The sequence below is a fragment of the Phocoena phocoena genome, chromosome 14 (assembly GCF_963924675.1).
Source record: "Phocoena phocoena chromosome 14, mPhoPho1.1, whole genome shotgun sequence".
Lineage (NCBI taxonomy): Eukaryota > Metazoa > Chordata > Mammalia > Artiodactyla > Phocoenidae > Phocoena > Phocoena phocoena.
This window is the reverse complement of record NC_089232.1, coordinates 65,244,544-65,359,250: the sequence shown is the minus strand read 5'-3', so window position 1 is coordinate 65,359,250 and position 114,707 is coordinate 65,244,544. Positions and strand designations below refer to the sequence as shown.

The 114,707-nt window shown below is 48.5% G+C and overlaps 2 protein-coding genes across 2 annotated transcripts; one reads left to right on the top strand and one right to left on the bottom strand.

Moving 5' to 3' along the window:
* Positions 1 to 31,618: 31,618 nt before the first annotated feature.
* On the bottom strand, positions 31,619 to 61,695 carry CAPN14 (calpain 14). Its single transcript, XM_065890832.1, is given in 15 exon segments — positions 31,619 to 31,899; positions 32,520 to 32,598; positions 33,260 to 33,328; positions 35,000 to 35,064; positions 37,588 to 37,645; positions 38,969 to 39,000; positions 39,003 to 39,024; positions 39,526 to 39,562; positions 41,088 to 41,291; positions 41,525 to 41,531; positions 43,735 to 43,902; positions 44,932 to 45,095; positions 46,137 to 46,211; positions 49,578 to 49,663; positions 61,321 to 61,695. Coding segments are annotated over 15 exon segments (1,722 nt in total).
* A 198-nt stretch (positions 61,696 to 61,893) lies between these two features.
* On the top strand, positions 61,894 to 92,184 carry EHD3 (EH domain containing 3). The gene is made up of 6 exons (XM_065890761.1): positions 61,894 to 62,254; positions 72,171 to 72,347; positions 76,362 to 76,459; positions 84,259 to 84,671; positions 85,267 to 85,431; positions 89,957 to 92,184. Exons 1-6 carry the CDS (start codon positions 62,028 to 62,030, stop codon positions 90,482 to 90,484), a joined length of 1,608 nt encoding a protein of 535 aa, XP_065746833.1. The 5' UTR covers positions 61,894 to 62,027; the 3' UTR covers positions 90,485 to 92,184.
* Positions 92,185 to 114,707: the final 22,523 nt, after the last annotated feature.

Sequence of the window (114,707 nt, the reverse complement as noted above, 5' to 3'; positions counted from 1 at the left end):
AAGATTCAGCTGAGCTCTCAGACCGTCACACAGAACCCTGGGGATGGTCCAGGATCTGCCTTTATTAGAACTCTGAAAGGTTGAGGTAGGCTTCCCAGCCACTACTTTGGCTGGGCAAAGGTCCAGGTACATCATGGTCATGGGAGGGGTGGGGGCAGCAGCAAGAGGACCCCTCTCTGCAGCATCTTGAGCTTCCTGGGTCCTTCCAGGAGCCTTACCCTGGACCTGCAGGCTGGGGCCTGCAAAGTGCTCTGCGGCAGGCTGTGCAGGGGAGCCCCAGGCAAGCCGCTGAGGTGCTGTCGGCTCCAGGCAGGAGCCGCAGCACCGTGGTCCGCTGCTCAGCGCTCTGTGATGCTGCTTCTGAGTAACAGATGGCGAACAGTTACACAACGCCACCGCCAAGCTTTAGAGACGGCGCAGCACCACACCACCTGCTGCTGAGGGTGTAAGGTGCTTTGTGCTGTTTGGCACCTGGGGAAACTGAGGCCCTGGGTCTCCCAGGGCAGCTCCCTACGGGGCCTGTGATGCCTGGGGCAGCAGGGACTGCCTTCCAAGATGCTTGCTTCTTGATTACTATTTTGTCCTCCATTCAAGTGGAGAAGATTCCCTGGGCCTATGAGAGCTGTGAAGGGAATCCAGTTTCGCCAAGTGTCATTACCTGATCCAGCCAAAAGGCATATTATTCTGGGTTGTCAAGCCAGTCACTGTCATTAGGGTTGAAACTGATTTCAGTTGGGACTTCAAACATCTGGAAGCCAGGTGAGTCTCTCTGCAGGGTCCAGCCCTTTAAGTCTCTCCCAGCCTATTCAGGGGTCCCCCGGATATTTAAAACTTTAATATCCACCTTAAGTAATGCAGAGCACAGTTAATCCCAGTGGGGGATTAGCTATCATTGGTGATTAATCCAAGTTACTTTTTTCTCATCACAGCCTATATGGGGAGGAAAAGCTCCTAGCAAAAGATTTAACACGGCAGGAAAATAAGAACATTCTGAATTAGTACTATCCTGGTGCCCTAAAACGGATCGACCTCTGGTCTCTATAGTCTGGAGCAAATTCCTGATATCTCGGGGTCTGTTTCCCCATTCCTAATGTCATACCCTCTCAAAGGCCTTCCAGCTCACACGTATGGGGTTGTAGCCTTCCTCATCCCTGAACTGGGACTCTTTTTGGCCACTCCTGTCGTTGGCAAGTTCTCTCCTAGCAGCCGAAGTCATTAGAGAGTGCATTGGGTATTGGAGCAGATGTGAGTCATTCGTGTTAGTATAAAAACTGTGGAATAAAACCCATTACGGGCCCAGAAAGCTGTGTAACATGGAGCCAATGTAAGCCGGGAATGGGAGGAAGCTGTGAAGTCCGGTGCATATGCTCTCCGGTGCCTTCTGCTGTGGGTTTTCACACTTTGCTTCTGGTTGCCTTTAGCTGTCCTCCTGTCACTCTCACTCAGCTCACTGCAGAGGCTGCAGCCTTTTGTTCCTTTCGGATCTGATCCCCCATATCCCTGCTCTCTGCCCACTGCATGACTTCAGTGAGAGTGTGTGGGTGCATGCGTGTCTTCCATCTGCATGCTTATTAGACCTGCCACCACCAGTGAGATGCCCTCTGTGCCCAGCCTGATGAGACTGTACCCACAGAGGCCCGGCAGCTTCCCGGTGAGGGCTTTACCCCTTCTGGGCCGCAGGGAAACGTAACTGAGAGCAGGGCAGACTGGAGCACGGCGATGCGCTGAGACACACGCATACGGGCCCAGCACTGGAAAGGGTCTCCAGCAGCAAAAGGGGCAGCAGCAGGAACTCAGAGATGTCTGTCTCTATTCCACAGTCGTACAGACACAGGTTCTTTGGGCCTGATCCTGCAGCCTGCTTTATTCAAGTTCTTTATTCACCTGTAAATAATACATCAGCTCCCTTTCTCTCCGTGTTCCTCCCCTTTTTCCTTGCCACTGTAGACTCTGTCAAACTGTATGTCCCGAGTCTCCTGCGAGGCCTTTTTATAAAGTGAGTGATAGAATAGTTTAGGCTGTGTGGTAAATGAGAATGAGCTGTTACCAACCTTCTTACTTCCTCTCTCTGCCACACTGGTGCATCTTTGTCAAAAGAATAAAGCCAGCCGCCGACTTTTCCTCTTATCCTCGCCACGTAGATGGGTGGCTTTATCTAAGGGATCTGAGACTCACCTTTCTGGATCTTTCTCCAACCATTAAACACCTCCTTTCACCATCCTACTACCCTCAACCCCGCCTCCCTTTTTTTTTCCTTATGTACCACGGTATAATTTGCTTCCTGGAAAGGGATTTATATCTTTGCATTTCAAAAGCCTGCTCCTTTCTTTCATTATTTGAAGTGCCCCCAAACTTTCTTTGTTCCTCACCCAAATGCCAAGTATAAAACTCACTATTGCTGCAATGATATGCCTTTGCTGGTTGTGAAAATGGTTTGATCTTCAGTGGTGGTGTCCTGCAGTGACCTGAGCCACGGACCACCTCTCCCACATAGAAGATGTAAAGTTCTAGCAGCATGAAGGGATGACCCAATTAGCTTAAAGGAGAGGAAAATTCTTTAACCTGAATTACGTGGCAGGAAAGAGGGGAGCAGGGGCAGAAGAAGAAATGGAGGGATCCGAAGACAGATATCCTTCATTCCCCAGGACCCAGAGTTCACACAGCCACATCTCATCACCACCTGCATCATCTGTGACAAATCAAAGACAGTCCTTCTTGGCAGGCTTAAGTTTAGAGGCATCAGTGAAAGGTAGAAGGGGGCTGGAGAGCTCAAATCCTGGAAGGAATGGAAACAGGGTGAGTCCTCTCCAATCTGGCAGGAATTTCAACAGGAGAGGAGCCACGCAGGCCCAGGGGTGGAAATGGGACAAATCTGGTTCCCAGGACAAGCTGCTATGGCCGGTAGCAGATTTTGTGATCAAGTCATTAGTGGGTGTTGCACATTGAGCAGGGTGACTACATGCCCCAGTTTGCAGTCCTGGTTTATTCCTATTTTCCTGGCATAATTATTAATAGTGCCCCCTTTCACTTTCAAGAAATTCATATTTTAGGCAATAAATTAGATGGCCACTGTAATGGACAGGAGGACTCCAGTGATGTTGCTAAAAAAAGATTGATGTCCTTAGGTGACAAAAGGGTCTTTGCTGTTCAAGTTCTTCTGTGGGTGTGCTGAGTGTGGGATAGCCTAAATGTTCCTGTGGGGCACAATTCTGAGTGAACGATAATCAAAACATTTCTTCAAAGGAGAGACAATGTAGACAAATCTCACTGGCTTTAAATGGGAAATCATTGTGTTGCCCATATCAGTCAAAGGCTGTCTGATTCTATCCACCCAACTGAAGGAACTTTATCCACCTAGCAGCTCACACATCTCAGGAAGCAGCCAGGCTCCTGGCACAGATGTCTCTTCAAAGGTCAGGAGGTTCCTGACATCAGACTCTAATTATCCCTCCAACCCTCTCTTCCTCTACCCACATAACTCCGTGGGCCATGAATGAGTGAAATGGTATGAGATCAATGAAAACAATGAAACTGACATTCAACCTTCTTGTTGAGGACACAGCGGGAAGGGGTTGGGTCCATGTAGGACTCACAAGGAAGCAGATCATTGCCAATGAAGATGAAGCGGTACCAGAGTTTTCCAACTTCTCAAAAGAAACACAAGTCCAACTTCGTGATATCGCCTGGATTTTAACTGTTGTTAACTAATTCAATTCCCACCCCCTCTCCGAAAAATTAGGTGGGCTAAACTAAACAGGTCTGCAGACTGGATCCAGCCTCCTGCTCGCCAGTTTACAACCGGTACTTCAGCCACAAATGTTTCAATAAGCACTATTTCCTGTTTACCAACAGTCTACTAACTTAGAACAGATACACCCAGCCAAGACAAAGGGGAAATAGTGGAGCAGACTCTGTTAGAGTCAGAAGGGGCCTTGGAGACCATCTAGTTCAATGCTTCTTATTTTGTAATTGAGGAAAGTAGAGCTCAGAGAAGCTACCTGATCTATTTCCAGCAAGACAACAAGTTCATCGGTAGAGCTTGCATTACAACGCATCTACCCCGAACCCCCAATTCTCCCAAGTGACACCCCTCACTAGGTTCAATAGACCAAGTGAAACAGGGAACGGAGACATTTTGGGGGCTAACGAGCCCAGAAGTTTCCAGGTAATCAGCAATCAACAGAGACATTGTGGGCACAGATTCTGGGCGATTTGCTGTGAGTAATATAAATAAATACAAGCCTGTTCCCAACCCTTCAAGAAAGTGCAAGCTGGTGGTTAGGATGCAGGTTGAGCGCCCAAAGATCTGGTTCATCCTTTCTGTTGAGTTTCCATTGAGTAATGATAGGAGTTCCAGGTAGAGGCGCTTCAGTCCACCTGAGAACGAGCTACATTGCAACAGGAAAGTCGTTTTTGTAGCCATACTGCTCACCTGTCTTCAGTTTCCCTCATTAAGTGCTGTACAAATATTAATTAAACAGAGATTGTTTGACAAGTGCTTTTAGCATTTGAACTCAGCTGGGGTGCATCAGACGATGATATTAAAACCATCCCCCTGCTGGTAGAATGTTGTTCTTTTCAAATAAAAATTCTTTCCCTTTTGCAGCCCCTCTACACCACAGGCAATTGATTTTGCCCATCCTCTGGCTGTTTCACCCTTGCTGTCATCATTTTCATGAGACAACTGAAAATAATATTTCTCTTGTGCTCCAAAGAGCCAAATTCCTTTTTTCTGGCTTGATCCGAAGAAGGAGGGTTTGCGCGGTAATAGAAAAAGACACCTGATGCACAGTCCAAGCACAAATCCTCTGGGAGAAATAATGCATCTCTTGGGAAAAAGAAATAGCTCATACTTATGAGGTAGTAGATTTTCAATTTATAATGGTTTTCCATTTCCTTTGATTGCCAGGACAACTGCATTCCACAAAGGTTGGGCTTTTTGTATGTAAGGCAGACCTGCCTCTGGGATCTGGAAGGTAGATTCAAAAGTGATGAGTGATAAATAAGCATCCCTCCCCATCCCCCTGCACCACTGTCCCAGGGATTTGAAGCAATGCAGATCAAAGGGTTAAAATCCATTACCCAGAGAGATGGCAAAGTTCCTCTCAGTGATTTCTTCCCTCAGCACTGCTCTCAGGCCTGAATTCCAAATTGTTTTCCTTAATAACTATTAAAGATCTTTTTAATTAAACCGGGCATCCTCTTCCTTGGCAAACTTTTCTTGATGACATCTCTGTAATTAAGGGTTTAAGCTGCAAAGACATATTACATAAGAACACGGGAAGCTGCTTTGTGGTGTGCTAATGAAGGATACTGCTGGTTCTTGCTGCAAGAAACCAGGGCTGCACCAAAGGGCAGCCACTGGCTTCCTTTACGGGGGTGTAGGAAGTCCCAGAAAATGTTCGTAATAAAGGTAGTTGGGTGAGGGGGGAGTGTTCATTTTTCTGTCTCCCAAGGTTCAGTTTCTCCTTTCAGGCATTCCGGGTAAGTGTGCATCAAGTGTTTTTCATCAAAAGCACGATTCATTTGGATCATAATTCACTGATACTGACAAGACATTTTTACCTCTTCATCCAAAATTCCTGAGGTAGGAATACACTTGGCAGTCAGAGAACGACGAACAAAGGCCTCTTTTCACCCATCAACAAAATGCAGTCACCTCTACAGTAGAATGTAGCAGGTTTTCATGACAAGGGGAAAAAATCGTATATGGGTTTACAATAGTAAATTGCTCTGATCCATTCACCTTCTTTGTCCTGGTTCCCTTTTTTCATTTTTTTCCCACCAGGACCCCTATTTTAAAATGACAGAACAGAGTAAGGTGTGCAGGATATCTTTAAGGAACAGAACTTTTCTTTCTGCAAAGTTAAATAGCTCTTCAGTTGGGAATCAAACCTATGACCTTGGCTTTGTGGTCATTGTGGTCTAAAATGTGGGTCTCAAACCTAGATGTGCATTAGAATTACCTCTGATGTACATTAGAATTACCTCTATCTGTTAAATCAGATGCCTGTGTCTTGTCCTAAGCCTGCTGAAATTCTGTGGGTGATGTTTCTAGGCACCTAAGTTTGGGAACCACTGGACTAGTCAATATCTTCAAATCGAGTCCGTATCACCTCTTAGGTCTTCCTGGAAATGTTGAAGATGGTTTATTATTTCAATACTTTGGTCTTATAGATGACTCAGACAGAGCAACGGGAAATAGAACCTCACCAGTATTGCTGAGGAAAAGTGATGCCAATTCTGACAAGACACCAAGCAGGGAATTTAAAAGATTTTTTCACTCACACATCGTCATTGGTCAGTGGCTCACAGCTCCACATCAGTGGGCTCAAACCATTAGAGGGAATCAGGATCACCTGGAAAACTTGTTTTACTAGTCATTTTACTATAAACATTGTTAAACACACAGGAAGTTAGGATGATAGTCTACTCAACAGCCAGGCGTATAAGATACCTCCCACCAAGATTCAAAAATTAACAACATTTTGCCATATATGTGTGTACACACACAAGCATGCATCTATAATTGCTGAACCGTTAAAAAGTAAATTACAGACATGATACAGAACACCTAAACAATAACCCAGAAACACTTCATCACAGAGTCCCCGAAATTAATGGCATCCTGGGCATAACCACGACACCGTGATCACACCTAACTGAATTAAAAATAACTTCCTAAGATCATACAACACTCAGTCTATAACCAAGTTTCTAGGGAACTTCAAAACACGGAACAAAACTAAAAAGCAAACCTTGCTGGCCAGATTTCCAACAATGTTTATTCAGCTAGGCGATGAGCGTTGACTAATTAAGAACGTTTGTCTTGTCCATAACTGAAATGCAGTTCACTCTTTGTACTTGAAAATTGCTTGGCGATTTGCATGGCACTTAACAGTCATAATTTCATGTGATGCTCTTAGCAGTGCTACTCTAAGGTAGCTAGGAGCCATGAGGCAACTGGGACCAAGAACTGTTGTCACCTGCCCAGGTCCTGTAGGTAAATCTCAGTGGCAGCTTGAATTCCAAATCTGGGGTAAGGGACAAAGCACTGCCTTGAGTCTGGAACTGGGAATCCTGGCTCTCCCTCTGCTTCTAATCCTGCCTATGGGACTTGGAGCATTAGACCAAATTTCTCTGGTCTTCGACGTCTTCACCTGTAAAGTGAGGAACTCAGTTGATTGTCTCTAAGATCCTTTCCACTTCAGTCTCTCTTGGATTCAATGCATTTCTTATTCCTCCTCCTAAATCCTTTACTCATCTGCATTTGGTTCTGCAGCCAATGTGTACGGGGTTTTATTGAGTCATAGGAAAATACCCACTGATAAAATGTCGATGAGAAGAGATTTATTTGACAAAAGTCTTCCTGCTTGCTATGGCCAAGCATGTCCAGGTCCCTTAAACTCAAGGAGGGTGTGAACCAATATTGAGAAATTCCTTCACTAAGTCACATGGGACAGGGGATGTGTGAGGATGATTCTCTTTCTTCTGCCTGAACCGGGAAGGTGGCCCTCTGGAGAGAAGCCAGTGGGCCAGGGTGCCAAACATTTGCCTCTGATGCTGGCTGCCTTAAAGCAGCACATGTTAGAGAAAAGGGTGAATCTCTACAGAGGTGCAGGAGCCCATGTCCCCTCTTCCTCACTCCTTGAAAAGAAAACTGCGAAAATCTAAGAACACATTCCTGGCAAAGTCCACAGCTTCTAAACAGAAAGGATAGGTTCAACTAGAGACCACTCCTGTTTCATTAACAAGTGACGCCGGCTTCCCTACCCTTCCCTGTATAACGAAGGCTCCAGCTGCCTTAAACCCCTGCCCGGTTCACCCACATCCCCCAGAACTGTTCCACGCAGACCTATGAACTGACACGTAAGGACCAGAACTATTTAAAATTCGTCACTTGGAGGAGACTTTACTTTTACATGTATTGTGTGAATTTTTTACAACCAGACATATTCATGCATTGCTTATGTAATTAAAAATAAATAATTAAAATCTTTGACAGCTGATGGGTTTTTCTCTTTGGTCTCTCAAAGACAAAGCAATCCCCAGGGCGCAGCAAAAGGCTCTGAGGTTTTCACGGGTGTGAGTGTGAGTGTGTGTGTGTGTGTGTGTGTGTGTGTGAGTGTGTGTGTGTGTGTGAGTGTGTGTGTGTGTGTGTGTGTGTGTGTGTGTGTGTGTGTGAGTTGAAGTGGGAGGAGATGGTATGGGCTCATATTTGCAGGAGCTGAATAGAAATGGTCCAGTGCTGCTCAGACAACAACAGTGATAATGTTTAAGCACTTACATACAGAGCATGGGCGCATTAAAGAACAAGATGAAAGCTAAGGCTACATAACCGTGGTGAAAGCTGGATCAGTGGTGGAAGGTGGGAGAGAAAGACGTAAAGAACCAGTTCCTCTAATTCTGTCTCTTTCCCTCAGCCTCTCATGACCTCTCTCGGAGTATCCTTCCCTCAGCCTCTCATGACCTCTCTCGGAGTACCCTCTGCTCTACCCTCAGTGCTGCCAGACCTGTCCGGTTGGGAGGCGCGTCCTCATAATGTCACTCACGTCATCCCCCACCAAGGCTCTGCTCATGCCCCTCCTTCAAAAGTCCTTCTTCCTCATTAGGGAGTTAATCACCACCAGCAGCCCATCCCAGGGCCCCTCACCTCTGAAGACGCCCTGTCCACCATGGGAGTCTGATCTGGTGCTACCCCGTCTCAAGCATGCTGTCCACCAACCCTGGATATTGAATTGCCATTTGTTTGCTATGACTTCAATATTTAAGCTTTACCATTTGTGTGTACATGTTAACAGTTTGCTTTAATGCAGCAATTCTTTGTTTTAAAAAAGCAGCCTGTCCTTGTCCTTTAGGGAAGGAACTCATCCCAGCAGTCGGAGTGACTGCCCTGAGGTCATAGGACCCATCAGCCTCACAGAGGAGAGTTAAAATCAAGAGCTTCTCTCAAGGAGTCACACACTCTAGGGATGAGCCCTCCTCATGGAAAGTCAGATGGGGAAGTGACCTTCACGCTCAGCTGGCCGATGCCCTGGTCCTCAGAGTGTCTCTGGGTGATCTGGTTTTAGTGACACAACCCTACCTCCTGGAATCACCTGAGGTGGACAGCATCCCTCAAAACCATGGGACTAGAAAGGACAAGTTTTAAAACCTCAAGACTGAATAAAAGGCATTCAGAACAATGAAGGCAAAGAGGGTCAGGTCAGCCTACACCTGGTGTGACGTGAGCACAGCTGCTGTCAAGCCAGCTTGGCTTAGCAGCTAAGCACACAGACACTGGAGTCAGAGGCCTCGGTTCTAAGCCTACCTCTGCCATCAGCTGCAGACTTTTGCCAAGCCACTGAATCCCTCTGTCCCCCAGTTGTCCCCAGGTTGGAGTTGGCCACACAGACCTCTGGTTGTAGTCTGGGATCTGCTGCTTCTTAATTGTGTCACGTGGGCATGTTATACAGCCTTTCTGTGCGCCAGTGTTATCATCTGAAAAAAAGTGACATTACGAATGTCTCCTTGCAGGGTTGTTGTCAGGATTTAGAAACAACAATAGATACAAAGCACCTGGTACAGAAGGTAATCAATATACTAGTCATCCATCACTGCCACCCATGATCAGGTGATGATGGCTCGATAAGCTATCACCTTGAGGGCAAGGACTGTGTCCTTTGACCTTGGCACCCCTCCTCCACCACTTTGTGACATGACGGAAATACTCAATACTATATTTGTTTGATGAATTTTTTAAAAGCAAGCATCTCCTTCCATTTGATGGACAGAAAGAAGGACTGTGAAGTAGTGGGCTCTGGAAAGAGACGCCAACCCCAGCCCTCACTGGTCATGTCGTATTGGCAACTCTGGAGGGCATGTGACTGTGTTTGGCTGCCCCCATCTGAACCCCTTTCCATTTGGGGGGAATTCCCTCCCTGATAAGGAGTGGAAGCAGCCTTTCAGAGGAGTTGAAAAACACCAGCACTTCCTTTCCTAGCCTCCCTTGCAGCTGCAGCCCAGATTTATGCTCTCCTGGTCAGACCACTTGGCCAAATTTTTACATGGAAGCTGATGAGACAAGAAAGAAGGGACAGAGGGCAGTGGGAGTCATGACAGCTGAAAAGCTGAATTTCTGGCACAAAAGAGGAATGGGGCTTGCAAAAATAGCAGAAGCAGTCTAGCCGAGTACCTGCACAAAAATGGCAGTGGTGCATATCCTGGCATCTAGTCCTCTGTAAGAGTGGCTGTGGTCTGCTCATCAGACCAGTTCTGCAGTGCAACTGCAGGCATACCTCTGGAAGCTTGGCCCTGGTTCTCTGTGAGCTTCCCCAAATCCTTTTAGTATCCTGTTTCTGCTTTACCAGCCAGAGCAATCTTCTGGAGCTTGCAACCCAGAATTTGACTGATCCAGCAAGCTGCTTACTCTCTGCAGTTGTTTCCCCATCTTTACAACAGGGGTAATTCCTTAGGGATTGAAGAAGATACTATATGTTCAGTGTCTGGCAACAGAGTACTCAGCAAATACTATTTCCTTAAACACAAGTCCAAGAGCAGTCAGAGCCTCAAGCTACAGTGTTACTTATATTCCTTTTGTTTGTTTTTTTGCTGTATGCGGGCCTCTCACTGTTGTGGCCTCTCCCGTTGTGGAGCACAGGCTCCGAACGCGCAGGCTCAGCGGCCATGGCTCACGGGCCCAGCCGCTCCGCGGCATGTGGGATCTTCCCGGACTGGGGCACGAACCCGTGTCCCCTGCATCGGCAGGCGGATTCTCAACCACTGCGCCACCAGGGAAGCCCCTATATTCCTTTTTGACATTTAATTACATGTGCATCTTGGGGATCCACACAGTTCTAGAGAGATCCCAGCTTACTGGTTGGTTCTCTAGCTAGAGTGAAAGCAAAAGGCCAGGAATAAACTGTGCCCCAGGCTCACACGCAGAATCACTCAGAGCCATCAAGAGTGATCCGTATGACCTGACTCCAAGATGGGACCAGCTCTTGCCCTCAGTTCAAAGAAATCACAACTAATATCTCCAAGTTTCCCGGAATCCGACAGATGAAATGGGATAATCTTGACATGAATAAATATACTTTTAATGTTTTCAAGAATATAATTTCTTCCATTTTTAAAATTTGCTAAAACTGGGGATAAGAAACAGTTACATTTATTATCTCTTGTCATCTACTGTGCTCACAGACTGGTTTTCGCTCCTTTGTTAAGGCTCCTGCACCTTCAGAATATTGGCACCAGGTGGAGATAAAGAGCCACGCGCTCTGACTAGGGAGCCTTGACAGAAATTCTAGGTAGCTTGTAACTGCTTCAGACTCACCTTGTGGATTTGTAGATGACTTTGAAATCTGTTAACTACAAGAAAACGAAAGGCACTCAAACTGGCTTAAGCAAAAAGGGGTAATTCATTAGATGTATAGCAGGGTATCTCACAGAACCCAAGGACAGTAAGGACAGCCAGATCTCTAAAGAATCCTTCTCTGCATTTCTCTACGACCACAGGAGGCCTTGTCCCTAATCCTCTCAGCCACCCCCTTCATTCTTTCCTCCTAGACAGCTACAGGGATTGTTCCCTTGTTTCACCTTCCCTGTCCCTCTGATCTAAAACAGCAGCCTCTCAACCCCATCAATCTCTATGGCCCCAGTGGCCTTCTTTTCCTTCATAGCACTTATTACTGCCTGAGCGCATAGTGTGTGTTTAATTATTTTACGTCTCTCCTTTGCCTCACTAGAAAGTAGGCTCTATGAGGAAAGGGGCTGTGTTTTAGTCACTGTTGTATCACTTGTGTCCAGAAGAGGGTATGGTGCATAGCAGGTTCTCAGTGAATGAGGAAAGAAAGAAAGAAGGAAAGAAGGAAAGAAAGAAAGAAAGAAAGAAAAGAAAGAAAGAAAGAAAGAAAGAAAGAAAGAAAGAAGGAAGGAAAGAAGGAAGGAAGGAAGGAAGGAAGGAAGAAAGAGATAGAGAAAGAAAGGATGGAAGAAAGAAAGAAAGAACAGCAAGAAAGCAAGAAAGAAAGAAAGAGAAAGAAAGAAAGAAGGAAAGAAAGAGAGAGAAAGAAAGAAAGAGAAAGAAAGGAAGGAAGGAAGAAAGAAAAGCAAGAAAGCAAGAGAAAGAAAGAAAGAAAGAAAGAATCCTCCTTGCCCCCACCAGTGTTGTTCTCTGCATCTGAGTGCTCATGGAAGACATGGCTACCTAGCACAGATCTCTGTGACCACCCCCTCCTCACTTAAGCTCCTAGTTATCAACTAATTTAGTTTCTTAGTGAGATTCTTGAAGATAAAAAGAATCTAATTGGCTCTGTCCAACCTACAAATGAGTTCCTTTGGAGTCCACTCTAATTCCAAAGACCTTTGCTTGCAGAATGGGGTTCAAAGCACCAAAAGGCAGCCAGGACTGTGGCCAGAAAGGATTTGCATCCCTATGTCAAAAACCATCATGGGCACAGCCTTGGACAACCAGTCATTGGTTTTCGTGATTACATACACGCACGCAAAATTAAATAAAACTCACAGGGATGTGTCCTTCTTCATGAATTCCCAACTGTTTCTACAAAAGCCCTCCTAAGTGAATCTTCTCAGGTGCCCTGATCGGAAGGCTAAACTTTACATGAAACCTGAACCCCAACTCAGCAATTGAACTTCTCCCTTGATAGATCTTTCATGCTGTGGTTTCCATCTCTCCTAAGAAACCCTTCAACCATTTTTCTGCTGGTCATCCACGTGGTTATGGGCTGAGCTCTTTTCATCCATAACTCTCCCCCATACCAGTTCTCTCCCTGTCTTGTCCCAGTTAGCTTTAAAATGGGACAAAACCTGTACTGTGAAACTCCTTGTTTCTTTCTCACCCACCCCTCACAGAGAAGAAAAGCATCTCAACCAGCTTCCTCTTCACTTTATCTAGAGTGGAGTACGATCGCTGCAGTATCGATTAATTAACAGATTCCTGGTCTGGTTGCCCTGGCAATGCTCGCCAAAGCGTCAGAACCCTTCCGGAACAGCATGTCCAGCAGGAAATTAACTATTTTCTTCACACACGTAAGTCAAGTGCACAGAGCACCTGGTGCAGAGATGGGCACCGAGGGGACACACTGTAAGCGCTTGCTGACTAGCTGACAGCACCTCGGCCAACGAAGACAGCGCTGGCTCTGCTGCCTTGAACATCTGAAGGCATTTAGAGCTGGTGGCTGACACACCATCTAAGGGGAATAGCAGCCAGTGTGATTTTACAAGAGCATCAGCGTGGTGCTAACACCTTAGAAATAATCTAGAAGAGCAGAGAAAAGGCTATCAGCCCTTTGCCAGGCTAGGCTGCCACTGGACCAGAAGCGGGGGGGCTAGATTGATTTCTTCTGTACCTGTCATTTGCACTACCGTCTCTCGAGGCAGCAAAGAAGACTCCACGTTGAACCTCAGTCTTGGCAGTTCCCCCAGAGCAGGCCATGAGCCCAACTCATGCTAGGTCAGATGTCCAATCAGGAAAGTCTCCCTCGCCCAAGTGTGAGTAACAGAGAACACTAAGTGTATAAATAAACACAAGTACCAGCTTTCAGCTTAGTTATAGACAAGCCTGATATCCCCAGCTTGTTTCTTCTGAAGCTATGTTTATGGCTCCAGTCTTTAAGAAAGGTGAGTCCGCCGAGGTTCATCTCAAATTCAGATTTAAACTGTTTGCTCCATTACATGCCCAATCACTGATTGCTTCTCACATTTCTTTTGAAGATAAAGAACGGACAGCTTGAGGCTCACTCAAGCTAGCCTACTTGAAGGAGAGTTTATCGAAAAGATACAGAGCTCACAGTCACCTGACCCAGTCAAAGAAGAAGCTAATGTCATAAACACAAGCAAGATGATGGAGCTGGGACTGGGCCAACTGTGGCCCAAATGGCAGTAGGAGATGGATTTGAGAGACATTATGGGGAAAACCATCAAGAGCATGTAATTTGCTGAGAGAGACAATGCACGTACTTAACCTGTATGAGTTAATCTATTTTACACGACAGAGAGAAACTGGTTGAAGAGGAAGGTAATGTTAACTCTGACCAGGAAGGACGTCATAGGGAACGTGGCTCTGAACTGGGGCTTATTGAAAGATGGGTAACTTTGGACATGCAGGAATGGAGGAGAATGGGGACTCCAGATGTCCCCTAGGACTATGTTTCGGGGTTCAGAGGATGGGTCGTCACACTAGTGTACTTTATACATAGCCTTCTAATTACCCAGTGAGGAGTAAAGCCGGAAAAAATAAATCAGGTAATACGGAAAGTGCACAGAGGTATTCATTTAACACTGGCCAGTGTGTATCGGGTGTCTCCTCTGTGACGGGCACTGTGATTATACACAAACTGACGTCACACAGGCGCTGCCCTGAAGATGCTTATGGTCCAAGCTCACCATATTCACAGCCCATGGAACGGTCTCTAAAAGTAGAGTCTGAAGATCACCCGTATCGATGCCACCTGGGCAGCTTGCTCCAAGTGCACATTCCCAGACTTCTCCCAAGACGGACTGAATCGGACTTTCTGAACGAAGACCCCAGAATCTTCCTTTAAAGCAGATTCACCAGGGAGTGTGTATGCATCTCAATGAGAATGGAGTCGGGGGCAGAGGACAGGATAAGTATTTTCCAAGTGACCGTGCCCCATACGTGACAAGCATTTTACATAGTAATTCATTTAATCTTCCCAACAACACTACCGTGTTTGTATTATTATCTCCATTTGACAGATAAAGAAACCAAAATGCAGAAAGGTTAAAGGTTTTACCTAACGATACAACTCATATGTTTTAAAAAATAGAGGTTCCACGGGTGAAATCTCCTCTTTCACAATAGCAATTTTTTTAAGTTCACTATAACATTCAAAATTTGAGGCAGACCACCACCTTTCAGCTCACCAACAGACTGACATTAGTCGGTTTGATGAAAATGTCCAATGAAGATCTACTGTGATTCTCCCAACAGAGACAAGCAGTATCGTTCCCATGGGCATCTCCAGGACAGGGGGAGCAGTCAGGGAGAGAAGGAACAGAAGGAATGGGGGGAATCAGAAAAGAAGAAAATAGACTTACAAATTGAAAAACTGAGTCAGGTGGGACCAAAAATCACCAGAAGGGCCACTTGAGGACTCCCATGCTATCACTTGGCAAAGTCATTGATTTGCAGATAAAACTGCCTCCCCTTAGCACTGAGATCCAGTGGGAACTCAGTGGTCCAGAAGTATAGACCGTGCAGACACTCTTTCTTCCCCCTCCACCGCCATTTCAGTATAACCTCCTGGGTCGGGCACTCCCTGATCCTTCCCAGATTGCAGACCATACTCAGCAAAGTAGACACAAACCCGGAGAACCAAATCTACAATGACACCACTGGGAGTTAAGAGGAGAGAACCGCCAGGTAGAAAAAGTAGGATTGAGCCTGCAGCAGACAACAATGGAGGTTTAGTTTCATCACGCAGGAGAAGATTGGCAAGCATGTCCCAGCTGGAGCGGATTATTGCAGTGGAGGTGAAATATTTCATAGGATATTTTCAGAGGGAGATGCATGCAGAGGAAACTGTTCCAAATATATATATTTTAAAATATCTTTGCAGTAACAAGCTAGGTAGGAGCATGTGGGTAATTGATACATATGCATGAGAGCATAATTAAGACCTGGAAGATTTTCAAGCTCTATGGCAATTATAAACTACGAAAAAGTACGCTTTCTTGGGGTGTAGGGCTATTATTCAAGCATCTCGCCTCATTATAGGAGCTGGAACTTACATAGCACTGCACAGAAATGGAATAAACGAAGGGTGAGTTGTCATAAACTAATAATGACTCCTGGCTCTGTGTTTTTCCAAGAGTCATCTCACACAAGATCTTTTTGGATCCCTACATGTATTAGTTTTCTATTGATGCTGTAACAAAATTACTACATGTTTAGAGGCTTAAAATAACATTTTTTTCTCTTACAGCTCTGGAAGTCAGAAGTTCAAAATGAGTCTTGCCGGGCTAAATCAAGGTGTCAGTGGGGGGAGGGGGGTGTCCCTTGTGAAGGCTCAGGGAAGAATCTGTTTCTTCCCTCTTCCAACTTGCAGTCCTTGGTCTGTGGCCCCTTCCTGCACCTTCAAGGTCAATCACATAACATCTTCAGGTCTCTCTCTGCTTTTATTACCACATTGCCTTCTGTCCCTCTGATCTCCTGCCTCCCTCTTATAAGGACCCCTGTAATTACATCAGACCCATCTGGATAATTAAGATAATCTCCCCATCTCAAGATCCTTAATTGATCACATCTGCAAAGTCCCTTTTGCCATATAAGGTCACATAGTCACAGGTGCCAAGGATTAGGATGTGAAAATCTCCGGGGGACATTGCTCAGGTAATCACACTCCAAAAATCCCGTGAAGTAGGCACATAAATCCCATTTTTCAGATGAAGAAACTGAGATCCAGAGGCTTCTTGACTTGCCTTTGTTGGGTACTTTCATTCATGTGTCCCACCAGTATTTATTGAGTGTCTTCTGTGTGGCAGACACTATTGTATACACAGTGAAGGAAAAGGAGCTTACATGCTAGTAGGAACAATAAACAGTTATTTAAAGATTCACATAGATACAAATACGTTTGTGTTGTAAAGGAATGGGGCGGTAGGAAAGAAAAATAACAGAGGAATCATCATGTAGATTTGTGGGGAGTGAGGTCAGGGGAAGCCTCCCTGAGAAAGTGGTATTTATGCCAAGACCTGAAGATGTATGGGGGGAGATAGTCAAAAGGAGAGGGAACAGCATTCAATCCTGAGGGAACAGAGAGTGAAACTACTTGGACTGGGGCGGAATCTGCAACTGCAGGAAAGACCAGCATGGCTGGAGCATAGTGAGAAGATGTCACCTCTGCCTGGAAGCTTTTCCTGATCCTGGACTATGGACCCTCCTTGGACTTACGTGAACCCTTACACTTACCCCTCATTAGAACACCATGCTGAATTTAATTCTCCTTAACTAGACTGTGAATTATGGAGAACTAGACTGGGTCTATTCATCTCTGAATACCCAGCCTTGCACAGTTTTTGGCATGATGTAGGTGCTCAATAAACACTCACGGAATAAATGTACAAATGAGTAACGTACGGTACTTGGATCCTTTTCTGTCCCAGGACCTGCCAACTCAGACCACAGGCCCACAAAGACAGAGTCCTCCAGCCCTTCCAGACACGAGGGCTCCTGCAGCAGTTGGAGGCCTCTCTCAAATGGAGAAGGTGGTAAGAAAGCTGATTTGCCCATAAGTAAATAGCTGTTTTAATTATGGAACATTATTCTCAACAGACCAGCAGACGGAAAACAATTTGCATAACAGACGTGCTTATTCATGGAAATGTTTGTGATTTATCTACCAAAGCAGATGAAGACCCTAAAATTAAAATGTGTATGCCAGCACCAGGAAACCAAATGCTCGCTTCATCCTCTTCTCAGCAAGGTACACACTCTGCCAACAGGTCAGATTCAGTATCTTCAGATCCCTTTACGTGGGGAGCTCTGGAGAAAGTGCAGATCTGAGAGAGCGGCACAGGAGGAAGGATGAAGAAATGTACAAACAGCCCAGCGTTTTCCTCTATATCGAGAGGTCGGTGCTGCCAATGCTGGTGGGTACCTGGCATGAGTCGGGTATGAACTGGAAGCCTATCTCCAGAGCCCGTCTTGGAGAGGCATGGAACAAATGAAACCTGGCAAAGCGAAGTTAGTAGGTTCTGAAACACATCAGATCTTTGCATATGTCAGAATCATTTCAGTGATTTTTTTCTGAAAATGCGGGTTTTGTGAAAACCTGGATTTTCATGTCTTGGCCGCAGAGTTTCAGATTTAAGTGGTGAATGAAGGTGCCGCCCTGCACACCCAGAGAAGCAGCCACTCTACAGTTCAACCAACAGAACATCATCTGTAAGCTGGGAGAACGTGTCATGCCCCGAAAGTGCCATATGTTCAAATGAAGAGGGTGATCTCCAGGCCCCTGGGAGCTGTGTGATTAAAACTCTCCAGGAGATCTGATGTAAGGTCCCACTGGTAAGACACACTGAGGAGGTTAACCAGGTCCTCTACAGCATGTCAATTACCCAAACCCCAGAGTACACTCTTTTAAACCAAGTAAACAATCAAGAAACGCAGTTTTGAAGCAAAACTGAACTCCTTTAAAGACAACTTCCCTTATGAATGGGCTTTAATAGTGAGAGCTCTTACAAACCATTTGGAGACCAAGTTGAGGGGAACAGATACTCCCCAAATGAAACTTCACAAACGTGGGGTTCTGAGGGAGAAATTCACACTTGAAGTTAAAGACCTGGGGTTTATCTTTAAGGTTTTGTTTCTTCTAAAAAATTAACTTCGAAACGCGTATTAACATCTAATTGTTTACTTGCCTTTAAATAAAAAAACTCTTTGTGAGAGGTGGAAAAGCTTTCCATTTCAAAATCCCAAACTCTTAACTCAAAGGTTGGTCTTGCTTAAGGCCCCTGCACACTTTCTATTGTTTTCGGCTTAAAGGATATTAATCTAAGCTCCCACAGGCTGCCAGCAACATTAAAGGCAGTAGCTATTAGTGAAATAAACCAACACAGGCGGCTCTTTAAGGGCAGGGCAAATCACAGAGGATCTCTTTGATCAGACCTAACGGGAATCCACACTCCTGACGCGGATCAAATGTCGAAAAGGAAATCTTCCCCGGAGTAAATTGGGCTGTGGGAGCAACTGGGAGAGCGCACACTGGTGAATTACTGGCCCTCTTCGGACACTCAGAGAAGCAGCCGCTCAAAAACGCAATCAACAGAAAATGACCTGTAAACTTAGCTCGGCCTGCTACAAACGCTAACTGTGTTCCGATGAAGATGATGTCACACAAGCTCAAGCAGATGGATGGAAGTCACTGACGGCTGATCAGGGCGCAGCCGGAACGCAGAGCTGTCCGCCATTGCGGGGCGCCGACCGGGGGAAAGCGGGAGCGCGCACCTGGCAGCGCAAAGATTTAATCACTAGAAAGGCCTGTGCTGCAGCGGCCCAGACTCGTCTCACTTCCTGGGCTTTAAGTCTGTTTAGCCGTCTAATGATTTGTTTGCTTTTCCAGGTTCCCAGATGTAGTGCCTCTTGGAGGATGGACACAAGCCTCTGGTCACCCTAAAGGGGCCTCCTTCAGATGGATGAGTTCCCAGGATACATTACAAGCACATGAGCATGGTGATGGGGACCCAGTTGCCCAGATCACTTCCGGGTGCCCTGACCCGGGTTATCTGACCAGCTGCGTCTTGAACTGCGAAAGTCCCACCGCCATACAGACCCTCAGAGGCCCAGCCAGAAGCTGGTCTCTTCTCTTCCTCAACCTCACTGCCTCTTAATAAGGGGACTTCCAACATGCTTTATTTGTCTGAAAGAGCATCTGATTACCTTTGATCTAGGATACAGAAAGTTACAAAGGCATTAAGGAGGGGTGCTGAACATATCTGAGAAATGACAAGAAACCTTGGGAAATGGCTACTCAGAGACTGCCTTTGGCTGGTAGGATACAGACATGGGGTGGACGGAAAACTTCTCGAATGTGGAATGCGAGGGTCGGAAGCATCTGAGACTCCTGTTCTAAGGCTGGGTTTCTTCCCTGTCTTATGAAGGCCGAAGACTCCTCTGTCTTAGGAGTAACTGACCATGGTCAGCTCAGCCCTGCCCTCTACCTCCCCGGGGGCGAGGGGCTGCAGACCACCTGTGCTCGGCTCTGTCTCTCTGGGCAATGCTCCCCACGCCTTCCCCAGCCCTACACACACACACATACACACACACACACACACACACACACACACACACACACACACACACGGTCTATTTCCAGGCAGACCTGATGCTACGTCCTTCAACCTGCTCTATATTTGTAATAAAAGATGACATTTGGACCCTAGTTTTATTTTATTTTTCAACTTATTAAGAATCTGGACAAAGAAGAGGCGGGCTGTTTACTGGGAACCCTGACAGTTTTGGTGGAAATGGCACAGGGTTTGAGGCCAGGAGCCCAATATTTAAATTCTACCCCTATTTCCTAGTCTAGGGGCTTGGGCAAGCCAGCAACTCAGCAGTTCTCCAAGGGTAGTCTGTGAACCCCCGTGGTTTCAGGATCCTTTCAGGGGCCCTGCAGGGCCAAAACTATTTGAATAATAGTACGAAACTGTTCTCGTCCTTTCTTGTTGTGCTGACATTCACAGCGGCGATGCAGAAGCAGTGGTAGGTAAACAGCTGGCGCCTTAGATTCAGCCCACTCCTCCCCAACCGTACCTGCCATCATGTTCTACACCACCGCACATTTGCAGGAGAACAGGGGGGTAACAGCCAATTTCATTTAAGAATGTCTCTGATAAAGCAGTAAAAATGATGAATTTGATTAAATCTCGGCCCTCGAACTCATACCTTTTCAGTATTTTGCGTGAGGGAAGTACACATGAAAAGTGCCCCTGGTGAGACACCGTCCCATGAACAGCTTTCCTTAGCACCCTGGAGGACAGATTTCCAGCAGGTTCTGCAGGGCAGAACTTGAGCAAGTTCCAGAGCTGAGCTCTCCAGCTCTCCAGCAAGTCTGCCGCTTTGCCTGCACCCCAGTGGCTTCTCGGCCGTGCAGGAACCACAGCGCGCCCTCTCCACCAAGGATCAGCTCTGGGTGGGGAAAGGGAGTTATTTCTTATCTCAGGCCTAGGGGTAGCAGATGCCCTTCTATCTGCTCTCGTTACTTTTTACTACCCCGTCTCTCGTTACTCCAATCCCCCGTTATAGTTAAAAAGTCTTTATGTAAAAGACCCCTATTCACCTTACCGTGTGGTTTCTCTCTCCTGATATGACCCAGATTGATACCCGTACAATAAGATGGTTTCCTCCACATCCCCTAGAAAGGAAGCCCCCAGTCCAACAGCCCCCTGAACGTTCAGTAAGTTTCCATGGTAATAAAAAGGGGTTTTTAAAACCGCTGCCCGGAGGGCTCGTCTTGCACAGTGTGAGTCAGAGGGGTGGGAGTTAGGAGGGGACCTTGCCTCGTTCAGTGACGCCCCGTCTGCTTCTGAAACAAAATTCCTTCTCATGGAGAGGGCTGAGGCAACACTGAGGAGTGAGAAGCAGCTCTGAAGTCACCCGTGAAGCCTCCTCTTCCTTCCCTCTCTTCCTTTACCTCCTGCAGGACCCTCCCAAGGAAGGACGGCTGGGGCAGCCTGAGGCTCTGGGGAAGCTGTCTCTACACACCTGCCTGTCCCCGTCACACGCTCAGCCTGGCCTTTGTCTGGGTCTCTGACGACGTGAGGTTGCACGGGGCAGCCTCCTCCCCTCCCCTCCCTTCCAGAGTGGCTTGATCTGCAGCCACCAGGGTGTGGGATGACAGCAACTTGGAGGAAAAGGCACCTATCAGGCCCTTCCGGGATTCTAAGAAACCTGAGCGGGAGGTCCGGAAAGAGTTGAGTCATGAGGACCGACCACGTCCTGTGGACCTCAGGTAGGTCATTTACAATCCCTGAACTCCTTCCCATTTCTACTCCTGCCAATCTGTCCGCTGCTAAGCTGCTGGAACAATCTCTCTCCAAATCAGCCTCTATCCTGCTGCAACCACTTGTCATTATAGCACTCATCCGTCTCCTGACGAATCCACGTTTCAATACTCCGTCCTTTCCCACACCCTTCCTTCTACCGAGCTCACCCTTCTGTCCCTGGATCCGTCTCTGAGCGTTCAAACTAAGTACCACGTCCTCCAGGAACTCTTAAAAAAAAAATCTAAATAATAAAATAAAACCAAATAGAGTAAGTAAAGTAAAATAAAATAAAGAACTACCTGCCTTCTCTGTGCTTGGGGTTACTGAACAGACATCAGCTGTTACAAGTGCCTGGTCAGGCATCATTTTACAAATGAAGAAACCGAGGCCCAGAGTTTAGGTGACTCGATTACATGCCACAGCTAGTACATGGCAGAGGCGGGACTCTGACCCAGGTTTCTTTGCGCTCAGACACGTAGTGTCTCGTGGATGACTTTCAGAAGAGGCTATGGGAAGGTGATGGTGAGAAAGTTGGAACACCGGTCAGGCCAGTGAGGAGAGCATGAGATTCTGTCAGGTGGTTGCTGAAATCACTTGACTTTCTGTCCTTTTAGGACAAGGGGAGAGAGCGGCAGGGTCGCTGGGAACCTCTCCACAATGTGTGGTCTTACGCATTGCTCAGCCCTCGGCGTGGGAGCTGACCCACCTGACGAGGGCTGCTGGGGAGGGGTGAACTGAGGGGCCCGCTCCACCCACCATGCGTGTAGACACGGCACCCGTACCTCAGCAGCCAGGCTACAGAGTTGGAAGCACGCAGTCGTCCTGCCCCCAGCCCCAAGCTCCCCATTCTGGTCCCAGGTGTCATGGGGGAAATTACCTTGCTGCACGGGTGTCTTCCGACTCCTCTACCAGCAAGTCACCAAACAGAAGGGCTTGCGGACCAAAAAGCAGGAGCCTCAGCTCACGTGGTTGATTGGATCAATTGAAAACAGGGAAAAGCAAGGCAGGGAGAGACGGGGTAGTGAACACACTTAGGATATTATGGAAGGTCCACACCACTGAGTCCTGGGCTACAGAATGCTCGGGTGTCCTGTCCCTCTGCCACATCAGCCCTTCCTGCTGACGGTGTGCCCACAAGCACCAGAGTTGAGGCTTTGAGCAAAAGACCGAAGGCTCTGGGCCCAACCACACAGGTGCTCTATCAGTGAGCATCCGGCAGGGCTGGCAGGGCACAGCTGCAGCTCGCCAGTTATCTGCATTTCTAGGGGTTAGAATGGGATCAGGTGGGCGTCACCAGTGGGCGGCTGATTGGAGATTGAGTGCCTCCTGGGTCTCATGTATGTTTGACGTATCCTGAACATTTGATGCTTCAGGTACCTCATGTATATTTAGTGCAAAACATGAATATTCAGAGCCTACTCAGCTCCTCCATCCCTTCCTAAATTCACGTCGTGATCTCACTCTCTTTATCTATGTCTGACTTGCCTCTCAAGCCATGTGCTTCTACACTGAGTTTTATCTATCCCCCTTATTTGTTGGTTTCTCGTATTTTCTAGAGCAGAATCAAATATCCTCAAATAATCCAGCAAATGCATACGACTCCAGGTCTGTCCACTAGAATAGTAACCCCCAACTACGAACCCTACTTTACGATTTGCAAAGCTCTCTCGTGCTCACAATCTTATTTAATCTTTGCCACCAGCCTGGGAGGCAGGAGTCACCATCCCAAATCGGAACATGACTACACTGATACTCAGCGAGGTTAAAGGAAACTCCTAAGGCCACACGACCTCACATCCAGTTGGTGGAAGAGGGGCCGTAAGCTCATGTCATCTGGCTCCTGGTCGAATGTGTTGCCCATTTCACCAGCCCACCCCTGGATCATTCTCACTCCGTTGAGGACCCCAACTTTCACAGTATGACTTGCAGAATTCAGACCTCTCCTCTCAGCTCCTGAGCCTCCTGGCATAGCCTGATCTGAAGATACCATCAGTTCTGGGAGCCTGGGTGTCGGACACACATGCACTCGGGCAGCAATGAGCAGCCCTGAGCAACAATCTCCCAGGCCCCTTTCCAGGCGGTGCCTGCAAACCGTACTGCACCTTCACAGCCACCAGAGTCCCCAGGAGACCTCCCTGCAGCTCCCCCCCTCCAGAAGCTCCTCCCCCACCCAGAGGCAGGGGCAGTTTCAGGGGGAGAGTGCCTGCCTCCTGAGAACTCCACGGCCCTCCCATCATTAAAGCCATGGCCAAGGCACTCTAATAATCTCAGATTCCTCCCTTCTCAAGGAAGCCAAAGACCAGGAAAAGAATGTTCCGTGTGAGCCCCGGACCATGCAAAATGGGAGAGAGGGTTAGCACACAGCCCAGCCTTGCTGTGGGGCCTGAACCGGCCTACTTCTCTAAGTGTGTGCAATACCGAGGGTGAGAGAGCAGAGGCGCCAGCCTGGGGCCCCGCAACCTGTCCACCCGCTCTGCCTGAGTAAGGCCACTGCTGCCGCTGTGCAGCCTTAGCTGGGCTGCGTCTGTCATTACTGCTGATGAGCGAATCAGGCCACCAGCCGGGTGAGTGGAATGTCAAGCTTGGTGACATTCCCTCCTGGGGGAGACTTGATGTGAGGCCAATGGGAAGTCAAAACAAAGACAAAGATCATTTTGATCCTTTCAATTCGGCCAAAAGGAAAATGAATCTGGCAAGCAAACCCTCTGTACGAAAGCCCCGAAGTTAATGTTTTCCAAGCAGAACTGAAGCTTGGGTTTCAGGCATCAGAGCCTTATGGCCTCTGGTTTGCCCTGGTTCAGAAACCACTTAGCTTCTCCCCCGGGGGGAATCCTGGGGGGGCCACTGTAGAGTGGAGTCAGCCCCTCCTGTGGGCCCGCAGTAAACCATGGCAGAGGCCTGGCTCAGTGCTAGGCAGGTTACCTACGTGATCACACGTGACCCACACCGTCCTCCGGCCACAGACGCACTGGCAACCGGCCAAAGGTAACTTACACTAGCAAATGGTGGAGCTGGACTCCAGCTGGCGTCTCTTTTCAAGCCCAGCCTGTGCTCCCGGCAAATTTATCTCCAGCCAGAGGCAGATTTAGAAGTCATACAGTCCAACCTCCTCCAAGTGCACACATAGCTTTTGCAAACAGTTGAATTGAGAAGTTAGAGAACTCATCTAAGGCCCCGTGGATTGCTCTTCAGGAGAGCAAAAAACACCCAGACTCCCTGCCAAGGTGAGGCCTGCTCCTTTCGCCACCCCACACCCTGCCTGCTCTGGCCTCATTTCCTTCTGCAAGCCGGAGAAGCTGTCGAGGCTTAGGACGGAGATGAGGACTTAACAACCGGCCTTCAGGCCCAGGACCAGCCGCCTCCCACTACTCACAGAGCTGCCACTGCCACCCTGAAAGCAAAAGTCTCTGGAACTTTCCTCAACTGGTTAATCCCTCTGGAAGGACGAATTCTGAATGTGTGAGAGGAAATGATGCCCAAGTCCCTGGAATGTCAAGATACGAAGAATGTCTTCAGAGAGAGCCTGATGAGCTTTCCAAAGGTGGTTTGAAGAGCCACAGTGCTTGGCATCAGGGTGAAACTATACCTTATGCAACATCGGAGGGACCCTGTTAGAGGAAAGTCGTTTGTCCCCAAGCAAACGTTATGTACTAAATATCCTCCCCTAGAAACTCAATGAGATGCTGACTTTTTAAATGACAAGATTCACCTATTACTTCAAAAAGCATTCATTCATTCATTCAATTAATACCAAACGTGGGTTCGGCACTAAGCCAGGCGCTGGGTTCTAAGGGTGAGTGGACTGAGTGCATCATCAAAGAGATGCATTTGAAACAAGGGCTTAAAAGCATAGTTTGCTCTTTTTCAGAAATGAATGAGCTGTGTAAAATGAAGTACAGTACATCAATTAAAACCTGAGCAGAAAAAGGAGGCAAGAAAAGGGGAGTGAGTCCATGTGGGGCTGAAGGGGGCCTTTTGCTCCGAGTCAGGCTGTCAGGACCCTAAATCAGCTGGGGTTTCCCAGGTCCGGGGCTGAAGTTGTCCTCTGCAGTCCAGCACCCAGGAAGGAGCCCTTGAGTGGGGACAGGGCGCCATCTAGTGTCTGCTCATCCGCAGCACATGCCACAGACGTGGGGAGGAAGGTGCTCCGCCCCCAACCCGAAAGATCAGGCTTGAGCTCACACTTTCTGAAGTGCGTTGCCCAATGCCAGACACGCTCAGATCTTGTCTCATGAAACTCACCCTGTGAGGTTAGCATGTTTCTCGCCGTCTTATCGACGAGGCTGTAGAGATTCAAAAAGGCGAAGTTCCGAAGTAACCCCTGAGCTAATCAGTGATTTGAACTCAGTTCTTAGGACTCTGAGGTCCTTGCCTGCACCCTGCTGACAGTGCTGGAGAGGAAGGGCTTGAACGTCTCATGACCAAGCTTGAAGGCCATGGCTGCTGCCTCAGCCCCTCAGGAGAGGGTCCCGATGCCATGACAGAACTTGCTGGGCCCCTGCCTGCCTGTGCGAACTCGCTCACCGGCTCCCTCACGACAGAGCGAAGCCCCGCCCCTCGGAACCATGGCTGTTTCCCAAACACACCGTTCCCTTCCCTGCTTCTGTGTACTTTTTCTCCACGTGCAGCACCGTCTATCTGGAACCTCACCGTTCTCCCTTTACTGTCTTATCTAGTGCCTCTATCCTATAAGACGGCCACGCATCACCCCCCAGGAAGCTTCCCGCCGACCCTCTCAGGTTGGCCTGGGCACCTGTCTTCTGTGTTTCCCCAGCACCCTGTGCATCCCCATCACAGCGCGCCTCAGACCATCTGTCCGTCAGCTGTCACTCCAGTAAACTACGACTGTGTCCCCAGTGCCTAGCACGGTGCCCAACGCATTATAGGAGGTTGACACATGTCTTCTGATGGATGGGTGAATGTTTGAACGGCTGGCTGGCTGGACAGGTGGAGGGGATACAATCCCACTGCCCAGCTGGCCTCACCATGCCAGGGCCTCAGCGCCACGTGCAAACCAGCTGAGCCAATCAGCATGGAGCACCACTGTGAGGACATCGGTCTAACAGAGAGTGACCGCTTCCTTGCCATGGCTGTGCACTTGTCAGGCCTTCTCACTCCTAGTGTCAGGTCAGCTCTAGGTCACATCTAAATGATCCAACAGAGCTTCTGGAACAACTGCTGGTCAGTATGGTCTCCAGAGTTGCTTGGTCTGTGGTCCAGAAAAGCCCTCACTGACAACCTGGGCCTCTGACGAGTAAACCTTCTCCTGCTTCTGAAGTTCAAGGTGAGTGGAGGGCAGAGCCTGTGTCTGTGTGACGTGAGAGGAGCTTTAATAACAAGATGGCCCCTTTTGCAGGTGCCTGGCATTGGAGACGAGGGGTGCCCTCCAGAGGCCACACTTCAAGGAAGCAGTGATAGGTTCAGAGAGGGGAAGTAGAGGAAGAAGAGGAAAGTAGAAATGGGGTATGAAACCTTGGGCGTTTCAGAGGAGTGGTCGTTGTGAGTGACTGTGTTTTAAAAACAAAACTAAATAATAATGGTTGTAAAGAAAGACTTGTCCTGCCTAAGGAAAGAAAGAGCAGCTTCATTTACTGAGTGCCTACAGCATACCAGCATTATTTAATCTTCATAATGACGCAGTAACGTAGACATTTTGGGCTCTGTTTTACAAATGAGTAACCTGAGGTCCAATGTCATACAGCTAGAATATTCCTGCCCAACCTCTCCTCACTTTCATTCCTGTTGGATTTTGTACCCCTTCAGTCTCTGGGACTCTGGGAGAGCGTTGGTAACTCAGGTCCTGGGGCCAGTGACCCCAGAGGGCTGTCTTCGCAGAGCTCCCCAAGAGCTGGACACACAGCTTACTCCTCCACAAAGCCAGGCAGAGCTGGCCCCCTTTTACCTACCTAGGATCCACAAAACTAATTTTTTCCTTTTTGTCCATTATAAATCTTTTAAAACATATATTTCATTGGGAAAACATCAGCTTGGAAATCCTGGAGGCTAAAATCATTTCTCTAACCCGGTGGGACAACAGAAGGAAAGCAGTGCTCTGTACAGTAAGCTGCTGACTGCCCTGCCCTGGGCCTTAACTGGTATCTAGAAGGTTCTCTCTGGTGACTAAGTTTTTGTACAAAACATGAGAGAAAGGAAAAAAGAAAAGCAAGGATAAATAAAGGGCAGGTATTTTAGTCCCCTCTTGCACTGTCCTTTTAGCAATTAGAGTCCTTTTCTTCTGAGAGTTGAAGGCTTAGGACGGGACCCCCAGGCGTGCTCTGCCTGCCTGGGCTGGACTTCTAGACAGCCCTAGCTTCTGGACTCCCTGACTCACCTGTCTTGGCACCTGAGGACTGACTGCTTGCTCCTCCGTTGCTGGGTTTCTGGAATGCAGACTTTCCACCTGTCTTGGTCATGATAATCACCTGGCTTTTAACTTCTGGAAATCACTGATGTCCACCACTCACACCTTCAGCATAACTTCATCCGGACCCTTGAACGGTCTACCCTGTCCTAGAGCCTTACTTGCCCCCCATGCCCTGGGGTGACAGAAGATGGGGAGGGGATATGTGGGTGGCGACATGGCTTTGCCCCTCATCTCCAGTACTCAGCTTTGGGGGGGCACAGAGGGAATCTGTGGGAGTGAAGGTTGGCAAGGCACAGGGTATCTGTGAGTTGCCACAGCGATACCTAAACTCAGGGGGGTGAGGGTAACACACGAGGGACAGGAGGGCAGCTCAGACCACCACCAAGAAGCCAAACGGGGGGCTTTATCAGAATTAATTGATTTGAATGCAGATCTCATCTGCACCAAGCAAAACCATCACACAAGTGTGATGAACGGAATAACGGTACGACCTTCCCATCACCCAAAACTCTGCAAAATGGCCTTCACGGTGCAAAGCAATAATAATTTAACTAAACCAAATATTTAAAATGGCAGGGTCGAAAGAGAGAAATAATGACAAATAAATAGACATAAAAATCTTTAAAAGACTATAATTATATGATGACTGTTTACAAAATCAGTAATACCTCATGTATTAGTGCATATGGCACTTTACGGTAAACCACTTCACATTTTATCATTTGGAATAGATAAAGGTTTTTATGCTTTGAAAGTGCCCCTTTCAAGTGCTCCTTCCTCCCGCACTGCCCGTCTACCAGGCTGTCAAACTTCCTTTAGTTCTGCCAATGGACACCCTTTTATCCCCTATTCAACCTCCTCCTTTAGTCTCCTATGGACCCGGAAACCAGGTAGTCATGTTTGTTAGAACAGTTTGTAAATTAATAATAAATAGAATTTTAGGGTTTCCCTGGTGGCACAGTGGTTAAGAATCCACCTGCCAATGCTGGCAGCACGGGTTCGAGCCCTGGTCCGGAAAGATCCCACATGCCGCGGAGCAGCTAAGCCTGTTCACCACACCTACTGAGCCTGCGCTCTAGAGCCCGCGAGCCACAACTACTGAGCCTGTGTGCCACAACTACTGAAGCCCGCGCACATAGAGCCCGTGCTCCACAACAAGAGAAGCCACTGCAATGAGAAGCCCACGCACCGCAACGAAGAGTAGCCCCCGCTTGCCGCAACTAGAGAAAGCCCGGGCAGAGCAACGAAGACCCAATGCAGCCATAAATAAATAAATAAATAAATAATTTAAAATAATAACAATAATAAATAGGATCTTAATGAATGGTTCTGGGTTGCTAACTTATGAGTAAAATGCATGGACCTTGGGAAATGGCCATTGTTCTGATTTTCTGCCTGGGTTCTGGGTTGGTAGGGATGTCAGGAAAGTGAGGGATCACTGTAGCACAAAAAATCGGATATACCGACCATCCGCTGATTAGCTCTCCAATGCAGCATGGATTTGTTGTTCTTCTTTGGAGCAGATCCGATAGCCCATAGGTCAGGTAAACAGACTGACACCCATCACATGCAGAAGCCCTTTAAGAAGTCGGGTGTTCTAAATTCACTGGCACCCCCCAAATCCAACCATCGGGAGATATTGTCAGCAGAAGATCACGCAGTGACCCCAGACGCCAGATCCAGCCCATCCCACCTGGACCCTGACAGTTCTGTTATTTTCTGTGTTCTTAAAAGCTCAATGTATCCCCGCCCCACCCCCGGACAGTTAAAAGTTAGCCTATCCCTCTACCAGTTTATAGATGCCGGTACAGATGCCTACAAACATATCATTCCCTCTTCAGGTCTTGAAACCTAGACTATTACCCCAAATGTGAGAACACGGCATGTCTAAGGTCATTTAAGTTGGACACCTGTGGAGTCAGTATTGTATAAAGGAAAGCACACCAAACCTGGAATCAGCTTGCTTAGATGACGTTTCTGCTTGTGACAAGGTCGTGGTCACAGGGAAAGAGAGCTGGTCTTGACAAGTCCAAGGCAATCTTTCTGCCTCGCTGCTTCCCTCTTTGTATGCTGCCCGTCCAAAGGGGAGATCTGCAGAAAAGAAATCTTACCAGACGAGAAGGTGAGGGCTGGAGACACAGTCCTGAAGAACTGTAGGTGGGTTGAGCATGGGTTGGTCTCAACCAAAGGCCACCCTTGGGCCACATGCAGAGTCCTCAGTGAGGGCCAACGAGCGTCCAGCCTTCTCAGGAGTGCAGAGTCGTCATCAGCCACTGGAATAATGAGGAAGAAAATTATGATCTGTTCAGACCCATCTCTGACATTCAGTTAAGGATGCTTCATTTCTCAGTCACCAGGTCCTAGAGCCTGACGCAGGACTTGGGGCCTCCTCCCCCCTCACTCCCGGGAAGCCAGACAGGACAGTTATGGAGAGCTTAGCCAGAAGGACCACACCATCCCATGGTAAGGATAAATCAACCTGAAATATAATCAACCTTGACTTCCCTTGGTGCCTGTGAATGATGATAGCCAAGATGCAGGCTGATTCTATATTCAATTCTCAATGCAATTTTCCCCCAGGAATTCAATTTGGCGTGCCCGTGACAGCAGTGTGTAGGTGTGCGGGCCGACTGGGTAGCAGAGATCCAATAGAGCATAGTCTACATGTTTACATTTATGGGCCCATTTGTCTGACAGCTTTGTGTGGGTGTGATGAACGGTTCCTCTAACTCACATGGGGGGAACCTCTGGGGAAACCACTCCCCAGGCCAGTTCCATAAAAAGGGTGATGCTGGTGATGATGAAGATGAGAATGGTGAAGTTACCGGTGGGGTCACAGAAAAGCCCAGAGTGAAATTCCAGCAAGTTGGCTGCCACTCCCTGTAGGCCTCCTCGATGGCCTTGAGGATCTCCTCAAGGAGCCAGAGGTGGTCAGAGCTGGAGGGAACGTTAGACATCACCCAGCCAGCTCATCTCGCACACAGGGAAGCTGAGGCCCAGAGATGCAACGTGATGTGCTGACAGTCCCACAGGCGGTAACGAGGGGCGCTGTGGCTTCACCTTGGGTCTCGGTCCAGCTCTCTTGCCATGATAGCACGTTGCTTTCTAGGAGCCTCTGCTCAAGCTGTGAGCTGCCCTGCGTCAGGTGCCACTCTGATGGCTGTAGTGCTCTCTCAGTGCGGAGTATGTCGCTATGGGAGGATTGCTTGGGATCAGGTGTCCTTGGGGATCTGTGCTTGGGTACGGGCTCAGAAGTTCTAACCATTGCCCCTCCACCTGCATCCCACCTTCACACTCAAATGTGGGAGTGATTGAGGGTAGATACACGTTGAGGGTCCCTATATCTTAGAAGCTTATTCCATAAACTGAACATCCGAGGTCAAGGAAGAAACCCCAGCTTTTCTTAGTCTCTTTCTAAGCAGCCCAAACGGAGGATGTGTCTTCGACAGAAAGGGCAGATGATTCAACTCCAGACTCCAGTGTCTCCACATCTGGCCCATAGCAGGTGCTCAGTAAATCTGTGCAGCTTGAATGGAAGGGGAAGACGGCCAGTGTCAGACACAGAGCTGTTTTCTCCTCAGTGCATCACCCTCATTCATTCAACAAACACTTGCACCTTCACATCTGCCTGGCACACAGTGGGCGCCCAGTCATATTTGATGCACAAATGAATAAGTGCCACGAATACAGGGCTCCATCGTGCACTCAGCAGAACGAAGGGCACTCAGAACGCTTCTCCTTTATAAGTTAGTTCGGGTAGATGCAGCTAGGTTTCACAGGCACAGAGCCAGCGTTCCCCAGAGCTCCCTGCACTGGCAGCAGTCCTCTCTCGCGCTTGAACTGGGGACAGGTGGGCAATCCACGAGGACAGCAGAGGAAGCCCGGGCCCTCCCTCGTTCCCCCCAGCTCACCCTGCAGGTCCTCCACACGCAGCATCAAGCGGACAAAGCTGACGAAGGTCATCTGGAGGTCAGGGCTACCGTAGCGGACGAGCGTCAGCTGGCAGACGTCATCACTGAGCACGATTCCTGCATTGAACAAGGGTCCACACCATGGGTGCCGGAAACCTCATATCCAGCTCCCCTCCCACCTGAGGCCCCTTAAATTGTCCCTCCACTTCCGGGACCTGAATCCTAACAGCCTAAGATCTTCTTTTACGCGGTTCATTGTGAATTTTTCAATTATTTAGCCTATTAATTTTATTGTCTCTCCATTCTCCATCCCCGTCCCCTAGGCAACCAGCATGAGGATCTTTTTATCACGTGGGTTACTGGCCTTGAAGGCAGGAGGCAGTCTGCTTAGTGGTCAAGAGCATCTGCCTTGGAGTCTGGGAGTCCTGGAGTTAAGCCCCAGGCAAGTTAACTCCTCTGAGCTTCTATTTCTTCCTCTGTGAAGTGGGGATTAGAACAGGGTGTTGGCAAAGATTAAATGCGAGTATACATGTGCCAACCCTCAATAAATGTTAGCTGTGATGGTTTAGTTCTTCACGGATCCTGGTCTTTGGGCCTCTGAACTTGGGGAGTAACCCTACTCATTAGAAGATTGCAGGACGCCCCACACCCTGCCCAGCACCACTCACCCCCACCGCCCCATCCCCTGCCTGGTGTGCGCCCTGCAGCATCACCTCCCCACCCGCCTCCAGGCCTACCTGTGTCCCTCATGGCAGCCCGCAGCTGGGCCCAGTTCAGGCATCCTGAGAAGTTAGTGTCTTGCTTGTGGAAAACCTCCTGCGAAGAGCCCACACCAAAGGCTAAGGAAGCCAGGCGTTTCCAAGCCCCGCCTGAGAGCCCTCACACCCCAGCGTCAAGGCGGCAGGACTGCTGACTGTGAGGCTCCACCGGTAGGCCCGGCTGCCTAGACGAGAATAGGGCAGGGGGTCCCTGTCAGGATCCCACCTCCTCTCCCAGTTCTCCTTAAGGCTTTGTGAGAGTGGGCGGTCTTTCTGTTACGGGGGATGGAGAGTCTTGGTATAGGTAAACATGCCTAATCTGGGCACACCATCCAAACTTTGAAGGGCTTCCAACCTTATGACTCAGGAGACGGGAGGAGAGTTGTGAGCAATGATTGGAAAAGTAGGAGGGAGCCAATTTATGAAGGACTCTAAATGCCATGCTAAAGAGCGTGAACTCGACTGACGGCCATGGGGAGTCTCAAAAAATTTTTAGTAAGGAAGCGATGTGATCAGATGTCGCGTTAAAAATTCAGAAGACTATTGCAACAGGCTCTCTGAGTTCCGGAGAGAAAGGAGGAAACACTAAAAGGACATTAGGGAAGATTAGGTGAGTGGTTGGGTAGAAAGGGCTGAAAGGGAGAGGGGTACCTTACAGTTTTGCAGAATTGCCATTTCTGCACTGTCCCGTGGGAGGCGTGGTGAACACTTGCTCTTACCTGATAGAGCATCAGCTGCTTCCACGGGTCCCTGAATTCCTGGATACTCACGGTGCCGGACGCATTAAGCTGATAGCAGGGTTAAGGTCAAAGCCGCCAGGGGAGTTTTGTCCACACCTCTGGAGGCAGTAATGGGCCCTCCACACAGCAATGCGCGATTTGGGACACCCCATTCAATGTTAGCTATCCCTAGCTGGCCTCCCTCGACTGCTCAGTGCAGCCCAGGGCTCCCTGGCCCTTACTAGGAAAGGACAGAATGAGCTGGAACACAGCAGCACTGAGGAGAGGATGGTCTGATGATGGTGATGATGACAGTTACCATTTAGCGAAGCAGGGTATTCTGACATGGCCAATCTGATGCGATTTAAATAAAAAATAGTAACTCTTTTTTTCACTGTTGTCAAAACAAACTCATGGAAGGAGTCAGGCACAGGGTGGCTAAGGATGCCTCTTACATTCAGTCATTTTATGAACGGTTAAAAGCTGAATGCTTAGCCCTGTAGACCACGTCCAAGTACCCCCGCATCAGAGAGACTGGCTCAAAAACACCATGACACACCACCTCTCTTTGAGCCCTGATGGTGGGCCTAGCACTGAGCTATACACCTGACCTATGGAACTTCATTTTCACCTAGTAGGTGGGGTAGGTACTAACTCCTCCCTCTTATGGATGAGGAAATGAGGGCTCAGAGAGCATGATCTTGTCCAAGTTCATACAGCTGCTGACCAGGCTGGGACCTGCCCCAATGCCTGCCTACCCGATCACCATCCCACACTGCCCACAGCCTCTGCAAAGTTTCTGCCAACATTCTTTATATTTGCAACCCCTCTCACAGTATCCATTCTATGTGCCTCTCTGTGGCGTGGGTAATTAAAGTCCGAATAACTTAAGGCAGAGGGTTTGCTAGAAAAATGACAGTGTTGAGAACGAGGAAAGCTGATTTCGCGGCATGTCGTGGAACTCCCCAAGCTCTGGCTTCCTGATCTGTAGATGGGGGCAGCTGCTGCCCCATCACCAAATGGAAAACTCAGGACCCTGAGGCTCTTGTAAAAGCTTCTCGTAACCTGGAGAATTGTTACTAACCGCCACCCTGCTGCTGCCTCACCCTCGCTGTCAGGAAGTAAGCTTATTGTTATTCATAACAATATTGATCACTTTTCGATGACAGTTCTGTCCTAAGCACTTTACGTGGGTTATCTCATTTGTATTCATATACAAATCTTACAGAATAGGTTTCGTTTGGGGGATTTTTTTTTTGTATTTTGGCTGCTATTTTTGGGGTCTTCGTTGCTGCTCACGGACTTTCTCCAGTTGCGGCGAGCGGGGGCTACTCTTCGTTGCGGTGCACGGCCTTCTCATTGCGGTGGCTTCTCTTGCTGCGGAGCACGGGCTCTAGGTGCACGGGCTTCAGTAGTTGTGGCACATGGACTCAGTAGTTGTGGCGCCCGGGCTTAGCTGCTCTGCGGCATGAGGGATCTTCCCGGACCAGGGCTCGAACCTGTGTCCCCTGCATTGGCAGGCGGATTCTTAACCACTGCGCCACCAGGGAAGCCCCAGAATAGGTTTTAATACCATAAACGTGCTGCACATGAGGGCCTGGGGCACAGTGAGGCTAAGTGACTAGTCGGAGATCACAGACCTAGTAAGTGCTAGGGTTGGGATTCAACCCCAGGCCGCCTGGCTCCAGGGCAAAGCTCTCAAACAGCAGAATGCATCCTCCCACAAACCCAAAAAGATACATCCAGTAGGGCCAGGATCCCCTGGCAAGCCTCGAGGCTGAAGAGAGGCTGTTCGCTCCTTAGACCTGTGAAGGAACAGAAAGAGTCTGCATGGGCGTGGCCCCAGGACTGCATGGCCCTTTTCTGAACAGGAAGAGGCAGTGCTGTCTAGGCCGGCCATAGGGTCCGATGACCACCATTTACGTTGGGGCAGGAAGAATGAGAACAGTGGAGACGGAGACAGAAGGCTTAGAGGGGATTCCTACATCCAAGTAATACGGTAAAACCCTGCAGAGAACATTCTGGTTTTGCTTCACAGTAGGTCAGATGAACATGGCCCTGTGTATCGGGGGGCTGGGATGGGGGCAGACAGGATGATAGAGTCACAGGCTCCCCAGTCTGAAAGGGCACCTTTTTCAAGCTCCCACCCAAACTGGGAGACAATCTCAGATGTCCTGACAGATGGCCTGTCGGTTCTGGGAGCTCACTTTTTCACATGGATCCATAGCTCCAAGTCAGGAGAAATTTGTCACGTTAATTCCAAAGGAAGCTCCTGTAAAACTCACTCACTAGTCCTAGTTCTACCTCCAGAAAAGCATAAGCAGGTATTTGTCGCCTCTTCGACTCCTCCCCTCCATTCGAAACATCTAAACATTTCTCCATCGGTTCCCCAGATGATATGGTTTCTAGACCCTCACCTCCCTCTTCTACGCACTTTGCTTTGCGAGCGTCTCCCTAAAATATGGCACCAAGACTGGAACGCACTCCTGCAGCTGCAGGTGGAGTAAGCAGAGCACAGTGGGTCTATCACTTCCAACATTTTCAGTCCACATTTCCCAAATTAGGTTCCAAGGGAGACGTTTTGCAGAGAAAGGGTTTTGAGTTCAAATACATTTGAAATATTCTGTATCTATGACCCTGGTCTCCATCACCATGTACCTTAGCACGTGATCCGTGTACAGGAGCCAACGTTGAAATTTTGTTTAATGCAGCATTTCCTAAGCACAACTGACCATAGAATCTAACCCATTTTACTTCATGGAGCACTTACTAAAACCTCTCGGTTTCTAACATTTCTTGGAACACAATTTCAAAAACACACACTAAATGCTTCCATTAAATACCGCCTGAATTTGGATTCGCTTATTTAGCAGCAACTTGAAACTATTAGCACATGTTAAGCTCAAGGTCAACTAAATTAACCAGATAGCTTTCAAATTAACTGCCACAAAGATGAGGTCTCTTCGGTTAGGAACTCGTGCAACTGATTTTTTAAATATTATAAAGTGGCAGATTTTAATTATCACCCTGACTACATTTCATCTTTTTGGTTTGGGCACAGCTTGTGGTGAACATTCTGAATTTTCATTCTGTTGGCTATAATATTAATTATTCCTCCCAGTTCTGTGCCCTCTGCAGATCTGATAAGCCTGCATGCCATGTCTTCTTCCAAGCCATTGATAAAAGCTGAGGAAGTGTAAGGGGACCAAGGGCAGAATACAGAGACTCTCAACTAAATACCTAAAACGTATAGGCTCTGACCCATAACATAGAATTATCTCTCTGGGTTCATATTTATATAACTCTCGGGATTGATGATGAAACTTGTGAATCATATTGCAACTTCCCAACCCACATTTCCTCATTTATTATGGAAGACTTTACCAACTATTTTGCCAAAAGCTATAGTAGCTCTATCAACCAGAAACCCTCTCATAGGAATAAATGAAAGCAATGTGTCCATCCATTCTTTCAAAAATCATTTTGCATACTTGTGATTAATGCCTTAAAAATTTTAATGTGCAGAAGCCATCTCTTTTACAATTTTTTTTGAGGTGTAGGGTGGGGCTGCATCTCATATTGTATAATTTCTAGAGTCTCCCTTTCTGGCTCTTTTATGATACCCGAGTTTGGCTTTGAGAAACCATCTGGAAATTATACAGTTTCTGAGTGTGTTTGGGTTTGAAATCTTGGCTTCATGTAAAGGAGAAGCAATCACATATTTCAGGTAGCAAATACCCTTTAATTGTTTGGTTTACTTTTTTTCAAAATCATGTTTTTCTCACTCAAAATATACACATAAAATACTTTTATATGGGCTTTAAGCTTTTCTGATGATTTATCCCAAGCTTCATACAAAGGCATCCACACCGCCCATCTGCAGTTCTCCTTCGTGATGTGCTCCTATCAGATTTCTGTGGGTTAATCAATTTAACTATGAGCTCATCAGAGAGCTCTCTGGTAAGCTAGTCGATACTTAATATTTATTTGCCGGGTTGAGAAAATGAATGCCATTCTTCCACATGGACTTTATATGCCAAGAAAGAAATATTCAGCTATTCTTCTCAAATTAGCAAACTAGCAGAAATCTTCATTTTCACTGCCGTCTGTCTTTACGCACTCAACTAAGCAAAAAAAAAGAACAATTTTCTAAGCTGCATGAATTCCTCTACCTCTTTGTCAGACCACACGACCCACCCTGGTATAAGACACAGCTCCTGGGGGGACCAGTGGGCATTCACATGTCCCACCAGGAGAAAGAGAAATAGACCCAGAGTTCAGAAAAGTTGTGACCCCTGAGTCCTACAGGATGACTCTGAAATACTCACCTGCCCAGGGCATGTGGTTCGGGATCTTCTGCAGTTGGACTGCACTTATTTCTGGATGCTGGAGCAGAAGCACAGCGGTAGAAGAGAATCATCACGGCTGAAGGCTCGTTAGATGCAGAGGGCCCACAGCTATAGGGCGTTGGGAAAGGCCTCTCCCACATCTGCTCAGGGTGGCACATATGCCATTTCTGGGCAGAATAAGTGACACCATTTTCCTGCACGTAAGGAACATGACTAGACGTATAATTAAATCTGGAATTTCATAAGAACTTCTACAACAGTTTAGCTGGGTGCCAATTTCAGAGCACCCCAGCAGGGCAGGACTCTTAAGAGGTAGACTAATAGCGGTGATTCTCAAACTGGGTTCTACAGAGATGCTTTGAAAGTTCAGCAATTGGGTCTCAGTTTTATTATTAATAAACTATCCTTAGCCAAGAGTCCAGATTTCCATTTTAGAGTTCAGAAAAGCAACCCTTTACATGAACATTTAACTTTAGAACATATTAATGCAATATAAGTACCATAAATTTGAGCTTATAAAATGGCTATAAGTTATCTGTTCATATTAATCTGTTTTATATATGTTAGGTTTCTCTGTGAGATTCCATTTGATAAAAAGGACTGCCGTAAAAGATGTTTGGAAACCCCTGGTATGGAGGAAAACTTTTATAAACAACACACATAAGATTCTGATGTATCCTCTCTGATGACATTAAACAAAATGCCAGTGGTGAAGATGAGAGAAGACGGGAGGGGAGGCAACTTGTGAATTAAATCAGGAGTGTTACTAACACAGGCAGTTCATGTTCTTCCAGCTGTAATGACATCACTCAGATGTCAGGCCCAGATTTCTTGCCCTGTTTCTAAATGTATTTCGCATCCTTCAGGTTAGGGACGGGGTGGCCTCTTGGGTCAGCCCAAGGAAAGAACTGGAAGGGACCAGGAGGGTAGCCTTCCTCCTCCCCAATGCCTCTTACCGGTTCCACCCTCACCAACCCGCCCACGGGGTCATCTCCCTGGACGTCCCTCCCCCAGACCCCCGAGGGCTCATCACTGCCAGGCTCCACCCACACCTAACACTGAGTCTCACCTCCGCCATATTCCATTGTCACAGGGATTAAAAATTAAAGTTGTTTTTCCTACAAAAAATCAATGTAGCTTCCAAGAACGGATATGCATTTTACAGGAGCCTTCTGGAAACAAGAGCTCTACTCATTTGTCTAAAACCTTGAGGGCTTTCATAGAAAGTGGCAGTTTGGGGACTAGAAAGCCTTAAATCACAATTTACACACAGGGTCAGGCAGATGCAAACCCACCCGCCATGGGATTATAGGCTCCACAGCGTGCCCTGCTCCTTGCTACCTCCCTTGGTTCAACTTACCTTTTCAAAGAGTTGGGTGAAGGATTCATCCTGCCCTCCATTTGGTCTACAGTTTCCTATAGGAACAGACACACAGAAGGACTTGGTCATTCCCCTGGATGAACGGACTCTCGTGCACACTCTAATGTGCTCACGGCTCCCAGGCCTCTGAAATCTGTGAGTCTGACCTCGAGTGCTGGTTTAAATGTTTTACCATAGCACTCACCCACATCCCTGTTTCTCCAGTCGTCACTGGCTTTGGGGAAGTAGCAAACCGTGAAAGGGGCGGAAGAAACACCGGGTAGAGAGAAACAGAAGGACATGGAGGTGTGACTCATGCATCTGGGGCTCCGGGCCTTCAATGCCAAGGACCTGACCAGAGGGCAGTTATTTTGGTGCAAAAACAGCAGAACCTGCATACTTCTAGGGCACGATAGATAACATACTATGTGTGCCATAGAGTAGGGCCTGCAGGATCTGCAGACCTCTTCCCCTGACCCCTGAATGTGAGGGGAGAAGCCCCCCTTCCCAGCTCTGTAAACGGTCCCCATCATGTGGAATTCCACCTGACAACTCACCTTAGGGAAGATGACACTTGAATTGCGGCCAATTTCACTGAGGGGGGAGAAAAGACCGAATTACTTCTTGGGGATCATTTTGGGAACGTTTTGACCAATATTCTCCCACCCCTGGGAACTCACCTTCCCAGTTCCTTAGCTGACGCCCCACTTGCCCTTGAAGTGTGCAGTCTGGCACAGGGCTCAGCACATGGCTGTACCTCCCCACGTGCCCTGTGTTCTCACCCCACGGCCTTTGCTCAAGCAGAACCCTCCTCCCCGTGTGCCCTTTCCTTCCCTCACCCTCATCTAACTACTCCCACTCATACGTTCAGACTCAGTGGTCTCACAAGGCAGTGAGGCCTGGGACCAGGATAAACTATCTATGCCCGAAATATGATGGAAAAAGAACTGGGTTCTAAGCACTGAAGGGCTGTCATGTCAGAACAATCATAGGCAAAATACGGGCTTACCTCATTTCACTGTGTCCGCGTTAGTGCATTTTTTTACAGATTGAAGGTTTCTGGCAACCCTGCATAGAGCAAGTCTATGGGCACCATTTTTCCAACAGCATTGGCTCACTGCCTGTCTCTCTGTCACATTTTGGTAATTCTCGCAATATTTCAAGCTTTTTCATGATTATATTTGTTACTGTGATCTTTGATCAGTGATGTTACTATTGCAAAAAGATTCTAACTCGCTGAAGGCTCAGACAATGGTGAGCATTTTTTAGCAGTCAAGTTTGTTTTTTTTTTTTTTTTGGGCCGCACAACTCGGCATGCAGGATCTTAGTTCCCCGACCAGGGATCCAACCTGTGCCCCCTGCAGTGGAAGCGCAGAGTCCTAACCACTGGACAGCCAGGGAATCCCCGAGTATTTTTTAATTAAGGGATGCACATTGTTTTTTTAAGACATAATGCTGTTGCACACTTCATAGACTACAGTACAGTGTGAACATAATTTTTATATGCCCTGGAAAACCAAAAACATCCTGCGACTCTCTTTAACACAGTATTTGCTTTATTGCAGTGGTCTGGAACTAAACCTGCCGTATCTCCGAGGTAGGCCTGTAATAAGTTTGGCTGGGATGAGTGTATATTGATTCGTCTGAGCCTGATGGTTGATGGCAGCCCCCCTCAACTGAACAAACCCTGTGCATCTCTTAGGAATCACCACGTCCTTGAGGCCACCCCTGCTTCCCCCAGGACCATGGAAGGGTGGCTCAGATGCTTCTCCTTGGTGCTCTCCAAACACCCTGGACAGATAAACGCTTACCCCAGACACAGCATAACATAAATAACTGTTCATACGTCCATGTCCTTTCTAGCCTTTGAGCCCCTGGAGGGCAGGGGCCAGACCTGTTCTAGCCTTTTCTCTCTACATCCAGCAGAGTGTTCATTTGTTAGGAGAGCAGGGAGGAAGAAGTGAGGGATGTCTCCGCGCAGACCGCTGCCCTGCTCTCCTGCTCACCCTGTCCCCTGTGTTGGTCACAGAGAACCCCGTCCTCTGCCATTTTCGCCTCACCCTGCCCCCCTCCCCTGGCCCAAGTGGACCCCAACCTCCGGGAGAGGCCTGGACCTTACTAAAAGACGCGCTTCCTGGAGAAGACTCTGAGGATGAACTCAGACTCCTGGTGGGACTCAGATGTGCAGGGCACAATGACGTATGTCCCAGGCTCCAGCCACAGCTCCCGACTCACTTCCTTCTCTCTGAGAAACGTCGCAGGCCAATTCAGGGGAGCATTTTTCCAGAAGAACCTGGGAGGCAGTCTCCTCTGGTCATCATAGCTCTGTGGGTAGAGGACAGGCACCTTTGCTGGAACCCTACATGAGGTTGAATAAATATGTCGACTGATTTGACTTTGTGTTAAAAACAATATCATACACAAGATGAGGTGAGGAATGTCACTGTGTCTGCACTTTCCACTTTACAGTTGAGGGTCTGAAGTTCAGACAAGTTAGGTCATCTGCACAAAGTCACCTAGCAGGTAAGAGTCTCAGCCAGGATTGGAATTCAGGACAGCTGAGCTCCAATGTCCACATTCTTGATACTTCTTGAAGCTGCCTCCATGTATGTGCTACCATTTCAAGGTTGATTATGACATGATTATGCTCATAGGTACAGACGGACCACCAGCCATCTCCCTCCATACAGATCAACTGGATACTCCATGTCATCTCAGTGAAAGCAGCCTCATAAAGCAGAAAGAGTACTGGCCAAAGCTCAGAAGACCCAGATCAGAGGTCTGGTTTGTGTTTTGTTTTATCTCTTATTTTTATTCTCTCTTTCTCTCTCCCTCTCTCTTTTATATCCCCCTTTGGCCCTATTTTTCTCTCTTGCTTCCTCTTCCCTCGGCTCTCATGCAGGGCTATGGAGGGAGGGGAGATCCATAAGGGGGTATGCACACAGTTGCTGCTGAAGACACTATCCACCGCATAAAGACATTTCCCAGATTCCACTTAGGGCTGGGGAAACAAAATGTACCTCTTGGCGATACATGCTTTCTTTATTGAGACAATGAGAACTAGAAAATCAGCCCTTTGCTGTCTTTGCCCTGGCTGCCAGGAATCTCAGAACTAAATTTTATAATCAGCTGCAGTAGCTGTTCTAGGTTTAGTGCTCCTGGTAGAATTAACTGCTTTCCTATCCCTCATCTATTTATAACTTTTTTCTCGCCTTTTGAATTCTGTAACTGGTTCATAGTTTTGTTCTGTTTATACTTTTTATTGTAGGTTGACCCAATTCTATTTAGGAATAGGCTTGATATAAATAGCTTTTTTTATATGAAATAGTAGAATTTAATAGAAATTCATGGCATTTTAGATTTGTCTAGATTTACCAATGTCTATATTGCGATCTGGCATCATTTATACTATTTCCTAGACATTTTTTTTGAATTTTATTTTATTTTTTTATATAGCAGGTTCTTATTAGTTATCTACTTTATACATGTTAGTGTATATATGTGTCAATCCCAATCTCCCAATCCATCCCACCACCACTCCTCGACTAAATAACTTTTTCTTTTAAAATTAATAGGCAACTTTGGGAGTGCTCAGTTTTCCCTCAGGAGGAAAACAAAATACCCAAAGCGACCCAAGACACCCAATGCAAAATGGTTTCTTTGCAAAACCCTTTTACTCGATTCAGTCCAATCTGAGAAAATTAAGTTTTTCACTCCTGTTTTCTTTGGGAAACAAAGAATATCTGCCACCCTTCAGAGGCTGGGATAGGTCAGGCCTTCTTAACTGATCCCTCTAGTCTGCCACTGCAGCTGAAACACAGAGCTGTTGCTGTCCTCTGCCTGTGTTTCTGATTTGTTTTCCCAGCCTTTGTCCCTTGTCCCCGAGTAGGTGGGCTGCATGGGCTCCTGATGTCCCATCTGTTATAGATCTATCTTATTATGGGCTTCATAACTCAGGCAAGATCGTGATTTTCCATTCTTCCTATGTTGTGACAGTCTTCAATATTAGCCCTAAGTATTTATGTAGGGATTTAATCGATCCTAAAATTTATTGGCTCTGCGTCAGGCTCAGACCTGTCTATGGAGGTATAAGGACTTTGGGGGGCCCTTGGATAAAAAAGAACAGCAGATGCTCTTTACTCGCACACACAGAGGCAGTTGGCATTATTGCCAGACCTTCCCGTGGCTCCTTACATAAGGCTGCTGCAGTCTCAGTGAGCCCGGGACATCACTCCCTACCAGGGCCAGCCTGGCAAGTGTGCAACTCACCTTGCTCACCTGAAAAACAAACAAGAGAGGCCTCGTTAGGCAGTGAGTCCAGCTCTTTCACAAGCATGAATTCTAACGGGGGCTGGTATGCAAGAAGACTCTACCCAGAGGCCACTTCCCCTCCCATAGGACTTGCTGTTCCAGTCAGTGACATTTTAATCCATCATCAGAAATCCTGGAAAAAGGTGAGGCAAGGTAAGCTTGGCTTTTGGGGAGGGGCAAAGGGAACTAGAATTAACTGTACCAGCTGTGTGCCAGGCACAATGATAAGCACTGCTACACGATCTTCTTTTACTCCACCTTTTGCATAAATATCATTGTCCCCATTTTACAGATGTAGAAACTGATGTTCAAATGCAAGAAGGTGGCTTGTTCTAGGTCACATATTCCCAAGGATTTGCACCCATGGTAGACAGAGAAGGATGTAGGTAGACAGAGATGGATGGTAAAGAGGACAGGAAACAGGAAGAAAGGATAAGACTCCACGAGAGGCCCACCTACCCTGAAGAGGTAGAAGCCAATGGTGAGGTGAGGCTTCTTGTTGCGGTGCCTGTGCCTGGGCTTCCGGAGCAGGGACACCAGCACACTACAAGGCATCTGGAACCTCCTGCCCTCCTGGGGCCTCCAGACCGACAGCAGGAACTTCGGGTTCTTCCAAAATGTGTCTGGGGCAGAACATAGCCAAGGTGAGACAGGCTCCCCTAGCATCCTGCTTGCCAAACCACAGAGAGGAGCACAGACCCAGGGTGCTGTCCCGGGATTCCCACCCAAGGTCCACCCGGACAGAGCTGCACATAAGCTAAGGCTTGGTCCCCATTAAAATGCTGCTCCCCTGGGACCACAGGCACGTCCTCTTCAGTTAGTTAACAGTCACTGACCCAGGCAGTGAACATCTCCAGGACACAAAGTCTGTGCCAGGCAGTGTGCTGGGCAAAAGCTACAGTGGAGAGTAACTCTCAGGTCTGTGTGTCCATAGAAGAACCCGAGGTGGAAGAGGTGGGAGGGAAGGGGACAGAGCTGTGGGGACCAAGCCTTAGCTTATGTGCAGATTCAGCCTTTGGGGGGACACTGTGGGGGAGATGAAGGCAGAGCCAGGGCCACCCGGGCCCCGCTGAGATCTTACCCCCTTCAAATCTTTCCTACCCAAGAGATGGCCCATTGTGGAGAAAGGGACACAGTCCCCAAACCTCTCCACTTGGAGAATGTATACACTTTCATCTCCTATACCTGATGACCTGGGAATCCTTGACTTTGTTTCTCTACCAAACTCTAGGTAAGGTGGGCCTGATACATACGATATAAATACTATTTCAATCCTGCCTGTTATGGGGTGGTTACTTCAGCATATCAGTGACCTTATCCTAAAACCACAGAAAGATGTGACCCAACCTTCTACTATGCCTGTGCGCCTGTGGCCGCCTGGTGCCCATTAGGAAAGGGAACCCTCTGGAAAGATACACCCCCAAGAGGTAGGCAGCCTGACTGAGAATTCTACGCCCTGGTGCAAATTAGGACAAAGGTGCCCCATCTTCCTGGTTCACATAGCCCGGGGCCAGCGCACACAGCTTGGCCAGCAAAGCCCCCTCACCTTCAGCCAGGGGCCCTGGGCAGCGGCTCTGTCTGCAGCCCCACCTTTGCCTGGAGAAGCTGCCCCTTTAGACCCAAGAGCCCCTGTCTCCTGTGCACAGGCTCACCTCGGGGTGACTTTGTCGGGCCACCAGCCGTGGTCCCTTTCTCCCATCTCCCCTCCAGCATGGTGTACGACCACTTCTGGACCACCTCCTGATTCAGCAGGCCTGGGCTCAGTTTACAGATGACCAGAAGCATGAAATGTGCTTTAAAGTCCTGCAGTGTCATCCTGTGTAGAGGACGAAGGAGATGACATCCAGTCATGAGGACCAGAAGGGAGGCTGCAACTAAGTAATGGGCATCCCAGCCATCTGCTGGACCCAGGGCTCCAGCCTCCACACCCCCATGCAGAGCTGAGCTGGCTTTGGACCCATGAGACTGGGGCTGGATGCACCAGTGTGAGGGTCCATCTCGGGCAGGTGGTGCTACCAAGAAACCCCACCCTGTGGCTGGAAGCAGCCTCCAACAATGGCTACCTGAGGGCGATGTTCTTGGGCCACTGATGGTGGTGATAAAGTGGAATTGGGGCATTCATAGCTAGTCAATTGATTTACACATGTTCAATAAGAATTGCACAAATCAGTTCCTCATCATCAATTGATAAAAATCTTCGCCCCAGTTGGCTAATGTTGTGCCCCAAGGCGTGTTGTCTGAACCAGCTCAGTTTACTATCTGTAAACAGAAATAATAGTATTTGCAGAACTCTTGAGTTCAATGACCACTTACTTCAAGAGCGAAAGGGACACAGCAGTCTGAAAAGGATGGGTACAGGGAGAGAAGAGACAGCGTGGGAGTTAATAGTAAGGGTGAAAAGTGGAAGGAACGGGGAACAGGTGGGTCTCATGTCAGACACCCAGAAGCAGCGTCAGCTCAGGGTGTCTGGTAGCCTTTCATAAAAAGGGGTGAGAGGCTTCGGGGCGGGTGGGGGTAGTATTGCTTTGCTCTGGAGAGCACAGGTGCGGTGGTTTATAGTCGGCAAGAAACAGAAGTCGGAGAGGAGGCAGTGGCCACACCCACCCTCTGCTTTGAGCACCCGCTGAGTTCCACGCCAGGGGTCTCTGCTCTCATCACAGAGACTGTGACTGTTTGATTGCCCTGCTAGGCCATGAGCCCCTAAAGGGTCTTCTTGATCTCTGTATAAGAGATCTTGTCTCTTGATCTCTCTTGATCTCATGTATGCCTGGCATACATGAGGCACCCTATAAACGTTTGCTGGATGGATGTCCTAATGTAAGCCAGGGCATGTGCCCCAAGTCTCTGAGTCAAATACCAGAATTCTCCATCATCATCTTTCATCAGCAGCAGAATCTTCTCCTTGAGGCTCAGTAGCTCCCACATACTTGAGCTGAAAACAGAAAAGAGATGTTTTCATGGGGAAGGAAAGGATTGAGAGGGACATGCAGGAAATTCTTCAGTAAATGCTCTATAGTGTTGCTATTTATTCTCATCTTCATACTGCTTGCAGACAATTACATCTCACATCCTCTATTATGAAAGCAACGTGTGACATTAATTCATCACTTACTCTGAGCCAAGTTCTGGGCTAGGCTCTTGACATATTTTATTTCATTTAAGGCTAACAGCAACTTTACAAAGTAGGGATTTTTATTGCCATTTTAGAGATTAGGAAACTGAGGTTAAAAGAGATTAGGTCACTTGCTTGAAGTCACAAAGTTATTAAATGTCAGAACTAGCATTGGAACCTATGTTACTATTGGGTTTTTTTCCACAGCCCATCATCTTGGACTTCTGTTTCTGGCTACAAGGGAGTAGGGCTTTCATGTACCACTTCCCCACTATAAACAACTAAAAATGGGACAAAATACAAGAAACAACTGTTCTTGGACATTAGACAGCAGGCAGCAGAGAATTGTGACCCCAAGAGGAGGGAGACAAATAAAGTGAGCCCTAACGTTGCCTAGACTCCTGCCTGAAACTAATTCCCTGGACAGTGACGCAGGGAAGTGGACCCACAAAGAGCCCAGCAGTCTTGCTGAGTGGAAGAGACAGAGTCTGAAGTTCAGGGAGACAAGACAGCTAGAATTTGCTGGGGAAAGTGCCCAAGAGGAGGGGACCTCCAGAGAACTTCACAGGTGTTCCCTTGAGTCTTTGGCTAAAATAAAATCTGTCCATACATAAAATGAAATCCCACAAGACTGGACTATACACAGAACAATTTCCAGAGCTGACACCAGGCTGGAAATCATTTGAATTCCCACCAGCCAGAGTCAAAAGACCTTACAGTATACATGGGGTCTTTAGTAGAGAACCCAAAGGGTCTACACCTTAGTAGTGGGGTCAAGTTAGGCCCCAACTAAAAGTTTTCCTGGAACTGTCCTAAAAGAAAACTTCAAAGTATCAAAATAATCCCTAAGCAACTAAATCTACAATGTCCAGTATCGAATAAAAAAATCACTATGTATATGGGCTTCCCTGGTGGCACAGTGGTTGAGAGTCTGCCTGCCAATGCAGGGGACACGGGTTCGTGACCCGGTCCGGGAAGATCCCACATGCAGCGGAGCAGCTGGGCCCGTGAGCCATGGCCGCTGGGCCTGCGCGTCTGGAGCCTGTGCTCCGCAACGGGAGAGGGCACAACAGTGAGAGGCCCAAGTACCACAAAAAAAAAAAAAAAAAAAAAATCACCATGTATATGAAGAAGCAGAAAATGTGATCCACTATCAAATCAATATCAAAAAAACAAACAACCCAATCCAAAAATGGGCAGAAGACCTAAACAGACATTTCTCCAAAGAAGATAAACAGATTGCCAACAAACACATGAAAGGATGTTCAGCATCACTAATCATTAGAGAAATGCAAATCAAAACTACAATGAGGTATCACCTCACACCAGTCAGAATGGCCATCATCAAAAAATCTACAAATAAGAAATGCTGGAGAGGGTGTGGAGGAAAGCGAACCCTCCTGCACTGTTGTGGGAATGTAAATTGATACAGCCACTATGGAGAACAGTATGGAGGTTCCTTAAAAACGTAAAAATAGAACTACCATATGACCCAGCAATCCCACTACTGGGCATATACCCTGAGAAAACCGTAATTCAATAAGAGTCATGTACCACCATGTTCATTGCAGCACTATTTACAATAGCCAGGACATGGAAGCAATCTGTCCATCGACAGATGAGTGGATAAAGAAGATGTGGCCCATATATACAATGGAATATTACTCAGCCATAAAAAGAAACGAAATTGAGCTATTTGTAATGAGGTGGATAGACCTAGAGTCTGTCATACAGAGTGAAGTAAGTCAGAAAGAGAAAAACTACCACATATATATGGAATCTAAAAAAAAAAATGGTTCTGAAGAACTTAGGGGCAGGACAGGACTAAAGACACAGATGTAGAGAATGGACTTGAGGTTACGGGGAGGGGGAAGGGTAAGCTGGGACGAAGTGAGAGAGTGGCATGGACATATATACACTACCAAACGTAAAATAAATAGCTAGTGGAAAGCAGCTGCATAGCACAGGGAGATCAGCTCGGTGCTCTGTGACCACCTAGAGGGGTGGGATAGCGAGGGTGGGAGGGAGACACAAGAGGGAGGAGATATGGGGATATGTGTATATGTATAGCTGATTCACTTTGCTATAAAGCAGAAACTAACACACCATTGTAAAGCAATTATACTCCAATAAAGATGTTTAAAAAGAAAAAGAAAGAAAATGTGATCCATGACCACACGTAAAAACAGACCTAGAAATAAGAGAGATATGATGGAATTAGCAGATAAGGACATTAAAACACCCATTATAAATGCGCTTCATGTTCTCAAGGATGTAAAGGGAACTATGGACATGATGAAGAGAAAAGTGAAAGATATTCTCAAATGGTATCTCTAGTATTAAAAAATATAATATCTAAAATGAAAACTACTCTGGATGAGACTAACAGCAGCTTAGACACTATGGAATAAAGCCCATCATTTTATTTAATCCTCATCACACATCTGGCTCAAAGAAATTTAAAAGTTTGCCTAAGATCACACAGCTACCAAAATTAATTTCACCCTTCATTTTTCTCAAAGACAAGCACTTGTTTTCCTAAACAAACCACTACCAACAACGTTATGATGCTATATTTCTACAACACTTTAAAATTTATATAAATCGGGCTTCCCTGGTGGCGCAGTGGTTAAGAATCCGCCTGCCAATGCAGGGGACGCGGGTTTGAGCCCTGGTCCGGGAAGATCCCACATGCCCAATTAAGCCGGTGCGCCACTGAGTCTGCACTCTAGAGCCCACATGCCACAACTACAGAAGCCTGCGCGCCTAGAGCCTGTGCTTCGCAACAAGAGAATCCACCGCAACGAGAAGCCCAAGCACTGCAACGGAGAGTAGCCTCCACTCGCTGCAACTAGAGAAAGCCCAAGCGCAGCAACGAAGACCCAACGTAGCCCAAAAAAAAAAAATTTATATAAATCTTTGGATGCCATTTTTCCACATAGACCCAGTCCCTCCGACAATTCTCTTTATTAATGTATAATAAATAGAGTGTAGTACATTCTATCAGGAGTAAGATTCCACTTATTTTTCTGAGCCTTCATTTTTTCATCTGTAAAAATGATTAAGTGATAATGCATATGTGAAAATGTCAAAAGCACGCATTTGAATTTGTGTGCCAAAGGCAGCCTCCTTTGCAGCCTTTACCTACCCCGTCCTCACCCCTCCCAGCCAGTCTCAGAAGTTCACCTGTCACTCCAGTCTCCTTTCCATTCCACTCTTCCCCAGGGGTTCCGCAGCTTGACTAGGTACGCAGGTCCATGTTTGGAGGTCGCCTGTATAAAATGAGAACCAGTCCAGGTGGCTGGGCTGAGTGCCAATAGCAAATGTTGCAGATATCTGGGTGAGATTCATGCCTGCAGATGAGACCTTGAAATGAACGATCAAAGGCCCTGGGAGTTGGTAAGAGGAGAAAATGGCTCTGTTGCTCACTAGCTGTGAGACCTAAGGGAAGTTACTTAACCTCTCTGTGTCCTTTTCCTGATCTGTAAAATGAAGCCAATAGTCACATCTACTGCGATGAGTTGAATGGGTACCCTCCTCCAAAGATACGTTTACCTAGAATCTGTCAATGTGATCCTATTTGTAAAAAGGGTCTTTGCAGGTGTAATGAAGTTAAGCATCTTGGGATAAAATCACTCTGGATTAGGGTGGGTCCTAAATCCAATGACAAGTGTCCTTACAAAAGAAGAGAAGGGGAAAGACACAGAGGAGAAGGGTGTGTGAAGATGTAGGCAAAGACCGGAGCTATGCATTCCAAGCTGAGGAATGCTGGGAGCCACCCTAAGCCGAAACAGGCAGGAAGGATCCTCCCCTACAGCCATTGGAGTGAGTACGGTATTAAGGACACATTGATTTCAGACTTCTGCCTTTAAGAAACACTATGAAAAATAAATTTCTCTTGTGGCAATTTGTTATGGCAGCCCTAGGACACCAATACACCTACTCATAGGACTGCTGTGAGGATTGAGCTAACATTGGTAAAGCAGTTAGGACAGTATTTATCACATATTAAGTGCTAAATTTTGTTAAATACATTTGTTAAATAAATATAAAATCATAAACATAAATATTTCTAAATATAAATTTTATCTCAATATGAAAATAAAAGTTCTTGACACACACAAACATGACTGATGGAGATCTAAGAGAAAGAAGAAATCAGGTGCGAATGGAGTTGAAAAAGTCTGAAACAGAGTTAAAGGGAATTGGAGGACTTTGGGGAAGTCACACTTACACTTACAGCCAAATAAACCTGGGGTTTGAACCCAACTCTAACCATTTACTGACTCCGTTTTATCATTTCAGTTTTATCATCTACAAAATAGGGATAATATATACTTTGTAAGATTAGTGGGAAAATTCAACTATTCATTTCGTAATGAATACAAAACATTTAGTCCAGTGGCTGGTCCATAATAAGCACTCAGTAAATTGTGTTAAAATAGTAATTAAAATTATTCCGTAATGATTGAATTTAGTGCTTACCAAGAGGTCTTTGGGAAACTCTCACCCCGGGACTGAATGTGAGCTGCCTGTCTACAGGATACCCAAGGGAAGCTCAGACTGGAGATATGAATGTTTAGGATTATTGGCATACAGATGGTAACAGAAATCTTGCAAGTGGGTAATAGCACAGTAGTAGATTGGTTGTTTTTGCCCTCGCAGGGAACAGTCCTCCAATTATAATTTTTAAAATTTCAGCTCCTTAAGTTAACCATAATACAACACAGTGACTGGCTCCCCGACTCTTAACCATACCATGTCAGACCACATCTGGGTTTATCAATCAGTTCACCTACACTTCATAAAAACTGTGGCACGTGCCCTGCTCTGCCTCGTTCTAGGTACTAAGCTTCTGTTCCGCTCTCTGGGAGAAGCATGACACTTCGAACTGTCACGCAAACAAAGTAAGTCATGTGTGTGAGAGCAGCTAGCATAGTGCCAGCCATGTAACAGGCTGCCAGGCAGCAGTGATTATCCTCATCTCCTACGCTTGTGTGTATGCGGCTCAAACCTTATAATTATTTTTGGCACCTACATCTTAGTGTTGACTCACATTGAGTTTGCTGTCAATTCAATCTCATGTCTCACATGTCAAAACATATGAGTTCTGTCCCATCCTGCAAAAGGAAACCCTTTGAGAAGATCCTGGACTGAGCTTCAGTATCCTTGTGGCTATCAGTAGATATCATTTTCCAAACCTACTGTTCCTCCTGTGGTCTCAGTTTCTATTCACAGCATCACCATCTACCCAGGCTTCTCAGAAACACTCAGAGCACGTAACACAAATATGTAATTGTGTATGTAGGATTCTATATACACACAAATACATGTATCTGTCAAATCTAAGAGGATGCTATATGCCAGATGCTAAGAATACTTTTTTATCTGACCCACCCCCCCAAAAAAGAAAGCATTGAAAAAGATCACAACTCCCAAGCCAAGGAGGTGAAAGAAAGAAGAATCCAGATAGGTATCAGAATAGCACTGACATGGTGAACAAAAAAAGAAGGCTCCTTTTTAAAATTTCAACATTGTTTTGAAAATTCTGGCAAAATATGAAATACAATTATAAACCTAAATAGTATTAATAAAGAAGAAAAACACTAGTTGATCCTCATTTAACTGGAAAACTAAGAATGAACTAAAAAGTACTGTATGAATGAGTATTAAGTAAAAAAACTATACATTAGATAAATACTTTTTAAAGTAATGGCATTCCTATATATAGCAATAAGCCGTTAGAAATTATCATAATAGAAATATCTTTCATAGTAACAATAAAAATATAAAATAACTGAGAATAATCTTAAAGGAAATTTTTTTACCTATTTGTAAACTACAGAAAGTTTACACGGATGTAAAAGAATAAGTGGAAAGCTGTATCATTTCCTTGGATTGAAAATTTAAATATTAAGAAGATGTTAACTCTCCAAAACTTAATTTATAATTTTATTGAGATTCTGATAAAAAAATATCCCAATGATCTTGTTTTGTGGGGGAGGGGAGAGGTGAGGAGAAGGTAATTGACAAAACATCTTCAAAATTGATCTGGATGAGTAAACACAGAGACATAAGATTAATGTCCTTATTGTAAAAACAAGGAAACGTTTTCAAAACAATGAGAAAAACACAAAATGTTTTTAGAAAAATGAAGGATAAACAAAAATAGACAGTCACAGAAGAAATATAAATGGCTAATAAACAAATGAAAAATTTCAAACTTTTTTGTAATAATATATACACTCATTTTAAAAAATGAGATATTTTCCAGTTCCCAAATTGGTGAATTTATTTAAATAATAACATACAGTGTTGGGGGAAAAAAAAAAACCCTAGGAACTCTAACATCCCTGCAATAGGGATATAAACTGTTGTACCTCTTTTGAAAAGCAATTTGGTGGTAAGTATCAAAAGAATTAATACTGTTGCCAATGGTTCCATTTATAAAATACATATTAAGTAAATAAAACCATGGATGAAGAATTATGTACAAAGGTGTTCATCTTTCAGTGAAACAGAATAGATAACTCTGAAATAAAGCTTTTATTATTGTTGGCAATAATTCTGCCAATGACTTACATGTTCGTTATTTAGTACGGCTAATTAAATTAAGGAATTTCCATAGAGTTGGATATTAGCATTCATTCCAATTAATTATTTGAATAGTTTTCCAGGATATGTGAAATACACATGGTATAATGTTGACTGGGGAAAAGGCAGAGGATAAATAAATACATATTGACAGAAATAAGACGGAAACTAAATTACCCGCAAATTTCATAATTACTTTTCAATTAGAAGGAACAGAAGATTTTGAGAAAGAGAGAGAGAGAGAGAGAGGAGGAGGGGGAAGACAACAAGGACAAGAAGAAAGTGAGACTAAGAGATTGTTAAAACATGTTAGTAAGGGAGAGTGAATATTCATACCAGATATTAAGATGTATCATAAGATTATAGTAATTTAAATGGCATGTTACTAAAAATAGACACAGCTCGCTGAAACAGGATAACTCTGAAATAGGGTTATCCTATTTCAGTAATTTATAATAATGTGTCTTTAAGAAGACTTGACAAATCAAAAGAGAATGGAAGACTATTCAACAGAGAACTGGTAAAGAATCTGGAAATAATTTTGAATACATCACCACTCCACAACTTTATACCAAAAAAAAAAAAAGCTAATGATGAATTTTAAAGTTACATATAAAAGTTTCAAACTAGAGAACAATTTCAAGAAAATAAAAACTCAAACTCTTGAGCAGGAGAACTCTTTCTAAGTTTAATGTAGTAATGGGAGAAATCATAAAGAATAAAACCAATAGCTTTGGGCTTCCCTGGTGGCGCAGTGGTTAAGAATCTGCCTGCCAATGCAGGGGACACGGGTTCGAGCCCTGGTCCGGGAAGATCCCACATGCCGCGGAGCAACTAAGCCCATGCACCACAACTCTGCGGAGCAACTAAGCCCGTGCACCACAACTATTGAGCCTGCACTCTAGAGCCTGCGAGCCACAGCTGCTGAGCCCACGTGCCTAGAGCCCGTGCTCCACAAGAGAAGCCACTGCAATGAGATGCCCACGCACCGCAACCAAGAGTAGCCTCCACTCACCATAACTAGAGTATGCCCGCGTGCAGCAACGAAGACCCAAAGCAACCAAAAGTAAAAATAAATAAAATTAAAAGAAAAAAACCAATAACTTTTCCTATAAAACAATTTTAAACTCAGTTAGCAAAAAAAAAATTTTATAATCAAAATTGAGAAGCAAAATACAAACTAAATAAAATAAAAATAAATACAGTTTTTAAATAGAGAAAATTTGAGACATAGCTGCTGAGTAGCAGACTTTTAAAGACAGGAGCAGGCTCTGCTTCTTCAACTTCCACTGTTGTCTGCTTTTGTATTTTTAAATGATGCCTGCTCCCATCTTCTGCCTTTATCAGTTTCCTTCTGTGGTACACATTTTGTGATGGTCACAGCCTTACTGTTTTACAGTCATTAGCCAACTGCAGGCAGTTCACATTTCCAGTCTCTCTGCCCATCAAGAGCCACTTCCCTAATGAGTCAAGTTTGGGGCCTGCTTCAGCACTGAGCTAGATTTCAAGAGAAATGACAGCTCAGCCTTCCTCATCAAGAAGCTTCGTCTACCTCCCCTAGTGGGGAGACAGGCAAGATTTACCATCTAGGAAAGATGCTCAAGACTTGTCCTTGTTCCAGGGTCCCTCTGGATTCCTGTGCTTTTGTCGTTTCACTGCTTTGTTACTTTTATTTTCCAAGGGGGGTTGTTTAGTGGGATGGTGCAATCAAGGTACTGCCTACAGGGACGATTGATATGTCTGGGCTTAGGACCAAGAACTTGCTTCTGGTTTTGCTTTCATCAGGAAGCTCGGAGCCACACAAGCTGCTCACTTCTAAGGAGCACTGGGTGAGCTCACCTCCCCCCGACACGATCGCTGCTGCACCAGCCACCTGCCCCTTCTCCTCCTATCTACTGCCTCAAGGGTTAAATTGTTTTTCAGAATTCAGGAGATTTTGGAAAGCTGCCTCACACCTTTTTTGGACTGATGGGAAAGGAGGTAGGATGATAGCTCCACAGAGGATGCCTGTGGGGGCAAAGCTTTCGACCTCTCTGTGTGAGTGTTCCTCTCATATCTTCACTTTCAGCACTGCTGTGAGGACCAGATGCTACAAGGGCAATGCCCACCCTCTAGGAACACAAGTGCTATGAAAGCAGAGACTGATAATGAAGGTGATGATGGAAGGTTTTCTAATTATAGCTCACATCTCCTAAGTTACAAATGTCTTGCCTTTGGGAGATGAGGTTCTCAGAGAGGAAACTGAGCTGTAGGGGCTCAAGAAGCAGACACTTTAATAAAACCAGACATCCACCACTGCCTCCCATAGTGTGGGCTTTCTTCCTTGTGATATTGGACTTTTCCGGTGAGCTCACCCCTGGTAACCTAGGGATGAGATTCTCTTTCTGCCCACAAGAGCTGCTGTGTATGACAGACGCATGTCCCAGTAATTAAGTATCAATAGGTGTGGCAGTAATGGTATGAACAGGGCAGGCTGTTCAGGGACAACTGGACCCAGCCTGTTACTTCATCTCCTTTTCTGTTTATAAATTTCCCGAGTACAATTTCCTAATCTCCTTATTTTTATTCCAGACTTGCCTTTCTTTGTATGCATTCAGTTTTCATCCATTCAGGGGGAAAGTACAGTAGTTCAAGTAGAAAGAACAGAAGTTCACTTTCCCCTTGAATGAATGAAAACTGAATGAACAGAAGTGAACTTACATGCCATATGTATGTGTGTATATGTATATATATATACACACACACATATATACATATATGTAATTATGTCTATAGATAGATAGACATCTGTATAGAGATTATAAAATGGTATGAGGTCCTTAACCTACACTGTGTCAATTTATCCCCACGAAAGCAGTGTCATTCTTAGACCGGGTTTCACATACGAGAATATTGCCATAAGAAGAGGTTAAATAGCTTAATCTAATTCTCAACAAGAGGAATTGGCTGAGCTGATGCATTTTCCCCTTCAGTGGAGCTCAACAAAATGAGTAAACTATGGTGTACTCATCTGGGAGGGGCCAGGCTGGGAGGGGCCCAAGCTCTAGGGTTGTGGACACCTGGGCCACCACTTGAACCGTCCTCCTGACTCCTCTAACCTCCCCAGGTTAGGGCCAGGGCTCAAGCTTTTTTCTATTCCAAGTTGCCACTGCAGTTTTCACCTTCTTCTCCCTCTACTTCTGGCCAGACTTTGGTGGTCTTAGTGAGAAAGGGAAGAAAAAGAAGGAAAAAGCCCAATTTCATAGCGTCACCCTCAAGGGCTTATAGCGAAGGCCACACATTCCACTACTAGCAGTTGTGCTTCTTGGAGCTGATGAGCCACCCTCAGTTAATATACAAATGAACTGAAAAAAGTTACTCACTGACCAATGATATGCTAGCTTATTAAATACGTCCAGAACACAGGGCAGTGCCCACATAGTGAATAACAATGACAGTGATTATTATACTAAGAGCTAACAGTGTATACTGAGCACTGTCAACTGACCAGGCAGTCACTGAGAAAGCAACATGCATTGTCTCCATTCATTCTCAAAAACTCTCACTCACAATGGAGCTGAGGCTGGGAGAGCGAAGTCACTTTCCTGAGGTCGCTAAGGATGTGCGGGCCCAGAGACTCTATCTACTGCAGGTTGTTTGCCTGGGAACCTCAGGGTAACAGACCATAGGAGCCACGTGGTGGGCTTAGGAGAAGCACCTGGTAGGAGAGAGGCCGCTAGGAGCCAGCGGGAACTGAAAGCGAATGCCGCTGACAGAAAGTTGAGTAGGAAAAAAATTAAGTTCCAGGGGACTACTTGTAGCGGGATATGCTTTTTACAAAGTTCCAGAGCATGAAACCTCAACAATATGCTATTATTAATGATAACATTAATTTAAAAACCAAGGGAATAAATTCCAGGTAGTGGCTAGCTCTGGGGCTGGCAGGGCACAGGATAAGGGATGGACACATAGATACATGCAAATTATTGCTAATTTTTCCAGTTCTCGGATTGGCTGATAGGTTCACCAGGGGTTCGTTGTATTATTTAAAAGTGAGTTCAATTAAAAAAGGAAAAAAATGTAACAAAAAAGCCAGGTATAAGGAGTTTGTCTTGAACCACGATTATGAAAAATAATCTAATTTTGTGCATCTAAGGACCAGATATTTTTTATAAAGGATAGGGGTAATAATAAATAAACAGCCAAGTACTCACATTCAGGGTTAAGAAATAAAGCACTGCGAATGTATAGTTGAAGCCACCTGTGTCCCCATCCCCAATTTCACTTCCGTCCTTAGTCCCCAGAGGACATTGTTTTCCAGATTGTTTTCTATTCCCTTACTTCTTAAAAACTTCCAAGCATCATGAACAACAGGGAGTGTTTCCTGCATAATTTAAAACTTTAGAGAAGTGGTATTTATTATGCTTTGCATCACAGCCTACCTTGGGCTTTATCTACCCAGCACTGTGTTTTGGCATCAGATCCAGTGTCCTCATTTTCACGTTGGTATAGTACTGTATTATTATATGACATTAATTTTGTTATATGAACATGGCACAATTTATCCACTTTCTTGGTGAAGAAAATTTCATTGTTTATAATATTTTGCTGTTACAAACAATGCTGCCCTCAACATACTTATCTCCCCATGCACCTGCACGTGGGCAAGAGTCTCTCTAGATAACAAGTAGGCATGGGATTGCAAGGTAGATGGAGGACACACACACCTTGAGCTTTGCCAGGTAATGCCAAATTGTTTCCTAAGGCGTTTATGACAATCTACACGTCCACCAGTGACGCGTGAGAGTTCCCATTGCACCACATTCTCACCACCACTTGTTATCAACCAATGCTTTTCTTTTTGGCCATTTTGGTGGGTGTGAAGTTCTATCTAATTGTGGTTTGGCATTTCTCTAACTACTGATGAGGTTCGACATTTTTTCTTGTGTTTATAGGGTAGAAGTCATGTAGCCTCTTTTGGAAAAGGAATCTGTCTTCTGCTAATATATTTTTTTTCTGTTGGAATGTTTGTCTTTTTCTTACAGATGTGCAGGTATTAATTATATATTTTGGATGCTCTTTGGTTGGTTTTATGTATTGCAAATATCTTTTCACTATCTTTTGTATCTTCAGTTGAATAACAGTGACTTAGGTTTACTATTGCCAAATGTATTTCATTTGCCATTTGTTCTTTTGGTGTCTTATTGAAGGAATTCTTCCTGACCTTGTTGTAATATATATATGCATTCTCTGTTACAACCTCTGTATATATCAGGTTTCCACATGTCCTGACTATTTTACTGGGTCACTGTTCTCTTGATCTATCTCTATGCTAAACCTCACCACCTTAACCACTGCAACTTGATAATGACTTCTACTATGGCAAGTTCCCTTCGCCTAGTTGTTGCTCTTGCTGTTGATATTGTCTTCTTTTATTCTCCTCCTTCTCCCTCCCTCCTCCTTCTTTTTTTTTTTTTTTTTTTTTGCGGTACGCGGGCCTCTCACTGTTGTGGCCTCTCCCGTTGTGGAGCACAGGCTCCGGACGCGCAGGCTCAGCGGCCATGGCTCACGGGCCCAGCCGCTCTGCGGCATGTGGGATCCTCCCAGACCGGGGCACGAACCCGTGCCCCCTGCATCGGCAGGCGGACTCTCAACCACTGCGCCACCAGGGAAGCCCTCCTCTTCCTTCTAATCCTCCTGTACCTTCCTCTCTTTTTCTTTCTTCTTCTGGGATCCCTTAGCTACTCTTGGACTATTTATTGTTCTACGTACATTTTAGAATCACCATGTTAATTTCCATGGAAAACCCCGTTCAGATTTTAATTTAAATTCTATCTATTATTGAATCTGGCAATTATGCTATAAAGAATTCACATCTTTGTGACATGAAATCTTTCCATAACTGAACACGGTATGTCTCTCCCACTTATTTAGAACTTCTTTAATGTTTTTCCATTAAGTTGTATTACTTTTCATCTAAAGGTCTGTACATCTTTTGTCAGATTTATCCCTATGTTTCTATTTTTTGTAAATGATTTATTTTTTTTTAATTCTCTCTTGTAAGTCATTATTGTTAGTATATAGACATGCTGCATCATTACTTGGTTCCTTTATTTAAAAGATAGATTTCCCAACTCTTCACGACTGAGAGCTAGAGTGAGATGTGTCAACATGCACTCGATAAGTTAAATATTCAGGGCTGACAGTTAGTTGTACACAATACCATGGCTGTACTAATTACTAAAATATTGAAATATTTCCACAAAGGAACCCCTGGCTTCCCCACCAGCACCCTGGCGATCCTGACCTCTCCCCCTCAACAGACCCAGACCTTCCCAACTTCCAGACACTACTAATGAGGTTTAACATCTTTTCTTATACTTTTAGGACATGCTTGTAGCCTCTTTTATAAAAGGAATTTTTGTGTCTTTTGCTAATTTTTTTCTGTTGGAATTTTTTTCTTATTAATATACAGGCATTAATTATATATTTTGGATGCTCTTTTGTGAGTTTTATTATTGTAATATCCTTCACTGTCTTTTGTATCTCTGCAAAAAAGGGCCTTAGGCCCTGCTTCACTGAGAAGACAGACGTCTGTTCTGATTGCTCCATTCCCATGCCATGTGAGTTGTTAAATATTTTGAAAGTTGCCTCTTATGCTCATATGCCAGTGCTAACTTAACACCAAGCGTGAAATATTAATCTGAGTGATTTCTCAACCAGGAGTGCAGAGAGCTCAGAAAGAGGCGATCAGCTTCTGGGGTTCAAGTAGGGAGTCAGGAGATTTGAGCTGTAGCCAAGGAGATCGGAGCCAGCACCCACCTCTGACAATCCCCACTCGAAACCCTGCAGCTCACCACGCTCCTCCCCTTGGAGTTCCCATGGGCACCTCGACCACACGTTTCAGACTTTATATGCTAAGTCTGCTCTCTTCCCGACTCCCCTAATTGGTGGAACAGTGGCTCCAACCATCTTGTCCCCTACAGTAGAAAATTCAGAATTATCCTAGACTCCATCTTACCCTTATTATTGCTTACCAAGATCTGTCAATTCTATGTCATTAAAAAAGAAAAAAATCTCTTGAATATGACTTTTTCCCAGCCCGATTACCCCAACTCCTACATTTTTGAAGTTTCCTAATCAGTCTCTTGGCCTCCAGCCTCTTTTGCTTCTCCAGCCCCTCCCCTGCACGGCTACCAGCATTAGCGGTCCCACCTGGCCCATTAGCCTACTCTGTTTCCTCGTCTGCGGAGGGGAGTATATGGGAGCCATCTGCCTTGGCAGGAGAGAATATTTTGTCACTGATGCTGATGAGAATGGTGAGAATATAAAGCAGATTGACTTTGAGTTGGTTTTATTGTTGTGTTTAAATTGCCTGTAGACAAATACACCCCTTTTTGCCTACACCTGGCCAGCTGTCATCCCCTTCTCCTTGGCATGACACTGGAGACACGATCTGCCTCGTAGAGCTGCTGCGAGGGTTAAATGAAACAATACTCGCTGGGAACGTAGCCCAGGCCCCTGCCCATGGTGAGTGCTCAGTCAATGTTAACAGTTATCTGCAGTAACATTATTATTGGCTCCTTATCTCCTCCATGATTCCTGTTTCTGCAAAGCCTTCTGTGCCTGGCCTCAGTCACTCCCTTCCACCCTCCTGAACCCAGTACTCTAGGTAGCAAACTATTTTCTCTGCCTTCACCTCACCAAGTTTTTCCATGTTCCCCAGCCTTTGCAAGTGCCCTTTACTCAGCTTGGAATGTCCTCCTTCTTCTCTGTAGATTTCGTCATTGAACATCCAGCTCACAGTCTGCTTTCTGTGACATCTTCCTCATAGTATCCAGGCAAAAATGATGCCTCCTCCCGCTGTGCACCCAGGGCCCTCTGCTCCTATCTCCTCTTTAAGGCCGGCCTGGGCTGGAGCTCCTGGAAGGGAGAGACTGTATGTGCTCATCTTAGTGATCAAGTGTGTAACCACAGTCACCAAAATTGTGCCATAATACCGGTTCAATACTTGTGGAGGTTCTGCTTGTTTTGTTTGGTTTTACTGGACGGAATGAACAAATGAATGAATGAATGAAAATGGTTTTGACTTCATCCTAGACCTAGCAGAAAGTTTGGGTAGTGACAGTTTTGGGCATTCGGGGCAAGCTGATATTGGGCTCTTCTTTCCATGCCCCCCAAAAAATATTCCCAAGTAATAGAGAACCTGTCATCCTAAGGAACTGAACTCAGCAACTCAAAGAAAGACTATATCTAAGAGAAGGGAGAGCGTGAAGCAGGTCAACTCTGTCTTCGCAGCTGTCCCTGAGAGGGCGCTGTTCCCAAATCAAACCTCCAGTGGCCGGGAATGAAATACCAGACCGTTCCCACCGGGCTCAGCATCCCTCCCTTTCCAGGCAGCAAGCGGTCGCGGGTCCCTAGTGGGGCGACTGCCCATAAACATGGCGGCGCCCTGCTCAGCTTCTCCCCGCCGGGGCCGCAGGGCCACGCCAGCCTTGCCAGTACTCGGGGACTTCCTCCGCGAGCCGGCTTCCTGCACGGCTGGCATTAAAACAGGCGCCTGGGGCTGCGGGCTGCGGCTGCAGATGCTGAGCTGTCCGCTGGCTGGGCAGCGCCCCCTCCTCCCCTGAGCCTCGCAGGCGGGCGGGAGAAGAGCCAAAGCATCCCTAAACCGCACCCGAGCCAAAGCGGGAGAGAGCTGGGGGAGACCGGGGACCCCGGCATCTGACATTTTAATAGCAGGTTTGACTTTTTTCCCAAGATCGCAGCCCTCCCGCCCAGCCCAGATATTTGATCTCCCTCCGGCCTTAGTTGCTGGATGAAGCTGGCCCTGGGCTTGGTCCCAGGAGCAGGGGAAGAGCGCGAGTGCTTCCCAGGGAGCCCCGAGCCCTGCGCCCTGGCCATGGTGTGGCTGAGCCCCGCGCTCCGGTGAGGCGGCGGCGCAGCTGGGAGCCCGGCGGACCCGCCCTGCAGGACGCCTTCCCCAAGGAACGGGGGTCGCCGGACTCCGCGCCCTCCTGCTGGGACTGCGCACCGGGCCCGAGAGGGCGAGCGGTGGCCGCGATGTTCAGCTGGCTGCGTTCCGATGACCGCCGCAGGAAGGACCCCGAGGTCTTCCAGACGGTGAGCGAGGGTCTCAAGAAACTCTACAGGACCAAACTGCTGCCCCTGGAAGAGCACTACCGCTTCCACGAGTTTCACTCCCCCGCCCTGGAGGATGCTGATTTCGACAACAAGCCCATGGTCCTGCTGGTGGGCCAGTACTCCACCGGGAAGACCACCTTCATCAGGTGAGCCGGCCAGGGCCCCCGCAGCCCACCCAGCCGCCCAGCGCTTAGGCCCTGCGCTCACTCCCGATGTCCCCTCCTGCGTGGAGACAAGTGGGAAGTCTTCATTAGAAGGCTCTGAAAAAATCCTTATGTGCGGGTATCCAAAGCTTACCCCACAATTGCATTGGATGGTCCCCTGCTCTATCCTACCTAGTGCCTCTCCATTGCACTTAGCCCTTGGCTTTGGTGGTCAGTTTGAAGTGTTAAAATTCAGAGCCATCCCTATTCTTCCCATTTTATGGACGGTAAAACTGAAACCCAGGAAGCCCAAGTGAGAAAGCCCCTGGTCGCAAGAGTACCTTAGGCTGGTGGGGTTGTCTTACCCCCTCTCCTTGTAGGGACATACCCTTGATGGGCAGGACCACTTCCCTTGCCTTCTAAAGGCTTCAGCCACTCATATGAGGTCTTTACAGTTGCAGCTGAGGAGGTGGGCTTGGGAGCCTGTGGCCCTCTGTCTGGTAGTTCCACTTGTCCTTCTTTTATCCGTTTCCTTCACTGAGCAGAGCTCCTACAGATATCTCTTGGAGACTGGCGACAAACAGTGTCCAGAAGCAGGATGCTTTTTTCTTTTCCGTTGATCTTAATGGCTCAGTAATCATATTAAAGTCTTTCGGAGGTGGAAGGGATATTGGCCGTGGTCTCATCCAGCCCCTTGACTTGGCAGGTGAGGTAACTGAAGCATAGAGAAGTTAAATACATTGTTCAAAGCCATATAACAGGGTGGGAGGCTGACCTGGGATGCAGGTCCTGGATGCATGGGAGGAGATGGTTGGCTAAATGCCTGTAACTCTGAGGGTGAGTCATCCATCCCCTTGAATTACAGAATCCCTGGGCTGGAGAGATCCTCAGGAAGTCAGCTTGTCCACCCTGCGTTCAGAGAGGTCCATATATTGTCCACCAGAGTGATAGGACCTTTCCTATCTTTAGAAGACAGGCTTCTCTCCAGTCCACACAGCCCTCAAGGCCAGGCCATCTTCCTTGGCCTCATTCACAGCCCTGCAAGCTGTTGAGGGTGCTCGTGGCCCCCCCGTGTCGAGAGTCAGGCTCGTACAGAGTGGTGATGTGTTCTGTGTCCACCGCCCCCAGAGTCAATGGTGCTCATCTCCTGTGGAAGGTGTCAAAGCAGGGGTGCTCTTGTTTCCATTCATTGACCAAAGCACCGGCAACATGCAAAACACTGTGCTTTGTTTGGCGAGGAAAGCAGAAAAGTTCACAGTCTGGTTCCTGATTTTCTAGATTCAAATTTGCTCCAGCTCAAAGCTTTTAACACAAGCCTTTTGGAAGCAGGGCATGTAGCATACTAACATGTCATGTATGAATGGAACACCAGATGAGTTTTTTCTTGTGGGGTGGACAGCCTTGGACTCAGCAGCTTTGAGAGGCTGAGTGATTTCTGAAGTTGGGTACCCAGGGGGAATGCTGGCTTTTGGATATCTTACATTGTTAGAACTACAAGGGCCCTTAATGATGAATCTAATTCTTTGCTTCTTAACTTTTCAAAAGGTCAGTACCTCCTTTGAAAATCTGATGAAATATGTGGACCCATCTTTAGAAAAATGCACATACGTCCCAAATTTACATATAATTTGGGGAGTTCAAGGGCTGCCTTGGCCCTTAGGGCAAGAACCCCTGATCTAATCCATCTCCCTTATTTTGTTAAACACCCATTTCTGCCAAAGGCACTTCAGAGCTACCTGGGTTCTGTTCACGGTTTCCTTTGTACCACGCATCCTCCACCTGGTCCGGTTTATGCCCCACGGGAAGCACAGGCCTTTTACAGGTCGCTCCTGCCCTTGCACAGCCTCCTGCAGCCCTCTGGACACACCTTGGTTATAATTCTTAGTACGTTATTTAGAGCTTCTCCTTCCTGTAGCCCAGCACTTACTACTGTGCCTTAGCTCCCTGGGGCCTTGCCTGGGGTCTCAGCTACAGGAGCTCCCAGTAGAGGTTTGCAGAATGGGAGGGGAGATGGGGAGAAGCTAGCGTCCCTGAGGGCAGGATCCTGGAGCAGCAGACATGCCTCTTGTCTGAGACACTGTCCTGGCTTTGCCTGAGTCATGCTTGCTGTTAACTGGGTCTAAGAAAGTGGCAGAGCCAACTTGCCATAGATTACTCCTTATCTGAGGGGGACAGGAAGGCCAGGAGAGGCAGATCCCTCCTCTCTCTTATCCTCCGAGTACAAGAATTCTCCCTCCCCACTCATGTCAGTAACTGAATTTAGCTAGTGCATCAGAGGCTGTCTCCCTTTGAGGGAGAGACTACCAGCAGGGGAGGAGGGGCTGCAGCACAGGGAAGCCCTCCAAAAGCAAATTACATATTTTCCTTTCTTCTCATTAAATCCACTGAACAGCTATTTTTTAAAATTGGAAAATGCAGACAAGAATAAATTTGAGGAAGAAGAAAAAAATGCCCCATCATCCCACGACTCGGGAAACCATTTTAAATTTTATATATATAGGGCTTCCCTGGTGGCGCAGTGGTTGAGAGTCCGCCTGCCGATGCAGGGGACGCGGGTTCGTGCCCCGGTCCGGGAAGATCCCACGTGCCGCGGAGCCGCTGGGCCCGTGAGCCATGGCCGCTGAGCCTGCGCGTCCGGAGCCTGTGCTCCACAACGGGAGAGGCCGCAACAGTGAGAGGCCCGCGTACCGCAAAAATATATATATATATCTTTCCACCAGTATTTTTAGCTATTTTATAACACAGTTGAGATCATGCCATAATGTAATTTTGTATGTGGGTTTATTTCACTCATAGCCTGAGCATTTCCCGGGTAAATTTAAAAATCTTTGTAGCATTATTTTTGAGAGCCACACGATATCTCACTGCATGTATGTGCAGTTATTCGTTTAACCAATCTGCTTCTCTTGAATGTTTGAAGTTGTTTCTAATTTTATTTTTTGCTCTTGTAGAATCACTCTGAATATCTCTGTGCGTAATATTTTTCCACATATTAGACTGTTTTCTCAGAGATTCCCAGAAGTGAAATCACTAGGCCAAAGGTTGTACAGAGTTCTGGGGTTGTTTTTTTGTTTTGTTTTGTTTTGTTTTAACATTTTCTTACTTTTTAATCTTGGTATTAAGAGTCATATTTTTGAGTTGCTTCCCAAGAGGGTAGGCTGGTACAACACCCCTCCCCCAAAGCAAAGAAAGTTCCCCTTGGGGTAGCTAAGTGCGCCTGGGTGCAGAGTACAGCCTGCCTTCGCAGCTACGCCCTCTCCCATCCCTGCTTCTCGCCTTGAACACAGTGATTCAGGTCTGTGTTCCGGCCTGAACCTGTGAGGGACCTTCCCCTCGGAAGCAGACTTGCCTCTTCACTCCCCGGCTCTGAGTGTCCATCCACTTTCAGTTATATGTACTTGCCTCAGGGTCTACTTCTTGTCTCAGGAAGAACATACAGAAAAGGACATTCTTCTAACAACTAATTAATGTGCTATGACCTCTGCCTGAAATAACTTCCCTGGCCAAAGGCCCGGCAACCCAGGGTAATAAACAATAAATTGGCCTGGTGGATGCTTCCTCCAACACAGGCTGCCTCTTCCAAGTACAGTAGCTCTGTGTCCTTCTGGCCTGACAGCCTTCCCTCCCTCCTCTGCTGTTTTTCTCCCTTCACTCTTCCTCCTTCTGGCCTGAAGCCTCAAGTCCCTCCTCTCTCTCACCGTTTGGCCCCCTGGTCATGGAGGTGAATAACTGGCTGCCCCAGGGACTGGAAGGTCCAGTGTCCCCAGCGTCTCAGGGGCCGCAGGGAGGCCTCGCTGGGCTGCGGCGGCACTGGGGTAGAGGGCCGGGGGCACTGGGTATGGGGCCCGGGGCTGCTGGAGCTAAGCTGCCTGGCTGTCCACAGGGAGATCTGAGCTGATCTTGAGGATCACCTGTGGCTCTTCTATAGCGTGACCCGGACTCTAAACTATGAATGAGCACATGGTGGGGTGGGCCAGTCGGGGGGGCTGCTCAGCCAGCCCTTTCGACCTCCCCCACTTTCTCAGGGGGCTCTCTGCATCCTCCCCCCAAGGTGACGCAGCATTTGCCTGTGGTTGTACCCTCTCCCGTCATCTCCCTGGCATCTCTAATGCCCAGGCCTCATGGCAGCATTACCACCCAGGAAAGATGATTCTCTGGAAAGCTGAAGGGCTAGAGAAGGGGCCATCCTTCCATTCCAGGTAGGCCCACTGACCTCTGCCAGGCCCATCCTGCCAGCCACACCCCTGCAAGTCCTCACTCCTGTCCCCACTCCGAGGTCCATGGATGTCCTTTTCCTGCCAGGGCTCTGATCTGCTGGTCCTTGAGTGGGACTAGCTGGAAATCCACCTGCCTCTTACAAGGCTTGAGTGTTACTCAAGGGAGCAGAGGGCCTAGGGCAGAGGCACTGGGTCCACCTGCCTGAGGTCCGGCTTAAGATCTGCCTTGAGAGTCAGGTGTGGAGGCCATTGGGAGAAGGACCTCTGGGGAAGGGCTCCATCCCACTCCCACTGACAGCAGAACGCAGCCACGGAAAGAACACGGGTGGCTCGGCAGAACCCAGGCTCCACCAGTTCCCAGCCAAGAGACCATGTTTGGAAGGAAGGTCTAACCTTTCTGAACCTCAGTGTCCTCGTCTCTAACACGCGAATAGTGACAACTCATAGGGTCACTCAGGCCAGCCTGTCGCAGGGGTGGGCAGACAAGGCAAGGCTAGTGGGAGGCTTGACAGTCTCGCCACTGGTCTCCTTTGTGCTGGGGTCACTTTGATCCCTGGTGGAGGCTGCTGTGCCCCAGGGGCAGTGGTGACTGCTCCGTGGGGCACAGAGCTGACTCAGACCTCAACTCAGCCACTGAGTCCCCCATCTCCTACCTCACTTTGTGTCCGTGGAGTGACTTACGGTATCCCCGGAACCCCGAGAGGCTGACAGGACAAGCATTATTGTCTTGACCCCATTTTAAAGCTGAAGTACACAAGGCTTAGAGAGATCAAAGATACAGATATATATGGGAATTCCCTGGTGGTCCAGCGGTTAGGACTCCTCACTTCCACTGCAGCGGGCATGGGTTCGATCGCTGATCAGGGAACTAAGATCCCACACGCCACATGGTGCGGCCAAAAACAAAAACAGAAACAAAACAAACCAAGATACAGATATATAACACGAGTACCTGTAACACAGGCAGAAAGTGATACATGCCTTCTGCATCTACCTGAAGATATGCAAATTAAGAGCTACGTGGATTTTCACAGAGGCGGCGAGGGCCCTGGATCTGGAGTCCAGGTAGAAATGCGCTGAGTTCTTACAGGCAGTGATGAGACGTTTGTTTTCTCTAATTATTGTCTCTGCCAATGTGGGCGCATGTCTGGTGTAGCCTTTGCTTTTCCCAAACTCATGTATGTCATCTCAAAACCTTCACTCTAACCCTCTGAGCTAGTTAGAAACCCAGGATCAGCCCCGCTCTATAAACTGGGGAAACTGAGGCAGTGGGCTCTTGAGGGACTTGTCCAAGGTCATATCTGTGATGAAGCAGACGCCCACCAAGGCGCATTCCCTAACTGAGACAAGGCAGAGGGTCCGGCCAGCCCAAGGCCTCTGGTGGCACTTCCTGTGGCACCAGGCCCTCTGTTCCTCGCCCTGGATGCTGCCCCAGCAGAGGGGAGGTTTGGCCCCGCTACTGCAGAGATGGGTACCCTGGAGACTGGGTTAAGATCCTTGGCTCCATGCCTTACCCTGGGTGCTTAGGTCACCAGTAATGCAGGCCACATGCTTAGATTGCCAGCCAAGCAGGACACCAAAAGACGACGGAAATGTTAGGAAAGAGTTTGCTTAAGAAAAATACGGACAAAAGTAGGCCTCATGGGTAAAATCTGAATTGTGTAGGACTTCCCTATACCCATTTTATGGTTTAGTATTTATTTTGCATTGGAGAGCAAGGAAGGGGGACCCAAAACTTTTCAGCTCTTTGGGCCTCTAAATATTTGCATTTGGCCCTGAACTCGGGCAGCCTCCAACTCAACTTGCTCACCTGCAAAACTGAAATAATTCAGCCATCCCACAGTGCTTCAAGGACCGATTAAGTGGAACAATTCAGGGAAAGGTCGCAGAACAGCACCTGCCTTACAGCAGGTGCTCAGCCTATCAGCCCCTCCTTATTCTCTTGCTTCCCCATCTCAGCTGCTCTCACCCAGGCTTGAATTAACTTTTCTTTTTTTACACTGCCTTGGGAATGTTTTTGCCTGGCAACAGAGGCCATCTGTATCACTCCCCATAGAGAAGCAGCCATGATATTCCTCAATAGGTTTTCCTTTCTGGACACAGTGGTGGCTTTGTTAAGGGGGCACTTGGGGCTGCAGGCCATACCCAAATGTCCCTGAGAATTTACCCAGCCCTGGGTTCTCTGCTTGGCCTGACTGCATCCCTGGACTTGCTCTTGGCTTCACTGAACTCTGTATTTCTCCAGACTCATGTGTGGTCGGCAAACCTGGGGTCATGTGGGTTTAGCCGAGGAGGCATGACAGCAGTTCCAGCCACCAGGCCCTGGCTGGGCCGCCTGAGGCTACAGCTGCAGAACATCCCAGGAAGTGGCCCCCGCTATGCTGGGGCGCATCACCCTTTGCCTGCCAGCACAGTGCATCTCAGGGATGAAATCTGAGACGCCTGGGTCAGGAAGGTACTTCCCCACTGCTGCTTGGCCCTGTTCAGGCTGGGCATTCTCAAGGGTGCCTCAGACTGTTTGCTTCCACCCCTGTCTATTTCAGCTGTCCCTGAAGCCTTTGATGATATCCACCACCCTCCTTCTGCCTCAGAATTCGCCCATGCCACACCCCCTGCTTGGGGCTTCTCACCCAAGCGCCCACTGGGACAGGTGCTCCCTGCACATGGGCAAGCATGGATGGGGTTTCCAGATCACGGTGTTGATTCTCATGAAACTGCTTCAAGTCCCAAGAATATCCTTTTAGATCCAGCGGGCCTGGCGCCTGCTTGGGTCACCTGATAGCAACAGCTTTGCTGCCACGTCCCACCCGCTGAGGCCGAAGTGTGAACCCCAAGGGCAGATGTTTACGGAGATGAGTAGTTCCCGGGTTTGTGGGCCCTGAAGCCTAACCTTTCCCGCAAGGCCTGGCCCCGGCCGGCCTCCTGCCAAACCAGATTCTTCTGTGGCCTTCTTGTCCCACTCCTCCTTCTAGTCCCAAGGGGGTGCTCAGCCCATTTGCATTTCCTGGTCAAGGAGGTACCTCAGGCAGGAAGGGAGACCGCGAGTGTAGTGGTTAGGGCGTGAGTGTTCGATTCAAATCCCAGCTCTGCTGTTTCCTGACTGCATTACCTGCAGCAAACAGTTTAACCTTTATCTTCTCTTCTGTAAAATGGGGTGATGATCTAGGTTCTAGGTACTGGTTTATGTGCTTAAGGTCTGTAACTTATTTAACGCTCAGAACACCCGATGAGGTGGGTTTACCCATGAGGCCCATTTGACCATAAGGGTCACGGTGCTCACATCAGCAGAAACGTGACGTGAAATGAGACAATTCATGGAAAGTCTAGAACAGTACCTGGCACATCAAGGGTGCTTAATAAATCACAGCAATGGTCTCCCATGTTACAGAGGAAAGTGCTGAGGTTTGCAGAGGTCAAGAACCTTCTGAAGGTTAGAGAAACCAGGTCGGCTGGCCCCAGGCCCTGAGGTTCCCTGTCTCTCGCCCGAAACCCTGAAGAAGGAGCGTCTGAGAAAGCATGAAGCGTCATCCAAGTGCAGCTGTGGTGATTTATCCTCATCCCAATCCAGCTTTCAGAATGGTCCTCTGATGGGAGGAAATCCTGTCTTCACACCCAGAATGTGGGGCTGGGATCCTGGAGGGAGACGGGGGGCTTCCCAAGGCAACCTAAACCCCCCGGTGCAGGCGGGGTGGCCCTGGGCAGCGGCCCCTCTGCAGCAGCTCCCCTGCCAGCTCCTCGGGGAGGGAGCCCGTGGCAACCCGACTTGAACTGCCCTGGAAGCACAGAGTAAACTAACAGCTCAGGACACAGAGGGATGTCGATGAGCCGGAAGAAACCCCAGCCAGTGCCCCCGGCTGCCACTCGCTGGGCAGAGCAGACCCACCTTGGGGTGGCACAGGGTGGGCAGAGAGCATTTCCTCGGGGTAGAAGACAGTTGAAGAGCAAAGGATTTGGTGTTAGATTGATAAGGGTTTGGATTCCAGCTCCGTCACGTTCAAGAGTTAATAGTGAGCAAATAGGACGGCTGCACTGAGGGAACCCTTCAAAGCCTGGGTTTCCTCAGTACAGCCGTCCCTTGGTAGTTTCCGCGGGACCTTGGTTCGAGGACCCCACCTCCCACGCAGATGCTCAAGCCCCTATGTAAAATGGCACAGTTCGGCCGGCCCTCCGGATCCACGGGTTCCACATTCTTGGATTCAACCACGGGTCCTCTGCGGTTGGTTGTATCCTCAGATGTGGAACCCGCGGATACACAGAGCCCTACTGTACCGACCTACAGGGGTGCGGTGAAGCCAGAAAGAGATACGTTCTCAAAGTGATGAGTGCGATGTATGGCACGGACACGCTATTGGGTGTCAGTGGCGTGATCAGCATAATGACAGGGTCTAGAGCAGGGTGTCAACCCCAGCTGCACATCAGAATCAACTGGGGAGTTCCTGAAAAGGACCGGTTGCCAGGACCCTGCCCTGAGCCGGCGGGTCACAACCTCTGGGCTGGGCCCCGGCCCCGGCAGCTGGAGCTCCACGGGCAGCCAGCTGAGGACCGCTGGTCCTGGAGGTCTCAGGCTCTCTCCCCAGCCAGCAGCCTCTGACTTGCCATCTCTTCTCCTGAGGGCTCCTTGACTTTTCCCTCTGAGCGTGAACATTGGCCCGCAAGGTTTGGGGGGAGGGTCCTGGCACACGGTGAGGGCTCACCCAAGGGTCTGTGTTTGTTGGGCAACATACCCCTTAGCTCTTGTCCATCATGGTCCCTGGGACTCTTCTCTGGCCAGTCCCAACCCAGGGCAGTTCTGGACTCCTTCACCCGCAGTCCAGCCTTAAGCTGTGTGGGCTCAAAGCTGTTCTGAGCTCCTTCCAAAGGGCCTGGTTGTCTTTCTAGCCTGTTCTCTTCATTCTGTGGCTCACCATATGTTCTAAAGGAAGCTGTGGAGAAGGGCAGTGGCCTTGGGCTCTCACTGCCCAGGCCTGGAGCAAAGAGAGGCACCTGTCCCCTGGGGCCACAGCCTGGTACCTGTGCTAGAGGGTGGGACCAAAAGTCTAGGGTGGGATGGACATACACTTGTCATAGTGTTCCTATCACACAGTTTGTATTATGTACGAGTTATTTCTACATTAAATGACTGACTAAGCAGATAAATAGATAAGGACCTATGGATGGCCAGCAGAGCCTATGGGTGGCCAGCAGAACCTATGGGTGGCCAGCAGAGCCTATGGGTGGCCAGCAGAGCCTATGGGTGGCCAGAAGAGCCTATGGGTGGCCAGAAGAGCCTATGGATGGCCAGCAGAGCCTATGGGTGATCTAATTCTAACCAAGCCTGTGTGCAGGGACTTTGACAGACTCCCTACAGCTGTGAAGTCTACAATATTCTGTGTGGGAATCAGTTTCAAGCCAGCCACGCTTTATTTCTGAGCCCAAACCTTGCTCTTCCCCGTGCCCCCTGCCCCACACCCCCAGCACTGCTTCATGGAGGGAAAAAGATAAGGACCGAGAAGGACAGATTTGTTATTTTAAGTTCAACTGAAATCCCACCTCCTCCCAAAGGTCTTTGGGTTCCCCGTCGGTGAAAATCTCTCCCTGCTGTGAAATCTCCTTGCTCTGGATCTGCCCCTCTGCCATGACTCACACCGTCTGCCTTGTGGTAGGCATGCGGTGCTGATCTGTGAATAGAATCCCTGCATCATGACTGCGTTCCCTTCTGCCAGGTACCTGCTGGAACAGGATTTCCCAGGCATGAGGATTGGGCCTGAGCCGACCACGGACTCCTTCATTGCGGTGATGCAGGGAGAGATGGAGGGCATTATCCCCGGGAATGCCCTGGTGGTGGATCCTAAGAAACCTTTCAGGAAACTGAACGCCTTTGGCAATGCCTTCTTGAACAGGTGAGTGCAGAGGGAACACACACAGGCCTTGGGAGCTCTCTTTTCTTGGAATATGAGAGGTGAAAGGGCGGGGCAGGGTCTTGGGAAACTCTGTACCTTTTCCAGACCTGGAATCTCTCTCGATCGTCCCCTTCTTGCTGGGAACGAAACCACCATTGATTAGGGATGCAGGAGCTGCAAACACTGAGCTGATTTCTCCCGATCAAGTTGGGGGAAGGGTTCAACTAGTTAAATCACATTTCTCTAATGTGTACCTCCCTCCAGTAAAAGCAGAGAGGGCTACTCTGTAGTTCCCAGCTTTTGCCTAAACTACAGAAGGGCTTTGCATCCAACTGACAGGAGGCAAAGGAAGGTTCCTCTCTGTTCCTAGATATTGTTTTTACTTGGTGGCAGGAACCCTGGACGTAAGGTAGAAGCCCTGGCTTTGAGCACTGACCCTCCTACTAAACTCACTCTGTGACCTTGGACAAGTCACCTCCCCTGGGACAAGTCAGCCTGCAGACACCAGGGCCATTGGGTCAATTTGAGTGGAGGAAGCTCTAGAGACTGCTTGGCAAGCTGACCCAGGCCTTCCCACTATTCTGTTTAACTAGAATGCAGGCTGATCCCCTGATACGCTTGTTATGTAGATCCACACCACAATTTTGCATCTGTATCGCATTTAAAAATTTTTAAACTACTTTCTCTAACTGAAGGCATTTAGAGTAAAGGTAAAGACTATGGGCTTTGGCTTCAGACCGACTTGGGTTCAAATCCTACCAAATAGCACCGCGATCTTAGGTTACCTGACTGGTCTGTGTCTCACTTTTCTCATCTGTAAAATAGGATCATAGTAATGTCCTCCTCCAAGGCAAGAGGACTTTGCGGAAAAGTTGGCATTTGAACCAGATGTTCAATCATGAGTGAAATCACACTAAAAGGGTTAAAAAAAAAAGGACATTCCAGGCAGAGAAAACTGAAAAAATATATATACACACAAACACATACACACAGTGGACTGAAAGAATGTGGCTTAATGCAAGAACACTACGACATACATAGAGGGCACTGCATACGTAGATGGCACCGTAAGTTTCGTGCTTCTCTACAGGAGCGCGCCACAGCTGGGTGACAGATGTGTAGATTAACTGTTGGCCGGGGATCTGCCAGGCACATCCATTGGAGGGATAACAGGATTGGGGCGGGGGTGGGGTGGGAGAGGGCCCTCCATGTGCCACCAGCCTCACTGCAACTACACACACACAGGGCGGCTACACCCCGGACGCCTGCTGCCCCGTGATCCCATTTCGCGGCCCTTGACATCTCCCCTCCCCTGACATCTCCCCTCCCCTTCTCTGTGGGTGTTCCAAGCCTTCTCCAGACACCTCAGGCCCCCTCTCGGCAGATGACCTTGCTTCCTATTCTAGAGAAGATGGAAGCCCGTATCCATGGATTCCCTGTAGTTGGTTTGTTTTAAACTGTCCGTAAAGGGAGTTCGTTTGCATCAGTCCCACCCCGCCCACCCCGCCCCTGCCGTCCACGCAGCCTCCAGAGAGCCCAGTCCTCTCTTTTCCCCTCAGGTCTGCGCCCCTGCGCCCCCGACTCGTGCATCCGGCCATCTGCCCAGGGACGGCTCTGTCAGTTACTCTTTCTGACAGCTCCCCACCTCCCATGGCTCCTTCTCCGCCTGGAACTATCTATCTCCTCTTGCAAGCCCTGCAGCAGGCCCTACTAGCCCTTACCCCCTCGCTTTCCTATCGCAGCCAAGTTTCAGGGCTTCACCTCCTCACTTCTTCCTGTCCCCCAACCTGTGGAACATGGCTTCACCCCATCACAGCTGCCCGTGTGAAGGTCATCTGCGACCTCTCAGTGACAAGCGGTGAGCACTTTCCGTCCTCACCTTACCCCATCTCTCTTGGGTATTGGTTTCTCTCAACCACCAGCCCCCCTCAGCTCCTTGGCCCTCCTCCTGCCTCCCTAGCAGACCTTGGTCCCCTTGGTCTCTGGCTCCTATGACCTGGTGTCATCCTCAGCCCCCTGCCCTTCTCACTCCATGCACCCAGCCTGGGTGATACCTCAACCGCAGCCCTGGCCCCAAACAGCAGCCCCACGTACACGACCTTCTGGTCACCAAGTGACAGCAGCCCCGCTCAAGGTGGCTTCAGCAGAACGTGGAATGTATTGAGGAATACTGGGGTGTGCCTTAGAACCTAAGGACCAGAATGTGGCTGGGCCCCAGGCACAATAAAAACCATGGGCTTTGGTAGGACAAGGGCTGCGCCATGGACTCTTCTGCCCTCGCGATCTAGCGCAGTGCCAGAAACACAGCACATGCTTCATAAATGTTTGTTGAACTGAACTGGACATGCTGACAACCATCATATCAGACTGTGTCACTCTTGTGCTTAAACTGTTCCAATGGATTTTTCCCGCCCTCAGTATAAAGTCCACATCTCTTAATGTGGCCTTCAAGGCCCTTGTGATCCAGGCCCTGCCTCCCTGTCTTGGCCACATCTCTAGGGGCTCCAGCCCAGTGATGAGCGCTCTCCTGGAATGGTGCCTGCACGCACAAACACACACACACACACACACACACTCCCTCACCCCCTCTTTTTCTCTCCCTGCCCCTCATTTCTGGGCTGCATTTACACCTGCTTCTATTAGTTTCCTAGGGCTGCCAGAATAAATTACCGTGAACTGAGTGGCTTTAAAATAACTACTGACTCGGGCTTCCCTGGTGGCGCAGTGGTTGAGAGTCCGCCTGCCGATGCAGGGGACACGTGTTCGTGCCCGGGTCCGGGAAGATCCCACGTGCCGCGGAGCAGCTGGGCCGTGAGCCATGGCCGCTGGGCCTGCGCGTCCGGAGCCTGTGCTCCGCAACGGGAGAGGCCACAACAGTGAGAGGCCCGCGTACCGCATAAAAAACCCCCCAAAACTACTGACTCATAGTTTGGATGCCAGAAGTTCAAAATCAAGGTGTTGGCAGGGCCATGCTCCCTCCAAAGCCTGTAGAGGAGGATCTTTCCGTGCTTCCTCCAGCTTCCGGTCACTCCAGCCATTTTGCTTGTGGCAGCGTAATTCCAATCTCCCCCCTGTGCGTGTCTGTATCTTCACATAGCTACACACACACACGCATGTACACTGGCTTCCTGCCCACACCCCTGTCCACCTGGCAAATGCTGGCCATCTTTTGAGGTCTCTGTTCAGGTTCTGCGTCCTCTGAGAAGCTTCCCGGACCCTCTTTCCCGTGCATCCCTAGCCTCATCCGCTAACCTGCATCTCTGCAGCCACCTCACTGGGTAGCAGAGGCTCCCTTCCCTGTCTGTTCTTGGAGACTATGGGACCATGAACTGTACCTGTGATGGTCAGACACCTTGCTGGCTTCCACCAAAAATGGCATTTAAGAGAGAAGGCTTGAAGTCAGAAGGATCTAGCTTAGGTTTACCAATTCGTATTTGGAGACTTTGGGATGTGATACTGGGAATATTTCCTTGAATAAGCCTTGACTGTTATCGTACTAGCAATGTTTGGTATTTGCACAGCCTTTTAGAAGCCCAGATAAACGTTCCTGGGTGGTGTGCCCCACTCCTCGAGGCCAGCTGCAGTGCCGCCTCCTCCAGGAAGGCTTCCTTCCACCTTGGATCTCCCGAGCCCTTCTCTTGGCCTCCCTTGGGGGCGCTGCTCCCATCGCACCCATATCGTGGTTGTCCTTATGCACGCCTCTGCTCTTCCACCAGACTGTGCTCCTGGGGGCAGGGATCGAGGGCTGCACATCCTGGTGTCCCCGACAGCAGGGGCTCACAAACGTAGGCCCACAGCTGCCTTAGGACCACCCCGGGAGCTTCCTCGAAGTACAGATCCTGGGACCACTACTGGGGCTGAGTCTAGCTTGGGACTGGGAGTCTGCACTGGAAGGCGGTCGGGCTTCAGAACCTCTGCCCAGGGCAGGAGAGGTTGGCGTGGGGCTGAAACGAGGGCGCCTGAGAGGCAAGGACAGGACGGCGGCTCACCACGGCTCTCCTCCCACCCCTGCAGGTTCGTGTGCGCTCAGCTGCCCAACCCCGTGCTGGAGAGCATCAGCGTCATCGACACGCCGGGCATCCTCTCCGGGGAGAAGCAGAGGATCAGCCGAGGTAAGTGAGGCAGCTGGTAGGGTTGGCTCTGGCTCTGTGCTGTGTCCTTTCTGGTACGTTCTCTGGCTTCCATACCAGGAGAGAGGCTCCCGGGGCCTTGCTGTCTCTTGATGAGCCGCTGCTGCCTCGTGAGCTGTGTGGGGTCATCCTAGGCAAGGGTCAGCAGATGGGTTTGGGTCCACTGCAGCTCAGGAGACAGCTAGCCTGGGTCTTCTCATCTGTGAAGTGGAGACATCAGTGTCTGCATTATGCACCTCAGTGGGTTTCTTCATGGGCCAGACCCTGGCTTGCTTCTGAAGTTCCTGCTGTCCCTGCCCCAGGAGCTTGCAGCTCTGCAGGGGAGACAGGTGCCTGCAGAGGACTCCCGCCAACAGCGTGAGGATGACAGTGTGCTCTGGGGCGTGAGAGTCGGGAGCTGGGTATGTGAAAGCCCTTGAAAACTGCTCATTCCAGACAGATGTGGGGAATTGTTCACTGAGGGAGGTTGCCGGCATGCGGGTCGGGAGATGGAACTCAGGAGCCAGACCACCAGCGTCCTGCCTCTGACACCTCCTGGCAGGGTGACCTGGCGGGTTTCTTTCCTTCAGCTGGCTCATCTGTAGAATAGGGGACATAACTCTATCTACCTTCTAGCGTTGTTTGAGGATTAAAAGAAATAATACAGGTAAAAAGCCTCCTACCTGGCACATAGCAAGTCCCCAGTAAACATGAGGTGCTGTAGATCATCACCAATCATCATCACTGGTTTTTTCCTAGCTCTAAAATACTAGATGGATACTGTAAAAATCTTGAAACTACAGCTCCCAGCTCCCCTCCCCCAGCCTCTCCTGCCACACCATGCTGTGTGCCCCAGGTAGCCCCCAGCCCTTTCTGTGCCGCATGCCGTATTGCTGGGAAGAAAAGCTGACGAAGCCACAGCCACCCCAGTCCTGGAGCTGGGAGCTGGGCAGGAGCCAGATCGGCACTCAGAGGGCAGCTTCCGGGAGGGGAAGGCTTTGGACTGGCAAGAGCGCTCAGCAGCAGCCAGGACCCTGCCCTGAACTGACCTCAGGTGCCTGTCTACTTCCTCCTGCACGTGCCTGGGGTGCAAGGGCGAGGGGGGCATAGAACCCACGGCCCTGTGGGGAGGAGCATCTCCTTCTGGCCCACCTGCCCTTTGTAAGCACCCTGGCACCCTGTTCAGGGCCCCGTGGTCGGGGGGGGGGAGGGTGCAGCGTGGGTGGCTCTCTGTCTTGTTTCTATTTGTTTCCCTAGATACTCCCTCTCTCCTGACCAGTCTCTACCCGCATGCCGTAAGTCTTCCTCCAAGTTCATCCTGAGTTTAGGCCTAAAGGGGATTTACTGTCTCACACAGACAGCCTGTATCTCCTCGAGGAAGGCTTGGAGAGCAGCCAAAATTCTCCACCTGAACTACCCAGGGGGTGGGTGGCTACACAAGGCTAATGCAGCCTGACAGGTGGGTCCAGAGAGGATTCCAGCCTTCGTGGATTCCAAGGGCACTGGACTGGGAGTTTAGAGCATTGGGTTTTAGAACCTGTGGGTCTCCAGGTCACATTTTTCCCGAGCCTTAATGTCCCCGTGCATAACAAGGGGTAATGATACCCATCGCATGACCTCGTGAGATCCACAGATGGTAATGGAAACACAGACATCAGCTCTGGGTCTGGATCACAGTGAGCTCCCTTCTTTCCTCTTTATCTGCCATCCAGGGTCACCCTGTTAAACAACCCCAGGGTAATCTACATGAATGGCCTTCCTTGCAGTTGTGCAGTGCACAGCCTATGCAGCTGTATGTGGCAGCCCTGCTCCTAGGGAGTCCTGCCTTCCTCAGCTTCTGTACCATTCCATTCTTTTCCTATCCCTCTGCCTTTTCTCCTGACTTTATCTTTTGACCTCAGTGGCTGCTCTACTGCAAACTGGGGGCTTGTTCTTCTTGCCCACCCTTCCTATTGCCTCCCACCCCATACCGACCACCACCAGGTCTCACCCCACCTCTAGGAGAAGTGATAGCCCTGTGTGTATCTAGGCAGACCAGTTTGTTCTCTGCCCTCCTGATTCTAGACTATAAATGGAGTTGCTGGCAAAAGTAGCCTGTGATAAAAACAAGAGCTGAGAGCTGGGCCGCCGGTCCCGCATCATCTGCCTGGGGCAGTGCTGACCCCAGCACTCCACAGAGACCAGGAAAGTTGGGTGGGGGGCAGGGATCAGACACCCTCAGATATCAGGGGAACCCCAAAGGAGAAAAGTTTCCAGTATGAAGACCCCCCTCCTCATCTTTCACGATCAGCCGTAGAACTCAGTAGTTCAGTTTATACCTGTGCACCCCCCATCTACACACATCACACCTCCCTCCACACCCCGCTCCCCACACAGGCACACAAGTGTGCCCACAGAACCAAACGCGCTGCGCGTGGCTTCTCGCCTGGGGCGCTCAGAACTCTGGGTTTGGCCGCAGCACAGATTTGGTGCTTCTTGCTTTCCTCCAGCCCAGGGCCGGGCAGGGCCCCGTGGACAGCCCTGCAGGAGGGCACCCGACTGAGGGGTGTATTAAGCCTGAAATCCAGCCCACGTTCCACTCACTGAGCCTGATGCCAGGGCATCGTTATCAAATCCACACAGAGCCACCTCTAGGCCGAGGCCTGCTGTGCCACATTCTGGAAAGCCAGCTGCTCCCAGGGGGCTCCCCGGGCCTCAGGCTTCACGGGAAGGAGCAGTCAGGCCCCAGGCCACAGCTGGACAAAGTGTGGCCCCTCTGCCCGGACCTGGGGGTCTGTGTGTGTCTTGGGGGCAGAGCAGAAGCAAGGGACGTCCAGGAACCTGAGCCCGGGAAGTCCCAGGCCCACACTTGTCTCTGGAGGTAGATGCATTGGAGTGGGTGGGAGAGGGGCAGGGAGGCAGTTCCTGGAAGTGACAGGATGCAGCCCAGGACTCATTACTGGGAAGAAGCAAGGATGCGGCAGAGGTGGGAGGGCTCCGGAAGCCTGAGTGTCCTCACACTTGGCAACCACATTTCCTGTCTGTTTCTCAGCTAGAAATCCCCACAGGCCCCACCCTAGAAAAACAACCCCATGGCGCGTTGCACACATCACTCCCAGCGGACCCCCTCCTGTGTAGGTGCACTCAGGAGGACCAGAGCAGGAAAACACTTGCCCAGGCCACAAAACTGGGATGGGGATTCTGGTCTCCTGCTTCCCCGTCCGGTGGCTTTTCAGCACGTTATCATGGCCTGCCTGCCCAGGAAGAACTCAAAGAAGAGGAATGAGGGCAAACTCTCATGTACAACTTTCCCATTGGGGACCCCGGAGGGTCTGGGCTGGTCCTCACAGCCTCCCACCCCTGGCATCCTCACTTAGGGGCCTCTGGGGCCCCAGACCGCATGCTGTACATACACGGCTCTGGGGGCCTCACACGCGGGGACAGAGCAGCAGAGTCCTGACTCCCTTTAAAAGGGTGCGCTGACAACTTGTGGCCCTCTGGGAGACCTGGGATGAGTCTGTTGGGCTACTTTTCAAGGTTACTTCTGGGAGGCAAGTAGTGTGGCCTTTGTCATCTGAACTTTTCCCACATTTTGCAAACTGATGCCTTCTAATTTCTCTTTTGCTAAAATGTCTTTATATCTTGAAAGCTTTTGGGGGCAGGATGGGACCTTTTAAGTACCCACCACAAGTAAGTGCCTGGTTGGAGGGCTCAGCCCCCTGAGCTACAGCCTTGCAGGGCTCTGAGCCGAGAAGGGAATGCAGATGGAAGTAAGGATCTGGGTCCTAGGCCCGAGTTTGCCACCACCTGGCTGTGTGAGCTTGGGTGAGCCCCTTAACCTCTCTGTTCCCTCTCCCTTCCCTGTGTGTGCATGTTTACCTCCCGGCACATGGAGCATTGTGAGGATCAAATGAGATCATGTGGCTGAAAATACAAAGAAATGTGCTGCCTTGTCAGCACCCTTGCATTGCCTTTCTTTATTTTTTGGCTGTGTTGGATCTTTGTTGCTGCCTGCGGGCTTCCTCTAGTTGCAGCGAGCGGGGGCTACTCTTTGTTGCAGTGCGCTGGGTTCTCTTGTTGCAGAGCACGGGCTCTAGGTGCACGGGCTGCAGTAGTTGTGGCATGCGGGCTCAGTAGTTGTGGCTCGCAGGCTCAGAGCACAGGCTCAGTAGTTGTGGCGCATGGGCTTAGTTGCTCCGCGACATGTGGGATCTTCCCAGACCAGGGCTTGAACCCATGTCCCCTGCTTTGGCAGGTGGATTCTTAACCACTGCGCCACCAGGGAAGCCCCTGCACTGCCTTTCAGGCTGTGAAGGAAGCTGGTTGATGACTAAGGAGTTGCCGCACTTATTGTGTTTGTCTCATTGATATCTTCTTGCCTGGCATTACTTAGAAGTGCTTTCCTTCCATTCCACTGGCGCCTGGGGTCAGTGGGGAGAGCCCTAGCTCCCTGCAGGCTGCCCAGTCTCTGCTCCAGGTGCCTGCACACCAGATCTTCCAGAGGTGGCAGACTTGCTACCCGCAATTCCAGGACAGCCAGCTTCGCCATCTGTCTCCTGGAGCCTGAATCTCCCACCACCCACTAGTCCATATCTTATGAGCCCTTGGGCTGCTGCAGGTGCTCAAGAGCTCCTATTCTGGGGCTCAGAGCCGTTCCCAGGACCAGCGAGGGAAAGGGGGCCTATCACCCTAGACGTCAGGGCAGAGACTCCAGACTGAGTCTGGGCCCTCCCTCCGCTATCTTGTTGCCATGGTTCTAACGTTGACCCCTCATCAGTCAGTCATTTTTATTCCCATTTTCAGCTGAAAAAACTGAGGTTCAGACTTGCCTAAGGCCACACAGAGAATAAATGGGAGAGCCAACCCGTTCCCTTTTCCTTAATAGGTCCCGTCTGTGCCTTTCAGATGCTCCCATTCTTGGATACCCATAAGCCCAGTCTACAGAAATAATTAAATACCCAGCCTGGAGCCTGTTGGCTCTGAATAGCTGGGATCGGGGAGGCTGAGCTTCAGAGGAAGCCCACAGAGTCATTACTTGATTCTCATTTCCTCACAGCCACACCTGACCCCAGAGCCGTAGGAACAGCCAGGGTCACAGGCAAGCAGTCTCACCGGCATCCTCTTCGATTGGATCCTCACAGCCGCCCTCTGGCAGCGTCTGGTGGGTTCCAATTCAGAGACCAGAAAACTGAGGCCCAGAGATGACCTGTTCACTGTCCCTGGGATGCAAAAGGCAGAACAGGGCTCACATTTCAGGTCTGTTCAGCAAATGCTTATAGAGCACCTACTGTGTGTGGGGCACCGTGCTGGGCACAGAGGAAGCTGGGAAGGATGAGCAGCCCCTGCCCGGCCCAGCTCCCTGTGCGGTGGGGGGAGGATAAATTCCTGGGTGAGCAGAGAGGCAAGGGCCTGCCTGAGGGGCACCTGAGCCAGCCGTGAGGACAGGAACGGACATGGGCCGGCCTATTCCGGCAGCACTGACCTGTTGCTGTCACTCTCCCGCCCCACCCCAAGCAGGGGCTGGTCAGCCTGCTGGGATCTGCCCCACCCCCGTCCAAGCTTTTGCAGCTGAGGCTCCTCTTGCATGGCTGCTGCCATCTGGGGTTGGTGAGAGCTCAGGGGCCAGAAGCCTCTTCTCTGCAGCTTCTCTGGCCCCTTCGCTTTCCCCAGCCCGTGGAGGGCTGGCTGGAGTGCTGGGCTTGGGACAGGAAGACCTGTGTTCTGGTCCTGGCCCTCCCTCTGCTTGGTCCTGGGCGCATCTCACCCACTTGCTTTGAGCCCTGTCATTAAGTGCCCAGGGCTAGCTGCTGTGGCTGCACAGCCGGCTGTGAGCTGCTGCCACCAGCTGCCTGTGAGCAGTGAGCCGGTGTGCTGAGCAGTGAGGGCTGAAATCTGCTGTACGGGAGGGAGGGAGGGAAGGAGGGAGGGAGGGAGGGCGCATCGCAGCTGCCCTCCCCGTGGTCTGCACCACCACGGCCAAAACCTTGTCAGGCTAGATTTGGAAACAGGCCTCAGCAGAAGGCCAGAGGCCTCTGAGCCCCCTGCCCTCCCCAGCTACAACTGAGGGCACGCCTGCAGGTTCCAGGCGCCAAAGCAGCCAGGCCGTGACCTGTTTTCCCGGTTGGGGTGGATGGGGCCCGGGAGTGAGTTTGCCCTGATTTTCTGAGCCCTCTGCCCGCCCTCCTGCCCACAGCTCTGATGGGCTGCCTTCAGAAGGTGAGAGCTGCCCTCCACCTGGCTGTGCTGAGGGAGACTAAAAATAGCCTGGAGCCAGCCCTGGGAAGGGAGGAGACGGGAGGGGAGCGGGAGGCGGGGCGGGTGGGGCACAGGTGCAGGACCGCTGCCAGCACGGCCCGTGCAGGGTGCCCAGAGCCCCGTGGCGGGGTCCAACCCTGACCCCCCAACATGCCGGCAATTTGGCTCTCCCCTCATCGCTGAACCCCAGGTTTCTCCTCTGGAAAGTGGGACTGTGCCTGCCTCAGAGGGTGGTGCGAAGGGGAAATGAGGTCATGATGTGAACTGAACCAGAAGCTCTGAGGTAGGCCCAGCCATCTGGGTTTTAACAGGCCTCTGGGGGATTCCGCTGTGCGCTCAAGTTGAGGACCGCCGTTCCAGGCGAGCAGAGCTGCTTGCATCTGACTCAGTGGCAAAGCAGCTGCCTAATGACCTGCCCCGGTCTCTGATCTTCCTCCGTGAGGCAGGGCAGGAGCTGCTGGCTTTTTCCCGTTGGCTGGGTCTCCCACTCAGTGGGGGCAATGAGCTTTGGGGCCCCAGGGTCTGTGCCCCTGAAAGCCTGTGATGTTGGGACCCGGGGTCGTCGATCCCACCAGAGCCTAAGGAAGGGCTCCTACCTCCCTGCCAGAGGTGTGGCACCGGGGAGCAGCAGAAGGCCTAACACGTCCACCCTCATCCCAGTGCTGCTGTGTCTGGGCTGTGCGCCCTCGAGCAAGTCACTTTCCCTCTCTGAGCCTCACTTCCCCATGTATTGTCCTCTGTTTCATGGAAGAGGAGACTGAGGCACAGAGAGGTGAAGCTGCTTCCAGCTGTTAAGGGTCAGTGAATATGAGGCTGGATGTGCAGACTGTTGGCATGACCTCCCCCTCCAGGCCCTCCCAGATCCACTGCTACTTGGGGTTGAGCAGAGCAGGTGCTGTGGGGGTCCTGGAACCAGCCTGACCTGAAGCAGCTCAGTGCCAGATAACCAACGTGTGGCAGCCAGAGGTCTGTCCCATGCTAGGGAAGAAACCCCTTGTGGTTTTAAGAGTTGGGAAGAGCTGCAGCTGATGAATAAGGAATGAAGCGAGCTTATGAGCAGGCATGAGAAGAAGTTGTGTGTCAAGAGCCTCAGATTTCTTCCAGACCAGTGATGGGCGTGGTCTGAACCATGGGACCTTGTTAAGAATTTCTGGGTCTTTATTCAAAATGTATGTCCAGAGTTTCTTTTCCAGCAGGGCCCCTGGCTCCTAAATACAGTAAGCAAGGATAGGGGAGCTGGATGGTGGCTGTGTTTTACGGGGATAAGGATGTTAATTATAATAACTAGCATCTACTGAGCAGCTGCTAGGTGCTGGGCTCTGAGCATCTTTAGTCCTTAAAATTCTATGAACGAGATACTATTAGTATGCCCATTTATAGATGGAAAAACACTGACTCAGAGACATCTGGTAACTGGCTGAAGGCCAAATTGTGAAAATGTGGAGCAGCCGGATTTGAATCCAGATCTGCCTCCCGAGTCCATGTTATTTCTACTGCACCAGCTGCCTCCCCCCAAAACCCTACCCTCCGCCCCAAAGGCCCCGCCCCCTGACTCTGCTGTGTCGCAGGGTACGACTTTGCGGCAGTCCTCGAGTGGTTCGCCGAGCGGGTCGATCGCATCATCCTGCTCTTCGACGCCCACAAGCTGGACATCTCTGATGAGTTCTCAGAAGTCATCAAGGCCCTCAAGAACCACGAGGACAAGATGCGGGTGGTGCTGAACAAGGCGGACCAGATTGAGACGCAGCAGCTGATGCGGGTGTACGGGGCCCTCATGTGGTCCCTGGGGAAGATCGTGAACACCCCGGAGGTGATCCGGGTCTACATCGGCTCCTTCTGGTCCCGCCCCCTTCTCATCCCAGACAACCGGAAGCTCTTTGAGGCCGAGGAGCAGGACCTATTCAGAGACATCCAGAGTCTGCCGCGAAACGCTGCCCTGCGCAAGCTGAACGACCTCATCAAGAGGGCCAGGCTGGCCAAGGTGAGGCTACCTGGGGGGGTGGGGGGATGGGCAGCATGGGCGGGGCCAATGGTTTGGGGTGGGGGGCTTTAGCTGCAAGAGCTGCGGGGGGAAGGGGGCAGAGCAGGAGACTGTGGTGTCGATGATCACAAGCCCTGGCGTCGGATGGCCAGATTGGACTCAACTCCACAGTTTACTGTGCATCCCGACCCCAGCAAGGCCCTTAGTTGTGCTGTGCCTGTTTCCACATAAGTAAAATGAAAGGGTTAGAAGAATAAAGAACGGAAAAGCCCCCATCACAGTGCCTGGCATCCTCAGAAGTGCTTTGTACACGTCAGCTGTTGTTACTGTCTTCCTCATCAACGCCATCACCAGAATTTCCATCCCTGTTACGCCTTGACCTTACCCTCCCCACAATCTCACCTTTCCCTGGGATTCAGCAAAACAACGTGCATTGCAAGCAGCGGGAGAGAAAGAGGGTGGAGACAGAAATAATTTCGGAAGTAGGAGCAGGAGGGGGGGGATTGATGGGAAGAGATGGGGTGAGAGCCGCCCTAGAGGGAAGGAAAGAACTGAGGTCTCCATCTGAACGTTTCTCTCTGCCCCTGTTATTCAGGTTCATGCCTACATCATCAGCTCTCTGAAGAAGGAGATGCCCTCGATGTTCGGAAAGGACAACAAGAAGAAGGAGCTGGTGAACAATCTGGCCGAGATTTATGGCCAGATCGAGCGGGAGCACCAGATCTCACCTGGGGACTTTCCCAACCTGAAGAGGATGCAGGTAACCAGGGTCTGGGGCCCCAGGAAAGGAGCAAGCCGGCTAAGCAGCCGGAGCTTGAAGGAGGCCACCCTTGGATTCCCTGCATGGAAACTCAACCCAGAATCAGTAGGCAGGCCGGCAGATGGCCCTGGGTCTGCTCTTCCTGCTGGGCTGGCACTGGCCCAACAGGGGCCGTATCTGGGCCCAGGGAGAAACATGGAGCCCCAGCGCTCCCAGTGGGCAGCAGTGTTAGAGGATGTTCGGGGGTCTGATACCTCAAGTTCATGACCTTCCCCAGTCCTGGCCACCACAGGTTTGGAATCCCCACCACATCCTGTGAAACAGGACAAGTCACCTGACATTCTCCTGACCCTTTATTGCTTAAGTTTACCACCGAGCTCCTCCTTGGGAGCAATTTGGGACATAAGCCACAGAGAAGCAGAAATCTGCACAGAAGCTCACCATCTTTGGAGCATACCATGGGCCCCTCTCTTGGGCCAGGGTCAGTCACATATAGTTCCTTATGTGTGAAAAGTCCTCTGAGGGAGTTATTTCATCCTCCTTTTAGGATGAAACAGTCCTCTGAGGTAGGCATTTCATCCTCCTTTTACAGGTGAGCAAACTGAGGTTTACAAAGGTAATTAACCTGCCTACGGTTTTAGTAATGTTTACACAGCCTGCAAGTAGAAACCCCAGGAGTGTCCAAGGTCTAAGGAAAAAACTACCACACCATACTAACTGGATCCTCTCTGACCCTCTGTCTTTTCATCTACATATTGAGGCTACAAAAACACCACCTTATATGGATACTGTGGGCGTATATCAGATAATATTGTGGGCGTATATCAGATAATATTTGCAAGGCACTTAGCATGGCCTGGCACCAACTGTGCTCTTAAAATGCAGTAGCCAGTTAGGTGAGATGTCACCAGTAGAGGAAGCTGGGTGATGAGCGCAAGGAACCTAGCTCTCTGAACAAATTTTGCAACTTCTCATGATTAGTTCTCACGTAATTATTTTAAAATGAAGAGCTTCCCTGGCAGCGCAGTGGTTAAGAATCCGCCTGCCAATGCAGGGGACACGGGTTCAAGCCCTGGCCTGGGAAGATCCCACATGCCGCGGAGCAACTAAGCCAGTGCGCCACAACTACTGAGCCTGCGCTCTAGAGGCCGTGAGCCACAACTACTGAAGCCTGCGCGCCTAGAGCCCGTGCTCCGCAACAAGAGAAGCCACCACAATGAGAAGCCCGCGCACCGCAACAAAGAGTAGCCCGCACTCCCCGCAAATAGAGAAAGCCCGCACGCAGCAACGAAGACCCAAAGCAGCCAAAAATAAACACTAAAATAAATAAATGTATTAAAAAATAAAATATAAAAATGATAAGTTTTTAAGAATAGGGAATTAGGAAAAACTAGCAGCAGATGTAGTAGTAATATTGTTTTTGCTCTTGTTGCTTTTAGGGTTTCAGAATATCAGTATAGTCCCAAATACGCATTTTTAATTTCCTATCTAGTAAAATAAAAAGAAAGAAAGAATAGACATCCAAAGCATGCATTTGTTCATGTATACATTCATTCCTATAACCACCTACCTGGATCCAGTCACTAATTTCAGAATTGTTTCAACTTTCAGTTTCTCTTTGTATTAAGAATTTAATGATCTGTAAGCAAACATTTGGGGAGGATGACATTTGAAAGGGACCATATGACTTTTTAATGTGAGGAATTCTTTTGCAACGTAAATGGTTTCACCTTCTCACTTGTTTGCCTGTCTGACGTCAGTTTCTGTTAGGGATGCTGGATCAGTATGTAAATGGCTGTCCGGTGGGGGCATATGTGTGGGCTGATGGGAGCAACCCTCATATCCTCTGGAAGATACTGGGACCCCCTAGTTGGAAGCCCACCAAACACAGTTAGATGTGGACAGGCTGGGAGAGACAGGGACCTTAGGAGGTCGTGCTGAGGGCAGGAGAAAAGGCTTGTCAGCTCCACCATCCCCCACCCAGCTCCCCCAGCCTCCCTGGTCCAGCCCTGCCCTAGAAGGGAGGTGAGAATGCCCAGGCTCACACTTGGTCTTGAAATGTAGCCATGGGTGTTTTCTGAATTGTTCTGCAGTGAACTCAGTGTGCTTGTCCTGAGACTGTCCCCTGTGCACTGGCCTCATCCAGTGTCCTGAGATTGCTGTGGCCAGAGCCAGGGTGGGAGTGGGAAACTCTTGTCTTATCATTATAGAGGCAAAGGAGAAGCTGGATGCTTGAAACTCAGGACCTTTCAAAATGGCAAAGACATGCAAAGCGGAACATATTTCTTTTACTGTGTGCTGTGGGGGTCATGGGAAGTCAAGGAGGGGAGCTGTTGCCCATGCCAACTGAGTCAGAACCCTCAGGGAGAAGCCAAGAGTCACCTTATCTTTGATAAAGGAGGCAGGAATGTACAGTGGAGAAAGGACAGCCTCTTCAATAAATGGTGCTGGGAAAACTGGACAGCTACATGTAGAAGTATGAGATTAGATCACTCCCTAACACCATACACAAAAATAAGCTCAAAATGGATTCAAGACCTAAATGTAAGGCCAGAAACTATCAAGCTCTTAGAGGAAAACATAGGCAGAACACTCTATGACATAAATCACAGCAAGATCTTTTTTGACCCACCTCCTAGAGAAGTGGAAATAAAAACAAAAATAAACAAATGTGACCTAATGAAACTTCAAAGCTTTTGCACAGCAAAGGAAACCATAAACAAGACCAAAAGACAACCCTCAGAATGGGAGAAAATATTTGCAAATGAAGCAACTGACAAAGGATTAATCTCCAAAATATATAAATAGCTCATGTAGCTCAATATCAAAAACACAAACAACCCAATCCAAAAATGAGCAGAAGACCTAAATAGACACTTCTCCAAAGAAGATATACAGATTGCCAACAACACATGAAAGAATGCTCAACATCATTAATCATTAGAGAAATGCAAATCCAAACTACAATGAGATATCATCTCACACCAGTCAGAATGGCCATCATCCAAAAATCTAGAAACAATAAGTGCCGGAGAGGGTGTGGAGAAAAGGGAACACTCCTGCACTGCTGGTGGGAATGTGAACTGGTACAGCCACTATGGAGAACAGTATGGAGGTTCCTTAAAAAACTACAAATAGAACTACCATATGACCCAGCAATCCCACTACTGGGCATATACCCTGAGAAAACCAAAATTCAAAGAGTCATGTACCAAAATGTTCATTGCAGCTCCGAACAATAGTCTGGAGATGGAAACAACCTAAGTACCCATCATCAGATGAATGGATAAAGAAGATGTGGCCCATATATACAATGGAATATTACTCAGCCATAAAAAGAAACGAAACTGAGCTATTTGTAATGAGGTGGGTAGACCTAGAGTCTGTCATACAGAGTGAAGTAAGTCAGAAAGAGAAAGACAAATACCGTATGCTAACACATACATATGGAATTTAAGGGAAAAAAATGTCACGAAGAACCTAGGGGTAATACAGGAATAAAGACACAGACCTACTGGAGAACGGACCTGAGGATATGGGGAGGGGGAAGGGTGAGCTGTGACAAAGCGAGAGAGAGGCATGGACATATATACACTACCAAACGTAAGGTAGATAGCTAGTGGGAAGCAGCCGCATAGCACAGGGAGATCAGCTCGGTGCTTTGTGACCGCCTGGAGGGGTGGGTTGGGGAGGGTGGGAGGGAGGGAGACGCAAGAGGGAAGAGATATGGGAACGTATGTATATGTATAACTGATTCACTTTGTTATAAAGTAGAAACTAACACACAATTGTAAAGTAATTATACCCCAATAAAGATGTTAAAAAAAAAGAAAGAAAAGAAAACTCTCTCCAGATAATCCCGAGAGCATCCTGCTTAAGAATACTGGCTTAGGAATGACCTGTGGCTTCTACTATGATTTGTTTTTAGTTGCCTATGCCTCCATTTTTCCTTCCCTAAATAGTGAGAGCATGTGATTTCCCACTTTCAGAAGGTCACGGGGGAGTGAATGAGATAATTAACGTAGTGAAAGCACTTCCAGTGTTCTCGAGTATAACCCTTATTGAAGTAGACACCCGCATGACTCAGTCTCAGAGGGATACAGCATTCAAGAACCACTCACTGTTCAATAGCCAAAACTAACTTAAAGAGAAATTTAATTATAGTCATCCCTCGGTATCCACAGGGGATTGGTTCCAGGACCCTCCACAGATACGGAAATCCATGGATGCTCAAGTTCATTATATAAAATGGTGAGGTACATTTGGCCCTCTTGTATCCACAGATGCAGAACCCTCGGATACAGAGAGCTGACTGTATTTGCTTTCTAGAACGCTGGAGGAAATCCAAATGAATCAGACCAGTAATGGTTAAATTTCCCTTCCTTCTCCAACCCCTGCAACGATATTCTCTCTCGAAAAATCCACCAAGAGCCAACGTGCCTTTTTTCTCCTCCTCTCATATCTTTTGTGGATCTCCTTCCATTGTCTTCTGTCCTCACCTTCTTTCTTCTCTCTCTTTCTGCAGGACCAGCTGCAGGCCCAGGACTTCAGCAAATTCCAGCCACTGAAAAGCAAGCTGCTGGAGGTGGTGGACGACATGCTGGCCCATGACATTGCCCAGCTCATGGTGCTGGTGCGCCAGGAGGAGACACAGCGGCCCGCCCAGATAGTGAAGGGCGGAGCATTTGAGGGCACCCTGCACGGCCCCTTCGGGCACGGCTATGGGGAGGGGGCTGGGGAGGGCATCGATGATGCTGAGTGGGTGGTGGCCAGGGACAAACCCATGTACGATGAGATCTTCTACACCCTGTCACCAGTGGATGGCAAGATCACGGGCGCCAATGCCAAGAAGGAGATGGTGCGCTCCAAGCTACCCAACAGCGTGCTGGGTAAGATCTGGAAGCTGGCCGACATCGACAAGGATGGCATGCTGGATGACGAGGAGTTCGCACTGGCCAACCACCTCATCAAGGTGAAGCTGGAGGGGCATGAGCTGCCCAACGAGCTGCCTGCCCACCTCATACCCCCGTCCAAGAGGAAAGCCACCGAGTGATGGGAGGCGGGGAGGTCCAGAGCAGGCAGGTGTTAGAGGAGACGGGAGAGGCGATCGCATACACACAGACACACAGACACACACACACACACACACACACACACACACAGATGTTGGGAACAGCATTGCGGATAAGAGGGGACAGTGATCCCTAGGTCTCCAGGTGGATCTTTGCGTAGACACATCTCCAAGTTCCCAGCGTTGGCTGAGGCACAGGAGTGCTCCCAGGGTCCCAGGTATCAAGCCTAGGTCTCCATCCCTCTTTCCCTCCCCTATTCCACTGCCCAGAGACCCGCCTTCTCCCACAGAGGGGGCGGTTCACTCACCCACAGATGGCCCACCTACCTCCAGATTCCCCGGACTCAGAGCAATGGAAAAGGCTTTTCACTTAATAGACAATCCACTTTTTTTCTGTGCTTTCCCCTCCCTCTTGGGCTTCCTCATATGAAGTCTGCTCTGGGGCCAGGAGATGGGAGGGGAGGGGAGGGGAGCTGCGGCAGGGAGGGGAGGGGAGGAGGGAAGCGTCCTCCGCGAACCAAGCCCCAGACTTGAAGACACGTGGCCCCCGAGCCCTGTTCTCTCCCAGGCTTAGGCTCTGACTGCCTTGGCAGACCTGGCTTTGAAACCTGCTTGCACTTCACTTCAAAGAATCCCACAACCAGAGGGAGAAGGGGAAAACTCGGCAGGAAAGAAAGCAAAGAAACTGTTCTGTCATCCTCTGCTCTCGTAGCCAGTCATGGTGGTTTTCGTTCCACAGGCTCTGTGAGATTCGTATTTTTTCCCACCTGGCCTCTGTGTTTCGATGCTTGTACTTGACACACGTTTATCCAGCCTCTCCTGGGTGCCAGGAGCTGTGTTAGGCACTTTATATACGTTATCCCATGTGGTCCTCACCACGCTCCGAGGAAGTATGTGTTAGTCCCTTCAGTTTGCAGAGAGGAGCCTGAGACTCAGGAGTTCAGGTGACCCTCCCAGGGTCACAGAACTCACATGTGGTAGAGTGAGGGCCACAGACTCTGCCCTCTGCTGTGATGATGTGCGGGATCCCAGCGTTTCTGGCTGATGACAAACCACGGCAGACAAGCTGAGCACACAGCCCCCTCATGGCCTCCCAGAGCGGGCTGGCGAGGGAGAAGGGCCAGCCAGCATTTGGTGGGCCATCAGTCTGGCCATCTGTCACAGCACAGAAGCAAACCGTGCCTTCCGGCGACGCTCCCCGTGTTCCTAAAATCGCAGAAGCCCGACAGCGCTCGCGGGAGAGTGGGCTGGCCTGTTGGGTGCTGTTTGCCTCTGTCTCTGCTCTGCCTCCCACCCAGTAGCCTGAATCATCCCAGCTCAAATGCAGCCACCAACTCTTATCCAGTGGGACCTCCTGCTGATTCTCTGAAGGCCAGTTTGAGAGGTCTAAGGTCGTGTTCCCTGCAGGACCCCCGGGAGTCTGCAGTGTCCTTGGCAAATCCCCACCGTTCTCGGTGCCCTACAGTCTCCCTCATGGTCTCTCCCTTGGCTTGCTTTGCGGCCACTGACTCAGTCACTTTGTATGCCATGCTCCTACTGTGATGGAAAAGAAAAACGAGTATAACTTATTTTGTATCTATGTTCAGACTATATAGAGAATATTCTGTGTGTCTACGATGTGCTTACTACTGCAGTGCATTTGTCATTAGTGTTCATGTTAATATAGCACATTTATCCTTTGGTACATGCTGGGCCACAGAACATCATTCCATGGGAGGTTGAGAAGAGGAGCTGGACTCTTACTCGGGCATCTTTGGCAGAGGATCGGGGCCGCCCATAGCCAGCATCCACAAGTAGCATCCCATTGGCCTGGTGCCTCTCCAGGCCCGTTGCCCTGGTGGAACCACACTGACACTCTGGAGGGAAGATGGTCCCCAACTCCTGGGGTTCCTTCTGCATCCGTACATTTCTCTTTCTCATGAAATGAACACCAGAGGAAAACCAAGGCAGAGAGGTCTAACCTCCTCTAACTCAAGGGCCAAGCCCAGCAAAGGGACCATTTCTCACCTCTATGCCTTTACTTGAGCCGAAGGAGAAATGGGAAGGAGACAGCAGAGGGAGGGGAGGTTTCTGTCTTTATTTTAGATAAAAGGGGGTGTCTGTCCCCTCACCCCACCGCCTCGTGGACACATGTGCCACCTTCCTGCCCTTCCTCTCCCTGCCTGTCTCCCCTCCCTTCCACAAGACTCCACCCTGGAGAGATCTGGGAGGCACGGGAGTTCGTGTTGCCATCTGCTGAGCAAGGAGATGGTGCTTGAGGCTCCTTCCCACGGGTGAGGGGACAGATGAGGGACACTTTCTCTGGGGCTGTCCCTCTGCCCCTGCTGCCTCGACCTACTGACCTCTGGTGGGCTCTGGGGGCCTGCAGAGATCCCCTGCCTCAGCGTCGAAAACATTTAGTGTGGACAGCAGAGCCACATCACAGCAGTCTCGCCGGCAAGAAGCCCTAGAGGCTCCGCTGGCCTGTTGCTCCTTCCCCCAAACTCAGCCTGGGCCACAGAAATGCTCAGACAGGAAGAGCCACGCCCTCTGCCCCTGTGTCCAGAAAGCCTGCCCCTGGCACCCGAGGACTAAGCCATGACCAAAGCCCAGTCGTGTACAGGGGACCCTGCTGCCACAGCAGGGCCTGGCCTCCGTTTGCAGGGTGGGAAGAGGTTTCCCTGAGTCACCCCACTCCCATTTGTCCCTTCTGTTCCAAGAATCTACATTTATGTGTTGGCTGGTCAGAATTAGCACAGCCATGTGAAGGGAATAGGCTTATTTCCCCTATGAGATGTTAACTAGCCTCTATACATATTCAATCTTTTATTCTTTAATTTGTCCATCCATCCATTTATCCATCCAGTCATCGTTTCATTCAGAAGACACTGAGAATCTCCTGCAGAAAAGGCCCCAAGATGAGATTCGTACATCCATTGAGCCATTCAAAAATACTTGATAAATGCCGCTTGCGCAGGGGGAAAGTCCTAGACGGAGCCAATCAGGTTCCAGCTCTCGAAGAGCTCACAGCCTAATTGGGGAAGTGAGACACTTATACAAACATCGCTAATACAATGAGGAACCATGACAGGTCCTGGGATGGGGAGTGCAGGAAAAGTGGAGGCTCACGAGAGTCAGAAATGGCCTCCAACTGGAGAGAAGGTGGTCAGAGAAAGCCTGGGGCAAGGGTGGGGCACTTGAGCTGAACCCGAAACATTCTGGAGTCCGCCTCTTGTGCCAATCTCTCTTCTCTAATCCAAGGAAGACAGGATTTTTATACAAAAGTAAACACACAGCATTCCCAGCCCACAAAATCATGACAGACTCGGAACCGCTGATGTATTTGAGGAAAAGCATGATGAGAATTTTGTCCCTGGGGACTGTGCTGGTTTTTCACAGGCCATTTCAAGTAAAAATTTTATCAGTATCTTTCAAGTTGAAATTTTCAGTGCTTGGAGAAAAAGAAAAATGGTAACAGGGATGGTAAGTTATCCCAGCTGGAGCCATGAGGGAAATGGAGGTTGTAAGGGACATGGCTCTCTGCTCGACCTCCCCCTGGAGGTAATTAATGCTGTTCCCCACAGTGTGGTTCTCAGGTCCTTCTGGCACAGGGAGGACCGAACTTTCTACTCCTTTAAAGTTAAGGAAAACATAAATAAGACGGAAAGACAACGCTTAGAATGGGAGAAAATATTTGCAAATGAAGCAACTGACAAAGGATTAATCTCCAAAATTTACAAGCAGCTCATGCAGCTCAATATCAAAAAAACAAACAACCCCATCCAAAAATGGGCAGAAGATCTAAATAGACACTTCTCCAAAGAAGATACACAGATTGCCAACAAACACATGAGAGAATGCTCAACGTCACTAATCGTTAGAGAAATGCAAATCAAAAGTACAATGAGGTATCACCTCACACTGGTCAGAATGGCCATCATCAAAAAATCTACAAACAATAAACGCTGGAGAGGGTGTGGAGGAAAGGGAAGCCTCTTGCACTGGTGGTGGGAATGTAAATTGATACAGCCACTACGGAGAACAGTATGGAGGTTCTTTAAAAAAGTAAAAATAGAACTACCATACAACCCCGCAAGCCCACTACTGGGCATGTACCCTGAGAAACCATAATTCAAAAAGAGTCATGTACCACAGTGTTCATTGCAGCTCTATTTACAGTAGCCAGGACATGGAATCAACCTAAGTGTCCATCAACAGATGAATGGATAAAGAAGATGTGGCCCATATATACAACGGAATACTCCTCAGCCATAAAAAGAAACAAAATTGAGTTATTTGTAATGAGGTGGATGGACCCAGAGTCTGTCATACAGAGTGAAGTAAGTCAGAAAGAGGAAAACAAATACCGTATGCTAACACATATATATGGAATCTAAAAAAAAAAGGTTCTGAAGAACCTAGGGGCAGGACAGGAATAAACTTGAGGACCCAGGGAGGGGGAAGGGTAAGCTGGGACGAAGTGAGAGAGTGGCATGGACATATATACACTATCAAATGTAAAATAGATAGCTAGTGGGAAGCAGCCGCACAGCACAGGGAGATCAGCTCGGTGCTCTGTGACCACCTAGAGGAATAGGATAGGGAGGGTGGGAGGGAGACGCAAGAGGGAGGAGATATGGGGATATATGTATATGTATAGCTGATTCACTTTGTTATAAAGCAGAAAGTAACACACCATTGTAAAGCAATTAGACTCCAGTAAAAATGTTAAAAAAAAAAAAGTGAGCTGCGTGACTTGCTTTGGCTCGCGAGATATGGCGGTCGGCAACACGCCCCCTCCTGGCAGAAACAAGCATGCGGCTTGCCACGTTCTGCTTCTCTTGCCTGGCCAGGAGTGCACGTGGGAGCCTTAGTGAGCCCAAGTTCCTGGGTCACTCTGAAATCCCTTACCAGTCTGCACTGGACAGGCGGCATGAGCAAGATGTGAACTCCAGTGATTTTAATTTTAAGCCGCTGACAGTCATGGGCTATTTATCACCCAGCATCACCGAGACTATCACAGCCAAAACACCTGCTGAGTTCTTCCAAAAGTTTAGTCCATTGAGTAAGTGTAAAGGAAAGTCTTCTAGGAGATTGAATTGCTGCTTTCTCCAGAACCAAGTTCACCTGAAGCTCAAGGCTTAGGTGAATTTACACAAAGTCTTTTAGTGTCTGAGCCATATTCTGCAATGTCCCAGCCCCAGCCCTTCCGTATCACTTTTTAAGCCAGGGAACTTTGCACTAACGGAGGCAAATGCTGATAGGCCCTGTCTTCTTTCTGTGATAATATAGATTCTGAGGATTGAATGGGCATTTGTCTGCCTAGAGCTAAACAGAGAGTGCACAGGTTGGAAAGAGAAGAACTACAACCCCCAGACTCCCTTGCAGCCAGGCTCAGGATGTGGTTTAGGTCCGCCAACCAGATGTACTCGTGGGAGAGTTGACTGAAGCAGATCATGCCAGGGGTGGACCCAGCAGCTAACACAGAAGCTTCCTGACTTCACAGCTTCCTTTTTATGCTCAAGAAGCTAGACGCCTTGCTTGTGAGGTCAGATGAAGCAGTGGCCTGCACTAGCGACAGCACAGCAAATGATCGTATACCACCTAACCAGAGGGCCTGAGCACTGCTGAGACGTGCAGACGGGACCCAGGCTGCAACAGGGCAGGCTTCCTGGAGGGGTGTGTGGGGGGGTGTGTGTATGTGTGTGCTGGGAGGATACCCTGAAGTGGTTCTTGCAGGATAAGTGAGGAAGGGAGGGGATCACTCTCCAGAGAGAGCGACGACTGGGGAATTTTCAAAGTAATAATCCCTTTCTAAGAATCCAGGGGGTACGAACGTGTGTACTTCGAATACTTGAGACTATAAAATAAGGAAATGGTAAGAAAAAATAGCAGTTCTATCTCCTCCCTTAGAATTTCATGGGGAGAGTTTCCCCCAACCCCTTCCCAGGAAACATCACTAAAGCATAATGGCGACAACCATGGCCTGAGGGCTGGTCAGCATGTACACACCTCATTACCCAGAGAAGACATGGAAAGTGCAAGGACTGGGGCTCAGGCTACCTGAGCTCCAGCATCAGGATAAGCCATGCGGCCTCTCTGTGCCTCCGTTTATTTTTCCCCTAAGTAGCGATCATTTCAATTTGGGGGAGGTACTGTGAAAATACAAAGAGACAATAGGTGGGAAAGCTCACAGTAACATAAATGCTGCACACGTGAGTTTTGTTGGCATGTGCTGGAAGAGGCACGATTCAGGGAAGAGGCAAGAAGCAGCCACGCCCCAAAAAGGCACCGAGAGAAAGAAGAACGGAAGAGGTGTGGAGGATCTGGGAAGCGCAGGCTTGCAGTGCCTGAATTCTTGAACTGTGCCCGGCGGCTGGAGACTACCTGCGGGTACCTGCAGGCCCTAGACCGCCAGGGTCCCGGCCACCTGGGTAAATGCACAGCCCTGCATCTCCGCTTGGCATCCCTGCCTGGCCTCCCAGCCACCGTGCTCTGGTGCCGGCAGAGGGCTGTGAACAATCAAGGTGCACTCGTTTGGTGGGCTGGAGGGGCAGCATGACGGCCTGGCTCCAACACAGGCCACCTACGGATGTCACAGGTCATAGCAGATCCTCCAGGATATTGAATACACAACCCAAATATCAAAGGTTTATCTTCATTCACAAAGTTCCAGAATCACACCCTTATGTGAGGTGAAGTCTCCTTTTCTACCAGCCTGTGTTTTGTTTGTTTTGAAATAGCATTTCTTAACCCTTGTTTGAGACAAGGAGCTAAGAGAGTAGCAAATGCCAGATCAGAGTAGAAGGGAGATGACCCTCATTGCACCCCAACCCCACTGTGGGATGGGACTGGGATCTGGTTCACCTTCGAGAGACTCTCACTTGCCGGTGTAATGATGACGCTAGTGAAATCTGACTTCAGTCCACGCCTCCCTTCTCACAGCCCACTTCCGCTCTTTTCTCTTTCTCCTGCTCTTCTTCCCACCCCCATCCAGGGTGCCAGAGGACCACTTCTCCCCAACTGGGCATTCTGCCCTTTCCAGACCAGTGATATACACACACACACCCCACTCGCAGTAGCCGTGTCTGTTCCCTCCCATGGAGCTGAGTCCTGCCATGGGACCACTGGCTGATCTGAGGAACCAAGAGTCTGCATGTGTGACCATGGGGTCAGATGCTGTGGCCGTGACTCTGGTCACAGGTATGAGTCTAGCAGGATGGCCCAGTGGGAACGGTCCCAGTCAATCCATCAAAGAAGAAGGCTTGAGATTCAGTATCAGGCGGGTGTTGGGACACACCACCATGCAGGCACCTGCTCCTACGCAGGCTTCCCCTCTGGATCTTATCTACTTCCTAAATACCTCCACAGCTTTCTCGGCAGTACACAGCAATTCCCCAATTCCAGAAAATTCTACTCCTCAGGAATAGGCCATGCATGAAAAGATATAACTGCAAGGAAGTCAGCTGGTGCTTCTTGCCCTGAGCAGAGTAACCGTCCAGGCCCCAGAGCAGATGCAGCTTGTCCTCTTGATCCTCTGGCACGTCCAGGGACCACAGGAAGCGAGGCCTGAGATAATAGCAGCCCTGAACTCTGTAGTGACATTTCCTGGAACTTCTTGAGAAGAAGAGAAAACAAGCAAACTGACTCTGAGCTGCAGTGCCCGGCCAGATGTCACTCCTCAGTCCTGGGGATTGACTTAATGTCTGCTTTGGAATCCAGGTCTAGTGGTCTGTGTACAAGAAGGGCCACTTCACGCACCAAGGATTTCAGCTGGCCTGCCTCGAACGGATGATGACAAAAATCCACAAGCTGGGATTTTCCAAGACCTAATTCAAACGGATCAATGGCATTGGCATACGTGTTGAATTTCACCACCCAGATAATGAAGTCCTTCAGGGCGTGGAACACGCTTAGCCCAGGGCAGGGGTGCCTCGCTGTGTCACCTGGATTGTCCTCGAGTGCTCATTTCCTGAGCTGCAGGTCGTGCTGCCAGCTGCCCGCCCTCAGCTCCAAGCCGTGTCTGGAAATTACCCTCAGCGGCCTCCCCCCGGTGCCACACCCTCTCCCCAGGAACAGCTGCACCCAGTGAGGGGTCAGTGAGAGGCTACAAAGGCCTGGCCCCTTGCCCCACCTGGAACGGTTCTGAAGCGCCCTCTCATTTTAGAATTCCACACGGGCTCAGCCCAGCCCTCCTGACTGCACTGCAGCCCAACACCTCCCTCCGCCCCCTCCTGCATCTTTCCCTTCCCCTTTCCAAGAGCACCCTCCGATAAACTTGCTGCGTGCTAAACTCCATCCCAGGGTCTGCTTCCCAGAGATCCCACCCTGCAATAAAAGAGAGGGTCTGGCAGATAGAAGCTGCTCAGTAGATACTGGTTGGCACAGTTGGTCAGTTAGTTGCTCAGTGATAAATCCAGTCAGAGGTTGGCCTCATGGGGACTACTTAGTTGACCATGCAAATAGGAGAGGTGGCCTTGCCAGAAGGTAAGTGCCACGTGGCACCAAACCTACTTGGCAGGTCACTTTGAATTACTGGGAGAAGCTGGCACCATGGAAGGCAGGGAAAAAGGCAAAATTGTTCGAGGTACACCTCAGGCAGCTCCAGCCAAGGGTTGTTTATTAGTAAATGAGGGGAAGGACCATAGGACTCTTCTTTGCAGAATGAGACCATTGTTTCAAATCACTCTCAATCTGCAATTTCTTCTTTTCTTACTGACGGCCAGTCTCTCCTGTTCGTGGACGTGCTGCAGCTCAGAGAGAGACGGAGGTCCGTCGATGTCGGAGAGAACAGCCTTTCAAAAAGTAAGCATTAGAGGGAAGGACACTTCCTTAGGAGCAGAATTGGTGAAGATGCTGTCCTTAAGCAGAAATCTAGAACCACTGCATTTTCCGTAAAAGCCTTGGCGATAAGGATGAGATTTTTTTTTTTAAATTGCAGACTTGTAGGATATAATAGAAGATCAGTGGACGAAAAAGAGCTGGGGCAACGAAAGAAGATCTGATGGGGTCAGGGTACTCACGGCTGGTTTCCACATCCCAGCAGCCGTGGACGAGGAGCAGCTGCTGGGAACACTGATGGGAGGACTCAGGGTGCCTTCCGTGACCAGTCAGCTATGGCTTTGCTGGCACAGAAATGGGGGATGGTGGCACGTTCCTCCTAGACTAAAATGTCACCAGTTCCTCAGTGAAGAGGAATCAAATTTAATACCAGAGCCATACTGTATATCATATATAGTTTATTATATAAATAATTTTACGCTAGACATAGTTAATAGTTTAATGAACCATATCAATCTTATTTCATAGTCTCAATCATTTTATCATCTTTGAAAAGTCTTGAGAAAATGTATCCTCTTCTGATACTTTTAAGCAAATAGAAGCCTGGACACGGTGAACCCCAGTGAATCATCGTGGTAAATCCCCTGTTGGCCAGAGTGGGCAGGATGGGTAACAGCACCCTTTATAGAACATGCCATAAGGCCACTTCCTGATTGTGTCTGGCCTAGGTCATAGAAACACAGGTCTAGGAGTTGAACGGGACCTCGGAAATCATCATGTCCACCCAGCCTCAGACACCCACCAATGGAGCTCTGTATCCTTATGACTGTCCCTGGCCACCCACGTGTCCAGACCAATTTCTTCTGGATGCGATATCTTTCAGCAGTCACTATCTCATTATCACAACACTTTGCCTTATCGACAGGCACATGGAACTGCATCTGAAAAGAATGTAGGGCCAAGATACACTTGTCAAAACCCATGGAATGTACAACACTGAGAGTGAGCTCTAACGTAAACTACGGGCTTCAAGTGATGTGATGCGTCAGTGTAGCTTCATCCATTGTAACGAGTGTACCATTCGGGCGGGGGATATTGAGAGTTAGGGAGGCTGTGCATGTGTGGGAACTCTCTGTACTTTCTGCTCAGTTTTCCATGAACCTAAAACTGCTCGAAAAATAAAGCCTATTAGTGAAAAAGAAAGAAAGAAATCAGGGCCCTGCCTGCACACGTGGAGCTCGGTAGCTGTATGTCACAGTGAAGGACGTGCTGCCCGGCATGAACTCTGGGGTCAACGGGGTTGGGTCCTCCAGCTCCTATCCCGTCCCGCTGAGACAAAATAAAGTCAATGACTGCTGGGTGTTGTGAGGGGCTGAGTTTTGAGTTGGGGGAACTGGGGTCTAGAAAAGAAAGAAGATTTAAATAGGTGATCATTTAATTAACTCTGCAATATTCTCATCTTTGCAGCTGTAGCTTATCTCAGGAGCACTTGGTTCCCCTTGTCCTCGTGCTCCTTTTCAGCTCCCCATTTCAGTTCTACTACTGAGGGCCTGCCTTCCACCGTGGCCAAGCTTTGAGACCATCATGTCCCATCATTTCCCTCCGTTGTTGGTCTCATGTGATCCAGGCACAGAGAAAATAACCCAAGATGACTTATTGCTGAGAGAAAAGGAGATAAGTCACGAGAAGGGAAAGAATTTTTTTTTCTTTGCTGCTCAGGAAATGCAACTCGCTAGATAAGTTTTTTTTTAAATGAACTCTTTAATTTTCTTCCAATGCAAAAATAAAATTTCCCTTGAAAACCAAATGTATCATTTATGTGTCTCAAACCAGAATCATTTTTTTGTTCAATAAAAAAGGCAGATTGGGGGTGTGGGGAATATGATCAATTTCAGCACACGCCCTTTCTCTGTGAGAATTAATCAAATAAGGATGAAAAGTAAGGTAATCCTTCCAGTGCCCTTCCCCTGACTCTTCCCACTGCCCGAAAAGATTTCATACAAAGCTATTTCAGTTACTGTAGGTTTTGGCCCTAATTCAACAATTTTGCCAAAGTATGTGTTAGGAGTAGTGCAGTGTCTACAGGGCTTCAACATTCGTGTGTGTGTGTGAGAGAGAGACAGAGAGACAGAGAAAGTGTCTGTGAGCATTTATGTGTGTCTTGTGTGTGGGTATTCGTGTGTGTGGCTGCGTGTGTGTGTTAACTATTTTTGTCCTGTTTCTCTAGTGGTACAACACTTTTGGAGAGTACCTGAGAACAACTTTGCAAAACACCTTATCAGAACGTTCCTATCCTGTTTCTCTTAAGCAATTCCAGCTTTGGAAAGACAACACTGAAAAGTGCTTCCAGCTGAGCAATTTGAAGACTCAGGACAATGTTGACCTATTATGAACCAGTCAGGTCTCCAGGCCACCAAGCCCATTACCAGGTCCGCTGCAGCCCATCATCTGGGCAGGTAGTTGAACCCTTCTTTGAACCACATCTGTAAAAGGGAAGGGCTCTGCACCCTTTCCTCTGGGTGCTGCCTGCCAACACCCTTCCACAGAAGGCAGCTCGGGAATATGCCCTCTCTCCTTGTCACCACTTTCCCCTCTTTTGAGCCCTGGTCACAAGCCCACAGGGGCCTCTCCCTTTCCTGAACTGGATGCACTCCCACACCCGGCACCTAATAATGTAAGACGAGCTGTTTATTAAGGGTCTCAAGTGTCTTTATTCTGTCTGTTGACCAGACTCCAAGCTTCCACAGGCAGGCTTGAGTTTCCTGTTCCTGTTGCTTCCACCCAAACTGCCTGGACGAGCCAGGGGCAATCTGCTGGTATTTGGTGCTGGACAGATTGTCACAGGCCCAGTGAATGGAGTCCCTTGAGGGCTGCAGTCAGAGAAGCCTCCAGCCTTGCACGGACTCAGATGAGACTTGATTGTTAACTTGCCCCAGCTTGACATCCATGAAGCGGCAGGACTGGATTAGCAATGGGAAGTCTTTCCAAGGATTTATGTATAATTCATCTTCCCCTCTCTAACTGGAGACTTTTCAAGGAGAGAGATACACCTTCTTCTAGTTTTTATATCCAACTATATTCCCTTAAAAAATGCTTAATAAAGGAATGAAGGAATTGTTTTTAAAAAAGGGGCAAAGGGCACAAACTCTTTAGGGAAATAATAATTAGAATATAGAAAATCTGAGATTATTTACATGCAGCCCCACTAGGGACCAGAAGAATAGACAAATTATTCTTCAAAGTCCTTTCTGGACTTGTGACATTGGATACTGAAATAGCTTAAGTGGTCAAGCTGTTGACCTTGTTCATGTCTGAAATGTCTTGTGATCTATCTGATCCTTAGTTGCTGACCATCGTGCACTCGTGATATTGCCATATTCTATCTCTTAATTGCAATGGAAAGAATAATAAGTCTCTGATGAGTGAAAAGACTTTCATCAGATAGGAGCATTTTTTCCACGTTAACAATGCTCCCAGGACTTGACAAGCTGGCCCTCATTTCTCTCCATCAAGGTCCTGACTGTACTGTGAGAGCCTTGTGACTAAGAACTTGATAACCTGCTTGGTAGGAGGAAAGGCGGGAAGTCAGGTGAGGAGAGAGCCTTCTCACCCCAATGCAAGGACAAGAACTCTTCTCCCAAGTCAAGGATAGGATATTTCCCAAAACTCTGAATTCTTGCCTAAGGTATATCCAGATTTGTTTCCATGCTTTTGGGTGGAAATGTCCCATTCCCAGGTTGGATCAAATTGACTTCATATAACAGCTGAACTCCAAAAACACTCAAACCAAGGGTGGCCAGCTCTTTTGAAAACCTACTAAAGAGAAGAGCTCTCCAGATGGGGCACAGACTCTCCGCTTCACGCCATCCCTACTCAGTCTGCCTAACAGGTCGCATTACCCACCTACACTTCTAGGCATTTTGTAGATCAGCGAGAGCACAGGACCAAGACCTGAGCCTTGAGGGGTGTCCCAAACAGGCAGAGAGAGCAGAGGGCGCAGTCACTCCTTAGACCTGAGACAGAGCAGCAGCCACTTCAGAGCTGGAAGCAGAAAATGGGATCTCAGAACCCAGTGGTACTAAATGTAATGGAAAAGCTACCAAGAACAAAGGCTGGTGAAGTTTGGTAGGGGAGGTTCAGGAGTCCTCCAGAAGGGGGCAGGGACATAGTGAGTTGATGGACTACATGTGGCAGAGGTTTAGCAACCCACAGATGACCAAGAATGGAATAGGAGCTCAAAAGGAAGTGGAATTTTTTAACAAAGAGGAGTCATGAGCATATGTTAGGTTAGGAAGGAGTCAGTTGGAGAAAAGATCTTTAGGGTAACCTACACTCCCGGCTTGCCTGTAACTGAGCAATTTCCTGGGATATGAGGCTTTTAGCATCAAAACTGGTCAAGTCCCAAGTAAACTGGAATGAGTTGGTCATCCTACAAAATGCAAAGGGGACAGAGTGGGGATGGAGAGAGGGAATTACAGGATGCTGGGAAAGGTAGAAAGGCTGACCTGAAAAGGGAGGCTTTCTATACACCAATTATTTTTCCACTGGGAAGTCTCTTGGTACACAAGGAACATTTGGGTTTATGGATTATAGAAACACAGTTTGCAGTTGCTCAGTTAGCTTGGCGCAGGGCTGAAGTCCTAGTGTCTCCTGCTACCCCCCGTTCAAGCTCTTGGTTAACTTGTTTCAACTATCTAGAACCTTCTGGTCACTGACATTCTAGCTCTCTGCCCTCTAAATCAAGGTCAAGCTTTCACTGTTAGTCCTCAGCCCCTGACAAATAAAGCTCCTCGCAGCCAAGGTCCCAGGCCGGGCCTCTGCTTTGAATCAAAACATTCTTCCAAGGGCTTCATGGACAGGAAGTGCTCAGGCCTGCAGCGTATGGGTGGGCTTGCTAGAACGTCCCCCAACCTTCTCCTGCTGCCGTCTGGCCACATCCCTGCAGAGCTCACGTCCTCAAACCCCTCTTTGACACTTCATCTCCCCCAGCCCGGGTCCACTTCTTCTAACAGTGCTTTCTCAGTAGCAGGGTTTAGGTACACAATTCCTTATCAGTGTATCTTTTCTTAGAATTTAGGAAACTCTCCAAGCTGACAAACCTCTCCCCTTCATATTTGTCAGGGGTTAGAATCAAACAGGGTATCCTGAAAATATAGAACCAGAGTAGCTGCTGGCTCTGCTGCTATTAGCCACGTGACTCTGGGTGAGTAAGCTCTCCAAGCCTCCATTCTCTCATCTGTAAAATGGGTCTATAAATGCCTACCTCCCAGTGTCAGCCTAATTCACCTAGAAGGGATAAACAAAAAGTTTGCCAATTCTTAGCCACACTATAAATAAGCTAGCAGCACCAGAGGTAATGATAAGTTGAAAAGACGTCCTGGAAAGCCAGCAATAAATACCTGTTGAATGAATGAATGAGCGAATATACGATTGCTGACATGATCAGACCTGGGCAGAACCCCAAAACAGTGCTAACCTAGGTATGAAACAAGGAACGGGCAGTCCCAAGTTCACGGAGGTGGAATTTGAAGTAAGTCGGCAGTATGAAGACAGACAAGCTGGCAGGACACCAGGTGCAAACGTGAGCCACAGAGGAGGCTTTACAGCAGAGGGAACCAGCCTTGCCGTGAGAAGCCTCCTTAGTTTGGGGCCACGCACAAGCTCAGCCACATGGTCAACTGTCCTAGCATCACATACACAGAGGCTGCCGGAGCCAGAAGAGGTTCCAACCCAAATGTAAGCGAGTAAAGCAGACAGGTACACGACAGCGGGGTGCTGGGCGGTGGTGAACCGGAGAACGCACGCCCTTTTCAACGGAGGCCTTGAAAAATCGGTTAAAAACAAAATCTTTGCCAGTCTCACAAATACAGATGAAGAAACCGGCTCAGAGGGTGGAAGAGCCTGTCCACTTGTGGCAGCCTGATGACTGCAATCTCTATCTTCCAACTGCAAGTGTTACATCGTCAAGACCCCGGGGGAGAGAAGAGGGTCTGTGGACATGGCAGGTTCAAACACAGGTCTTCTGCCCCTGACCCTCAGCCTAAGCTGAGCTTCAGACTGCTTTCAACACTGGCCTTGCCCTGATGCAGGTTCCGAGATAAAAGTGCAATAAGGAATGTGCCAGAAGCCAACATAAGGACGTGATTCCCGCTGGTAATGAGACACAGAGGGAGGCTGGCTGTATTAGTCTGCTTGGGCTGCCATAATAAAGTGCCACAGACTGGGTGGTCTAACCAACAGAAATGTATCTCCTCTGGGTCCTGGAGGCTACAAGTCCAAGATCAAGGGCATGTTAGTTTCTTCTGAGGCCGCTCTCCTTGGCTTGTCTTCTCCATGTATCTTTACATGGTCTTTCCTCTGTGTGTGTCTGTGTCCTGATTGCCTCTTTTTGTAAGAACATTGGCCATATTGAATTAGGGCCCATCCTAATGACCTCATTTAACCTTAATCACCTCCTTAAAATCGTATCTCCAAACCACAGTCATATTCTGAGGTACTGGAGGTTAGGACTTCATATGAATTTGAGGGGGACACAATTCAGCCCATATCACTGGCTTTTGGTAGAAATCAACAATCCTTCAACATTTTAATGACATCTGTCCTCTCTGGCACTGTGTATACTAGAAACAATCAAAATCACGGGAACAGAACAAGGGGTCCTCGTCATATAACACTGCAGCAAAGCCCTGAAAATCAGCCTCCCCATTCCCTAGACACTTTAATTCTTTCATCTGAGAACTTTTTTTTTGGGGGGGGTGGTTAAACATTCTGTATTCCAGGCACTCTGCCAGGTGCTGGGGACACATTTGGTGAGCAAAGCTGACCTGGCCTGGGCCCTCAGGTAACTTCAGAGTCTATTGAAAACATTTCTTCTGGTTCTACCAGAAGATCAGGTTGCTTAACCTCAGTGAGCCTGTTTTTACATCTGTGAGATGAAGAAAATAATACCCATAATTAGAGAAGATAACATGACACATAGAGAAGGTCTATCACAACATGTGGAACTCATGTGTCTTTAATCAACGTAAACCTTCTCCCCTAAGTCCTATTACTTAGGATTCCACATAAAATAATACATACTGAGGAATTAAACTTTTCAAACTTGAAAAGGAACATCTTTAATTTGCCTAAATTTGGTACTTCCCATCCCAGGGCAAGACGAAAACAGGACCATAACTTATTAGTGGAGACAATGAACATGTTATCAACAGAAAGGCACATTCCGAGAGAATGCAGGTCCCGCTTCCCATGGTCCGGATCATCCCTCCCTCTTCCAACGCGGGGGGTTGAGGAGGGACTGGCGCCATCTTGGACCATAAATCATTTCCAAATGGTTCCTGGAAGGCACAAACCCCCGGAGCAGTACCTTCCACGCAGCTAAAGAATTTCCTGCCAAAATGGATAAGAATTTCCTGTTTTGCTTTTCATTATTACTTTAAATAATCATATTCAGAGTCTTGGCAGATCATAAGCAGCAGGGCCTGAGAGGGTGCATCAGCATCTTTTCTGGATTAACTCCAGACGATTGCAGCCACTTTAGAAATGTCAAGTTGAGATCGGGACAAAATGCACAAAACGGCCACTTGGAATGAGAGAGAAGGACAGCCGATGCATGGGGTCCCCTTTGTTTGGTGCTGGACTTTACCCATGACTTTGCCCATGACTCCAGACCAGGCAGGAGTGTCCACACTGTCGCTCAGCCTGATTTTCCCCTTAGAGTTCAGGAGGGAGCTCCCACAAGCCCTCAGGGTTATCCCCTCTCCCTCCTGAGAAGGTCCCAGGTGCCCTTAGAAGCATGAACCTCTCGGGGCAGCTCCAGGTAACTCCCAGACTAATTATACTTGCCCCTGTGTGGGCATCCAAACATGCTCAGAGAACACAGGCTGTACAGCCAAGGTCTAGGCGGCCAAGACCTGTACTAGGTTCCTTCACAGGTAGTCTCACTTGCATTTGTCCCATTTCCCCTGCTGCACCCAGCCTAGAATAAAGCCTCAGGACCTTAGGGTCTCATCACCTCCAGCCCCAAGGGCAGCAGTGGCCTCTTACCTGGTCTCCCCCTACCCTGTGCTATTCTTATCCCTAGTTCTCTAGAGCTGCTGGTACCAGCCACACACCACTCAATACGTTCACAAACCTGCTCGGAAATCACAGAGCCTAGCAAACAAGGCACGCGCCCCTTCTCCTGGCACTCAAAGCCCCTCGTGATCTGGTCTCAGATTTCTCTCTTATTATTCCTCCCCTCGTGCACCTACACTTCAGCCAAACTAGATATTTCCCCATTAAGTTCACATTTCTTGTCCTTTGCCATACCCCTGCTTCTGCCCCTGCCAATCCTTCTAGATCCTGTGCTCTCCAATCCCTGCCTCTCAGAGTGCAGCCTTCTCCATGAAGTCTCCCCATCAAGGCTGCTCAGGGCCCGCGCTCCCATCCCCACCGCCCCACACAGCTCTCCGTATTGTTTTGTCACAATGTAGGGACGATATGGCTGGTAGGACTGTTGCCAAATATTCCCAGTCTCTTCTGCTGGGCATTTGGTGGACGACCTCGTGACTTGCTTTGGCCAACAAATGTAAATGAAAGTGATCCGTGTCATTTTTGGCCAGAAGCTTGAAAAGCCAGTGTATACTTTGCCTCTTTTCCTTCCCTGTGAAACATGTGTCAAGGTGAGAGACCTTGCTGACCTGCTATGATCATATAGTGGGAATGAGAAATGTCTTTGCATCATAAGCCACTGAGATTTGGAGGTTGTTTGTTAACACAGCAAAATCTGGCTTATCCTGAATGCTATGATATGAAATCTAAGAGAACAACTAGCCCATCTCCTGCTTTACAGGCGAGGAAACTAAGGCTTAGAGGAAGTGGAATGACTTGCCCAAGGTCACATCATTAGTAGTGACTCAAGTCTAGGGCCAAGTTCTCCTAACATCCAGTCCAATGCTGCTTCCATGGCACCATCCTGTAGGATCCTTGAGACTAAGGACCTAACAGCAGGAGTCTGGGATCTCAGCACTGGCCCTCCACTACTTAGCTGTGTGATCCTGGGTAAGTCACTCCTACTCACAGACCTGTTTCCCCACTTCTAGAATGAGAATATGGGACAAAAACCCTTCTAGGCTGTCTTGTCCTGTACCCCTCTGTGTTCATGTTGGTGCCCTGTATATGTGGAGGACCAACCAGCTATCTCAAGGGCTTATCTCATCTCTCCCTGGGAGTAACCAGGACTTCTCCAGGTGGGGCAAAGGTCAGACTACATGCACCGACTCACTCTTGAATCACCCTTCCCATCTCCTAGTTCCTCATCCAGCTGCCCACAGCTGTGAGTTTATGCTTGACTCATCTATCAGGCCCTGCCTTTAACTGGTATTTATTCAAATAACATGTACGGTCCTTAACCAACTCCACACAAGCACCTGGCCTTTGACAATAGAGTCCATAAGGTATAAGCTTGTTTTTTCGTGTGTGTTTGTTTCTTTTGTTTTTTCTTATCACACCTCAGTTCTTGAGTATTCTAAGTGCTGTCAGCCTTTCAGTCAGGTCATCAGGTTTCTGTCCGGGACATGCTCTTAATTTCTTGTCTTTGTCTTTCGATCTCCTTTCCTTAAGCTGCCTCGACAGGAAAAGAACCAGTTCTTTGGAAGTTAAGACAGGAAGTTCTTAAAACATGGCAGACCATCATGTATTCCTGGACATGGTGTCAAAAGTCAAGGCTGCCCTTCAGCCATCAGCCACATGCCTGACATTCTTAAGGAGTTGGTCAACCCAGAGCAGGAAGGATCTCAGAGCATGGGTGACCTCTTCCTCATACTGGTGGCAGAGGAGACACGCCATGCCCTGGAGCAGCTCCTTTCAGAGCAAACACTTTGCCACAGAAGTATGTTGTTCACAAGGACACTGGCAGTCTTGGGTTTCCCCTTTCCGCTTTGGCCAACTCTGTGAGGGACATTAGAGCAAATGACCCAGGAGCAACCAGAGGCAGTGTCCTTGCAGCCACCTCGAGTCTTCCAATAAGCCCCCTTTTCACCTAACCCCAGGCTAGTTAACCAACCAGACCAAAAATGGAAAGGAACCCAGAAAGTCTAGTCTAATCTGTCCATGAGAAACATACTACAAATCACATCTATATTTTAAATATCCTAATAGCCACATTAGTAAAAAAGAACAACAGGTAGGTGAAATTAATCTTAATGATACCTTTTTATTTACCCCGATATATCCAAAAATTGTCAGTTCAGTGTGTAATCAATATAATTATTATTACTGAGAAAGTTTACATTCTTTCTTTGCAACTGTTTTCAAAGTCCAGTGTGTATTTTAGGCTTACAGCACACCCCATTGGACCAGTCACAGTTCAAGTGCTCACTAGCCTTTTGTGACTAGTGGCCTCTGTATTGAGAGCACAGGTCTAGTGAAGCCTCTTATCATTAGAGATGAGGAAACTGAGGCCCTGAGATGAGAAATGAATGACATCAAGATCCCCACTTCAGAGGCAGGTTAAAGGCTAGGTGTCTGCGTTACCCTTTTAGTTGTACCACTAAAACACCCCAAACCAGAACAAAACAAAAATACCACTCAGCAGCAGATAAGGTGCTGGTTTGTATGAACCCCAGACGAAATGCTAAAGGTACTTTAGCAGAGTACAAGAAGTCATGTGACTTTCAAGTTCAAGCAAGCTGGGCATTGAGGGAATTTCTTCTGCTCTCCGAGTGGGGTAGTTATTTGTGCTCCAGTTAAAACCGAGCAAAAGCAGCCGCGCCACTAAACAGATGCCCCTTCCAGGAGAAAGGAGTCCTGGAGGGAGGCCACCCATCCAGCTGGCTGTGCCCACGCTAGTGGCCACTGGATCCATTAGCCTAGCTTCTGACCTGCAGCGAGACATTGAACGAAATATTGCTGGTAAAGAGAAAAGAGCATGAGTTCGGGAATCAAGTTGACCCGAATTCCAATCCCTGACCACCTCTGTGAGCCTCTGCGTTCTCCTCTGTAAGTTGGGGAAGATGCTGACGATACTTTCCACTGATGGCTGCGGGAGACACTGAATGGCCTGGTGCCGCTAGTAGGTCCCTGGCACACAGTCAGGCCCTAGTAAACTTCGGCTTTCCTTCCCTGATGTTCCTGAGGCTGGTTTCTCATAGCAAATCAATGCCATTCTCCTAACTGCTTTAGGGAAAGGGGTTCTCTGGCTTAAGGGCCACTCTTAGCCAGGGCCACTTAGTCAGCTGCGAAGTGCTGCTAACTGGACCTGTCTCAGTGTCTTAATGGATGTCTCTGGAGCACCTTTCTAGGCCCAACCATGACGTGCATGGAGCATCGCCCTCCTAGAGTCACAGGTGGTCCTCCTGGCAACACTGCTACCTGGGGTTAGGAAGAAAACCAAGCTGGGATGTCACAGCTCTCTGTCCATCAGTGCTATCTGGGGCCAGTCTCAGAGGGAGTCAACCCTGGGAGCGAACCCCTGACCAAAGTTTGGGAGGGGAACTCCTCAGTGGGGGGGTGATAAACTTAGTGCCCAGCTTGGATATGGGAGTGCCTCTCTCTCCCTGTGGTATTTCTAATTCTAACATCAAGTAAAAATAGAATTTCCTGTTGATCTGATAAGAAATTCCTGTTTTTCCAGGGAGCAGGGAAGACTCTATTGGGGGGCATGGACAGCAGGGTTTACCAACTACTTCCGACATGGATGATTACAGAAAGGAGGGGCCCAGTGGGCCCTGGTTCACATTTACTTATTCTTAAAGTGTAAAGACAGCTCATGCCAAGAAGAATCACAGGGTGTGATGAATAATTTCCTACATACATTGAAGACCTTGGCTAGCTTTGGAAAGTTCTTTCTGCTAGTTCCCTGGGGCCTGGATATTTTTAGTTGCCAGATGCAGTTTGGTCCAGATTCTCAGGCTGAGATGTTGAGCCTCACACATGGAACATGGCATATCAGGGTGGCACCTTGCAGGGGGTGTGCAGGGGCCAGGCCTCAGCCTTCACCACAAATCCCTGGTCACCCCCAACTTGTGCACCCCGCTGTGCTTGCTTCTGTATAAACAGTTCAAAGAGTTTGTCTCTAGTGGACATTTGAGGCTTTGGGGTCTCCCAGCATCCAGCTCCCATTCCTTCTGTTAATGGCTCCCACATTTCCACTTGGAGAATCACCTCTTCCACCCGTGCCGGCTTGATGAAACTGTCAGTCAAGGATTCTTGCCCTCCCCTGGTCAAGGGGCCCATCAATCAGACCCCGTCCTGGGATTTGGAACATTGAGTGGAGTGATGTAAAGACAGAAAAATGACCATCACCCATTCACCCCAGCAGTCAGCCTCTGACCCCAGGACCCCGGACCTCGTCTGGCCCCTGCCCTTTTGAGTCTGATTATTCATTTCTCCAGTTCTGTGGGCTATTCAGGTGCCTTCTAAAGATCTCCATTTTCTAATACTTATAAATAAAGCACTGTGATAAATGCAACAGTGTACTGATGGTGAGTCAGAGGCGTCACCTTGCGTGTCTTCTAACAGGAAAGTAATAGTCTTAGCACAAATGTGTGATCCTGGACTGGCTGAGAAGCACCCCGACACCAGACAGCTCCTCGGCCTTTTAACAGCCCCGTGAGGAAGGCAAGCAGCGATCATAGCACCTTTTGAGAAATGAGGAGGCTGAGGTTCAGAGGCCTGCCAGCTGCTGCACAGCCTGGGCATGGCAGAACCATCATGTAAACATCTGTCTGTCTCCTGACCCCAGCCTAGGACGTTCTCTACCAGACCTCTTGAGCTGAATTGGAGCTGTTTCCCCAGGATGGGGGTTATTTGATCTTTAGCTTCTTCTGCCTATTGATGCCCATGTCCTGGCTCACCAGTAACTAAAATTGGGAAACTAGCCTCTGAGATATATTTCACAAAGTCTGACTTGCATCCAAGCAGATAAGCCATAAAAACACTTTTTTTTTTTTTTTTTTTGCAGTACGCGGGCCTCTCACTGTTGTGGCCTCTCCCACTGCAGAGAATAGGCTCCGGACGCGCAGGCTCAGCGGCCATGGCTCACGGGCACAGCCGTTCTGCAGCACGTGGGATCCTCCCGGACTGGGGCACAAACCCGCGTCCCCTGCATCGGCAGGCGGACTCTCAACCACTGCGCCACCAGGGAAGCCCCATAAAAACACATTTTCAAGTCACCTTTAGAATGTCATCGGGATTGTACGTGTGTGTTTCTGTTGACACTTCACAATAGCCAAAACGTGGAACAGTCCAAATGTCCATTAATGGATGAATGGATACACAAATCTTGGTATATCCATACAATGGAACATTATTTGGCCATTAAAAAGAATAAAGTATATACTAGTGTATGCTACAGTGTGGGTGAACCATGAAAATATACTAAGTGAAAGAAACCAGGCACGAAAGGTCACATATCATATGATTCCACATATATGTAATACTCAGAAGAGATAGAGACGGAAGACAGCTGGTGGTTACCGGGGGCTGGAGGAGAGGGGAATGGGGAGAAACTGCTTAATGGGTACAGCATTTTACGTTGAATGACAGAAACGTTTTGGAACTAGATAAAGGTGGTGGTTGCACCATATTATGAATGTTCTAAATGCCACTGGATTATTCACTCTAAAATGGTTAATTTTATGTTATGTGAATTTTATCTCAATAAATGGTATAAATACTTTTGTTGATAAGATAACAATAAAACTAATTTGAACAAAACAAGAATATCATTGGGACTCATCCTTTCGTTTTAATTCCTATTAGTCTCCCTGACTCCTTTGTCTTCCTCCGTCAAACACTCACAGTCACCTGTCACCTCAGGGCTTCCTCACACCATTTTCACTCATGACATTTGGTCTCTCAGCAATGCCCAGTGACATCCCAGTTGACTAGAGACGAAGTTTCAGCTGGGTGTTCAAAGTCCTCCAATCTCTACATCTCAACTGCCAGCATGCCCTCTACTCTAGCCAGACTGTCCTCCCCCCATCACTGGTCACTGAGCTCTTCCTGAGCCCAGCCCTCCTAAGAGACGTGATCTTCATGAACCTTCACCCTCTATACAGGTGGGTGATGATGATGACGATGATATTACCAAACCACTGCTGCTACTATTAATAATAGCTTCCATTCATCCAAAACCTAATATGCCCCAGCTCTCCTAGGTGTTTATAGTGGGGTAAGGATGCTTCCCATCAAATTGAGACGGTTTTCCGAAGCTCCCTGTTTGTGGGGTAGGCTCTGGTGTTAAGTGTTCTGGTGACTCTTTCTTCTGTATTAGATAGGGTGCAGCTTTCTCTCATTCTGCATTTCTACCATGATAACATCTACTCCCTTTTGTTTTACATTTCCCCCCTTTCGTTTTGCATTTCCCCTTAACCTCTCCCTTGGTTGATATGTAGAATTTGCTATTTGTGTGACCTATTGAGCCTGACGATGGCAATGGAGCCAAGATACCAGGACAATTGCCATCTATCAAGAACCTTCCCATGGGGTGGTGCTGTGTGTTAACAGGCCAAGAGGTCCTAAGAAGAAGAAGATAAAATGAGATCTTTGAGAACAAACATCTTTGACTTGTGGGCAAAGTTCCGTGGATGGGCTGGTTTCCCCTCTCCAGTGCTGCGTTAGCTTAATTAGAGCTCGGGAGGGGCTGAATGGAGCCCCGCTGTCAAATGTTGCCATGGGGGCACGGGAGGGGCTGAATGGAGCCCCGTTGCCAAATACTGCCATGGGGGTACAGGTTATTTGAGGTTTTAGCTGGTTGAATGGCTGTTTGTGCTTTTTTCCTCCTGATTTATATGTTTTTGAAACACACACCTTTGAGCAAGGCTGTGAGCTGCCCAGCCCAGGGTCAACAGGCATCTTGGAGTCAAGGAGTGCTAAGATTCTGAGAGCCGAATTGCAGGGACATGGCCCCCAAAAGAAGAAAGGGTGTCCAGGCAACACTCACTCACTTACACTCACTGTTCTGTGTAATATTTATAATAATTTTAGCTAGACAGAGATAGAACTGTCTCCACATTAGAGATGAGGCAACAGACTCAGAAGGTTAGCCAAGCCACAAAGTTAGTACCTGTGGAGTGTGGACTGAATTCCAAAGTCTCTGCTTTTCCCTGCACTGTAATGTCAGTTCCCCTCTTCTCTCCATTCTTAGTCATTCCTTGGGGCTCTTCTCTCTATGAATGAGCTGGCCTTAGATTAGCTCTCCCACCTGTGGGGTCTCCGTTCCGGACTCCTACTGTGCATACAAGCTATGTTACTCACTTGAATGTTGATTTCATAATCGTCTAATATATTCTAATCTAACTGAGTCTCCTAACGGGACAGGAAGGAAGGAGGCAGGGCACAACTTTTAAAAGAATGACACAGCTGTCAAGGACAGGACGGGACATAAACTGCTTAGAGCCAACAAAGTCCAAGATAGCGGAGGATCAACTTCCAGTAGACCCTGAGCCTCATTATAAGCTCA

Coding starts and splice junctions, on each gene's coding strand:
- EHD3 (XM_065890761.1), top strand. CDS start 62,028: ATGTTCAGCTGGCTGCGTTCCGATGACCGCCGCAGGAAGGACCCCGAG. Junction 62,255..72,170: donor GGGAAGACCACCTTCATCAG/GTGAGCCGGCCA, acceptor CCCTTCTGCCAG/GTACCTGCTGGAACAGGATT. Junction 85,432..89,956: donor CCAACCTGAAGAGGATGCAG/GTAACCAGGGTC, acceptor CTCTTTCTGCAG/GACCAGCTGCAGGCCCAGGA.